Source organism: Cavia porcellus, unplaced genomic scaffold (genome assembly GCF_034190915.1).
Source record: "Cavia porcellus strain 051 isolate PalLab524CR breed Dunkin Hartley unplaced genomic scaffold, mCavPor4.1 scaffold_20, whole genome shotgun sequence".
NCBI lineage: Eukaryota > Metazoa > Chordata > Mammalia > Rodentia > Caviidae > Cavia > Cavia porcellus.
Window position 1 is genome coordinate 66221938 of NW_026947503.1, and position 124753 is coordinate 66346690.

General features: G+C 37.9%; 2 protein-coding genes and 1 pseudogene across 7 annotated transcripts; all 3 read left to right on the plus strand.

Annotated features, from left to right (window-relative positions):
* Positions 1 to 2751: 2751 nt before the first annotated feature.
* Ndufv2 (NADH:ubiquinone oxidoreductase core subunit V2) lies at positions 2752 to 25835 on the plus strand. Of its 3 annotated transcripts, XM_003464455.5 has the most exons (8): positions 2752 to 2928; positions 10639 to 10704; positions 12703 to 12765; positions 12849 to 12965; positions 15478 to 15646; positions 17449 to 17558; positions 19618 to 19694; positions 25683 to 25835. In XM_003464455.5, the coding sequence occupies exons 1-8, from the start codon at positions 2878 to 2880 to the stop codon at positions 25774 to 25776; spliced, it is 747 nt and encodes a 248-aa protein (XP_003464503.1). In that variant the 5' UTR covers positions 2752 to 2877; the 3' UTR covers positions 25777 to 25835. The 3 variants fall into 3 exon arrangements, with proteins under 3 accessions (XP_003464503.1, XP_063088037.1, XP_063088036.1); XM_063231967.1 differs by lacking the exon at positions 12849 to 12965; XM_063231966.1 differs by lacking the exon at positions 25683 to 25835 and having other exon boundaries at positions 17726 to 19683.
* A 2300-nt stretch (positions 25836 to 28135) lies between these two features.
* On the plus strand, positions 28136 to 119259 carry Ankrd12 (ankyrin repeat domain 12). 4 transcript variants are annotated; one of them, XM_063231964.1, is made up of 13 exons: positions 28136 to 28277; positions 49780 to 49917; positions 55584 to 55731; positions 64285 to 64353; positions 69778 to 69924; positions 72274 to 72474; positions 74544 to 74686; positions 80134 to 80281; positions 100388 to 105060; positions 107601 to 107699; positions 110767 to 110910; positions 113872 to 113967; positions 114869 to 119259. In XM_063231964.1, exons 2-13 carry the CDS (start codon positions 49831 to 49833, stop codon positions 115052 to 115054), a joined length of 6141 nt encoding a protein of 2046 aa, XP_063088034.1. In that variant the 5' UTR covers positions 28136 to 28277; positions 49780 to 49830; the 3' UTR covers positions 115055 to 119259. The 4 variants fall into 4 exon arrangements, with proteins under 4 accessions (XP_063088034.1, XP_003464501.2, XP_003464502.2 ...); XM_003464453.4 differs by lacking the exon at positions 28136 to 28277 and adding an exon at positions 28508 to 28902; XM_003464454.4 differs by lacking the exons at positions 28136 to 28277; positions 64285 to 64353 and adding an exon at positions 28512 to 28902.
* LOC111755358 (U6 spliceosomal RNA) lies at positions 62672 to 62772 on the plus strand (annotated as a pseudogene).
* Positions 119260 to 124753: the final 5494 nt, after the last annotated feature.

The window sequence follows — 124753 nt, forward strand, 5'->3', positions numbered from 1 at the left end:
CATGACATGGATGCCCATGAGATGGAGAGACACTGGAATACTGGAGTGGTAAGAATGCCTTTCCTCCTTTGGGATGCTGTCATTTGCATCTGATGCTTGGAACCGCCACAGCTATTTTGTGACCACGATAGGAGTCAGGGCTGAGTATGCTAAGAAGAAGCACTGCCATGGAGAGTGGAAGGACGGAAGGCTCTTTTGATGTGAGAACAGTCTGGAGTAGCTGAATTCACTGACCTGAGAACTGCTCTACCTCAGGAGTTCTCCTATGAACCCAATATTGTTCCCAAACACACATTCAATAACCTCAATTCCAACCAGAGCCATATGACCCGTAGGCAAAGTATGTGTCCAAGGTGAACAACTTTGATTTAGTCAATAAATATTTACTGAGCAACATCCATTTGCGAGGTACAGTGTGAGATGGGAAAGGCCTGTACCTTGGGAAGCTGTAATCTGTGGCAAAATATGGTAGTAGTGCGGAGAGGTTTTTAGGGGTGCTCTTGATGATGACCGTGGATCAGCAGGGCAGAGGAGACCCTGACACAGTCCAGTAAAGGCAGATATAGAGAACCCATGCCTATTAGTGTCATTCATATGTAAGTTTGTATTTAATTTGTGACATGCTTTGGTTTTAGCTGCATAAAAATTTTAAGACCTTGTCAGGCATGCTAGTACCTAGTGGTAATCCCAGCACTGGGGAGGCAGATGCAGGAGGGTCACCCAGAGTTGGAGGCCAGCCTGGGGTACATAATTAGGTCAAGACCAGCCTGAACTACATAGTGAGACCCTGTCTCAAGAAAACAAACAAAAAACAAATGCATCACAAGACCATTCAGTGAATCCCGGGATATTACCTATCCTTAGGTAACTTTATAATAAAATATAAGCTGATTTAGAAGAGGCAAACTGATATTAAAGATAATGCCAGAGAATGGGAACCAAGGCATTGAGCTCCCTGGTTGGAAGCTCTTTGTGTCTTGAATTCCAGAATCCGTAAGATATGATTCATAGTGGCACAGTCAAGAGATCAGCAAAGATCACCACAGGGACAGGAACAAAGCCCAGCCTGTAACCCGCTAGTAATTGCAAGTATGATTTGTATTTTCTCTCAAAACAGTTGGGTCCTTAAAAGTGGTTTCTGCCAAAAGCCATGACTTCCCTTGGGCCTACAGGTGCCCCACAGGTAACTAAAGTAGAAAAGGCTTGACCTTCACTCTGTGAAACACTGGGTCAAACCCTTCTCTGCTCTGTATCCAGGTGTGTTAGCTATTGAGGGACATCTGTCTAAAAACGGGCAAAACAAGGTGTATTACTCCTAATCTACCTAATCCTTCAAGACTGGGACCTCCTACTCCCAGAGTTCCTCCAGCCCTAAGCCTGTGGTCACCTCAGGTTCCAGCTGAGCTTCACAGTCCTGAGGCTGCCCCAAATCCGGGGGACCCCTCATGGTAATCAAACTGCCCCTCAAATTTCAAGGATGAAACCCTGAGCTGTGAAACCAGAACTGAGATAATCTCTGGCTGAATTACTTAAAAGGTAGCCTTCTGTAATCCCAGAATTCTGGGAGGCAGAGGCAGGAAGATCACAGGCTGAGCCTAGTCTGGGAAATTTATAGAGAATTTGTATAAAAAAATAATAACAAAATGGGGTGGGGATGTTTTTGTGGGTGAGCCAGTCTGATCCTGCTCATCAGTGTGTGCCCCTTCGGCTACAGCTCAGGCTGGAGTTCTTCCCTTCCATTCTCTTCCCTTCCAAGGAAGCTGTGCCTATAAACTCATGTGGTAGCTTTAACTTCCATCATCATGACAGCAAGGACTGGCGGTGGCCAATGACAGGAAAGAAAAGCTGCAAAGGGACACCTTGGAGTTTTTAAACTCATAGGGATAAGACTTGAAAATCCATGCTGCTGTGAAAGGTCTGAAACTACTCACCAGTTTGTGAAAGCGGGACTGGGCAAGAGGCAGGGGTGGGTCCTGGAAGTGACACAGAGAAGGAACAGGAGGACACAGAGACCCAGCTGTCAGGCCTGGTCAAAGACCTGCTGGATTTCCAGAGGTGACCAAACAAACACCAAGAAGAAAGTGGCTTTCGGAGTTTAACTACAGAAAATGTCTGCTATGCACATAAGTGCAAGATTAGCATTGCCATCAGGCAGCTCTGCTGTCCCCCAACCTCACTTCCTTTACCTCCCACTCCCTGTTATTTGCAAGCACACTGCAGACTCAGGGTCTCACTGCACATCCTGGATGGAAGGGATCAGAGCCCGGGCCTCTGATGTCTGCGCCTGGCTCTCGAGGTGGTGGCCTCTAGGCCCTGAATTCCATGATTTGCAAAGATTTGCAGTGGACTGATTGCTTGATTGACTTTCAGTACTGGGGACTGAACCCAAGGTCTTCGCTCTGAGCTAAACCCCCAGCCTATATGGGGGTCTCACTAAATCGCTAAGTTGCCCAGGCTAGCCCCGAACTTGCAACCCTCCGGTCTCAGCATCACGAGCGCTGGATTACAGGGAAGGACTTCAACACAAGAGGACTGGTCCACCTTCCCCAGACTACCCCGGGGGGACGCTCGCCACATAACCCAGGCTGACGCTGCATTTTCCCAGGTAACCGCAGAGCAAAGGTGCCACCTCAAAAACCCGCGACAGCTACCCCTGCAGCCATCGAAGTCCATCCGCTCCCCCGCCCGCCTCTGTCCAGGAACTCTCCGCCACCCGCGCCCAGCAACCCCCGCGCGTCCCACTGGCCCCGCCCATCCATCGGCGCAGAGAGCAGCGGGCCGTGCGTCCCCTCTCGCTCGGGGGCGCGCACGCCGTGCGTCTCGGCGCACTCGGGCTTTAGGCCTTGGCGGCCGGCAACGGAGTACGAAGGGGCCGCCATGTTCTCCTTGGCACTGCGGGCCCGGACGGCCGGCCTCACCGCCGCGTGGGTAAGGAAGCTGCCGAAGCCCGGCTCTGCTGCCGCTCTGCGCGGGTCTCGGGCCTCCTTTCGCGGCGGGCGCCGGCGGAGCCTGGGCGCTGGACGGCCTGCGGCGGGGCGAGGACCCTGTGGCCTTGGTCATGTCGCGCGGGGAGGTCGGCGGCGCGGGTTGCGGGGCGGGGGGCGGGGTCCAGATACCCGCGGTCAGGCCTGCATTTCCCGCACTTGGGAAGCGCTCCGTGAACGATCGCGCCAAACCAGCTGTGCAAGGACACTGCGGACACCCGCGCCCTGCCGAGGACTCGAGGGGTTTTTGTGCCTGTTGAGGTCCAGGTCCAGGTCCGTCTCTGCATTAGACACACGGAAGCTGAGCTGCAGGGAGCTCGAAACACTCAAGTTAACTTTGAAATGGAGAAGCTGGAAAGGTGATAAGAAGGCATTTGCTGGAAAGAAGCCCAGTTTGCGGTTGGCTGGTTTTTAAGCAGTGAAGCGGGTTGAGTCGGTCCTCAGAGAGGAGCCGGCGGGCGTCGGTGTAGGTAGTTCTGGGCCCCGGAGTGAGTCCGAGGTGGCGCGGCTGCTGCACCTCCTCAGGTAGCTCTGTTACCTTGACCTTCGTCCTTGGTCCCCCAAGCCGTGGGAAGGGGTCGTTCCGCTTGCAGTTGAGTGTTCGTAAACACGTAAGGTACTGCTGGCTGCAGCTGCCACGGGGTTACAGTGAGCGTCTTGCTCTGCCAGATAATGGTAAATATCATTTTCTCCATCTCTTTTGAGGTTGGTACTATCAGAAATGGATATAAACCACGCTTGTTCTGGTGGAGTTTTTACTTTCATGTAAAAAGAATGTTGAGACACAAAGTAAAAGTAAAATGCAGTATTAGATCTGAATGAAACCATCCAATCTGGTTTGAAGGCGGGCTAAGATTTTTCCCGAAAGTAATACCAGCAAGACGTCAAAAGGCATTCTAGGTAGACAGTACAATATAAAAGAAACGTAGCATCAGGAAGAAGCTTCATTGTGTGAGCACCTAGCTCTCCTACCGGAGGCAGAGATGGGCGGAGATGTGCCCTACTGAAAAATCAGGTTTTACCTTAATTCAAGGCAGTGAGTGGATGTGATCTGGTTTCCGTTTGGGATGGATTTCTGGATAGGACCAAGGACAGAGTGGGTTTCGGTGGACACAGAAGCAGAGAAGTGGCCAGAAGACGCTTTTGTAAAACCTCAGATGTGAGATGATGATCACACCTTGTCTGTTGACAGAGGAAGAGTAGAAGTAAAAGTACCCTGGTTTGTTTCTTTCGTTATTGAAGCAAAAGGTATAGGAAGAAGCTGCTTTAACCTCTGCAAGAAAACTTTTGTATGTGATATGTTAAATAAATATTTGTTGAAAAATGTTTTAAATTACTCAAGTAATATATTGTAGGAAAAAAATACCAAAAGCAAAAAGAATAAGCTCAAAAAGCCCATAGTCTTACTATGATTTCTATGGTTACTTTTTTATTTACATTTGTAAATACTTGATATTTATAAAGTATTACGTTGTTTTGTAGCCTACTTTTCCCCATAATGTATTTTGATCAGCGTATCAGTATATGTTTCTGTCCTGTCATTTAATGCTGCATAGCATTGCACTGTGAGGATGTCCTATGTTTTCATCTTTCACAAATAGTGGCATATCAGAATAAGCCTAGAAAAATCAAGAAAAATATAAGGTCTGACTAAGAAAGTTCTTGTCTTAAGAGAGAAACCTTGACCATGTAAATTTCAGAGAAATTGCCTATTCCGATGTAATTTTTCCATTAATGGCTAGCTCCAAGTCTTCTACCAAAAATCTCTTTAGTTTATTGCTTTTAAAATGCCTAGAGCTGTGAGTGTAGCTCATTAGATTATGATCTGCTGCGGTTTTCAAGCACCAGCACTGCACCATCCATCAAAAAAGAAAAAAAATACAAGCCCAGATCTTAGTACTGTAAATTGTGACTTGGAGCCCTTTTTTCCTTCCTGTAGCGTGGTTTACTACCTCCTTGGGGCACTGTAATAACGGACTAAAAATTATGAATAATGGAGCAGTAGACTTAGGCTAGGCTTACTCCTTTCTTCCTTCATAATTGTCCCTGTTTTTCTTGTTTGATATTGCCCTGTTCCTGAGCTACTGCGTTTAGTGTGGTCGCTGAAGGGGTTATAGTGGCATTTTCAAGTGTTAGTATGTTTTCTCAGTCATAGGAGTTACTTTTCCTTACACACTTAACCATGGCTATAGATGTCTTAAAATTGTCTAGTAATCTGCACGTTTTTCCCTTGAAGGTATTTATGTGTCCCCCACCCATGCTGAATAATTTGGATAGTGGCTCAGAGCTCTTGAATGACGTTTTCTCCTTCAAAGACGACCATATATTATTGTTGCTATCCATCTCCCTTGTGTTGGTGCAGTTCCTCAGTGGGGCTGTGATCTGAGTCTGTCACGGGATCTGTAAATAGTGTGGCACTTAACCACACCTGTTCTGACACTTCCCACTTTCTCGTGGTGATGGCTGTCTGACTGCTGGGCCCAGTGACAGGACGCGCATGACTGTCCCACTGGGTGGCTTAATAATTCAGTTAAAGACACTGATAAAAGTGATTGGATCTGTTTGTACCACTGGTGGTATAAGTTGCCATTCAGACCCATTATGCATGTTAATACATGGTTAGGCTGATAGGTTAAGGCCGCATGTTTTCCTTTTAGTTTTAGCTGCTCTGCCGGAGCTAGGCTGGGCCTGCCTTCAGGTAAAGGAAAAAGAAAAAAAAAAAAATGTAGAGAAAAAAACCAAACCTTACTGACTGCTTCCAGACATAGACTCTCCCTATGTCGACCTGCTTTTGCTTGTTCTCCAGTGCCTTTAGAAAGTTGTTTTTCTAAATATTTGCCCAGAGTTTGTCATTCTTTTGCATTGGTTTTGCTTCATAATAGCTACTCAGCCACGCTAAAGGTGTGCCACCTTCAGTGATGGCGTTTTCTTTCCATTTTTAATCGTTTTTTAAAATATAATATATATATGTTGGTTCTTTCAGCTTCTCACTTTCCAGTTTTTAAAGTTTTGTGATATGAAATGTTTTACCATTCCATTAAAGATTCTTAAACCTAATTTTGCAACATCTCAAAGGATGTCTATTTTAGCTCAGTGACTCAGAGGAAGTTATTTTTCTCTGGGTAGGAAAAAACCCCCAAACATGGTACATATGCTCCTTTGCTTAAAGTGGGGTTACAATCAGGTAAAATCCACCCTAGGTTGAGAATTTAAGTGGAAACCTTAATACTCCTAACCTGTGGAACATCACAGCTTAGCAGCACAGTACCTCAGTTGTATATTTGGTTGTTTACCCTTGTGACTGTATATGAATGAGATGTGCTTTGGGGGTGAAGAGGGTAAGAAGAGGTGGTGACCCGGATTATGGCAGGTGAGCTGGAGGTATGCAGTGTGTTAACCTTGTGGGAGTGGCCAGCTGTGTGTGAAGGAGGGTGCATGGAGGAGGAGGAGCACGAAAGAGGGGTGGGGAAGGTTCCTAAACACTCGGTAGGTAGGCCACAGAGTTCAGATTCTGTTCTGTAAGTTGTGAGCATTTTATGTAGGTGAATAGCATAACCAGGTTGAATACAGTGCTGCCATTTCCCCGGTGTAATTTTGGTACAGAATCTCTTGAACTTACTAGCAAAGTTAAGGAAACAGAACCCTAAAATGACTTTTCTTTGCACAAGGAAAGGTTACTTTTGGTCATTTGCAGAGGTATTTGACACATTTGATTACTTACTGTAGAGAAGTAACTGGATTAAATTGCAGAATTTAGTAGTTAGTGTGAGTGGAAAACTTTTAGTTTTATCACAGTAGTAAAAGTCTGCAGTGTTGGGAGGAAAGTCATGAAATGCTGTTAAGGTTTTGAGCCGTGATTTACAACATAGAGAGTGATCTTACCAGCATCAGTTTGGGTGCTATTAAAATAGATGATTGGAAATAGAACACGCCCTTTGCTTTTTAAAATTAATGTATAATATTTATGGAGTATTGCACAGGTTTTAGTCCTTCACCTCCAGAATAGCATAATGAAGGTAGAAAAATATGCAGAAGATGCTGACTAAAGTCTGCTGTGGGCTTTAGTGTCTATGTGAGGATAGACTTCAAGTCTTTTTGACTACCTACAAGGAAAGTGGGCTTGATGGATTCATGTTAGATATCATCCAAGAGAGCTGTCCCTTGTCTGCCTTGGGGGCTAATGAAGGAAAAGTGGTTTTCAGTGGTCTGACCTTAGTCTTGTCTTTCTCGTGAGGTTGCAGTTCTGTCAGCTTCCTTGTCCCTTAAATTCTCCCTACCATGTGTATGCTTTGATAATGCAAAGCGTAACAGACCAAAATGTGAGTGGGTTAGATGGACCCTCAGAAGAAACCTGGAAGAAGAATTGGGCATGTGGAAGCGTCATTCGGGGACCTTATTCTTAGCAAAAATGTAAAGTTTTAGTTTTTGTCATTTTGAGCAGTAGCACTTAGGAGGAAATGGCTGGTAAAAACAGCATAGGATTTAGATTATAAGTGCTTTGGGCTTAGCTGGGCATCGTGGGACATGTCTGAAACCCCAGCACTCTGGAAGGCTGAGGCAGGAGGATCCTGAGAGTTCCATTCATTAGGACCTGTATCAAAAAGTCTGAAGATGTGGCTGAGGATTTAGTGTGTGTGTGTGTGTGTGTGTGTGTGTGTGTGTGTGTGTGTTGGGGAGGCTTGGGTCTGAAATCCTTCTGTCATTGTGATGTTACAGTCTTGTGATGGTATTGTCACTGAGCCCAAGTTTTAAAAAAAGTATAATTAGTAACCAAAGAATATGCTAGCACTGTTTCCTGCTGTAAATCTTTGTTCCTCCTGAAACACTGGAAAAAGAAAAAAAATGCAGTTTAAATCCACATTAATTCTGTGCTAAATATCAGGTTATGCTGTAGTTTTTAAATATTTGGATTTTCAATTGATGTTCACTTAATTAAATTGGAATGTAGTGAGCTCTAGACATTTCTGAATTGAGTAAGAATGATTGTTTAGAGAGAGAACCGGCTCCTTAGCTTGTTCTGTGAATCTGGCTGACTGGTAGTGTTTGCAGTTCTGAAGCTGTCGGGTTCTGGAATACCTTGTTATTCCTAAGTAAAACCCAATTAAAAAGGCCCCCATGGGTAGCATAAAGACACCTTCATGCATGTATTATTTCTTGGTATGCTGAAAAGTCACATCTGAGTGAAAGCAGCAGCTCTGACAGCCGCGCAGAATGTGCTCTGGAGAAGTTTGTGTCAGCAGAATTGAGGACCAGGATTTATCAGTTTATCCTTGTGGCTTTGCTGCCTTTTTTCCTTTTGCATGTATTGTCTGAGCCTTTTCCCTACAATTTTGAAGAAATCTATTTCAGATACTGAAATTTAGCTGTTTACATATAATACTTATGTGTATCTATATACACTATATACTAGTATATTTTATGTATTTACATATATAGGTATACTAGTATAGTATATGTAGTATTTAAGCAAATTTTTGTGGAGCTAAGATAAGGGTAGCAAAGATTTAAAAAAACAAAAGACAGGGCATAGTGGCGCACAATAGGAGGCTGAGGCATGAGGATGGCAAGGTCAAGCCCATCCTAAGCAACTTAGGAGACCAAGTGTCAAAGTTAATAATAAAGTCTGGTGATGTAGCTCACTGCAGAGGTCCTGGGTTCAGTTCTCTTAGTACTGCTAGTAAATAAACCATTAATGACTTCTTTCCAGATTAGAGCATTGTAAGCCAAGGACAGAGGCCTTTTCATTTCTAATCTGTCTCCTTATATGTCAGTGTCAGGTGTCTGATGTCATAAGCTGTTACCAAGATAAGTCAAGGTGACAGCCTTTGTAGTCATGACCCAGGACAGTGAGGTGAACCTTCTAAGCTTTCAGTGACACAAATAGCAGCACATGTGGTATAGGTTTGTCACCAGTGACCTAGGATTTCACGTGACTGGAGCTGTTCTCTCACACGTCCACGGTTACAGGTCAGCAAGAGAATGTCTCCAAAACAGCCTCAGATCACCTCTGTCATTCACATTCTAGACAAAAGTACTGGATACATCCTGGATTAAGGAGATAGGGATCAAATGTTAATCCCAAACCCAAGCTCTCTTAAAGAGATTTTGGTGTTCCCTGTGACATACAGGGAGATGATGTTTTGTTTCACATCCAGTAAATGCTTTAAGTGTTATATATCCATGCTAAGTAGAAATTTGAAAACTAGACAAAAACAGAAGAAAATATTTTTTGTCTTTTATCATCTTACCGTTGTAACAAACAGTTACATTTTTCCAGCCCTTTCATTAGTGTGTCTATTTAATTGGGATGATAGTTTATGTTTTGGGTTGTTCTTACCCTAGAATTAGTAATTCCAAATGTAATTTTGTTACCAGTACTTTTATGTATCATTTTTATGATTTTTTTTTTTTTTGGCCAGCTCTGCATAAGGGAAGATCAAAATACATGTTTAATGTTAAATATTTTTTAAAAATAAAATACCATTTATTACCTATCAAGTGGCAACATTTTATTTTTTTTATTTTGGTTTTTGGAGACAGGATCTCACTATGGAGTCTTAAACTCATTGTATAGTGCAGACTGGCCTAGAACTCAAGGAAACCGTCCTGCCTCAGCCTTCCAGGTACCAGGCTGACAAATGTGCACTACCGTATCCAGCGCAGATATCTAAAATTTAAAAAAACATTTATTAATATATGTTTGCAGAACATAATGATTACATTCATTGTGGTGCCTAAGGAAAAGCAAAGTCACAGTTGAAGCCTCCTCAGGAACCTCTCTCAGATTGTATTCTTGCCCCCAGAAGCATCCTGAAACTGTATTTATCACTCCTGTATTTGTACTTCGGACTCACACTCTGTATCTGCATATTTTCTTACTTGCTAAAGTGCGTGCTTCATGGAAGTACTAGTTGGGCTAGGGAAAGGGTTCACTGTGTCACTGTTGTATTACTCTTTATTCTGTTGGTTTTGAATTGCCCAACTCTGTCAGTTCCACGTTTGTTTAACCCAGTGTCCTGCCGTCTGGTTCACAGAACTCAGGATTACAAGACTGAGTGATAGTTCAATTGCTTAAGGTTGGAGGGCAGAAGTAGAAGGCAAAGGGCAGTGCAGTGCAGTGCAATAGAGAGCAGTCAGATTCATCCCAAAGCTGTGTGTGTTACCAGTCTACGTCGCATCATAAGGAAGCTCACTGAAACCACTTTTATGGCTGGAGTTTCTGAGCTGAGTAAGAAGGCTACTGTTGGCTCATTTGTTCAGAGTATATGATTCATTTATAGAGAATGAAAACGTATTTACAAAGGTCCACATGAAATGAAAGCTGCCATCCAACTTGACTCAGGCAAAAGCAAAAGGCATGAGGTGGGTGGTGCATCATTTCTCCAAGTGGGAGTCAGTGGATGTAGGCGAGCGGGTAACACATTTCAGTAGATCTGTGCTGTGGCCGCAGTCGTTCTGGCCTATGTGACCTTAGGCAGGTTACTAGGCTTGCTGTGGATCTCCATTTCCTCGTATCTCCTGAAAGAGAGATGACCAGGGGTGTAGGGTAGTGGAACTGTGTTTCTTAAGATTCTTTTACTTCTTTACCTTGATTCTGTTAAATTGTAAATCTTACACTATGGGCTGTGACTAACCTTAAAACTTTAATCTTCAGGGAAGACAAATAAGGAATTTGCATAAGACAGCTGTGCAAAATGGTGCTGGAGGAGCCTTATTTGTGGTAAGTAGATTTCTTCATAATGAAAAGACTTGGGAATTGGATGGAATCCACTAATATCTAAAATATTTTGAGCTGAACATGTAGAGCACTTGCTTAGCATATGGAAGGCCTTGGGTTCTATCCCTAGCACTGAGGAAAAAATACTCTTCAGTATATGCTGCCCACTGTGGGAATTTATAGTGCACTGAATATACATTTCAAAAGATGTGTGATTCCATCTGAACCTCTCATTTAAATTGGAGCCAGGGAGAAGCCAGGGGTATACCTCAGTGGCATAAGCAACTGCCTGGCAAGCACAAGTTGTGAGTTTGATCCCTGATCCCCAAATAAATAAATAAATTGGAACAAGAAAAACAGAATAGGAATTTACATTGTTCTGTGATGAAATTACTGTGAGCCTTAACCTGATTGTCGTTACACTTCGTTTTTTTGTTTTGTTTTGTTTTTTCTTTTCTTTTTTTTTTTTTTTTTAATTGGTACCAGGGATTAAACTCATGACCTCGAGCTTGCTAGACATGTGCTTGTGCCACTGAGCTAAATCCCCAGCCCCCTACTTTTGAGTTCTTAGAAAGCACAGTCATGTCTCTGTGAAGGTTCTAAGGCTGTAATTTGACAGATTTTAGTAATGTAGTGAATGAATACATTAGCATTTGGTCTTTTATGTTTCCAAGTTTTAACTGTAAGTAGAAGTCTGAAGTTTCCAGCTTAGCTGCGCAGTTCAGGAAGGACTAGGTGTCCTCCCTATGTTTTATTTTTTTTTATTATTATTATTTTTTTTATCGGTACTGGGGATCAAACTAATGACTGCCTGCTTGCAAGGCAGGTGCTTATGCCGCTGAGCTAAATCCCCAGCCCCTCTACCCATGTTTTCTTTTTTTTTTTTTTTTTTTTAATTTTTTCCAGTACCAGGGATCGAACTCACGACCGCCTGCTCACAAGGCAGGTGCTTATGCTGCTAAGCTAAATCCCCAGCCCCCTACCCATGTTTTCTGATACGATATATTTTCAAGAATCAGCCTAATGTTTAAAGGTAATGTAATCTGTATGATAATTTGGTTAGTGGTGTAAGTAGTAACTTTCTGCTTTATCACCTTTGTCTAAAACATTATCAGATTGGCTTCATATTTGAAGTTACTGTCCAGAGTTTCCATTTTGCTTTATATTCTTTTACAAAGCAAAACTCTGAGCATTAGTGTATCAAGAAATTCAGTTTTGTATTTACCACACATATAAAACACTGATTGTTAATTTCAATGTGAGTCAGTTTCCTGTTGATTTGCCATTTCTTGTCAGTTTTTGAAGAGAGCTTGCTCTAAAGAAGAAAGAAATAAGCATCCTTATGTTACTGGTTTCAATTTGTGGGAAACTTGTGGGGAAGACAATGTGTTTTTGTAACTACATAAAGTAGTGGGTCAGTATAACCTTTCTGGATCCCAGATTTATTGAAAAATCTGGTACCATCTTAGAAAAATTCATATGTTTACACTCCAAATTTTGTGTCCTACTTTCATAAGGCTTCCAGTAATTGATCATGTTTTGATAACTGAATAAAATCTTATCCCTAATAAAGTTGGATAACAATTATTTACTCTTATTGTGGAATTAAAGCTTCATTAACCCATTCATGATGGGACTGTAATTTGTGTCTGGCTGCCAGGCACTTAACTTACTTGGTATGTGTGTGACTGTCCCATACTAGTGGTGCAAGCCACCTGATGGGACAGTCACGCATGCAGCACCAGAGGTCCAAGCTGGTGAAAACTGGTACAGTTTTCTAAAACCATTCTAAAGCTGAATTTCTGCTAACTTTGGTAAGCACTCTCATCAACTGTGTGTTTTAGTCATTGTTTTTGATGGAAGGATAAGTTAACATACATCCAATTGGAATTAAACTGGAGAGTTTAAATAATTGTTCATAGTATAGTGATGAATAGTGTTTATTCACACTTCAGAGAGAATTTTGATAGTTTTGGAAAAGCTTTTTTCTTTTTTGTTTAGCACAGAGATACTCCTGAGAATAATCCAGACACTCCATTTGATTTCACACCAGAAAACTATAAGGTATGACTAAATTAACATAATTAACTTACAAAATATTTAATAGCTTCCAGATAAATAAAACGGGTGCTTTTTCTTCTATACAGAGGATAGAGGCAATTATAAAAAACTACCCCGAAGGGCATAAAGCAGCTGCAGTGCTTCCAGTCCTGGACTTAGCCCAAAGGCAGAATGGGTGGTTGCCCATCTCTGCTATGAACAAGGTACTGAGTTCACTTTTGCCATAGAAAAGAGGAGAGACTGTGTGCAATAATCCACATGCGGAAGTCCCTGCTAATCATGAGTGTTACCATCTCAGCGTCGGCAGCCTCTCAGTCACTTGTTTCCCTGGATTGCATTGTTTTTAGTAGTTTCCTCAGGACACTGTACTAAAGTAGAGCTTTCTGTTATTGCTGAAAATAGTGAAGGTGTAATGGTAAAACTTTTTTTGTTGTTTTGTTTTTCTCTTTTTCATTTTGAGAGAAATGGTCATAACAAAGATAAAACATCTCAAATGTGTTTTTAGTGACAACATATTCTGAAAATTCAGTATTTCAACACTAGAATTACAATAAAAATCTCATAGTGAATGTGAATGTTTTTAATATTGTTCATCTCTGGCAACAAGCCATAACAAACTATATCATATTTGGGATTCATGCCATTGATTATGCCATTTTTGGAATCAACCTACAGAAATGCTGTGGATGACCCACTTTGTATGAAGTTAGTCTATTCGTATGTACTTTAAGATTTTATTTTTTTTTGAACAGTAACTCAGCAGTAAACCAAATTTTAAGTTTACTCACATCCTGTTATTACTACATTTGTATGGTAATAACAGCATATTATTTACAGAGTACCATACAAAAACCATATGTAATTTGATTTTTATGAGAATCCATGTTGTATAATGTTATAATGTTAAGACTGGCAGTGTTACTCAGCAGAAAGGATATTTGACTTAGGGCTAAGAGAACTCATTTTTTTTGCTTCCTTAGCAGTGCTGATTTTGAGTGAGGTGGACTTCTCCCAGCCACCATGTTACGATTCCTGAGTGACAGAGTGGAGCTGAGTGCAGTGCCATATGTGTTTCCTCACTTGACCAACTATCACAGATGCCGCTGCATTTTAATACCGTTTTCTAAACTTCACTTGATCATAACTGTTAGGAAAGACCATTGCTTTCTTGGAGAATAGCAGTGTCCTCCATTTATGTGCAATAATCCCATATGCAAATTTTAGACTTAGTTGATCTCTTGAACAGATCTGTAATATTGTGTAGACCCTTAGCAACTTTTTCACTATGAAAAATGCTACAGAGCTAGTTTGAATACTGGTAATTAGGGCCAGGAATGTAGCTCAGTGGTGCAGTGCCTGCCTGGCAAATGTGAGGTCCTGGATTCAATTCCCAGCAACCCTCCCCACCTGCCAAATACTGTTAGGTAGACATACTTATGTCTTTAATAAATGTCATATTTCTTTGGAATTTAACTTTCTTTAGAAATTAATACCTACTTTCAAATGATTTAGGTATATGCTTGTAATCCTAGTTTTTATTTTATTTTTTACAAAAAATTTGTCTTTAATATTAGCATGCCTGGTGGAAATCTTGCAGAGGGCATCCTTAACGCAAAATAAAATAAAGCTAATGTGAGAGCATTTAAACACAATGTCCTATTCTATTTAGGGAGAGTCAGGAAATAGAATAGAATATAGAGAGCAGAGTCAAGATTCTTTCCATTTTACATTTAGGACTTTTATTTTAAAGTTCCCCACAACTTAAAGAGATATTCAACTTCACAACAAAAAAAATCTGAAAGTTCATTCATTAATCCCTTAGCAGTTAATAAAGCATGGAGAAGTATGTGGCGGAATTCCAGTTCCAAATCAGACAATCGGGGCCTTGCTCCAGGTTTATTAAATCAGAGTGATGCTAGGGTTGTGACATGTTTTATGTCAAACTAAATACAACTACTTTCTCTCTCACAAATGATTAGTTGTGATTAGATATCTTTTAGGAATACATTTATTTTAAATTCTTGCTATGAGAAAGTTCAACCTGTTATTTGAAATGCCATTAATGAACTACTTTCATGTCCAGGCATTGACATATGTGTGTCAGTTACACACACACACACACACAGACACTCTCTCTCTCTCTCTCTCTCTCTCTCTCTCTCTCTCTCTCTCTCTGTCTGTCTCTCAAGAATGCCAGGTACAAATCTTCAAACTCAGGGTAATGATATTAGATGTAAACAGTTAAGAGTTAACCGTTTTTTATGTTGTCATACCATTTGTGCAACTATGTATTTACAAGTCACATTAGGCTGTTTTGAAAAATTGGTGAAGGGTTGGAGGTAAACTTTCCTTTATTGACAGCTGATTGCTAAATTTTTACCAAGTGGACAATTTAAATTAAAAAATGTCAGAGCTGAAATGATCAAAATGTAAGTTCATAATACTGAAATACTTAGAGAAGAGTATGTTCTGAGCTTGTGAGACAGAGAGGAAAGGAGGAGGAGGAAATACTAGTGTTAAAGATTCTTTGTAAACTGTAAGATATTTGCAAAAATTAAAGGGCTTATATCACTATTACCAGGTACAAGTTTATTTTCTTTCTCTTAGAACTTTTCTGATTTTACCAAGTTGAAACAACATTAAAATTGTTTTTTAAATGAAATATCCAAAGTTCAATTTGTAATTAACTTCTTTAAAAATTTCCTAATATTTTAGGTTGCAGAAGTTTTACAAGTTCCTCCAATGAGAGTTTATGAAGTAGCAACTTTCTATACAATGTACAACCGAAAGCCAGTGGGGAAGTACCATATTCAGGTCTGCACCACCACACCCTGCATGCTGCGAGACTCTGACAGCATCCTGGAGGCCATTCAGAAAAAGCTTGGTATGGGGTACATTCTATTTGTAACTGTTATTTAAAAAGTAGCATTATGTCAAATTTAGAAAGAATTTTAAGTTTTCCCATTTCTGCCATCTTAGTCTATACTTTGCCAGTAAAATTTTGTCTTATTTTACTCACCTTTTTTTATATTTTGTGTTTGTCTCTAACCTTTCTATTTTAATCATGAATTATATTTTTAAAGCTTCTAAGAGTTTAAACTTTTTCATTGTTTACAATATTATTTTACTTTATAGTATCCTGTGTTACACAGAATAAGATATGAACACAGTAAGAATGCTTCATAGGAAAAGAAATTTAAAAATCGATAGTATAGTAAAAATAAGTGGGCATTGTTCCATATAAAACTATGATTGCTACATTTACATTTGTCAGATAAAGTAAAAGAAAATATCTTTTAATTTTGTTATTGGATACAAGTTACATAGTATAAAAAACAGTTTGGCACTAATAAAGTATATAAAGTAGAAAGCTGAAATCAGCCCAAAATTCCAACCCCAAGGTATATATTTTAGTAATTGTTCACAATGTGTTACAGGTTTTACATCATTTTAATTATTCACTGCATAAATTTTCTGAGCTTGCTTTTTTTCATTTTATTTCTGGCTATCTTTTTATAGCACAGTATGTGTGCCTGCCTCATTTTTTATTATAAATTAATCCACAGTTACTTTCATGTACACATACCTTTGTATACTTGCTGTGTTTTAAACTGAGCTTATTTGTAAGTACAATAGCTGGGTCAGTCTTTACCATATTTTACTAAATACATGTGAGTACTACTACCCATTTCCCTCATCTTTTTAATAATCTTTGACATCAGTAGTTTTCTGAGTATTTGCCAACCTGGTAGCGTGGCTATGATATTTGTAGTTTTTTTTATTATTACGATTTTTTGTTTTTTTGGAGACAGTCTTGCTTTGTAATTTGGGCAGGTCTTGAACTATGTGTAGCCCAGGCTGGCCTCAAACTTGCATTGATCCTTCTGCCTCAGCCTTAGTATTTGTAGTTTAGTTATCACAATCAAAATGAAAAGAATACAGACAGATGCAGGCATTGGAGATGATTTCCTACATTTGAATTATTTTAAAAGGAACATATCTACTTAAATCCTGGAATGTTATAAACAGGCATTCTTCCTTCTTAAAGAAATTTAATGCTCTAAAATAATTTTTTTGTATATAAAGGGTCATCAAAAAAGATGGTTGGTCTTCTTAAAAATTTAGAATTACTACATTAAAATACACATTGCCAAGAAAAATAGACTAAGTGTGTTCTAAACAAGGAGGAATATTTGAGGCAACATGTATTTTTGCAAAAAAATTTTCTTTTTGGACATTAACCAACCATTTACATCAATTTCTGTCAAATAAAAACATGAGTCCTCATCTACCTTATTCACTGGATTTGGCACTGTGCAACCCCTGGTTCTTCCCTAAAGTCAAAATGACCAGGAAAGGTAAATGCTTTTAGTCAGTTCTAGACACTGAGGTAGCCATGACAGCACAACAAAGACATTCATGAAGATACTTGCAGAACTGCCTCAAAGTGACAAGAACAAGAGCGTGAGTGTGTTCAAAGCAAAGAGGGAATATTCCAAGGAGGCTTAATGGCATGTGTTTCTTACTGTAATACATTTTTATAAAGTTAAACATTCACCATATAGTCTGATTATACCCCTTACCTTTGTAATAGTCTATAGTTTATAGTGCCCAGCCCCTTCTGCCCTTAAACCAGATTGCTGTTAAGCTATAAACTGGTCCTTACAGTGATCTCTATATTTTTAGGAATAAAGGTTGGGGAGACTACACCTGACAAACTTTTCACTCTTATAGAAGTGGAATGTTTAGGTGCCTGTGTAAATGCACCAATGGTTCAAATAAATGACAACTACTATGTAAGTATGCCACTTAATGTAAACTAAAGTCCTCTGATGTTGTATTTGAAATACTGATTCCATGTCCTGTAGATACTGGTTTCATAATTGTTCATTTAGACAAAACCATTAGTATACATACTACAGGTTTTAACAAGTTCTTTAAACATTTTTGTATCTTTCTCCAGAAGATGACTAACTTAAGACTTATGAAAAAATCACTTACATATAAATACAGAAAATAACCCTTGTATAGCAACCCAGGCTTAAAGGTAACATTTTGCAACATTTACTTCAGGTAGTGTTACGTTGTTATTGTCATTGTTGTCAGTATTTGTAGAAATAAATTGTAGGTACAGGTTCTGCTTCTTTCATCTTCAAAGATATCCAGAATCATTCATTTAATGATATTTTTTTATTTATGTTCTTAAACTTTCTATGTATGAACCCATACTAATGTTCATATTGCTTGTTCTACGAATAGAACAGTGGTACCTTGGTCAGTGAACTTTAATCCACAATTTTGCAAACGATGTTTGTGTGGGAAAGATGGTTGTAGTTGTGTTTGTCAACCGATGTAGTTTGCAAACAAACAGAATTTTGCCAAATGCTTCTGTTTGTAAACCAAATTATTTGCAAACAAAATGGTTCATGAGCCGAGGCACTACTATATATACCTTCCTAAGTAATGTTAGCTGCATCTCATGTGTTTGGTGTTTTTGATTTTCTTTGACAGACTTAAGTTTTTCAGATGAGTTCGTAATATACAAATGTGTAGGATTTTTTAGTTACCACTTGTACATTGGTTGCTGTGCTAACTATATCTTGGTTTTCACTTGTGCTCATTTGTTAGCTTTTATCACTTAAGAATTTGTGCATGGAAATCCTTTAGAAGTTCTTATTGTAATGATAGATTGTTTAACACATTCCTGCCAGCTTGAACCCCACCAGTGGTACATGCATGACTATCCCATCAGGTGGCACTAATAAAGTCAATAAAAAACCACCTAATAGGACAGTCATGCATGTACCACCTGTGGTTGAAGTTGCCCTGCAGCTGTGACTCGTTTGTGAATGTGTTAAGGAGTTTGCTTTGCCTGTGTTGCTCCTGGACTTTCTCCTACCACCCCAGAAAGCTTATCTCCTTACACTGCAGGCTTTCCTCTCCCCAGGGCTGGATTTCAATAGTGTCCTTTGAGGGACAGTTTATTTGAAGTTTACCTTCACATTGAGGGCTTAGCTTTGGGGGATCTAAAGCTAGATGGTCTTGGTAGACACTTTTGGGCTGGGTTTGCGTTTTGTCCTTTGTCACTGTAGGCTTTTAAACCCTGAAGCCAAGTTTGCTCGGTGTTCTACTTGTCCCCCTGATTTTCATTGGGTTTTGGACTCTAGATAATTATTTCTCAGTTTAAATGGGAATTAGTCCAGGCTTTATATGAAGTATAAGTCTAAGTACAGTAACCTACAAGTAGACAGTCTGAGAGAAAAAGAGATTCTTTCAGTTGGTAGTAGTTAACATCTTTAGGTTAAGGAATCTCCTTATAAATTAGTGTAACTTCTGGTGCTAATTACTGGTTGTACTTAAAGAATGTAGTAGCTAATGAACTTGTTCCTTTACACATTTCTACTTTATTTTCTCATCTAATCCTCTAAACAGGTTCAAGTAGGTTTACGACTCCGATGCAGACGTTTCACATTAAACGCACTCTGATTCTTCTTCAGCTGTAGCTCTTGTCAATTTATATTGAGTGGTATGCCCTACATAGTGGAGTTACTCAGTTTTTCTGTTTTGGCAACTATGTTAGGAATTGAGAGAAAGACAATAAACTAACTGGTATAGAGCATTTACACAGATTCACGTATTCCACTTGATCTAAAGGCCAAGAAGTGATGCACAGAATTCAGTAGTAGGAGGGGCTGGGGATTTAGCTCAGTGGCATAAGCGCCCGCCTTGTAAGCAGGCAGTCGGGAGTTCGATCCCTGGTACCGATAAAAAGGAAAAAGCCAAAAAAAAAAAAAAAAAAAAAAAAAGAATTCAGTAGTAGGAAATAATTTCAGTGACTGCTATAAATTTTTTTAGGAGGATCTGACACCTAAGGATATTGAAGAAATTATTGATGAGCTGAAAGCTGGGAAAATTCCAAAACCTGGGCCAAGGTATGCTGACATTTATATGTATAGTACAGTTTTAATGGCTTAACCTAAACTAATGTTTTTTGTAAACTTAATTTTTAAAATTTTTTATCTCAAGTTCATAGAAGTTGGCAAGAACTTTGGATAATACCTAAACCAAATTGTTTTTCTAGAGAATCTTTTTCTCTAAAATACCACCAGGTCGTCATCTGATACGTGCCTGAATATTTGTAAAGGAAAATTTATACATCTTTTCTGTTAAAAGTTCATACTGCTATAAGATTGAGCCAAAGTCTGTCTCTATTTTCCAGCTGAACATTACTTTCCAACACAAGATGATTTAATGCCTATTCTGTATGTGAGATAACTATCTTCTCATCCTCATATCTGTTGGTCAGATTCAGTTTTCGCAGTTTTCATTGTGTTTTCTGATATGACCTAGTTTTGGGTTCTCCTATGGAATTTCTAGTTGGTTTGTGACTTTGATGTGGGACATAATCTAATCACAGTAATGTCATATGCCGAATGACGCTATTTTGGTCAACAACAGACCACAGACACAGTAGTCATCGAAACATTCTTATTACTTAGTATTACTTAGTATTTTTACTGTATGTTTTTCTAAGCTTAGACATGTTTGGACATACAAATGCTTCACCTTGTGTTACACCTGCCTGCAGTGTTCAGTGTGGTAATATACTCTAGGATGGTAGCCAAGGGTCAGTCGGCTACACACACAACTGAGGTGGATTTTGTGTGTGCACTCTGATGCTCACACAGTGACAGTAGCTGATGACTCATTTCTCCGAACATACCATCATCGTGAAGCATCGTGACCCTATTTCATAGCTGAACATTCAAAGTTCTTTTAATATTAGCAACAGCTTGTATGGCTCTTATACAGCTTTGACCCTCCTATAAGTATTTTTTTTGTTTATTTTTATATAAACTTTTCTTCTGTCAACCCACTTATAGGTTTTAGTGACCATATAGTATTCTGATGTTTAAAATATGTGTTTTTTGTTTCAAAATATATTTCTTTGGGGGCGGGGTCTTTTTGAGACAAGGTCTCAGTATGCAGTCCAGGCTGGCCGTGAGCTCACTTTGTAGCCCAGGCTGGTCTTGAACTTGCAGTGATTCTCCTGCCTCACCTCTGAGTGTTGGGATTACTGGCATGTGCCACCACACCCTAATTTATTATAAATAACAATTCCCTTAAATTGAATTAGAAAGAGTATAGAGCTATTCAACAATTTGCTCTCTAGAAATATACTGGCAGACTAACAATCTTACTTAATGAGTACAGCTAAATTTGGAAACACCAACTGGCCCCTACTGATTATTAAAACTTGTAAGAGACACATAATCCTTAATCTGTATACATAATTTGCTTGAAGAGATTCGGTATTTTCTTTCTAGTTCCTAACTTTCTTGAGCTATACTTGCAGTGTTTTGTTGGTTGTTTTTGTGATTTGGAAACTTGGCCTTTGTACTAGGCTGCATCCCCCCCCCCCTTACTTTCTGTCTTGAGACAGGATTTCCCCAAATTAACTACTTTTCCCAGTGGGGGCTTCAACTTTTGATCCTCCTGCCTTAGCCTCCCAGAGTACTGGGATTGTAGGTGTGTGCCACCACACACACAGTTTACATTAGCATTGTCCTAAGATAAAACCTTTCACTGTCTGCCTTCTCTTCTGGAGGCAAATAAAACGACTTTGTCAGGCTGGGGATTTAGCTCGGCGGCATAAGCGCCTGCCTTGCAAGCAGGCAGTTGTGAGTTCGATCCCTGGTACCGATAAAAAGGAAAGACAAAAAAAAACAACTTTGTCATGTGATATTATACTATCTTTCTGCGCCAGTGGTCCTGTTCCTTACTTACTCTTGTTTCACATGTTGATTGCTGCCTTCTCCCTGGAAGTCTGTATTTCATAGTATTTTCCATAGGCCTCAGACTCTTTCAGGTTCAGATTTACCTTTGTTTTCAAATTTTGGATACTTCAAAAAAAATATTGTTATGTACAGGCTTCCTTGTGAAATCTAGTGAGGTTCTTTAGATGGCCACCTTTCTTCTGATGAGGTGGTTATAATTCTGTGGTCATAATTCTACATAGAATTTCCTACTTCCCTTCTTGTGAACCCTGTGGGTCACAGACATCGATCTACTAATGTATTATTCTCCTGTCACAAACTGGAATGCTTTGTCCACTATCATATTACGAACTCAGCATTCATTTATTTTACCAACATGTCTGTTATGAACAAGACAAAGTGTGTATGTGTAGTGGCACTTATGGTGGAGACAAATAGCTAAGTGATAAATGCTACCAAGAAAAATAAGACAGCAATAGGGATGGAGAATAGGAGTCTCCTAATTCCATCTGGTGAGACCTTTCTGAGATGGAAGCACTGAAGTCAGGTCTGAATGAAGAGCTAGCAGGAACCATTTAAAGAGGGGGGGGCGGTGCTAAGGGCCAAAGGGTCTGAGGCTGCAGAGAGCTGCATGAGGAGCCTGAAAGGTCAGCACCGCAGCTTCAGCTGTATCGGAGCCTACGTATAACAACAGCTAGGATGTTTACAGTGTGGGTCTTGTGGAAAGTACTGTCTTATGCGCTATGTGGAAAATAGTTTAGAATTTAGTGGGTATTATTGAACTGAGGAATTATGAGGGATTTCTATCATTTTGATTGAAGCCTTTCTGTGAGTCCTTTAAAATGGAGAAGATGTGAGGGATGGCAAGTTTGAGGAGGAAAAGCAAGATTGTTGTTTAGGATGCGGGAGGCATGCCTGTCGAACATTCATAGCAGAATCCTCTCAGGTCATATGATCCTACAATGTGGGGATAAATGAAGGCTGGAAATACTAATCTGGGGATTTGTTAGTTACTAGGAGTTGCTGTTTAAAGTTTTTAGGTAAGAGTGCCATGAGTGATATCAGATTTCCTCTTTTTAAATGAGATACTATAATTTGACATTAGTAAGGAGGAGGTTCCACCACAATTAAGCCTTGCTTTTTTTTGAGACAGTCTTGCTTTGTGGTTCAGGCTGGCCTGGATTCACTGTGTAGCTCAGGCTGGCTTCAAACTTGAGATGATCCTCCTGTCTTGGCATTTCAAGTGCTGGGATTACAGGTGTGCACCACCATTTCTGACTCAGTTAAACATTTTTAACCCGATACTGCTTATCAATACTTATATTCCTTCATTGGGATTGTGTCCATAGTGTTCTCATATAAGCCAGAACCTTTGGAATTACTAGCGTCTGAACCTGTTTTTTTTCCCCCTATTGTAACTTCTTATTTTAAAAATGCAGACATAGATCTACTTACTTTTCAGTAACTGTACAGCATCTCTCGTGGTGGTGTCCAAAACTTGTATTTGAGCACAGTGTAATACAGGAATGTAACCAGCAGCATGTGAAAACAAGAACTTTCCACTTCTCCTCCCCCTAATTAATATCTTGGATGCATAAGATAATGAACAAGATTGGGCTAGTAAACAGTAAGCATTATGTGGTAGATTTTTTTTAATGTAGTTATTCTTTACATTAACCAAAGCTAATTGTTTCAGTATTTTTATAATAAAACTCTTGGTTCTAATATCTGAAAGAGGTGCTAATTGTCTTAGAGTAATGAAGAGCTCAAGAAAAAATATTCAGTAGTAACTGATTGCTGAGTACTATCATCAGGTCTACCCTAGTCAACACTAGTTACTGTGATTCAAAACTGTTTTATTATTTTTGTCAAATGTAAGAAAATATTAAATGGTGGTGAGATAATACTAATCTTGACTTTATGTGCCCAGATTGCTGTTATTTTCAACTTAAGGCACAAAAAATAACTTCTAAGCCTATTTTCAAAATAACTCACATCTAATTTATATTCTTCATGTTTTGTAAGATATCTTAAAGTATATAAGAATCTGTCGTGTGCACAAGGTACTAGCCCAAGATAAAATATAGACAACGAGGCAACAATTGCAGTGCAATTGTTGTAGACCCTGGATTTTTAATACAGAAAGTAGAGAAAGTGAAGGCGGGGGAGCATTAAAGTTACATAAAATAGTCTGAACATAGTACTTTTTTTGTAAGCCATAAAAACTCACAGGAAGGCTGTGATTTTCAAATGTAAATAAGTTAAAATAGTACATACATGTAAAGTATTGGAATAGCTAATAAACTGTATTTACTTTTTGAATCTTAATGAAGATGAGAAGTAACTTATAGGCACCATTTTAAGTACTGCAGTATCAGAAAATGATTTTTTTGTTTAGTAAGTGATTAGATGACTAAACAAAAGATTTTATAGCCTTCATAGTATTTTGATATGCATTGTATGAATGCAGAGAAAGGAAAGAACCTCTGCAGGAACTTTCATTTCCTCTAAAGTATGTTGCAGGATTATTGTTTCATAGAGCAAACTTTAGAAAAATTTAAGCTAGATTATCTAAAAAATTACTTCCATTTATAAAATTCCAAAATCCTTTTAAGCACTCTAGAAACTTCAGTTTGTGTAATCTTCCTTTGTATTGGCAAAGGTGATGTGAGTATTAAGGAGCTCATTCATTTAAAGACCCATCTCCTTCAAGATGGTAAGAGGCTTTGGGATCAAACGGTCAGCTTTCAGTAGACTTCTAAAGTAAAACCTTTAAGTCACATTCCATTCCAGCATTTGTATTGAGCAAGAGAAATGTTGTAGTGTAAAAAATTTGATAGCGGGGTAGCTGAGCTTAAGGTACTACCGAATTAACTTGTTGATATTTGAAAATTACAATGCCCGATGTTTGTTTTTATTTAAGATAAATGTTATTTTGCCACTCAGCTTTACTACACTTAGCTTTTACTACATTTCTTCAGAAAGTACACAGTGACTGCCTTTTGATCTGGTTTTTATAGCAAACAAAAAGACTGACAATACAAATGTTACTAATTTCTGGCTTAGGTCTTAGTGTAGTACATTACTTAGTTCCTTATATTATGTACTGAAAGAGCCTGAAAAAAAGCTTTTGAGTGATCACGTGGTGTCATTTTTATCCCTGCAACAAAGAATTTCATTGGAGAGTTCTAAAGAACACTTTTAGGAGACTGATGCCAAGACTATGAAGGGCAAAGCTAAAAGGGACTGAAAAGATACAAATTTAAGTTTGTAACTAAATTCTAGGCAAGTGAAGTGAGAGGCCATGCTGCAGAAGTCAGGCAGCAGCTGGAAGGGACTGTGCTGGGCAGTGTGTTGGGTGAAAAGCACAGGTTCTTCCTGCCTCTCCACAGCCTCCTAACAGCTTCCCCCATCAGGACCTGTTTTGTTTTTCTTCTGTTTATGGCCATAGATGCCAACTTGGTCTGGAGTCCTATTTTTGGCAGTACTGTGAATTGAACCCAGGTCTTTGCACTGAGTTATAGTCCCAGCTGTTTTTTTTTTTTTTTTTTTTTTTTTTTTTGGTACCGGGGATTGAACTCACAACCTTGGATTTGCCAGGCAGGCGTTTATACCACTGAGCTAAATCCCCAACCCATTTTTTATTTTTCTGAGATAATCTTGCTATATAAATTGCCCTGGCTGGGCTCAAACTTGTGATCTTCCTGCCTCAGCCTCCCAGAGAGATGGGATTGTAGGGGTGCAACAACATGCCCAGTTTGGCCCTGGAACTTAAAAAAAAAAAATGTAGCCTTTACAAAGCAAATACAAATAAGAATCAGAGTTCACTGCTAGTAAGGGACAGTCTAACTGCTCAGATTACGTAAGGAATCCAACTTGAAATGCGGTGTAGAAGTGTATATATCTTTTGTAATCATTGTGACAGCCAATTTCAATCCAAATAAAATTCAGATAAAAAAAAGTAAATACAGCTTTGGTTTATTAAAGTATAGTTGTATATCTTGTGGGTCATATAACCTGTGTTAGCACTTAGGGGCAGAGGGAACAATTACTTAGCTGTTCTAACAATTATAAATCTTAAAAGTAAAAATTTAACAAATGTTATAAAATAGTAAATATAATATTATTTGCTTTTCTTTTCAGGAGTGGACGTTTCTGTTGTGAGCCAGCTGGAGGTCTCACCTCGTTGACTACACCACCTAAAGGACCTGGGTTTGGTGTACAAGCAGGCCTTTAATTTATATTCTGCTGTAAATATGTCACCTGAGAAATAAAATGCGAACCTTTCAACATAAACTTTTTAAATTACTGGGTTATCCTGCTCTGTGTACATTTTGGCAAGCTGTCAGTAGGTCCATGTTGTCTGTTGTCAGTAGCTATGAAGATGTTATTACGGGATCAAGTTAGCAGTTACTTCAATGTCACCCATTTCCAACTGCCAGGCCACTTTTATCAGTGTTAGGGTGCTGTGAAGTACAAATTCTGTTGAATTTCAAATACATTTTGTTTTCCCATCTTAGCCACAGAGAAGTTGTAAGCTAATATTGTTTCTATAAGCTTTATGTGTTTTTTTAAAAACACATTAATGTTTACAGGACACAGTAGTTGCTGTTTCCAACTGCTAAAACTTAAAGCCCAGTGTAGGTATGATAATTGGTAGTTTTTTTCTGGAAGCAGTTATCATTTTTACAAAGGTACAAAATCTTGTGACATTACAGTCTCATTGGCTACTTTAACACTGCACATACACAAAAAACTGGAGCAACAAATCGGCATAATTATCTGGTAAAGACCGGTGGACATGTAAATTCTTCAGTTATAGGACATTACAACTTTAAAGAAAGGATAAATGTGTTTATTACATCCAATCCAAGAAACTACAATACATTCCTTTTGTAAACAGAAGTACAGCCAGCTTTAACAACTGGACAAATACAAACTAATCACATTTCAGGATTTATCAAAGTCTTTGTGCACTTGAGACAGACTAACACTGTTGATTAGTAAATACAGTGCCTAAAAACTGACTGCACTGCAGGGGATCAAATCCAGGGTCTCCAGCATGGCAAGCAAGCATCCTACTACTGAACTACACTTCTAGCCCAAAACTTAGTATGTCTTCAAAACTTAGTTGTTTTTATCCCAGCCCTCAAGAGACAAAGGCAGGAGGATCCTTGAGAGTTCCAGACCAGCCTAGGCTACAAAGTGTGCTCAAGGCCAGCTGAACTACATAGTGAGACCATGTCTCAAAAAGACAAACACTTAGCTTTTTTTTAAAATATAGAGGAAAGTAAACCTTAAAGTATGTTGTTTATACCCTACAGCCTTCATCTTATAACTGTTGTTTTTAAATGTTAAGTCACACAATTATGTTAAATGTAACAATATTCCACCTCGAGCCCAAAAAGCTCTTTTATTATTCATATTGAACCCAATAATTCATAGGTAGAAGTCTAAAAAATGAAAAAAAACCCTGGTCTTTACTGTAGGTTTACACTTCGTAAGGTAATTAGTTGGGATTCAGCTTTAAAGTCCAATGGGAACCTGTATCTCGGTAACAGAGGACAGTATAAACTTGTGACTGCACCCTCACTAAAACAACTGGATGCTGAGTTTAGCCAGTTGCCTATGAGAGAATAGATTAAGTTTCCTGCGGAGTACATAGCTTGAGTGGCTGGGCGTGCAAACTCGCAGGTTAACTTCCACGTAAACAAAACATCCCCAGGAAGTTGCAGAGCCCGCTGCGGCTACGCTGAGACTGCCCTCCCTCAGGCACCCCTCCCTGCCCAGCACCCGAGCAGTTCCAACCCTCTAAAGCCGCACGTGGAAAAACACACTGAAACCTCTAAGGGTAACTGAGCGGGTCGGGTGTGTGGCGCGGTCCCGGCCGCAGAAGCACGGGGGAACGGAGTTCCACTTAGCAGCACCTGGCTCGAGCGCAATGTGGGTGCGGGTGCGGGCGCAGGTGCAGCCCTAGGCGCGCAGGCGCAGTGCGGCCACGCTGACCCTGGGAGAGCCGCCCGCACCGCGCCCCGCCCCGGAGGCCCCCGCCTTGCCCGAGCCGGGTTCGTGGCGGCGTCCCGCGCGTGACCAAGCGCAACCCTCGCTCACCCGCCCTTGCAAAAAGCAGCGAGTGAATGCCCTCCGTGGAGCCGCCGCTTCACCGCCGCCATTTCCAGAAGCTTCCAGATGCGGTTGCTACCATGGCTGTCGCGGGAAGCGATGCGACGCCCGCTCGGACGCTGCGTCCTACCGACGCCCTCCGGACCCGCGGCTCCGTTTGGGGCTGCTGCGAGGGATTGGCTCCCCTCCCCTCCCCCCGCAGCAGCAGCAGCCGCCGCCGCCGCCGCCGCCGCCGCCGCCCGCGCCCGCAAGGGGCGGGGTGTCACGCCGCCCGTCCCTGCCGCCAGGTCACGTGCGCGTGCGTCACGTGCTGCGCTGCAGCCAATGGGCGGGCGGCGCCGTGCGGGAAGCGAGGCGGCTGTGGTGAGGGACGGACCGCGACCGGAGATGTTTTCAAGCCCAGCCCCGGCGGCGGTAGCGGCGGCGGCGGTAGCGGCGACGGCGACAGCGGCGGCTACACGGAGGCAGTTGTTCCGGGGCTGAAGCGCCCCCGCCAGCTGCGCTGCGGGTTGGAGCGCCAGGGGGGCGTGGCGACCGCGCCGAGGAGGAGGGCGCGGTCGAGCCGGGCGCCGGAGCAGCGCCCTCAGTTCCGCCGCCGCGTCGTCTCCGGAGCAGGTAAGGATTCTGCCCGCTGCCCTTGCCCGGGCGCCCGGGCTGCGGGCCTGCCGCTGACAGGCCGTTGGCGGCTGCGGCGCAGGTGGGCGCCGCCGCGGGGCGGGGCGGGTCCCGGCTCCGGAACATGGCGCGGCGGCAGGCGTGTGCGTGCAGGGTGGCGGCCGGACCGGCGGGCGGGCGGGGAGAGACGGGGGGGGGCAGCTGGAGCGGGGCGCGCGCTCCCGCCGCCGTCTTGCGCGGAGCAGGGCCAGCCTCGGGCGGGGCCAGCGGGGCGTGCCGTGTCGCCGGGCTGTCACCGGCACCCACCCCCCCGCCGCCGCCATGGAAGGGTCGCTAGACCCCGGGGCGCGTCGGGGGCTGCGGTCGCGGTCGGAGGAGCAGAGTGTTTAACGCATCTCCGAAGATTGCCAAGCGGGGAACGGGCAAGATACAAAGAGATTTCGGAAGCCCAGCTGACAGCTGCTTTAGCAATCACAGGCTAAGGCCGTGCGGCATGGGAAGTTCGCGGTGTTGGGCCATTTGACACCGTAGGAAACCGATATAGCGCGGGGTCGCTGCCACTGTCATCTTCACGGGACATCCGCGGCTCCACCGCGAACCAGGGTGAAATGTGTTGCACGTCCAGGTATCAGGAACGCTCTGGGATTATCTCTAATCCTGAAGTTGAAATGCCCCCGCATTCGCAGACCTTTTTATTTTGAAACGGTCTATACAAATTATAAAGGAAGGGGAGCTAGTTAAATAGCTGTTTTTGACTAAGTGAACTGTGTATTTAAAGGTAGGCCGTTAAAAATATTGCGTGCTGATCTGTTTCAATTTCTTCAATTCTTACACAAAGGTTTTCCTGAAGATTAGTTCAGAACTGGCAGGACATACGTTTTATTGGTGCCAAGTGGCTTAAAAGCAAAATGAGATAGTGTTGACTGTGAAAGATGAAGACGTTATGTTAACAAATCTTGTTGAGAAAAGTCTTAAATTTGAGTGGAAAGAAAAAATATATGCGGATTTGAAGTATTTCTCCCAGGGATTAGAGACAAGGGGAGAAAGGTTTTACTACTTAAGAATCCTTTATAACTCGTGGAAGCACTAACAATTTCCAGAGGTCTACAGAGACAGCTTGAAGCAGGCCAAACTTAACTATTCAGGAATGTGTTCTATTTTAGAGATAGGCGAGGTGTTAAAATGAAGGAAAACCGGAGTGGTAACTGTATCAGGGAAGGAAAATTAGTTCAAAGTAGTTTGCCTTTAATATTGTTTTGGTAGTAATCGTTAAGGATTTGTAGTTAGGATAGTTTTTGAACTGAGCAGACCTGGAAAACTGGAAATTGCTGGGTGTGTATTCCGTGAAGAATATTCGAAGAGGAGTAAAGGGAACAAAACTGTTTAGACAGGAAGTAACTCCGTAGTTGAAAGTACGTTTTACTGTCTCTGCTAGTGTTTCTTTAATCTCCAACAAAAAATGTCTTAAATGTTAGAGATGTGTCCACCCAATGGAGTGAATTTAAAAGGGAGATTTTTTTTTACATCAAGATTAGAGTTACTTTTTTCCTATAGAAATTGTTGTAAAATGTCAGATAGTTTTCTGAGGTAAATTTGAGAAATAATAATCAGGATATTTAGAAAACACCTCGGTTTTATTTTCTGAAAAGCATGAAGAACAATGTCAACATATTCAGTTTTTTGGTATTAGTAATTAAAAATTTTTTAAAGCCATTCTAAGGTTGTAAGAGCGTTATTTCAATCTAAAAAAAATGATTAGTGAGATTAGTCATTTCCATCATAGTCCATAAGCGGTTTAGACTCCTCTATATAAATTTAATGATATTGAAGTAATGTCTGCTATCAGATACACCTGAAGACTTTCTCTGTAATTGCTTAAGAGCTCTTGACACTACTTTTCTGCCTTAGAATTTGTTGCTGACATATTGTAAAATGCTATGCCCTGTCTTGGATATTGGTCCTTACAGCTAGTTGGGGACTCAAAATTTCTAATTCCATGTTTCTCTCATTACAGATGAGAAAACGAAGGCCTGGGGAGGCAAAATGATATCCAACTAGTGTGTAGGTAGTTAAAACTTGCCAGTTTGGTCTAGAGCGTTCATTCTGTGAGATGCTAAGTGGCCTCATTTCTTTAAAGATAGCTTTTTTGCTTTGTATTTATTTTCTTGGTAGGTATTTCTGTGTGTTTAAAGTAGTGGGAAGAACATTGAAATACATGTGAGGAGGCCTGGGTTTAATTCTTGATTTGTCACTCCCTAACAGTACTTTTTGAAAAGTCGCATTAACATTTAGAATTTGGCTTTCTTAATCTGCAAAAAATAATTTTCTCACACAGTTTACAAGATTGTTGGAATAAATGAGTTTCTACTGTTACTGTAAACTTTTTTACAGATAAAAAGTAGTGATATAATTTTTAAAGGGAATACTTTTGTTTTTTGGAGATGGCATCTAGGTATGTAGTTCAGGCTGGGCTTGAACTCACCATGTAGCTTTGGCTGGCCTCAAGACAATCCTACTTCAACCTTTTGAGTACTGGGATTATAGGGCTGCACCGCCATGCCTGGTAAGATACACAATTTTTAAAAGCGTAACAAGATGTTCAGATCCCTAGGTTTTTTGCTTGCCCTAGCTTTGTTTTCTAGCACCTACTGTTTCACAGATTATAACTCCCTGTTGATACATTTTCTGATCGCCACTTAGTTCTAATCTTAGAAAAGCTGCTTAGGAATATTTTAAACAACTATTTAAATAGTTGTTAAAGCCTGCTTTTCCCCTGGAGAATATAAATTTTCTTCATATAGCATTTGAAAACATTTTGTATATCTTCATGAATGCATAATCTGTTTAACAGACAGTGGCTTTTTAAAAGTAATAGTGAAAGTATCTTAGTGTTCATTCGCCACTTGCTAGTTTCCAGATATGGCAATAGCAGGAGATAATTTCTTTATAAACTTAGTTAACATCCTCTGGTATATCTGAAGCATAGAAGTGTTTGAAAAGGGTTATTTGTTATTGGTATTAAATTCAGTTTTTTTCTAGTTTTTTTTTATTGATGCTGCTGGAAGTCAGTGTGTGTCATAGTATAGTATTACATAGGTTATCAGAGTTTAGCTTGGGAGTAAACGTGTTGATAAGTACAGATAAATTGCTGAGCACTTAAGAGTCTATCAGTCTGGGTGCACAGTTTTAAAGTGTGATGTTCAGGTAATTTTCATAACCCTGTAAAATAAATACTGTTGTTGTTTCTCTAACTATAGCAGAGAAAACTGCAGTTGTAAATAATTATGTGATGTTAGATATTCATCAGCTAAATAGTAACAGATTCTGTTGTCCTCTTTCCTAAATCATTTCTCTGTGTTCTGCCTCTAATTAAGAGTGCTGAAATGGTTCTGAAGAATCTTAAGGCAGCGTTTCTTTAACTTCAGTCCTATGAAAAGTGCTTGGGTCACCTATTCCACTTTGTACTGGCTAGTCAGAAAAGAGAAATTAGTATCTGAGGAGCATCACAGGAAATAGCCAGTTAGCCTTTTTATGAGATGCCGATAGAGTGGTTGCTCTGTTACTGTTTTCATGTTAGTTGTCAAAAGTGATTTATTCTCACCATCTATAAAAGACCTAGCTGTTAATGTTACATCTGGCTGGGTTGGCAAACTATACCTTTATGTTCCTGTCATTCTAAAGCGACATAATTACAGTGATGAAAGGAAAAAGGGTAGCTAATGAAACTCACTTTAGCATTTAAAAAAATAAATACAGCAATAGAAAACTAGAGTCTGTCAAAGCTAGAAAATAGCACCCAAGATGGGTTTCGTTCCCATTGAGACCCTCCAGAATTTACCTACCAAATTTAAATTTTAACTTCAGGCCTTAAAATATTATATTCAGGCCTGGCATGGTGATGCATACCTGAAATCCCAGCACTCTGGGAGGCTGTTGCAAGGTGATTGCAAGTTTGAGGCCAGCTGGAACTAAGTGAGATCCTCTTTCAAAATAAAGGGATGTATCTCAGTGCTTAGGCTCTGAGTTCGATCCCCAGATGCAAAAAAGAAAAAAAAAAAAAAAAAGGTCGGAACCCAAAATGTACCAAATTAAGATGAAGAAATGAGGGAAATTAAGCTACAAGTTATAGGGGGAAGCAATTTGGTTTCTTTGGCTTTTAAAAATTCTGAAAGTCTTTTAATCAACATCTTGGCAATCTCAACACCTATTTATTGTATTAAAGTCGATTTAAATTATATACTGTATTTTGGTTACCAGTTTGTATTTAGGCCACAGTTGGGGGCAGTATTACAAATATGAGCAGTAAGCTCATTTTCCTAACTACCTTATTTTCTGAAAGAGTTGGATGTGCATGCCATTGCTTAATTTCAGATTGTTCTTCTGTGTAGGAGTTTTATCAGCTTCCTGACTTTCATTTGAGAGCAGAAACCATGTATATAAGCTCTCTCTTCTGTGGAGAAAGAGCTATAATTGACTCAAGATAAAAGAAAAGTAGTACCTTTAAAAGTTTTACTGCTTTGTAGGTCACAAAGTACTTTTATATCCGATGTCTTTTGAATGTCATAACTGTAAAATGAGCAAAACAAAGTTTGTTGGTTAATCTGATGATAGTAAACCATGGATTGGATCTAGATTATCTGGAGTAATAGACTTTTTGAAATTGATTCACAAAAGAGAAGCATTAGTAAACCTAGAAGAGGAGAGACATGTATTTTTTTATTTCTTTCTCACCAAACTTACATTGTATAGAACTTTTCAGTTATTACCTCTCCTCGAACAAGTAAGGTAGAAGTTAATGTTAAAAGCATTCTTTATACAACTCTGCGAAGGAGTGGTGATGGTTAATGATATTAAGTCAACTAGATAAGAAAATTATCTGTTTCCTACCAAAATTTGCAAAAGAATATTGTAACTAGCATAAAGCAGTGGCTTGGATCCAGTTTTTTTGTTGTTGTTGTTACCGGCAGCTCAAACTCAGGACCTTGCCCTTGCCAGGCAGGCACTTATGCTGCTGAGCTATATTCCTGGCCCAGATCCAATGTTTTATACAAAAGTCTTATAGCCTGAGTTAAAAGAAGACCCCTCCCTTTTTTAACCAGAGTTTAATTCTTATTATTTGGAAGGGATTGGAAGAGAAAGAACTTTATGGAGCTTCTACACACTACTAGGTACTATTAGTTACTGTCACATAGGTTGTTTTGATATATTAGAGTAGGTGCTTACACATCTAGTTAACAAACACTTCAAGAAAGTGGTCAATTGTATCTTCAGCTCTAGATTTCATTACTCAAGAACTAACTTGAAAATTAGGAGTATTATATAAATGCCAGTCTGTTATATTTATAGTTGAGATGGTCATCCTGTAGTTGTTAGTCAACCTTTCAAAGTTATCCTTGTTTTCCAAGATTTGTAAAAACATCTCGAGAATGGACAAGAGATACCCAGAAAAATGGATCACTCTATTCAGACAATCAGAATCAATTAGAAGAAATGTTAACTGAATTTAAAAGGAATGAGGAAGAGTATTCTGTTTAGGCTGTAGTTGAACAGCACAAAAAGTACCTCCTTGCCGAATTTCTGTTTGTCCTCCTGCTGTTGAACATTACAAGAGTAGTTGGCAGTGAAATGGCTTACTCACCCTTCCCTTTGTCCTTGTTCCCCCTTCAGAACTCCTCCTCCTCCTCCTCCTCTTCCTCCTCTTCAGGTGTTAGCTTCTCTGGCTGTGTTCTCTTGCTTTGCAAACACCCAGTGCAAATAAATCTATATTCACGTAGGTACTTACAGACTGGTATTTGTGTTATTAAATGTAAATCAGTTATCACTTTCATTTTACGTTTGAAGACGTTTATCTTTGATTGTAAAAGATACTTAGAAGAAGTTGGATCACTAGCTAATACATTAGGAAAGAGTCATTTGCATTTTCTTTTCTGTAAGTTGACACTTCATACCCTTTGGCCATTTTTATGTCTGTATTCCTTATTCAAAACTTGGAGTCGCAATCAAGAATTTAATACTCTAATATTTCTGTTAAGGTTCTTACATAATAAAACTACTATGTGCTGTTGTTGCAATAAAAAATATAATAAAAAGGTTAATTCTTCAACTTCCTTGTGCATGCTCTAAAATTAGACACTCTGATATCTTGTCATATTTAATCTTTATCTTTTGCATCATTACTGTTACAGTGGCACTGCACCGCTTCCCAGTCAACACCACAAAATTCTTTCCAATCTCCTCCCTTACTGGGTTGGTGACTCTTTAAGCTCTTGTTATTCCACTCACATTTCTAGTCCAAGGATTTCTCTTGCCTCTAGTTTCTATATATCCTTATTTGCTAGCAGAAAACAGAGTTCTTTGACCTCAGAGAGGAATGATTGGATCTCAGTCTTAAATAATATTCACTATGAAGTGCTAATTGACAGAGGCATAATTAGAAATGCTTAATAATCTAGAAAATATGTGAAGTTCAAATAGGCAGTAAAGAGATTGTTGGGAAGCTTCTTAAATTTTAAGGGTTTTGGCCCCAGGAATAAGTATGAATCTGAAGAATTCTCTGCTTTGTACATCTTAACACCTAGCAAGAGGTGATAAATTACTTAAAACAAGAATGCACTGTTAGGAAAAGGCTCTGTGACTACTTTAAAGTTGTAGACTGTTTTTGGTGAATACGTGTTCAGAGCACAGACTTGCAGGGTCTGAAATAGAAGTTTCCAAAAAAGCTGAGAATCACTCACTGATTTGGAAGTTTGGGTTCCGTTTTTGCTGAGGTACTCTTGACTCTTAAATGGTCTTAAATTTCTTTTTTAGACTTTTTATAGTATATTTTAATGGATCAAGTTATTTAGAATTTGTACTGTCAGTGAGATTTTCCTTTTTTTTCCTGGCACAAAAATATGTGTGTGGTTAATCAGGAACTGTTGTATTCTCAAAACAAAACCAAATATGCACTCATTTTTCCCACTAGAGTTGAAGTTTTCACAGTAACAGTCTTTTCCTATTACTTAGCTATGGCTGTTAGAATACAGTATAGTGAATCTAGTCTATTTTGGTCCTTTATTACCTTATTTCTTCTTGTTATCAGTGTTTTTGGGAGGAAAACAGCTTCTAATTCTTAATCACTCTGGCCCAAGTGGTACCATGACATGTACTGTTTACCTTAAATCAATTTAGAGTGTGATTTCCTTGGAGTACCCTGGGATGGATAGATAGTTGATCTGGATTCTTGGACCTGTGGCGCACGTGGTACAGGGTACAGCAGGATGTTTGTATCATTGAAAGCTCTAAAGGCTCATCCTCACTGGATGAGAGGTAGGTTTATATTTGAGCATGAATGGGAGGCAGAAGGTAAAGTAGCGGGACAGGATTAAATATGGCTCAAATAGTTCAGCCCTTGTAGAAATTACAGAAGTGACAGTTTCAGGCTGCAATTAAAACCTGCCTGAGTTGGATCAGGATGGGAGTGGTGTGGTATGTGAATTAAAAGTTGTTTCTATTATCAGTGCTCTTTGTAGGGTACTGATTGTAGCTATCCATAACTGCATAGAGAAGTTGTTACAGGGAGAGGTGCTTTGGGGATCACAGGCTTATATTGCAGAAGTAGTGATTATTGTAAACCCTTTTACTTTTTAAAAATTTTTTACTTATTTATTTTTGTCGTTTTGAGACAGGGTCTCACTATGCAGTTCAGGATGGCTTGAGCTCACTTTGTAACACAGGTCAGTCTTGACCTTGCAATGATCCTCCTGCCTCGGCCTCCTGAGTGTGTCATCATGCCTGGCTACTTTTTAAAATGACCTTTTACCTAAGTCTGTGTTATTTTACATACTACAGTTAAAACTACACCTGTCATCCAGGTAATTAATAGTTTTTTTTGTTCATTTAAGGCTAAAGTATGCATGTATCATTTTAAAGAAAGCAATAAAAGATGGGTATGATTTGTGATTAAGCTGTAAGTGGTACCTAGACTGTTATTGGGCTTATTCAAACTTGTGTTGGAAAGATGGGCTGTCATAGCTTATCTTTTGGGGGGTGGGGATGGAAGCAAAATTAAAATACCAAGGAATGTTTTTAATTTGAAATACTTTCCTCCCTTATTACCTCAGTCCCTGTGTGAATTCGTGTCCCTCCCTCCCTTTACATAGGCTTTCCCCAGCATTGGCTTTCCTCTCAGGTCCTGTGTAAATCTTTTCTTTCTTGAAAGTTTTAAGTGTGACGTGTTCTGTGAAGCCTGATCTTGTCCATCTTAACTCTGGTATGCCTCGTGTATAACAGTTAACAGCATCTGAAGAGAGCTGGAAAAAAATGTGCATATGAGGTAGAAATATACCTTGAAATTTAGTGAAAGGAAAGTTAGATTTAAATACATAACATTTGGCAAAGTAGATGTGAAAATAATAAAAATAATCATTTCAGGAAACTAGTCTGGTAGCAGTAGTGTGGAACAAGGACTCTAAAAGGAAGTGAATTGCGAACTCATTTTAACTAATCCCTTGTCTCTACTTATGGTTAGGTTTTACTTGATCTATGATTACTATTTTGCAAGAAGAGAAAGATGATGGTGGAATTTTTAATTGTGAGTAGTCTAGATTTTCAGGATTTGGGAGATTGTACCTGAATCTGTAAGCTTTCCCCACTGTTGACAGTGGCATGAATAAACGGTTGTTGGTTTTCTACTTCAGTGTTGTTAATTAGCTTCAGCTCCCAGTGCCAGAAGTGCAGGCTGCCTGGCCACGCTGCCCAAGCTGTTGCAGCCCTCTGCTGGTGTAGGGAGAGTGCAGCGACTCAGGTCTCCGGAGTCCCAGGAGGAGGCCGTGTGCTCAGCTGCTCTGTGAAAAATCTGAGTTCCTTAGAAGGCATTTATACCAATCCTCGCTACAGAGGAGTGTTTTTACATACCCACCTTTCCTAGAGGGAAAAACATGAGCATGTGTGCAGACACACACACCCACCCAGGGCAAAGAGATAATGTAAGTGCAATTACTTATATTGTTTTGCTTAAAAACTAAGTATTCCTAGAACACAGTCCTCTACAATCAGTTGTCTCTCAGTGTCAAGAAATCTAAAACTAATCTTCTGTAAGTAATATTTAATCAAAATTTTACTCTATAAACATTTGAGGTGTTATTTAGTTATTACTGTGTCAGAGTAAATACAGCAGATGAATTTTCCAATGCATTTTTACTAACTGCTGGTGCTAGAAGTGTAGCTGTGCATGCCACAATCTGGCCATTATATTTTAAGTGGTCTCCCTATCGGTCATCTATCAAGGGCACCTTTCTAAGCACTATTTGAATTGTGTCTTATCCCTTTAAAAGTCTTACATATTAGTTTTTGTCATGGTAAAGTTTAACTACACAGTGACACTGTGTTTCGTGATGTGATCTTTTTTTATTTGTTTTGCCTCATTTCCTACCTCACTGTGCTTTAATTTTTTGCTGTCTCTGTATGTGGCCTACATTCTTGTAGGGCATGTGTGCAGACCTGCACATGCTTACTCCTCCAGCGGCCCAGCCCCATCCACATCTGCCTGCCTCACAACCCTCCCAAGACCCTGTTTCAGTGCTTTTCATCTTCCCTACTCCTGCCCCTGGACAGCACCTAGGTTGGGCCGTCCATTTGTGCTCCTGTTACAGCTTCGCACCAGCCAGTACACTTCAGTTTGTTAGTCTGGTTACAGTTCTTGTTACTTTTGTTTCTAAGAAATTGGCTGGTCACCGTGACACATAACTGGTCACTGTGATGCACTTTTAAGAACCAGTCCCCAACTGATAAGCCAGTGTGCCTCTCTACTTCCTGCTTTCTTGTCCCATATAAGCCTTAGACCACCAGGAATAAGGTCCTGATATTTTGAGAATGAACTCATTCAGTGCCTATTGACGTAGAATAAATCTACCTCTAAATCCTGGATGTCATTTTGGTGTTTCTGCTTGCCATTGCAATACTTACATAGCATTTATTATGTTATACCCTAACTTGTCTTTTGTCCCTGAAAAACTTCAGGCTAGGATTGTCTTGTTAGTTTTAGTCTTTCTCTCATCATACGGAAGACAGATGTTCACTAAATACTGAATGAAAGATTTAATTCTTTGAGCAAACTAGGGTACTAGAGCTAAGATGAAATGCAGTTAAGTAACATCACAGATTAAATTCATTTTTGCTGGTTTAGAGGAAAATTAGTACTTTTAGACCAATTGCTTATTGAATATGCTTTTCATGATACATCTATATTGAGGAAAGGAAGGAATGAGATAAAGAATAATAGAATTTTAGGCCCTAAGTGGACCTCATTTTAAAATGAGAAAACTGAAACCCAGAGTTTATTAGAAAATTTCGTATTTCAACTAGAACCTGTCTTCTAGTGCTTTTTTTCTTCCTTGTTCCTTTCTTCCTAAATATATTTTGCCATAGACTTAGCTAGGATTAGCAGATTTGACTTGTTTTTATTTAGTTAGCAGTTGGGCTAACTAAAGATAACTCTACATTCTAGGCTTATCTTGGTGGAATTTTAAAGATAATGTGCAAAACTACAGCTAACCCAAACTGACTCATTTATAATTTACTTGGTAGAGTCTTCTAAACTGCCACGCTCAGCTTCCTGCAAGATACAACAGTTAGCAGCACCAGTCAGAAGTGTAGCCTGTACTTAGTGCTTGAGCTTCTGTCCTGAATCTTTTGCTACCTTCTCTATTCTGGCTTAGAAAATACATAAGTACTTTCTAGTTTATGCCATGTGCTGTATGAAGGAAACTCTTACCTATGATCTCACTATTTTTTCCTCTTGAGTTTTACCTAAAATAACTGTAGATCTTCAGCAATACAGAAGTAGAAGTGAGAAGAGTTCCGTAGCTACAGTTTAGGGGAAATGTTTTAGCTACAGCTTAGGGGAAATGTTTTTACTTTTTATTTGCTTATTATCAAAGTAATTAATATTTATTCTAAAAGATAAAACTACATAAAAATACCTTTAGGGCTTTTAAGAACTGTTTGTTTGTTTTTGCCTTTTTGAGACAAAGTTTCACTATGCAGTTCAGGCTGGTCTTGAACTCGCTTTGTAGCCCTGGCTGGCCTCTAACTCCTCCTGCCTCAGCCTCCCAAGTGCTAGGATTACAGGAGTGTACCACCTTGCCCAGCTAAAGAAAATTCTTTTAAATTTTACATTTTATTATTTCTTACTATTCTTGAAGTAGTGTGGATTGAACCCAGGGCCTTTGCACTGAGTTGTATGCTCTTCCCCCAACCCTTTTTTCCAAATCCATTTTATTTCAAGAAGAAAAACGAAGAAAAAGAAAAATACAACAAAATTTCAAAACACGTCAGTCAAGGAGCAACAATGGTAAACACATTGCACATTGTCCTCCCCAAACCATTCACCCTACAGCACAAGACATCTGCATTCAAATGGCCAAACAATAGCAGCACAAATCTTTCTCTTTAGTGAACTCAGAGAAATCAGTAGTGTAACTGTCTTAACTTTTTTATATACATATACATACACATGTACATGTATGTTTCTTTCACCTCACACTAATGAAACAATATAATGTTTACACATGTGTCTTATTTCACTAATGAGTATGTTCTCAAGTTGCATCAATTTACCTATGCAGTTCTCCAGTTTATCCTTCTTTATGGCTGAGTAGTACTCCATTGTATAAAAATAGCACCTCTTTTTTATCCATTCCTCAGTTGATGGGCATCTAGGTTGTTTTCAAGATCTGGCTATCACAAACTGTGCTACTATAAACATGGGTGTACATATATCACCGTAATGTGATATTTGTGATTCTTTTGGAAAGATATCCAAAAGGGGAGTAGCTGGGTCGAACGGGTCTTCCAGTGCAGGAGTAGCTGGGTTGAATGGGTCTTCCAGTCCTAGTTTTTTAGGAATCTCCACACTCATTTCCACAGTGGTTGCAAGAGTCTGCATTCCTACTAACAATGGAGGAGTTCCTTTTTCCAGACAGCCCTGCCAGCATTTGTTATTGCTTGATTTCTTATTTAGCCATTCTTTCTGAGATGAAGTAAAATCTCAATGTTGTTTTAATTTGCACCTCTTGAGTGACCGGTGACATTGAAATTTTTTCACATATTTATTTGCGGTTTGTATTTCTTATCCAAAAAGTATGTATTCATCTCAGATGTCCACTTTTGGATTGGGTCTTTAAATTTGGGAGGAGGGATTTTTTTTGAGTTCTGTGTTGTTAATAGTAATCCTTTGTCTGAGAAACAGCTGGTAAACTACTGGGTCCTGACCTAGATCCCCTTTCTCCCAAATGAGTGTACGGTGGAGGTTTAAATAAATTGAGACAAGTTATATGATTTTAGGGCTCCAGGAGGGTCGAAACCCTTTAGTTGAGCTTGAGACTCCAAGGGCTAAGACAAAGACGTCTCTGGATCAGCCCACTTTTATTAGGACCAAGGATAAAAGGCGGGAAACTGAGGAAAGCGAGGAAAATGAGTAGGACCTTGGGAGTCATTTCAAAGACTTCTCCAAGTAATAAATTATGCCAGTTTAGAAGAACTGTCCTATCTCCAAGTTGACATTTATGATAGGAGTGTGACTGCAGGAGTGAGATTCCTTCAGCTGCAATCTCTATTTACTTAATTAGTGCTGGAGCCAAGGTCTCTTCAGCTGTGGCCTTATCTTGCCCTTTGAGGTATCTCTGGCTTACATGCCACTACAGGCATCAGGCAGGACCAATGATTCACAGAGGTTCACTTACTATGAATCAGCTCCCATTGTCACAGAAGGAGCAGAGGCCTAGGACAGACTCACAGATAAACGTAGAAAGCCAATTAGTAAAATTTAAATCCTGCTCAGAGCTGCTTGTAGTGGTCTCCAACAGTAAACGTTTTCTCCCATGTTGTGGGCTGTCTCTTCACTCTGTTGGTGGTTTCTCTTGCTGTGCAAAAGCTTTTCAGTAGGGTGAGATCCCAGTTGTTGATTCTTTGTGAGAGTTCCTGTGCATGAGGATTTTGTTCGTAAAATATTTTCAAGAGTTTTACCTACTCTTATCTTGCAGCTGATTTAATGTTTCTGTTTTAATATTAAGATTTTCAGTCCACTCCAGTTTTAGCTTGGTACATGGTAAAAGATACAGGTCCAGTTTTAATGTTTGGCATGTAGAGAGCCAGTTTTTCCAGCACCATTTATTAAAGAGGCCATCTTTCTTCCAGTGAATGTGTTTGGCCCCTTTGTCAAAGATAAAAGTGGCTTAATGTATCTGGAGTTGTTTTTGCATCTTCTAATTTGTTCCGTTGATCTTCAGGTCTGAGTTTTTTTGTTTGTTACTTCTTTTGGCTTTTTTTGTTTTTGCCAGTACCACACTGTTTTTACCACAGTAGCTTTACATTATAATTTCAAGTCAAGGATTATGATGCCTCATCTTGCCTTTGTTGCCCAGGATTGTCTTTGCTCTTCTAGGTCTCTGTGATAGCTCGGATCCTGGAATGAAATCCAAGGAAGCAAGAAATTAAATTTGGGGAGCAAAGACTTTATTTAGGCCAGGCCTGGTGACGAGTCTCCGGGAGCCAATTTGGAGACTGCATGCCCCTGAGACTGGAGAAGGGGATTTTAAAAGCAAGAAAGTGGGGGGGGGGGACCCACAGAGCTGTTAAGCTTTTGACCCAAATCTGGAAACTGTAAAGCTGTCCACTTAGTTCTGACAACCTTGGGAGCCTTTGGTGCCTTTCAAGTTACTCCCATTCTACAGATAAGCATTATCTTAGAATAGCACATCTGCAATAACATTTGGAGAAGAAAATAGAAAGTTAATTATCTCAGGACAGCTCGTTATCGCTAACAGGTGCGAAGGGATCGAAAGTTACAAGAAGCTGAAACTTAAGTTTTTACAAGGATTTGGAACCTCCTAACCCTTTTGGTGCATTAGGGTTAAGCCACAACATTTTTGTAATTTCTTTGAAGTTAAGCATTTCTTAAGAACAGCGCAATTGGCACATTTTGTGACAGACCACCACCGAGTAGGGAAAGGGGGAAGGCAGTGTGGCACGTTACAGAACAGAAAATATGGTGAGATTACATTTCTTGGGGAGAGCAAGATCGGGTAAGGGTTGTGCTAACAAGCAAGTCTCCCTGCATACAAGCAAGTTTAGATAAGAAGAAATCCTGTTTTCCTCAGCAGAGAATGGGGAAGCCCTAGGAGTAATTAACAACTCCTGTTAGCTTATCTTAGCATCGCATCTATTATTTGTAGAGGGCAACAATGGTTAACATATCAATTAGGTAAGGTTTTACAGTTCTTTACAGAGGAGAGCATTGATTAACATCAATTAGGTCACCCAGAGGGAGAAGGAAAACATATATACGGTATGGCCATGTTATAGGTAATTTGCTATAATACAAATATAATGAAGCTGTTTTTCTTAGAATACAACAGTCTCTGGTGGTTCCTGATGAATTTTAAGATTGTTTTCTCTAATTCTGTGAGATACATTATTGGAATTTTGATTGGGATTGTATTGAATCTGTGTAATGGTATTGAAAGTATGGCCATTTACACTATGCTGGTTCTTGCTACCCAAGAGCACAGGATCGCTCTCCATTTTCTAATACTCTCTTCAATTTCCTTTTTCAGAGTACTGTAGTTTTCAATGTAGAGGTCTTTTACTTCCTTTGTTAGACTGATTCCTTGGTATTTCATTTTTTTGGATGCTATTATAAATGGTACTGTTTCCTCGATTTCTCTCTCAGTGTGTTTGTTATTCATGTGCAGGAACACTATGGATGTGTGAGTGTTGACTTTGTAATCAGTTGTGTTACCGAATTTGCATATTGATTCTAGAAGTCTTTGGTGGAGTTTTTGGGGTCTTCTAAGTATAGTACCATGTCATCTGTAAATAAGGCTGGTTTAACTTCTTTCTTTCCTATCTTTATTGCTTTTCTTTCTCTTAGCTAATTGCTCCAGCTAATGTTTCCAGCTCTGTGCTGAGTAAGAGTGGAGACAGTGGACATCCTTGTTTTGTTCTTGATTTTAGAATGAAAGCTTTCAGGTTTTGTCCATTTAATGTGGTGTTAGCTGCTATTGGTGTGTCAAAAATGGCTTTTATCAGATTGAGAATAAGACCACCCATTCCAATTTTCTGTAGTGTTTTTATCAAGAATGTGTGCTGGGCTTTGTCAAAAGCTTTTCCTGCATTGATTGAGATGATCATATGACTTTTGTCCTTTTGTCCTTGGTTAATATGGTATGTCCATTTATGGATTTACATGTTAACCATCCCTGCATACCTAGGATGAATCCCACTTGATCATGATGTACAGCCTTCTTGACACTTTGCTACAGTCTGATTGCTACTATCTTATGGAGCATTTTTGCATCACTGTTCGTTAGGGAAACTGGCCTGTAATTCTCTTTCTTAATTGGGTCCTTCTTTTGGTATCAGGGTAATCCTTGCTTCCAGAAATGAGTTTGGAGGTATTGCTTCCCTTTTAATTTTGTAAAGAGTTTGAGAAGTAGTGGTATTAGGTCTTCTCTAAATTTCTTGTGGGATTCATCAGTGAATCTGCCAGGGCTTGGTCTTGTCTTTGTTGATAGGTTTTTAATTACATCTTGGATTTCATTGATTGATACTGGTTTATTTAGGATTTTTTTTATCTTCTTGATTCAGGTTTGGTGATTATGTATATCTAGGAATCTGCTCATATCTTCTGTATTTTCCATCTCTTTAGATTACAAGTTTTCAAAGTAGGTAAAAATGATTTTCTGGATTTCTTCAGAGTCTGCTTTGATTTCACCCTCTTCATTGCTAATTGCATGGATTTGAGTCTTTTCTTTCTTTTTTTGATAAAATTGGCTAAAGGGTTTATAAATTTTATTTAATCTTTCAAAGAACCAACTCTTAATTCATTGATTCTTTGTATTGTTTTATTAGTCTGCAGTTTGTTAATTTCTGCTGTGATTTTTATAATTTCCTCCCTTGTATGAGCTTTTGATTTAGCTTGGTCTTCTTTTTCTAGAAGTTTGAGGTTTAACATTAAGTTGTTTATATGCACTTGCTTGTTTTCCTGATCCAGGTATTTACTACTATAAATAATGTTATACGGTGGAACACTATAGACATCTATTAGGCCCATTTGTTCAAGTTGGATTTAGTTCTCATATTTCTTTTTAGGTTGTCTAGTCGATCTTTTTGTGACAATGGAGTATTGAGGTCTCCCAACACAATTGTACTAGGGCTTATTTGATTTTTCGTGACCATTAGTAATTGTTGGTATTTGTTGCATATACGGTAATTATCTCTTGCTCTTGGATTGTTCCCTTTAGGAGGTTGTAATGATCTTCTTTATATCTCTTAATCAGTCTTGGTTTAAAATTCACTTTTGTCTGCAAAGGAATAGCCATCCCTGCTTTTTTCTGGGTGTCTGGGGCATGGAGTACTGTTTTCCACCCTTTGACTTTTTGAATTAAATGTATTTCTTGTATGCAGCATATTGTTGCATCTTGCTTGATCCATTCTGCCAGTCTTTGGCTATAACTGAAATGTATTGACTTATCCTTGTCATGTTATTTTCCAGTTGTTGGCTCTCCCTGTCCCCGTTTTTCTCTTCTTTCTCTAATTGTTTGTCTTCCCTGGTGGATTCCTCCTGTTGGGGTTCATGGAGCTGTAGTCCTTATTATCTGTTCCAGAATGTTCTTTCAGCACATTTTGGTGTGCTAGTTTGGTGCTCATAAATTTCCTCAGATGTTCTTTGTCATTGAAGTATCTTTATTTCTCCCTCAATTTTGAAAGATAGTTCTGCAGGATGTATCAGCCTGGATTGAAAGTTGCTTTCCTTTAGAACTTGATGTACTTTATTCCAAGCTTTCCTTGGCTTGAGACTTTGTGCTGAGAAGTCAGCTGTAATTCTGATAGGCTTTCCTTTATAGATGATTTGTTTATTATCTGTAACAGTTTTTAGGATTCTATTCTTGTGTTGAATTTCTGAAATCTTGACTATAATATGCTGGGCTGTAGAATTTTTTTTTTTCTTTATCATGGCTAATTGGAACTCTAATGCCTTGTTTATCTGCATGTCAGATTCTTTTTCTCTACCAGGAAAAGTTTTCTGTCATGGTATCTGTGAACATTTTTTTAGTTTCACTTGTGGTGTCTCCTGCCTGTTCGTTGACTCCAGTTAATTTTAATTTATTCTTTGCCTCATCTAGCAGCTGCCGATTGATTTCTCACGGAAATCATGGAAATTTTTCCTTGGTCGCTAATTACAAGCCTGTCTTCAGTATCTGAGATCTTGTCCTCACATTGACCTAATCTGCTTTGAATGTTTTCAATAGAGTTTTTATTCTTCTGGATATCCACTTGAATCTGCTTAATGAATTCCATTTCTTTCCTGTACTGAGCTCATCTATTTTTTTGGTCTGTGTCTGCTCTAACATCTCTACCCATGGTGCGTATTTTGGTACTCTCTGTAGTTATCTCAGAGATTATTTCTGATTTCATGTTTTCCAGAGCCCCATTCAATTACTTTGTTGTTACCATTTCAGAGGAGCCTGATGAAGGGGGCTTTCGGATTGTCCCACTTCATTGACCCCTGGATTTGCCTTTGGTGATTTGTATTTTGTTTAAGTATCTTCCCATTTTATTTTATCTCTTTTTTTAGTTTAATTCCTAAGGTGATGCTAGTAAATTGCCTAGAGTGTATTGCTTTATTGATGGTACTTAAGACTCTTAGGTGATGATTACTTCTTTGAGGTGTCTTCCAGGCATAGCTGGTTTTTGAGTTTTGAGTGTGCTGGGAGATCTTACCTCTTTAGTTTGTTGGAAATGAGAAGTTGCTTGTTTGGCCCAGTCCCTGATTCTTTGGCACTGAGCCACCATATTTTCTCTGACCCTTAGTTAAGTCTTGGAATATCAGCATCAACAGCTATTTAGAACAATTATGTCAGTTTTGGCTATAGTGGTAACAATAGCATCAGACACAGCCTAGAAAACAGTAAACTGAGCTAACCCTTTATTTGCAGCTTTTACTGTATGAACTAGATTTATGATTATATAGCAAAATGTAAAGCAGATCAGATAATTATATGTAACATGTAAGTCTATAATGCATCAATTTTGCCTTTGAGCATTCAAATTTAAAATGGATTAAGGAGAAAATAGAGAAGTAGAAGAAGAGAAAGAGATTACAAGTAAGATTGGAGGACAAAACAGGATCACATTCATTTGGTGAAACTGTTGCAGAAGATTGAAGGAAAAGAGAGATGGAAGAGATAAAAGGAAGAACAGAACAGATCCATACCCACAAAGAAGTTAGGAACCACTTTCACACTCAAAAACAACATAGAAAAAGAGAAAAAAAGAAATAGTCCACTTTGCAGGATTCTTTCTGGGTTCACTAGTAGACAACCTGTGGCAAGAGTTCTGAATTGTACTGATCTATCCCAGCAAGCCAGCAGTTGCATTCTGGCAGGGTAGTGAATAATCTCAGCAGGCCTGCCCTGAGACCAGACACATTGGGCTCAATGTAGTCCAAGCCAGTTCCAAGGATCTGATGCCAGCTGGGAGCTGCTCAAGGAAGCTGGCAGTAGTTATAGGTTCTGGGTTTATCTGGCCCATCTCCAAAATGGTTCCCAGCTAATAGCTCTCTCCCAGTGGGAGGACTAAGTCCTCTGTACTCACCACCAGCCAGTGCGGTCTTCCACATCCACCACTCCCCTCCACTGCATCTCTCTGCAGAGGCCTGCACCATGCTTGCCAGCTGTCACTGTCACCATCACAGTCATCGTGTGTGTGTTCCCAGGTTCAAATAGCTCCTGTTGTGCGTTGAGTCCTGTCTCAGGGAGAACGTGCTGCCAGCTACCTTGTGCTTCCTTTGAAGTTTTTCTTTTTCACTCTGTGGGCTTCAGTTTGCACTTCAGATTTTTCCTGGGCCCAGGAAACCCACTTCCTTTCTTCTTGTCTTCCTCATGATGCTATATCCCAACGTCTGGATGACAACTTTCAGAGAGACCATTTTCTGTGCTGCTTACTGCTCTGCCATCTTCCCAGAAGTTCCCCATGCTTTCTGAATTGCCATGAGGAATTTTTCAAGTCAGACTTAGTGACAAGACAGAGTGACTAGAGCAAACAGAATAAAATGTTTAAAGCTATGATTCTCAAGGACTATGAAGTGATAATCTTTCTGTAGTTCTTAGAAGAATCCTTTGATAGACTTTCACTCATCCATATGTAATCTATATGTCATAACACAAATAACTTCACAAATATTATTTTTGTTCCTCAGAGTTGTCCTCTAGCCACACTGCCAACTAGGTTTTCCTCAGCTCTGTCTTGTAAATAGTGTGTCAGTAGTCTTCTGTCTTAAGTTCCTTCCCACTTAAGATCCAAACTTAACAGTGTTATAGTATGTTATGTCTGTAATTTCACTTTCCATTGGCTTGTTGCTAGTGTGTAGATGACCACATAGTCTGTGTCCAGCCTCTGTACCCTTGTTACTTGGTAGCTGCTTTGGCATTTTTACATGGATGATGTCTCAACTGGAAATGAAACCCGTTTCAGTCTTCTTTTTCAAGCTTTATCTATAGTTTGTTTTCTTTCTCCCTCCTTTGTTCCCTCCCTTCCTTTCTTCCTTCTCTTTCTTTGCCTTACTGAACTAGTCAGTGCTGAACAGAAATCATGAGCAGATACTTCATGGTCACTACTAAAAGAGAAAGTTCCCTTGCATTGCTGGTTTGCAAAGATGTTTATTATTAATGGATATTAAGTGTTATAAAACAGTATTTCTATACTGAGATGATTTTTTGGTTTATTTTAATTAATGCAGTGATTGTGTAATTGATGAAGCTAGCTTTGCATTTCTAAGGCAAATCCCACTTGGTCATGATGCAGTATCTTTTCTGTATATAGTTGGATTTGTTTTACTAATGTATTGTCAAGTTTTGTTTTTTTTTAATACAAAATGTAATTGGTGTGTAGTTCTATACTGCTTTTGTGTTACTAGGATAATGGTGGCCTGATAAAATGTGTTCCTGCCTCCTGAGAAACAGGAGAGTTTGTAGCATAGGCCCTGTTTCTTTATTAAATGTTTTGTAAGCCTTCACTGTTAGATACACTTGGACCTGGAGTTTGTTTTTACTATGAATTTAACTTTTTTAATAAGTGAAAGGCTTTTGAAGATGTCTTCTGCAGTGAGTTTTGGTGGTATGTACCTTTCAAGGAGTTTGTCTATTTCATTTATTGAATTTATTGTATAAAGTTGTTAATAAATTTCTGTGGCAGTTCTTTTTCTTTTTCTTTTTTCTCCTTTTTCTTTATTGCTGGGATTGAACTCCAGGGCCTCAAACATGCTAAGCAAATGCTTTACTTAGCTATATCCCTAGTTCTTTGGTGATGTTTAATGTTGTACTGTATTATAATTTGACCCTCTCCTGATTACTATAGTTTTGGTAATGTAGCCCATTGCATTTAAGGTGTTTTTGTTTCTGAAACAATAGAAAATTTGAAGACTATAACAGATTTTTATTAATACTATACTGAGAGTGTGTGTGTTTAATAATTCAGGTAGATACTGGAATGACAACTTAGACATGTGATATGCATTTATAGAAAAGTGATAGTGTGAAAGAATTGGGCTTGTTAGTCATTCTGCTTGCTGTTGTGGTCCCAGTGATATTTCTCTCAACCAGGAGCCTCAGTCTAACCTAGTGCTGTACAGCTTTCTATGACTGCAGAAATACATAAATACATATCCTCACTGTATAGTACAGGTGCTACTTTTAATTTCATCTACTTCTCAATAAGTAGCCACGTGTCACAGCAAAACAGATCTAGTATCACAGCTTTCTTTTTTATATGTAAAATCTAGGATTTTTTTCTAGATCTTAGCATAAGCTTGTCATAGCATAAGCGTCTGGGAGGAACTTTAACCCATTGAGTCAGTTTACAGGTTAAGAAGAGACTGAACAACTTGGAAAGAAACTGATGCATAAAGTGATCATTAAGTTAGTGCATGATTATATCACTGAATAAGGTGATAAAGTTTTAAATGCTTGGAATGTTTAATGAAAGAAAGGAACTTTCTCCAGAGATTTTTAAATAGGAAGATCTCAGTATGGTAGAAGTTGTAAAGTTACTGATCAGATCATCAGGTTTTTGGCTGAACTTTTAGAAATTACATCCAGACCAACACAGGACTACAAAGGAAGCTATTTGGAAATCCCACCCTCTGTGCCCATGCTGGAACAAGAAACCCTTTGCCAGTGATTCTATTTTCACTGCTTCTAGATATTGAAAACTAAGGATATTGCTAGACTAGAGAAGGTGTAAAGTTACTCTCTAGGGATTTTTTTTAATGACAGTGAACTAGATAAAAAAAAAAGCAATGATTTCATTGAAACCTCAAATCATTAACTGATTACATTGTATTTCTAAGAAAATAAATTATAGGAACCCAGCAATAACAAAATTATACTAGTTGTGGCATGTAACTGTAGGTAGAGTCTATTGTATGTGATACAAATGAGCCTTGCCTATCTTTTCTCTACAGATCCAGGATGAAAAGACTGAATAAAGAAGAAGCTAGCTGAACAGCTATAAAATGCCCAAATCTGGGTTCACAAAACCAATTCAGAGTGAAAATTCTGACAGTGACAGCAATATGGTAGAGAAACCATATGGAAGAAAGGTACATGACTAAAGTTATATGGTTTTTTGTTGTTTTTGTTTTTGTTTTTGTTTTTTTTTTTGTTTTTTTTTTTTTTGCATTTTCAGAATTGGGAAAGCAATACACAGTTCAGTATTTTTAGTAATTCCTCATAAAATAAAGGGCAACATTGCTGCCAAATGTGTTCGCTCTCCATTACTGTTACAAATACTTGAGATAACTTATGAAGAGAAGGGGATTATTTTCATTCATAGCATGGGAGGTTTTGGGCTTTTGACCTTTGGCAAAGCAGAACATCAGAATGGGGAGAGTTGGGAGATGCAGAACTGTTCACTCTTGGCCTGGGAGTAAAGAAAGAGATAGGAAGGACTACATTCCACTGTTCCTTTGAGGCACATCCTCAGTTACTTAAGATCTCTGCGAGGCCCCGCTTCTTAAAGGTTATGCTAGTGCCTAATAGTTGCAAGCCTTTAACATAGGTGCCTTTGGGGGACATTCTAGATGTAAACTGTAGCACCAGGCTGATCCAAACTATTTATTTATACCTTTTAGAAATAAATTGGATTCCAGAGGATACAACAGTTTTTCACTCCCTGAGGTGATCATAATTACTAAGTGAAACACAACTGCTAAGCCAGCACGATCGAAAAATAATCACTGAGAGGGGACAAAAAAATTCCAAGATCTTGCAGTCATTTGACATTTCTTCTCCCAACCCCTAGTGGCAGAACACACATACACAGTAGTTATTCCATTTTTCAGGTCTGTACCCTGTGAGTAAACATAATTTCTACATCCTCAGGGCCTTTCTCCATAATGGGAGGCAGTCTGCCTTAAAGAAGTGCTGTAGGGAAATGGCAAATTACCCTCAATGCCAGGCTCGGCACATAGTATGTGCTCAGAAACACATGCGTCAACAGTTTTTGTTGATCATTCCCAGTGACCCTAACCTATCCTTCTCCATTCCTATTAAAATGCTCAAAAACTTTATTTGGACTTCCACAGCTGTCTCCTAACTTATCTTAGTATCTCTAGATTTCCTTATTTGTTTCTTTATATTATCTTTGAAGTTTTTGGCTTTTTAAAAACCCTTTTAAACAGCCATTTTTTATTGAAGGACGTCTGTTTTTAGCTAATAGAGTTGTGCAGCCATTGTCACAGCCAGCTTCAGAGTATCTCTCATACAAAGACCTTGTTCCCCATTTACAGTCAGCCCGCCTTCCTGTACCACTTCCAGGCAACGCCAAAACTGCTTTAAAGCCCAAGAAGGGTAAATGCTCAAACTCTGTTCTTTTCCAAATTTGGGATCCTTATCATGGCCATGTAAATTTTAGGGTTAATTTGTTAGTTTTTGCAAAAAATAGTAGATCTGTAAAGAATTCCTTCTAGGAGGTTGATTGGGATTATATTGAATCTATAATTCACTTTTGATATTGTTGCTGTCCTAGCAGTATTGTCATCCCATACACAATGTAATCTCTCTCCAGATAGATAGATAGCTTTTGTTTGTTTATTGGTTCCTTTTGAGGCAAGATCTTTCTCTGTTTCAGGCTGGCCTTGAATTCACTGTATAGTCCAGGCTAGCCTCAAACTCATGGCAGTCCTCCTGCCTCAGCCTCCCACAGTGCTGAGATTGCAGGTGTGTGCCATTGTGTCAGAATTTTTTTGTCTTTTTTTAAAAATAATTTTTAAAGTATTAAAAATCTCACAAAAAACCTTTGTTCACACAATAATTGCAAAGATGGTTTTATTTTACATAGGGCATAACAAGTAAATGTAGAACATAATTGATACAGTCTTATAAATGTTTCCCATTTAACATATTGTCACCTAGTCTCTTCTAACTCCTGTGGCACTAACTATATAGGAGAATGGGCATTTTTGGGCATTTTTAGAAGCTCTTTTATATTCAAAGCAGAGGATCTTTTCTAAGACAAGATTTTGTTGACCTGTCTGCAGATGTCCCAGCTTAATGATGGCTCAGCTTACTGATTTTTTAGCTTTATAGTGGTACAAAAGTGTACTTATACAGTAATTGCCTTTCAACACAGTAGTCAGTAAATTCTATGAAATAGTCAGCACTTCATTATAAAAGGGCTTTCAATGAAATGATTCTGCCCAGTTATAGGCTAATGGAAGTGAGCTGAGCAGGTTAAGGTAGGCTAAGCCAAGTGATCATGTTTGGTAGCGTAAGCATCTTAAGTCCATCTCCAGTTTACAGTAATTTTGATTTATGATGGTCTGATTGGGACCAATTCTACAGTATGTAGAGGAGCATTTCTGTAATCACACTTTTTTATTACTTGTATTTCTAATGCTTTGACATCTGTGTCTTAGCTGGTCATTGAGATATTGCTATTCCTTCCGAGAGCTAGCAGTTCCTAGGGACAATGACCAGTTTCTTGCAAGCACACCTTTTGTGTGCAGACTAATTGAGACCCCATATGTCAACCACCAACTTTAATTGCCCCTCTTCACACTCAAAACCACTATTACCCTACCTGAGATACCACAGTACCTCAAAGTGGACAGCTGGAGAACCACACCCTGTGTCCCATTGACCTCTGTCTTGTGGAAAGTAGACCATTCTAAGCTACTTGTCCTGCCTCACCTATTGTTTCCTGGAAAACCACAGTAACAGCTTGGTCCTCCTTTTTGCCTCACCCCCTTGAGAGACTGGCTTCTCTATCTAGCATGGCCTGGTGTCTTCAGCAATCATCCCCTCATCTGTCTGTCCCATCATACCTTAATAATAATGAAACCTGCACTTAAAAATAACCTTGTAAGCAAAACACTTAACTATGAAGCTTTATTGTTGACAAATGAAAAAATAATCCAAAGTTTTTATTTTAAAGTCTGGAAATAAATGTGGCACTTTTATTTTTCAGTAACATGCACCAGTTAATGGATAAGCAAGTCCCATTCTTTTACTAATTTGCAAATTTATCATGAATTGAAAGCAGAATTTAAGATGATTTTCTTGTTACTTATTAAGGTCATTCTGTGGTTTTTCTTTAATCTTCCAGTGAAATGGATTGTTTCGAGATTTTCTAGCACAGATATAACCTTGCATTCTCTGGATGAACCTTGCATGACTGTGGTATATTTTCTAAGATACGGAATTTTATGTGATAGTTTAGGATTTTTACATTTATGGATTTCATTTATAATTTTTCTGTCTTGTGCTGTTTGATAGCAGTTTAATTTAGACTTATGAGATGGACTGGGTAGCTTCTAAATGTTATTTGTGTGTTGTCTATATGAAATGGGAAATATTTGTTCTTTGAAGTTTTTTTTAAACTCTTATAAAATCATTGGGTTATATATCTTTCTAAGTTTTTGGCCATGGGTTTATTATCTTATCTGTGGAGTCTGTTTTTTTCCCCTTCATAAACCAATTTTTAGTGAAGTCTGTTTTCTAAGAAAATTATCAGTTTTCTAGCCCTTAAGAATTTTTAATGTAGGGAGCTCTTGAAGCTGGAGATTGATCATGTGTGGGACTAAAACAAGGCCAGCCCTAAAAACAGAGAGAACTCAGAAAAAGCCACATTAAGCAAGCTGTTTCAGCTCCAAGAAGGCAAAGGGCCAGGCAAGTCAGGCAGACAAGTTGTGTTAAAATTGACATCTTCCTCTTGAATGTATAAATAAATGTGCTACAGTGATTGAGCAGTTCCTTCTTTCCCATCAGGAGAATAAGGACTCCACCTAACCCGAGCTTTTGTCTCCATTTTCATCCTCTGGGGTGGTCCTTCACCCCAAAAACCTCAAGAGCCACATGACCAGCAGCAGTGTAACAACATTCTTCATTCTTTTGTAACTTTTTAGTAGTCCCTCTGGAGTCATGTTTCAGCTCAGTTCCAGTCTTTATCATTTTACTGTCTTATTTTCATAATTAAACTTGTTGAAAAATGTATCCTGTTGGTCTTTTTTGTTTGTTTGGTACCAGCAATCAAACTTACTGTCTTGTGTTTGCCAGGTAGGCACTTGTGCCACTGAGCTATAGCCCCAACCCTCTATTGATCTTGCATAATTACCTTTGCTTTTACTGATGGAGTTTGTGTCTTGTTTTTGTTGTTGTTGTTGTTGTTGTTGGAGTCTGTGTCTTTGAAAAACAGAATAGCTCCTTTCCCCTCTTCATTTTTCAGCTTGAGTTGAAAGCTAGATCTTTTAGCATATACATCTACTTTTAAATTGCTTCTTAGACTACAATTATGATAAGTGTTATCTTGGTTCAGAAAATACTATTTTAAGCTCTGCGCTAAGGAGTTGTGACTTCATTCTTAGCATCACGCTCATTTTTCACAAAGGAGTTGTCATAACCCAGTTTAGATGTGTCATACCAGTCGTAAGGTAGGTTAGAGGTTATAAGAGTAGGATTCTTCACCTGACTGAATAGGTACATATTTTTATTTGATACATTTTCATTTTCAAAGTTAAATTAGAAATGTATCCATGTGCCTCTGATTTAAGAAGTGGAACTCTTGGGGCTGGCTTTAGCCCAGCGGTTCCTTCGATTCTGGCTTTCCAACCGCCCGGGCTGATTGGTCCGGTGATTTGAGACCTGCGGGCGCTCTCCAGTCCTTTTAAAAAAAAAAAGAAGTGGAACTCCAATATAGATTATTCTTTAGTTCCTGTGATTCAGGTATATTTTCTTCATAAATTATTGATAAAAGTAGTGATTCTTAAACTTAAGCCTGGAAGATCCAGTGACTCTAATTCGGTAGGTCTGGGATGGAGGTTAAGAATGCATTTCTAGGAAGGTCCCAGGTGCTAACTGCTAGCTCAGTTACCCCTTAGAACTTCTGGTAGAGCTGGAAGTGGGGTGGAATCCCAGTGCTTGGGAGGCTGGAGCAGGAAGATTGCAAGTTTCAGTCCCACTTGGACAACTTAACAAGGTGTTGTCTCAAAATAAAAATAACTTGCAGCTCAGTACGCAGGCTGTGGATTTAAGCCCCAATACTGAAAAACAGAAACAATCAAAAAGAACTTGTAGGGATAGATAGTTGTATAGCAGGGGATAAGATCTAAGATACCCCCGTATCAAAGCCTCTTATATAAAATGGTGTAACACTGACTGTAAGCTGTCTTTATCTCTAGCGCACCTATAATACCTAAAAATGTAAGTGCTATGTAAATAGTTGTTATATTGAAAAATGACCAAAAAATGACACATTTACTACAGGCATAGTTTGTTTTCAAATATTTTCACTGCATGGCTTGTGGAATTTGTGGATGCAGAACCTGAGGATTAAAAAGGGTCAACTATAGCTGGGTGTGATGGACATATCTATAATCCCAGCACTCAGCAAGAGCCTGTCTATAAAAAATAGGTCAGCTATGTATGGTAATAAAACATAGTCTTCAGTCCAGAGTTGCATTTTGAGAATACATTTATTAATTTGGATACATCTAGATTATACTCAGCCACGTGGTATTGTTATATTCAAGATGTATTGTTTTAGTGTTACTTTAAAATTCTACTACTAAGTAAAAGTGGAGACATAGGAAACAAGTTGGCAGCAATGTTATTGTCCTAACTGGGTCTTGAGCAAGTGAATACAGTGATAGTTTGTAATACCCTTCTCTATTATTGTCTGTTTGAAAATTTCCTTAATGAGGCATTTTTAAGTATTGTATTGCTTAGCTAATACTAATATGGCTTTATTCCCATTTGACTTTCTTAATAGAGTAAAGATAAGATTGCATCCTACAGCAAAACTCAAAAAATTGATCGAAGTGATGTGAGCAGGGAAATGAAAGAGAAATCATCCATGAAGCGTAAACTTCCTTTTACCATTAGCCCATCAAGGAATGAAGAACGAGATTCAGACACAGGTAGAGTAGTTTTTTATTTTCTGGTAGAATCTTAATAATTTTCTGACTGTGTTTTCTTTTTTCCTTTCATATGCAGTATTTCTCTTGACGCCCTATCTTATGGATATTTGTGTTTTAGTATTTCAAGGTTATCATTTGTGTGATGTATAACCAAATATAAAAGAAAACAATTTGCTTTGTTCCTTAGTTTCCTAATGTTTATTGCAAATTTCTTACCAATTTCAGAACTTAATTTTGGGGGGGAATGTTCTAGTAATGAAAATTTGATCAATAATAAGAATCACTAAGATATGGTAGATTTGAGAAAAAGTTAAGTTTTTAATGGACCTGTTGGGCACACCAAAGAAATTTAGGCTTGTTACATTCAGAAATGAATTAGAAGTTTGAAAGGTATAGTTACCTTACACTTAACTGCTTCAGTGCTATTCATAGTACTTTTGTTTCTCTAGTCTTTATAGCATAAATTGAAATGTAAGATCAGTCTATCCTAGTTACTCATAAGAGATGAATACTTTTACCTAATAATTTACTAATAGTTAACCTTGAACTAACTTTTTCTTGAAACTGACATAGACTTGAATATAAACTTATTTGTCACAGATGTCTTATTCTTTGTATGAAATAATAATAAACTTTCTTTTAAATGTTTTAATTTTCCCCACAAAAAGTTAGTGTTGCATTCTGAGCTCATGTAATTTTTAATATAAGCATTATTTAGGTAGTCTCCTGTTTGTTTTCTTCTCTCTGAGTTGAAAATTGATTTTACATACTCATGACATTTTTAATCTTGCAAGACTCTTTCAAGATTAAGAAATCAGATTAAACTTTTAAGGTACATTATTTTATTTAAGAGACTTTTTAAACTGAAGTATGGCTGTCCTTATCTTTATGTGATATGTATATATAGTATATATGTGAAGCTATTTCTAGGTCACTTAGCTGAGAAGGAGGTAATTACAGTCTTCATGTGCTAGATGTACAGTGGTAGTACCATAAGTTATACTGCCTAGTGATGTTGTAGCCGTCTTTGTTTGTGTAGATCCATTCTGTGATATTCATACAACATGGGAACCGCAGGATGACACAGTCTCAGACCTTATCCTCATTGTTAAGTGATGCATACTTGTGTGTGGTTTTAGTTACCTGTTTTAAGAAGTGATTCATATTTTCTCTTTGGAAGTGCCTTTGTTTTTAAATTATATTACCCAGATTTTATTTTCCAATGACAATGATACTTCTCTAAGAAGGGATTTTGATAAACTAAGTGTTACTATTCCTTGGGAATAAAATTTCCAAAAATAATAAACTTCTTGTGAGCCTTTGTCATTATTTCAGATAGTTGCTCTTTTATTTAGAGTAAAATCAAGGAGAAAATATTACTTAGGAAGACATGAATTAATTTAGTGATATGTCTTTCATTCTGTAAGAATATTTCTCTTTCTTGAGAAAATTAACATGCCATCACCAGATTTTGGTGGATTAAAGACTTTTTTTTTTTTTTTTTTTTTTTTGTCTTTTTAAGACAAGGTCTTTCTATGCAGTTCAGGCTGGCTTTGAGCTCGCTTTGTAGCCCAAGCTGGTCTCGAACTCGAAAGGATCCTTCTGCCTCAGCCTCCTGAGTGCTGGGGATTACAAGCGTGAGCCACCATGCCCGGCTAAGACATGTTTTTGTTAGACTCAGTTTATATATTAGTAAATACTAAGTGAGAATTTTGGTTTTGTCTGCTATATGCAATCAAAATATAAGAGAATATTCCTAGGCCCAAATCAGAATGTGTTATTTACAATTTAGCTGTCTTTTATTTTTATTATTAAAACAATGAAATGGAATCCAGGGTACATTGATGTTGATCTATTTTTAATAGAGTATCAAACTAATAGCTAAAACAGTGATAAAGACATAGAGGAGGAATATGTACAACATATGTGACAACTTTTAATATATGTAGTAAAGATCTCTTAAATGTGAAAAGAAAAAAATGGGAAATGAGCAAAAGAAATATGAAAGTATATCGATGATAAAGAAATAAAATCTAATGATTAACAAAATTATTAGTTAAGCAGTCATGAGTTATAAGTAGGAATTTGCTGTAGTTTTCTAAATTATAGGAATACCTTAAAAATAAATGGTAAGAATACCTAACATATATTCCAAATGAAGTTTCTTACTATTTGACTTTCTTTTGGCATTTGATTTTTATAAGTAATTATTGATTAGAGGAAAAATTTGGATTAAGAATGTTTATGTCAAAATTTCCCTTTTATTCACAGAACCAGCAAAATAGTATATGGTAAATCCAATGAGAAAATGTGATTTTCACTCTTAAAAGTAACATTATAGAACACATGGTATTAAAAGATGTTCATATATTGACAGTGAAAAACTAGGTGCAGATTGTTTCATTACATTAAATTGTAATTTATATGTTTATGTACACATATTAAAGATAAAATTGTTTAAATATAAAAGACTTTCTCACTGTGGGAGCTAAACCTAAACCTAGTTCATCTGTTTTGGATCCATAACAAAATAAAAAATGTTATAAACTCTGATTTGGTAAAGTAAAAAGATGGGATGGAGAAATAAAGAGGGTGTGTTAATGCCATTTAGCTCTTCCTCACTTACAGCAAGGCCTCAACTGATACTGTGTAACTGAAATGCATGATTTTAGAAAGTGATTAGCCAGGCACTGTGGTGTACACCTGTAATCCCCACACTCTGAAAGCAGAAAAGCAGGAGGATTGTTGCAAGTTTGAGGCCATCCTGGGCCAGCCTGAGTTGCATAGTCAGACCCTGTCTCCAAAAAAAAAAAGTGACCAAATGTTCAGATACATGTTTATATTTTAGTATATGCTCTCTCTTATAGAGAAAAGATAATTCCTTTAATTTATTTTACGTTGGATTAAAATAAAGTTAATCTTAAAACTTACTTTAAAATAGCTTTTATGTGTTATTTTCCTTTTCTTTCATAAATCTACTTCTTATCTCTACCAGTTCTTCTGTCTTTGTATATGTTTAGAGAGAGGTTTGGAATAATGGTCATCAGATGTTATACTTTTAATTTCCAGTGTTTGGAAATTTTGTTAGTACTTTATTCTTTGCACCTTTTTATATACCTAGAATTGTAGAAATAATATATTATTTTCACAAAATAAAATCATTTTTTAAAGAGGTATCCATATCATTGTTCAAGCAAAGCCCAACAGTTTCTAAAGTCAGCAGTGATGCTCTGAACTAAATGAATCTTAGTCTTCCTTTTGCAGTGGCCTGGTGGAGTGTGGCAGACCTGTAATACAGTGCTTCAGGGGGCTGTTTGTATCATTGAATGCTCTGAAAGCTGGCCATTGCTAACCTAGTGTGTCACCAACCACTTAACAGTTAACCCCAGAATGGCTTGGGCAAGTGTCATTTCACCTAGTGTTTTTCTGCACACAATAGACTATATGTGTGTTTTGAATTTTCTACTTTGTGCATACCTGTCTATGTAGAATACTCGCCTTTGATGTATGTTTCTAGTGAAATTTAGTAAGTGCTCGTTACTTTCTTTTACTGATTTGTTTGTGAAAAATAATCTATAATTTTGTGCTGTAGTCTATAAAAACTCATTGTAAATATAGTATAACTATATAAAAGTGTAAATTTTATACCTTTCCAAACACAGTGATATTCTTTTACAATACAAAACAGACACATTTGGAACAGTAGACTTTAGGAAGAAAGTGCCAAAAGATCTGTAAAAGAAAAACTGAAAAGGGGGAAATCTTAGCATACCAGAGAGGGAAGGTCTGTGTTATGAAATAGACAAAAAACCTTATTGTCAACTGTTCATGTACAGAAATGATAGACATTGAAAGAAGAAGCAAAACTAAAAAATTCCAATAGTGTCCAGTGATTATACTAATTCTATGGATGGTATTGACAGAGTTGACCAACATATAGCAAGCTATCTTGTAATCAAAAAGCAAGGAAAAGAATATTATTACTATGACATATTCATATATCTTCTGGACCAACAATATGAAACTCCGTTATTCAAAATAGAGGGTTCAAAAAGTCATTTACAGTTTAGATTAGATCTAATAGAAGTAACTGGAAAATATGGGATAATGAAATACCAACCAGGATGTCCATCATTGACATCTGTACCCTCACATTTAGTGGGTAGACATTTTATTGAAAACACCACCCACAAAAAAAAGGGTAGGCCAACGTGACAATATGACATGTGTTGTTCAGAAAAAGATGATAATGTAAGAAGAGTTCAGAGACCAGATACTACTATCCACATTGTAATGTTTTGTTTAACAATATACCATAGATCAAAAAAAGTATAGAATAAATTTGATAAAAATGCCATGTTTATATTTCTTGTTATATTCTCTTCTAAAAATGAACTAGAAAAAGTGCGATTTTTGATCACCCTTTATTTAAGTAACCCTTTATTTAAGTGGTAAATAGTTAACCTTCTAATTCAATTGTTTAATACTTACTAATTTTTTTAAAAGATAACACTGTGTAGAAAAGTGGTTGACTCTAGATAAAAATTGGGAACTAATATAGCATAATTTGAAGTCATGGCAGTGGGTCTGTGTAGCTCCATCATAGTACTACATTCTGCATTATTTTTCAGAAATTGCCAGCTTACCTGTTTATATCATTCTAGTATCTGTTCCATGTCGTCCTATCCTTTTAGAGAATTCCTTTAACTATGGGATATTAAGAAGCCAGTAGAAACAGTGATGATCCATTGAACCCGTGGAAGCCTAAAAGCAAGTACTTACTTGGAAGATACTTTTTATAGCTGCTACAGTATCTTGCTTCATCACATACTTTTAGTTCTTGAAGTTTACTTTCAGACTGCTCCTCTAGGATCTTGATCAGATAAATTATTATATTTATAATAGAAGTAAATACTAGTATAGTGTTTATTATCAAAGATTTGATTTTTTTAATATTTAAAGTTTTTGTTAGTGCATTGTTTATAGCATATAATGACATGCTCTGTAGGGAGTTGATGCATGTACATAACACAGATTAATTCTTTTTACAACCCCTCCCCTCCTCTAACATCTATCTTTTGGTCACCTTCCCATTTGCAAAAGATCTTCCTGTCTCGTTATCTTTTGTTTTGCTCTTCAAATTATTTGTACCATAGATTGTCAGAAGATTTTAGACTGAGGACTGTTGGGTCATTGCTTAACCCACTATAGGCCCTGGCAAGGTAATTTGCCTTTTTTTTTCTTGTTGTGGTCCTAGGTTATTGAATCCAAAGCCTTTCCTCTAAGTTGCATCTTTTTTTATTTTTTTATTTTTTGAAACAGAGTCCACCTAAGTCATTAAATTATCTAGATGGAATTTGAATTTGCCATCCTCTTGCTTCAGCTTCCCAGATTGCTGAGGTTATAGCCATACAATGCAATACCCAACTAATTTGAATTCTTTGTCTCAGTTTCTTCATCTGTATGTGATACCATACAGATGAGAATTATGGCCTTTAGGTGATGTAACATGTAAATTTCATTTTGTGATACATTAGTTGAATGTTACAGAAAACATGAATACTGGTTTAAACAGATAGGAATTTTTAAACTTCATATATTAAGAAGGCAGAGCCAGTTATAAGCAGTCCAGAATTGGTGTAGTGGCGCAGCAGTGCTATGTGGGACTGGGTTCACATCCTTTTTCTGTTCTGCACCCTTAGCTCATACACAGGGATTGTCCTTCAGCACTTTCAGTTATAGTCACAAAATTACGGTTGCTTTGTGGCAGAAAGTGGAAGGCTCATGGACAAAACATCCTCAGAAACTTCTGCCTGCTAGACTACCTAGTTGCACAGGAATCTTAAGTCAGGTACTGTTAGCCCTGTGTACTGTGTAGTAGGGGTATTCCTGATAAGAAGGCGAGAATAGTTGCTGTGTAGGTGGTTTACAATGTCTGCCACGGTGTCTGAAGTGCAGTCAGTAACCGTGACGTCTGTTGTCTTTAATAGCCATTGCAGTTTCTGCCTTTGTGAGTGCTATCTCTCCTCTCTCAGCATAATACTATGCCACTCTTCCTGGCCTGGGACAGCCACAGTACCTTAACCTGAAGGTGTTCCATAGCTCTCTGGAGGCCTAAGGAGTCTCTTCTTGGCCTCCAAAATAACAAATTTGTAAGTCTTTTGTTATGAGTAATACATACCATTTAGATCATCTTTACAGATTGTGTTTTTGGCATGCCCTGAGATTTTATTAAAAGGATGAACCATTTCTGTGATTCTTCATGTTTTTCCAGAGTAATTACAGTTACAGCAATTTATGAATGTTCATTAACATCAGGTAGCATTAGGGGGTCATGTCTTTTATACTGTATTTGCAAGACCTCATGCTCCCTATAGATAAACCAGTAGTACTTCATCAATTTTCTGTGCATATTTAAAAAACTATAAAGATGTAGTATCCAATTGTCTCCCCTTAGTAAACATTATTTACTTGTTTACTATAGTGTTTTACTTGTGAATTTTTTAGATAATGTGATAAGAAAATTCAGAGATCTCTTTGTAAAGCTCATGGTGGCAGTTGTAGGACATGGTGAAGTTTCGTAAACAAACCTCTGCCAGCCAGTCCTAGTTTTGCTTTCTTGAGATTTTTATGTCCCACAAAAGGATTTACCTTAATATGCCTCAAACAAATTTGGAAATGAGCAGTTTTTTAAAAATGTTCAGCTATTTCTGTTAAGGTAGCCTATAATGTCAGTGCTGTACTTAATAAATATAATCACTTTTTCTGATTTTTGTTTCAATTAGCTATTACAGATTGGCATTTACCCTCTTCTTGATGTTTTATTATAAGCATTTCAAATATAGTGCAGACTTTTAAAATCACTCTTGATATTTTCTTCTCTTACAACCTAAAATAGAGTACTTTAATTGTAAAAGACTGCTTTTAAAATACAGGTATTGTGCTTGCTTTGGCAGCACATATACTAAAACGATTCGGAGAAGATTAGCATGGCCCCTGTGCAAGGGTGACACGCAAATTCGTGAAGCGTTCCGTAATAAAAAAAATAAAAGTATTAGTTTTGTCTTTCCTTACTGTCAGAAATAGATGAGGAAGAGAATTGCTCTGCTTAGAACTCAGTGTTTTGTATCAGTCTAAAATAGGAATTTCTTAAGACCTAGTCCCCGTACAGTATAGAAGGAAGTAGTAATAAAGGAATATGATATGGAAGCTTTAATTTTCTAATTCCTGAATTAAATTTTTATAAGATACATTTTCAGGTGCTCTTTATATAGACATAAGATTTGAATAAACGCCAGAGTATATGGGATCAGGGTGGATTGGTTATTTCCAAGAGAGGATTTGAATAAACTGTTGAATTGCTTTCTTATATTAATGAGTATAATCAAAAGTTCATTTTATCCTCTTGTTTTAGTATTTTCATAAGATATGCTTTCAATAATATATTTAATCCAGTTGATAGAATATATTTGTTGCTAATTTGCTTTGCAATCTAGGGAAGACATTTTAAATTTTTGCTTGCCTTTATATGAAATTTCAAGTACTATTTTTCATGGACTTGTACTCGATCACTTAATATCTTCAATTTTGAAATGAAAGTTCATTGTCAGTTGATTTATATCACTTACCTTAGAATTGGCATAAATGTTATTTTACTAATGATCATCCTTTTGATTGGAGTGAACCTTTGCATCACTAAACTTTTAACCTTATTTTTAAAAATTTCAAATACTGTTTTCAGGAGTTACTTGATGTCTTTTTTCCAACATTTGGTTATTTATACCTGTCTGATATCATGAACAGTGTCTATAATAATGATCCTGGAAAGAAAAGTGTATATCAACAAGTTGAGTGTGTGAAGATCAGAACAGTCTTAATTGTGAATTGAAATAATACTGTTTAAAAGTAAAAATGTCTGCTCTGGCCATATTGCCAAAGTCAGTTCTGAGTATTACTCTTCTGTTATGAATTGTTCAGCAAAATTCCATATTCTTAACTGATAAGCTTGTTTTTTTATTTAAGCTGCTTTCATTTTAAGATGTCTTCACTAACAGTCATTGTAGCGATTTATTCTTTGAAATACATGTAATTTATAAAACGGTCTATGGCATAGAGTAACACTGCCCTCCAAAATGTTCTTTTATATTGGGAGTTGCTTTGTTTCTGGTGAAACAAGTGTGATCCAGGTTTTTCAAAGGCAGATTGTATACTGAAAACCAGTGATAAGACTTCTGTCTTTTTTAATCATAATTGAGAATCTTTAAAAACATACAGCATAAAAAAATGATGTGATTTAATAAGCAGTGTCAGGAATGCCTGTGAAACTATATGGTTGAATGTCTCAGATTCAAGATCCAGTTGAAGAAATGAAATCGAGGTGTTAGCCAACCTTACGTTTTGAATGTACTTTTGGCTTTACTGTAAAAATAATCTTAGAAAAACAATGATCCTTGCCTAACTGACTGATGATCTTTTGAAAAATGTTGGTTTGTTGAAGTCTGCATTTCCCTTGGTGTGCTTTTTCCTTTTCTCCTGTCTCTTCTCATTCTGTAGATTCAGACCCAGGACATACAAGTGAAAATTGGGGGGAGAGACTTATATCTTCTTACAGGACATACTCAGGTAATTCAGGTGCTCCTGTTTAGCTAGTGGTTTCTGTCACATTTACAATTAAGTGTTGTACATAAGTAACTTCTTTTCAAAACAGTTTATAGATAGCTGAATAAATAAGAACTATGTGAGTGTGCCAAATTCTTCAGTTTGGGTTCTGACATATTCAAGGACATTGTGTCCAACACATGCTGTGTGTAAACTACCATAAACCTCTGTTGAATTCTGGAACAGTACAATGTGAGGCACCATTCATGTAGAAAACTGGAAGGCAGCCCTTCCCCTGGCCTTGCACAGTTCCACAACCCCTGTGGGGAAGAAAGATGCTCAGGTCTTTAGTCTGCTTTGTTGTATACCATCCTGTAATGTGATGTTTTTATAAAAACATAAAATTTTAAAACTTTTTCCATTAAACTCTTCAGTCTGTAGACTTTGCTGCCCAGGTTGAAATTAACTGTGTAGATTAAAAGTATCAGGCTACCTGGAGAAATGCCATCACCATTAACTATGTTGGAATCTCTGCTTGGCTGTGGCTTCAGTTATCATGTGTTACTGATTCATAATCACTCCAAGTAAAAGAATATTAAAGCATATATAAATATTTTAAAGTCAAGAGTTAGGGGGAAATAGGTAAATGGGTCTTTAAAAAAAAATAGGCTGACATTCTTGTTTCTGAACTTTGTAAAATGTAAATACTGTTTAGCAGTGCCTATCTCCCAGTTGTCCAGTCTTTAACCTGCTACAGTTAGCTATAAAAACTGAAATAAGCCTTCTGCTTATAATACTGTTGTTATTTTATAAATCTGTGGGTTTGGGTTGGGTAGGGGAAAAAACTAAATAATTACGCTGAAAGTTTTTAATCAAGCTGTTCTGTCAGTAGTTCCTGTTACCAAAATTGGGTAGAGGGAGTCATATTTACAGTCATTTAGTGTGCAGTAAGGCTTACCGTTCAAAGGTGTTCCCTTGTGGGGCCAGTGATTTAGCTCAGCAGCATAAGCACCTGCCTGGCAAGAGTGATGTCGTGAATTCTGTTCCTGGTACAAAAAAAAAAAAAATAAAACAATAAAAAAGTAAAAGTTGTTTCCTAAGCACCATGGTATATCAGAAGGAACTGTGTGCAGTAAATCCGCCCATGATCTGAGTATCATTGCTGGAAATTATTAACTATTATAAATTCATGATGTTTTACAAACAGAACATGACAGATTTTTTTTAGAACTGAGGAAAAAATATTGCAAGTATGACTGATAGAATTCATCAATATTTGTATCGTAACTCCATTGTTTAGTTCTTTATGCAGTGACTGCTTTGTGAGGAAACATCATATTATTTATTTTCAGACACTGATAGGTTTATGAATCACCTTTTCCAAGGTGAGGAGGACAGTTTTATGTCTTCTCTATAATATGCCTAAACCCTAGTTGGGAAGTAGCAGGTGTTGAGCCTTCTGTTTATTCTGACCAGATCTGAAAGAAAGCCTTAGTTTTACAGACTCCGAAGCTGGGCCATCTCTGCATTTCTGAAGTTCCTTGAATCATGGAAGAAGCTGTTGATATAAACTTTATTTCAGTGTTGGGGTGTTTTGTTTTGTTTTTTCATTTATTTGTTTTGTTTTGAGTCAAAGTCTTGCCATGTAGTTCAGGCTGGCCTTGAACTCACTGTGTAGCCCAGGCTGGTCTCGAACTTGCAGTAATCTTCCTGCCTTAGCCTCTATAGTGCTGGAATTAGAGCTGTGCACCACCATACCTGGCTATTTCAATGTTTGTTTGAAATAATCTGAAGTGAATCTCTCAGCGTTTTCCTTAAAAAAATTTTATGTTGGCTGAATGAAATTTCAGGTCTGTGATAGGCAGTCCTAACTAAGCAGTTTTTGTCAGTGAACTTGTGTTTTAAACTTAACAAGTTTTGCCTGGCATGATAGCACATGCTTGTAATCCCAGCACTCTGGAGGCTGAGACGTGAAGGAAGATCACTGCAAGTTGGAGGCTAGCTGGGTTGCAATAGTGAGTTCAAGGCCAGCCTGAACAACATAGTTGGGACCTTGTCTCTAAGTAAGTAAGTAAATAAGTAACACTTTAAAATTTACAGTTCTGACCAATTATTAGGACAAATAAAGATATTTTAAGGATAAACTAGGACATTTTTTTAGTTACTGAAAACTAGAGATGTGTTTAACACTTTCTCAGATGTGTTTGTTATTTATGACAGGTGAGAGGAAGTGAATTTTTCACAGGATAAACTCTAAAAGACTTGTTAATTGCTTTAAATTTGAAAACTATACACAGTAGTCTAACAGTCTCCTCATTTTGAAGAATGTTATAATTGGGGCTGGGGATTTAGCTCAGCGGCATAAGCGTCTACCTTGCAAGCACAAGGTTGTGAGTTTGATCCCTGGTAATGATAAAAAAGGAATGTTATAATTATCTCAAATTGTCTAACACCAAATGCTGTTACTTAGCCTTCATTTCATACCTTGGCTATCGTAACCCAATTAAAGAAAAAAAAAGTTTGTATTGGATATAAGAATCTAATTTGAATTTTTATTTAAATATTCAGAGATATACAGTTTTTCCCCAAAACAATACTTGACTATAGCAGCATAAAATTGTTAGTAAAGTTTCAAATATCTTTTTTTTTTTTTTTTTTTTTTTTTTTTTTTTTTTTTTGTCTTTTTCTTTTTATCAGTACCAGGGATCGAACTCATGACTGTCTGCTTGCAAGGCAGGCGCTTATGCCGCTGAGCTAAATCCCCAGCCCCTCAAGTATCTTTTTTTTAATATCTCCAGGTATATACCACTTTAGAATACAGTTGTTTTAAAACATTGTGTTAAAATGCAGCTAGAGCAGAAAAAAAAATACCATTTTGCAAATAGAAAACAGAAGGCAAAGTTTTCCCCTACATTTTAAAAATACTTTAAGGATAGATCTAAGTACTTTTTGTTTCTGTTTATTACTAGGCTTTACAGTCTTTCCTTGAAACATCTTTTGTTCTTTGTATAAAATTTTCAGGATGTTAATGCTTTTAGAAGAGATACATGTTTATTATATTTACTTTGTTGTTCAGCTGGGAAGGGTGTCACATACCTGTAAGCCCAGCTGCTCAGGAGATTGAGGCAGGAAAACTGTGAGTTTGAGGCCAGTCTGGACCCTTTTGGAAAGTAGAATGTAAAGGGCTGGGAGATATTCTTACTGGCTTGCCTGGTGTCCTTACTGTGGGTTCAGCAGGCAGGGTGAGAGGGAATATTGTTATTCAAAGGGAAACCATTAAAATAACAGCAATTAGTGTAATTCCTCCTTAAATGCTAGAGAGCCAGGACTTACAAAAAATTACTAAGAGAAAGAATACACATTTTAGGAAAAGAGGAGCTCCTCCAAAGACCTGTTTAAATTTTATAGTGATTTTAATAATAGGTTAAATACTATACTAAGCTTGGGTTTACATTAAATTGGATCATTGATGGTAGGAGAAATTTGAAAATGAAAGCCTGTATTAGAAATACTAATAAAAGTATGATATTTTAATAAGTTGAAATTTGGTTTTGTTATGTAAAATCAACTATCCAACAAAATGGATGTACTAGGAGTTACTAAAATTTGAACGATCTGTAAGCAGCTGAGTTTAAATATTAGGACCTCTAATTTTACTAGACTTTCGGATGACAGTTGATTCTAATTGACTGACATGGCATAATTTCTTATGCTACTAATTTCAGATTTTAACTAGTTTCTTTTGAAACTTGCTAGATTAAGAAATGCTTATCTCTTACGTACCTGCTGGCACATCTGCCTTCTGAAAAAACCCCACTGTATTGACAAGTACTAATTTTTACTAATTTTTATTTATTTATTTTAGTTCCTCTTTGCAAGTACCCTTATAACTGGATTTTAAAATCCCAGGTATTTATATATAATTTCCAAAGAGTACTGTTCATGCCTAGGTAGTAGCTACACTTCTACATTAGTTAGTGCAGAGCATCTACATGAACTCCCATATATGCATGTTTTTTTCTTTCTTTTTTTTTTTTTTTTTTTTTTTTTTTTTAAAGGCAGGGTCTCACTATGCTGTTCAGCGGTTCAGGCTGGCCTTGGGCTCACTATGTAGCCCAGGCTGGTCTTGAACTTACAATGATCCACCTGCCTCAGCCTCCCAAGTGCTGAGATTACAGGAGTGTGCCACTACACCCAGCACCACATATGCATCTTTATGTGTAGAATCTACTTCAGTCTCATTTCCTGGCACTTAATGGGAAATGTTGACTGTGTTGCTAGATTTCCCAAATAATAGAGTCTGAGAATAGATCTCAAGACTGATCAGATCTCTTTGAAAAAGACCCTGGAAATTTTTGGACCTTTATAGAATCTTTAATTCACGCCCCACAAAATCTTTAATTTGCTCATTTTTCACTTTAACTAATACTCCATGTTCAGCAGTCCTATATAAAGTGATTTGGTGGTTTTTTTTTCAATAACTAATCTATATAATGAAACTTATCTTGAAGTCTCTTAAAGGGACTTAGTTTCTTGAAAGATGTGCAAACTTGCTGAAATTAGAGGAGATATTTATGTATTTATTTGGTATTACAGTAGATGGGACTCAGGCTTTGTGATAGGCAAACTGTTGACTGCTGAGCCACATCCTCAGGATTGGTTTGTAGGGTTAGCAGTAATGAGGATAAAAATGGCAGTGAATAAAATGTTTCAATGATGTCATGTAGTTCACTCTCTTCACCAAATCAGATAATCACAGGTCAGAAATATTTTAAAAAATTGTATCAGTACTAAACATGTACAGATTTCTTCCTTGTAATTATTCCCTAGACCATCCAGTATAGTAACTATTCATATAGTATTAACACTTTAAGGATTACAAATGATCTAGAGTTGTTTTCAAGTGAATGAAAAGATTTGCATAGGTCACAAGCAAATTTGATATCACTTTCTGTAAGAGTCTTAAGCCGTCAGTAGGCTTTGGGATCCCCACAGGAGCCCTGGAACCAATTCCTTGTAAATACCAAGGGATAACTTACTGTACTGAGGTACTGCAGTCATTTGGAATGTTTTTGAAAGAAGTTAAATTTTAATAGAACAAATCACTAAAATATAGATTCTACTAGGAATAAATTTCCAAGTACCTAAAAATAACAGAATTCAGAATAAATTTTTCCAAATAGACCGAAAGCATTAGGAAGGAAGTTGTCTACTTAAGTCTACTGTTCTTTTCTGCAGCTGCAACCAGATATACTATAGGGCTGGGGATTTAGCTTAGTGGTACAAGCACCTGCCTGGCAAGTATGAGGTCATGAGTTTGATCCCGGTACCCCCTCCAAAATTGTAAACATTTTTCAATATATGTATAGCATTTGTCAAAAAAAGTTGTTTTGCTTTCCGTATACTTATATTGGTTTCAAATTCTCACATGCTTATTAATAATTCCAGAGAAAGAAGGTCCAGAAAAAAAGAAAACAAAAAAGGAAGCTGGAAATAAGAAATCCACACCAATGAGCATTCTTTTTGGTTATCCACTCTCAGAGCGTAAGCAGATGGCCCTTCTCATGCAGATGACTGCAAGAGACAACAGTCCAGGTGACTCACTGAGTTTGTGTGTGTTGGGAGCTTCCCCAGGCCCAGCTAAACTTGCAATTGTTTTAACTACTTTCAGTTTTTATCCTTTTTTGAAGTTAATAGAATTACTTGTAACATCACTTTTGTAATTTTAGCATTATTTGTGTGACAGTTTAATTATCTGTCTTCTCCACTAGATGAGAAGCTGTGTAAGAACAGGGATCTTTGCATTTACTGGGCATTAAGTAAATACTTGTCAAATAAAATGTGTAATTTAGGAATGGTCCAGTCATAGCAGAACTCTTAACCTTACTGAAGATTTCTGCCAGTCACTTTCTGTAAGGCTGTTTTCCACGCTTCCAGTTGACTGGCACCCTGCCAATAAACTGGTAACCTTAGCATATTGCTTCTTTCTGACTGATAGAAGATATAAATCATTTTTGTCTGGTGAAAAAATTTTTCTTTGGGTTTTGCATTCAAGGTCTTTATATAAGACTGTTAAAATGCATTGAAAAAGAAACAATTTTGCCAGTGAACAAGTTTTCTTTTTTTGTATTAACTACTTAAAAAACTGATACAACATATAGTATCTAAATATTACAGTTTCAGTCAAAACATAAGAGTGTATATTGCTTTCATTATATTTTAGGGCTTTTTAAAGTAGAATGCATTGTTTGATCCCTCTCATATTTTCTGCTCACTTGGGACAGACTGGCCAAATTCAAGGTATTTTACAGTGCTAAAACTAACAACATTTGTATAAAATATCGACTGCAAGATCATACCTATTAAAAAGACTTATAAAATCTGTATTTTTTTTGTACTGTGGACATTTGTGTTTAGAATAAATTTAAGAATTAATACAATAAGAAAAAGTCATCCATCATTTCTCCAGCATCCAAGGCATGCACTGCAAAGAGTTTCTGGGCTTTACTCCCAGAGCTTTCTAGGCATAAATGTACAAATAATATCTCTCTTGTTGTAGTTTCTGTTTTTTGTTTTTTTTTTTTTTGTAAAAGTACAATCACAGTATTCTGCAGTTGGTTCTTTTCATTCAAGGATAGTTCCTATACTTTTATTAATGTGTGTAGAACTAGCATATAAACCTTTTGAAATACTAACCTGTTGCCATACAGATGGTGACATCTGCTACCATATAGCTAGAGTTAAAATTCAGAGTTGTTTTATTAGTTAGATAGGTCTTTAGTTATTAAAGAAAACAGACAACACTAATTTTCTTAATAATTCGACAACAAAGACTATAACAAAAATTTTTATTCATCCAACATGTGTTTTGAGTTGCACTATAAATCAGGAGGTCTTCTAAGTAGTTGAGAAAGGCTGATAAGACAAGGTTCTTACTCTTAGGGGGTGTACATTTCCAGAAATCAGAAAACTATTAACTGAGATAGTACTATATACTTTAAACTCCACAGGTAAACATTTAACTTTTTTCTTATGGAGAAAAGTGTAATACTGCTTTTGGAACTCTAATCATGTCAGTTGATGTGACTGATGGTAGAAAATTATTTTCCATAGTCGTCTTCTTTTAGAATAATTATTCTTTGGGACCAGGGATGTAGCTCAGAGAAACAGCACCTCCCTGGCAAGCATAAGGTCTTGAGTTTGATTCCTAGTGCCCCCCCCACAAAAGAATAATTATTTCTTTTAAATGGTTATAAATCTTCAAAATTAATTAATTCTGTCTTAAATTCTTAGTTGATAAGAAAAGGGCTTTTTTTTTTTTTTCCTAGTTCTAAAAAGATGAAGGAGGAAACTTTGGGCATCACATATAGTTTAATGTTCTTGGTTTTATTTTAGAAGCTAAAACAAAAATCAAAAGATAGGAATCAAAACAAAGCGTAATTTTGTTAGGCCTTTTTCTATCTGCCACTATTTGTGACAGATCTTTGGCTTCATTTTATCTCACCTTAATTTGCACTTAACTCCAGTGCTTTGTGTGAGTCAGAAGTGTGAATTCTAGCCTTCAATGTAACTGGACGTAGGCTTTAGAATAACAGTATAACATGCCCAGGAAAAATGCATGTTTTTACAATTCATCAAATTATTAATTGAGCAAGTATTTTTATGTTTATAAACTTGACACTATTATGATTTTAAACCAGTTTTATGTGAAAGTTTTCCAAATTGGTTTTTGATATTTGATAGTCTATAGGAAAATCTATATTTAGATCATTATTAATGCATCATCACAGTAAAGTGTTTTTTTGGTTTTTTGTTTGTTTGTTTGTTGTTTGTTTTCTTTTTTATCGGTACTGGGGATCAAACTCATGACCACACACTGGCAAGGCAGACGCCAAGAGCCTGTAAGTAGACAAAACATCTCCTTAACATTCTTGTTTTTAACAGATTCCACACCAAATCACCCATCACAGACGACACCAGCCCAAAAGAAAACTCCTAGTTCTTCATCGCGACAAAAAGATAAAGTTAATAAAAGAAATGAACGTGGTGAAACTCCTCTACACATGGCAGCTATTCGTGGTGATGTGAAGCAAGTCAAAGAATTGATAAGCTTAGGAGCAAATGTGAATGTGAAAGATTTTGCAGGTGAGACTACTAATTCAACAGTAATGTTCAGGAACTAATATCAAAATAGATCATAGTTATAATTTGATCTGTGGATCAATCCGTGGGGTGTACCTGGAGGGGGAATGGGGATTAAATAAAAACGTGGGGGAGACAGAGACTGAGGCAAGTTGAGAGAGTCCAATCAAGCCCCGTTTATTCCGGAAATGATTATATCTTTTATAGGCCAAGGGCGGGCTGGTGGAACAGGAAGAGGCTACGGGGATGAATACAACAGGGTCATCGTCACATTCCGGGTATGTGACGTAAGCAGGATTATGGTTAATGTAGGCAGACGCATTGTACCCATAGGGGAGAGAGAGGCAGGGAGGCAGCAATGGGGCTGTCGCACGGCTCCCTACAATAATTTAATATACAATCTATTGTTTCTTTGCAGAAATGAAAGTTACAAAAGTATGTTATAAAAATTTTGGAGCATGTGCAGAAACCTTGATCTTCACTACTTTTCCACATCAATTCCTTGGGTTTTTGCATATCAAATTTACTTTTTAGTTAATATTGTATAATTCTTTGTCCAACTTACATTATATATATTCTGAGAAAATATGAGTATATAGCATTTTCAGGGTATAACTCATTCATACTTCAAGAATGTTTATTAACTTGAATATGAAGATTATAAGAAAGTAGTAGTATTTTAATTTCTCAAATTGCATGCCAGTACGCACTTATATGAAGTATAGGGGTAACTAACATTGCTGAAAACAGTATAGAAAGTCTTCTTTATTTCACATAATATAGCACCCCATCTTCCCATCCCTCTACTTTTTTTCTCTTCCTCAAAAATGTTATTGGACAATTTGGAAGTTATCATTTCAGTACATTTAGTTACATATACGCTTTTTAAAAAATGATTCTAGGGGCTGGGGATTTAAAATGCTCAGCAGCATAAGCACCTGCCTTGCAAGCAGGCAGTTGTGAGTTCGATCCCCGGTACCGATAAAAAAAAAAAAGATTCTATCTGTTGATCTATAATTCTGAAACCAGCTTGTAATGTCTTACAGACACCTCTGTCATTATGTGTGGATATGTCTGCTTCATTTTCGTAGCTGCATAATACAATATAGCCTTCCGTAAGCAATTCTGTAGTGAACACCCATATATTTGATGTCAGTTACAGAACTATTTCAGTTGAATTGAAATTGCTGCGTCACATAGGATGCATATTTAAAATTTTTTAAATAAAGGCAGATTACCCACCAAAAAAGTCCTGCACTTGTTTTTTACTTCCATTAAAGTATATGAAGGCGCTTGGAGCTGTGACCAGGGCCACCAGTAGTCCTAGCTACTCAAGAAGCTTGAGACAGGAGAATTTGGGCAACATAGCAAAACCCTGTCTGAAAAAAGGGAAATATAAGAAAGACCCCTTGTCCTCATATCTTCCCCAGGCTGGATATTACCAACTTAATTATTAACAATCTGACAAGTTTAAATTTCTTTTTAATTTGGATTTCCATAATTAGAGGTGGCAGATTGTTTCTTCTGTCTGAAAATAAATGTTGTTCTTAGGTAGCTTCTTCATTGCTCCTTTTTCTTTTCTGCATGTGTGCTTTAGAATTGATGTGGCCTTCATAACCTTTTATAGAAAAGCCTATCTCCTGAATTAGTGCAGGTTTTTTTTATTTGTTTGTTTGTTTGGAGACAAGATCACACTTTGTAGTCCAACCTGCTCTTGAACTCTCTATGTAGTCCATGGCGGTGTCAAACTCAAAACAGTACTCCTGCCTCAGTCTCCTGAGTGCTAGGATTAGAGCCGTGTGCCACCACATCTAGTTGAATTAATGCAGTTTAGACTCAATTTAAAGTTGATGTGTCACACATAAACCTACCTACATGAGGCCAGTTATGGCAGCACTCACCTGTAATCCCAGCACCCAGAAAGTGAAGCAAGATCATCTCAGTGAATTTGAGGCTAGCCTGAACTATGCAGTGAGAACCCATCTCAAAAAAACCTAAGTGAATAGACCTATCTGAAAAGCACATATCTTACTTGTTCCCATGACGCACGTGCTAAATTACTCTGCCTTTAGGTTGGACGCCACTGCATGAAGCTTGCAATGTTGGATATTACGATGTTGCCAAGGTGCTGATTGCCGCTGGAGCTGACGTGAACACACAAGGACTGGATGATGACACTCCGCTCCATGACTCCGCTAGCAGTGGGCACAGAGACGTGAGTGTCCAAAAGAAAACCTGGCTCAGAGTAACCAGTGCTGGGCACTGAATCGAGGACCTGCCTATGCTAGGCAAGCACCCTGGCACAGAAGCGTGGACCCACAGCCTTTCTCTGCTTTCTCTGTGCTCATTCAGTTTTAGCATTGCCTTTTCAGGAAGTAATCCATTTAATTTGTTGGTTCAATAAGTAGATTGGCAGAAATTGTATTTGAAGTCTTTTCAGATAACTAGATACTACAGAAGACTTGAAAGTGTTGTCTGCCTGTCTTTTTTTTAAAGGCCAACTTTTCTTTTAGTTGAAACTAAGTGAAGTTTGGAGTGAAGATAGTCACAAATCCAATTCTTGCCTGGCCAGTTTGCTAGTTATGTAATCTTGAAAAAGTTACTTCTCTGAATTTCCTTGTCATAAAATTATGTAATAAAAAAACATCTCTCTAAAGAGAACATTGTAAAGGAAACATTGCGTATAAGTACATCTTGAAGTCTAAAATGTTGGGAAAATGGTAGGGATAAAAGAGTTTTTAGAAGCTGTCTTTGTGTTCTTATATTTCAAAGGTATCCAAATACTTAAAACTAACATTTACAAATTTAAGACCCCATTTTCCTCTGTTATTTTTCCATTTTTATCAGTGAAAAAAATTCTGAGTGAAGATACAGTCTGTAAATACTATTTTTCTTAAATTGGTCTTGCTTACCACTGGAGCATTCTTCCTCTCATCCTTGATGATTTCTACATACAGTAGGACCTCAGTTCAATTCAGTTGCAACCAGAACCACAGAACAAATTAAGTTTGTGAGTCAAGGCTCCATTGTTCTTGCTTGATAGCATTTACTATGTTTCTTTTTACTGTTCACTTGTCTTGTGTCATGTTTCCTGCACTAGACTGTGAATAGCATTTGAACAGGCATGTCACACCTTTTTGTGTTACTGAGCCTCTAAAGGCATGTCACATGGAAGTGTACAATAAATTTGGCATGGATGCAAATGTCAGTAAGTGACTGCATAGACAATTGATGACTGAGGAGAGGCAGGGTGTCTAGGTTAGCTCTTCAGATTTACCACCCTCTAGAGTACATCACCCTTCCTTCTGAACTTACCAGAAATGAATTTGTTTTCTGGCTGTCATGTTTAAAATACTATACTTTTTACCCTTTTTAAATAAACATTAATGGTATTTTATCAAAGGTAAATGATTTTCCTTTACGTTTGATTACTTAAAGCATTCCTGATTTCTAAGTGTAATTTTTAAAAATTATGACAGTGACTGAAGCATGTTTCTAGGAGTACAAGTTTCTAAATATGTACATAGCTGCAAAATATTTTCCAGAAGCTGACCTTTGAGCTCATACACTTAGAAGGCCTCAAACACTATTTCTAGTCTCCAGAGCAAGACTGGAAGGCTGCTTTCAAAAGACCTTTGCTTTGCTTCCTTCCCGCATGCCTAGGAGAGTAGGAGTTAGAATTCAAGAACTGTTGAGAACTGTGTTCTCTTCATTTATTTGTGCCTTATGAAGAGGGAAATGAGAGTTAGCAAATCTCTCACTACTGTGCATTCGTACCATGTCTTATGAGCCTGTATGGAAAAGTGTGTTATTCATTTGATAACAGCCATGGCAACTTCATCTATAAAATAGTTCAAAAGTAGGAGAAGCAGAAAGATAGTTCTGTTGCCAGGTCTCAATTACTTACAGAGTGTAAGAGGATTAACATAGCTTGTATCAATCTTTGACTTGCTGTTTGTAAGTGTATTTACTCATAATACACATTTACAGTACTGTCATTCCTAATTCCACTGCAGATGCCTATCGTTTTTCTTGTGTCTTACCATTTTTGCCTACTTCTAATTTGCTGCCTGTTACACTTCAAGCCACTTTATGTGGTTTAAAATCCACGTTAAAATAAATGCAGTATTCACATGTGCTCATAATCGTTTTCAAGGATGTTTGAATGAACCCTCTGTACCTGACTCATCATCATAGTCATGCAATATTTATTTGCTGCTTCCTGATGTGGGTAGAAACTTAGAGCTGTATTACGATCCTTTATTCTGCTTTCTTGTTCTGTCTTTTAGTCTGAGGAAATAAACCTAAAATTTTTTTTTAAAATTCAACTTAAAGAATGTTCACTATGGGTGTTAGTTATAATGCCTGAAAATTTTTTTTGCTTAATCTTCTCAAATCCCTATAATGGAAGAAGAGATTTTATTTTGTTAATTAAATTTAATTTAATTCTAAAGCTAAGAATCAAATCCAGAGTCTAACACTTACTGGCAAATTGTCAGTCATTGAGCTGCATCCTTAGTCCTAAGGGAGATTTAAAAAGAAAAAGAGCCACAAGACAAAAACAGAAGAAATAGAAAACCAAGATTTTAGGCGCTAAAAGAAATGAGAAGTTACTGTCTAGGACAGAGTTGGGCAAACATGTTCCACACAAGCCAGAGTAAATATTTTATAATTTACCCAAGCAACTCTGCTACCTCTTCTTCTTCACCACTTCCTTTTTTAAAACAAATTTCCTCTTTATTATCTCCTTGACACAAGATGATTTTTTTCTCATGCTTTTATAGTTGCACAATTTTTATTGTTTTTTCATGAGGCAAAAGCAATGTTTTTTGTAGTGAGAAAAGATAATTGTTTTGTTGATTTGAGTGCATTTCTATTATTGGTGGTCGTACTTCATAAAACCTGTGACTTTATGTACATCCAGATTTTGTAGTAATCATACAGGTTTTGACCTAAATATTCAGGAATGTTAATAAATTTTATTCACTGATGAATTTAATTCCTATATAATAAAGGAAAATTAACATTTAAAATCATATATCTTTCTAATATATTTATGTTGGCAGTAAACTATTTTGATTAGAAACAGTGTCGTCTTTTAGTAATTGTTTAAAAATATTAAAACTAAATCAGGCATAGTGGTGTACGCCTGTAATCCCAGCACTCAGGAGGCTGAGGTTGAAAGATCGTTGCACATTTGAGACCAACCTGGGCTACACAGTGAGTTCAAGGCTAGCCTGAACTGCTAATGAGACCCTGTCTCAAAAAGACTACGTGTGTGTGTGTGTGTGTGTTTTTAAGCTAGCAGTCCACATTTGGGCCACAGGCAATAATTTGTGTATTTCTGATTTAGAAGAGACAAGAAAAATGTAGGTTAAAACCATTGTAGCACCAAATCTCAGGGAAACTAAAGTTCGGAAGTAGGTGGCACGGAAGTGCTGTTTAGCACTAGAAACTGATTGAATCGAAGCCTCTGCCCTGTTCTCCTTGCCTAGCCCCACTTGGCCTTGTGCCTTTCCTGCCTCCACCTTGGTGGATGCCTGCATGATGGCGGTAGGTGCCAGGGATAATTGTCCTCCAGCCCTTCAAAGTTAGCTAAGCTTTCAAAAATCCTAAGTCATCTCTATTCTGATAAAGATGAAGAACTCAAAAGAAATAAAATACTAACAGTTGGGACCAAAGGCTTTTCTTCCTACACTCTCTACTCTCTGTGAGTATATAGATTATTCCATGCTTTCATGATAATCTAAAAACATTATTATTTGATTCATTGTGAACCTTCATTTTTAAATACATTGTTTGAACTTTGTGGTTTACAGTATGTCTTAAATTGTTCCTTTAGTGATGTAGTTAATACTTGTCTGCTTTTAATGTTATTTATTTAAACATCCTTTTAAATGATGTGATACATTTTCTAGTACCAGAAAACACCACAATTATGTGTTGGGAATATAAAGTCTTGATCTCATGAAGCTTTTAAAGTAAGGGAGTGAAATTATCAATTATAGTATAGGTTTCTATATGATAGAACACATCAGCATCAATGTAAATAGAAAATCAAAACAAGAAGAGAAGGCAAGGCAGCACAGTTAGAAACAAACACTTGGCCACCTCAATTGTGATGTGTAGTGAAAATGAAAGTTGGTGATGACTCCCAGGTTTCTGACTTTAGAGACTGGACAGCTTTCAGTGCCAGTCACTCCAGATGGAAATAGATAAAATTAAGGTACAAGTCCAGTAAACTCCGTTTGGGACTTGTTGATTTCAGGCTTTTGTATTAAAAAACATACATTGAGTTGAATAATATTTGGGGTTGGGACTTAAGGAAGAAGACTGAGAAAGTGAGCAAGATAATGAGTAAGTGAATCACAATTACCAAATAGAATGGGTAAGATTTTATAGAAGTGATATACACCAAGACATGACAAAGTAGATGAGGGCCAGAGCCATAAGGGGCGGTCATGGTTTAGATATTCACTTAGATATACTGATGTAAGTAGAACGGTGAAAAGCCGGTAAAAAGTCAGAGCACAGCTGGGTGTAGTGGCACAGTGACATGTGGCTTTAATCCCAGCACTCGGGGACAGTAAGGCAAAAGGATCACATTTGAGCTCAGCCTGGGCAGCTTAGTGACTTAACAAGACCCTGTCTCAAAATAAAAATTATAAAAGGGCTGGGAACATAGCACCATGCAAAGGCCCTGAGTCTAGTCCCTAATACTGTGGCCAAAGGAAAAAAAAAGTCAAAGCTGCAAGAGTGAAGACCAGATGTCTTTTCAGGACCTTAACTGACTTGAAGAAAGTTTCTTCACATCTGTGTTTCATTTGGTTATTGAAGATGAAAGAGATCTGAGTTGGATGAAAGAGATCTGAGTTGGATGAGGAAAAAGACAAAAGAGAGAGAGAAAGAAAGAGAAGAGAAGAGAGACTGACTAGGCACACCCTGGTTTAACGAGCTGAAGCTTTTATAACTTGCTGGTGGAAAAGAGCTCCTCTTTGGGAAAGATTTCCAATTCCTAAACATAAAATGAGATAAAGGAATTTGGAAAGGCCATTCACCTTTGGAGGTTAAGCTCCGTCAGCTCTCTGTAGAACTGCATGGACTGATGATGAGATGGGCAAGAGTAAAATAAAGAGCAGGGATATGACACTACGTTTAAACAGGAGAGGGCTAAGTGGTACTGCTCTGAGGTTCCTTCGACAGTACCAGGAAGCCTAAGGAACTTGTTCTTCCATCTGTCAGCAGAAATTCAAATTTATTTAAATTATCAATAGATAATTGTTTACTTCACGGTAAAGTAGGAAGAAAAATGGTAAGTACTAAAATAAATACTTAAATTTTTAAGGAGGAAATTTCTTTATGGCAATTGGAAGTCACCAGATAGAAGAAAGAGTTTGAATGAAGATGAAATTGGAAAACAAAGCAATGATTAGAGGGGTTTTTTTGTGTGTGTTTATTTTATTTGAGACTGAGTCTCTTTATGTAGCCCATACTGGCCTCATACTCAAGTGTTGAGATTATAGGCATGTGCCACCACACCCAGCCCAAAGTAATGATTAGTCACTGAGTCATAGATGAAATACAATGAAAATGCTATCAAGTGAATAGTCAAAGTGACACAGAAGGGAAAGCACTAAATCCTCCTCCCATTCAATGTTGCAGATAGTGAAACTGTTGCTTCGTCATGGGGGAAATCCATTTCAAGCTAATAAACATGGGGAGCGACCAGTGGATGTAGCAGAAACAGAGGAGCTGGAGTTGCTGCTGAAGAGAGAGGTGCCTTTGTCTGATGATGACGAAAGTTACACAGGTTTGTTTCAGATCATCTGTATCCCACTGCTGTGTGACATAATGTTTGATAAGAACATTCCAGAATCATCTATAATACATAAATGTCTGAGTACCTTAGGAAAAAAAATACTAGTTAGCTATTAATGGAACAATACCTAGGTACCCAGCCAAGAATGAAAAGTTAATAAACTGTTTGCTGAACGTACTTTGAGCGAATGTGAAGATAGTATCATAGTACCTATTTCTGTGATGTTTTCCCCCATGAGTTGCTGAACTGCTCTTTATTATGTTAAGAATGCCACAGAACCTCTCCCCACACATAGCTACGCACAGTGCTACTCTGACTTCTGATGATTCTGTCCTGTGTGGTAGGGCTGCTAACCCAGTCCTTCATGTCTTTTCCCCACATTAATGAGTCTTGTATGTTCGCTTTTGTGATTAAGGTGACTGAACTCTGGGTGATGGTGCAGGGTAGAGAGGCAGTTTATTTACAAATAGTTTTTAAAAGATCCAAAAATTTTAAACCTTTTGGCATGCTCAGATGCCAAAACCAGTGAGCTTTCTGAGGAAATCAAGAACAAAATATTAATAAAGGAAAATTTAATGATTAGGAAAAAATTGTCTGAGTATTAACATAGAAAAACAAATTTTCTAAAATTGCTAATTAAAAAGCAAAGCATTTAAGTTTCTGGTCTGACAAAATAGACGAACTTCAGAAATCTAATCATGAATATTCATAAGTAGCATTAAAATAAGAAACTGACAGAGGCACAAAAGTTTAAATGATTTTTTTTCAGACTGGAACAGAATACTGTATCTAGCGCTTACCAAAAACAATTTAAAACCAAAAGGATACATAGCCCTACAGGTAGATAGGGCAGACACTGGGAGACATGGAGAACGGGGGTCACAGAGAGATAGACCCAGAGCAAGAGGAGAGGAGGAAGGAGCTCAGGAGACCAGCGCCGCATAGCCAAGTGCCCTGCTGCCCTAACACCTGACCACATCGCAGCACCAGGGCTCCCTGTTCTGCTTCTGAGTCAGCAAAATCCTGCTGACAAGAGACTGCAGAGTAATAGTGCCTCACTTAAAAGAATGTTAGCAAAAACTGCTCCATAAATTGATAAATCCTGTGCTTCAGAATATTGCGCAAAAGGCCAGGTGTCGTGATGCAGGCCTGTAATCCCAGCACTCCCAGAGGCTGAGGCGGGAGGATCATTGTGAGTTTGAGACCAGCCTGCACTAGGCTGAGGTGGGAGGATCATTGTGAGTTTGAGACCAGCCTGTACTACATAGTGAAACCATGCCTCATGGAAAAACTAATAATAATTTTAAAAAAGAAAAGAAAAGAAAATAGTGCTCAAATGTTGGTGAGTTTCAGTGAAACACCTTCTATTGTTATGGGGAATACTTTCTGTTTGTTGATATATATGAAATTCAGAATGATGTGGTTAGAGAAGCTGACAGTACATGTATATAAATTATTAATATAGCAGAGTTAATATTAATGAAAACTAAAATGACCTAACTGCCCCAAAATGCACAGAGAAGTAACTTTAAAAGTATGTGCATCTTGTGCAACCATTTAAGTGTTTGTAAATTTTCCTAGTAATATGAAAAACTGCCTTAGATGTACAATATTGCGAAAATGTAAGTTAATCTACATTTTCTCCAGTAGGAATTTAAAAATAAAAGTCTTATGGCCTGCTTGAATAAACTAACTGCATAGCAAAATGGATAAAGTAAGCATGGACTTAAAAGTATTTATTAATTATATGCATTTGGAATTACATGTTTCTTTTAATATAATGGATCTTCCCTATTATGAGTTGACTTTTGAAAAACTGTTCACATATTTTGTGTTTTCATCATCTCTAGAACCACATTTTAGCTACAAAGTAGCTATCTTTCATCCATAAGATTAGATACATAATACTTTCAAAATATAGGTATGGTAGGAACATTGGAGAATTATTCCAAATTATAATTATCCATTTGCTGTTTGTGTTCTTTAGAACCTATTCCTTAAAATTCTCAATTTATTATGAAAATATTTAAATGTATAACAGACTTCAAAGAATTGGGCAGAAAATATCCTATACCCACATAGCTATTTTCCAGTTGTTGCCTTTTGCTGTATTTGCTTTATTATATTAGCATTTATCCATCAGTCCATCTTATTTTTGATGCATTTCATAAGTTTCAGACATCCCTAAATACTTAAGCATGCATTTCATTAGAGTTCAGTATCTGTTTATGATTTTTGGTAATACATTTTAAATTTATCATTCTATGTGTTTTGGGAAATGCCCAGACTTATGCAATATAATGCAGCTACAGACATTTCCCTTACTTGAGAACGTTTCCTTACATGCCTTTTAGTTAATTCCCACCCCTACCATGGATCATTTAACACTCATCAGAGTGCATATGATTAGAAAAGAATCACTAATGGCTGACAAATATAAAGTTTTTGATAAGGAACAGTATATAACCTTTTCACATCGAAAGAGAGGGAGAAAAGATACAAACCAATGATAATATAGTAGAGAAAATTAGTAGCAGCTAGTCTATGTGATCAAAATTTAGCATCATCAAAAGAGAGAGAGATGTATGTCATGGTACTTTAGATGTGAGCATCCTGAGTAGAATATAACATCACTTCTTAGTTGCCAGCTGAGTGTGAATAGGAGTGTATCATGAAGAATGTTCTATTTTTTAAAAAATAAAATTAGTGTCATGTCATGAAAGATTAAGAAATTACATCATTATGAAGGACCATTAAAGCAGTAGAAAGATTTCAAACTGTTTAAAAAAATAATCAAGGTAGTACCTGCTCTAGGGTTGGATCCTGCACTGGGAAAATGATTATGGAAGAACATTATTAGATCCGATAAGCTACAGGGACAGTAGATGAGTGTTGTGTCTATGTTGACTTTTGTGTTGTACTGACATAGTAAGATATATTCAGGAGATACCTACTGAACTTAATAGCTATAGGGCCGTGATTTATACATCAGGAAGAAATATGTGCATATAGATAATATTTAACAGCAAATTGTAAAGCAGGTTGTAGAAGGTTAACAAGTCTAGGTAAAAGGTGTACACAGTTTAGCATTTTTTATTTTTCTTTTTTTGACTTTGCAGTTATTTCCAAGTAAAGTTTAAGATGTATAAAATACATGAGAATCCTTACTCTGTCCATTAAAAAAACCTAACAGCAATGAATTAGTAGCAGTAGTCACTCATAGTTCCCAAATTATGATCTTAAAATGTTTTCTACTAAAAATCAGGCTCCTCAAGCAGAATTGTTTTCAGGTCAGAGGCATATGTAAGATGAATGTGGAACATCTTTTGTTCCCGATTTCCAGCATGATATCAAGTATTAATGTAAGATCTTACAAAACACCTTAGGGGAGACAACTTGGAGAAGTTTCTGACCGGCTAAGATGGGATATGAGTTGTACTAAGGCTAGTAATGGTGGAGGTGTGGAACCCATCAGAAATGTTTAAATCTACAAGTTTATAATGATAATGTTTAAAGTTAGCTTGTCGTTATAGAGGCTGATAGAGAATAAATCTTTAAAATTGAGCAAATGAAGGGAAAAACCTTTTTTCCTGCCTTTGCTACATGAGCTTTGTAATAAGATAGCCTTGGTGAAGACAAGTGCTTTTGTCCTAGGTATAAAAAAGATAAATTGCAGCCCCTATTAAATGCGCATTGAGCGTTTGCAGTTTCTAACATTAAATTAAAAAATGAAAGAGAAAAGAAAAAGAGCATACTGTGTTGCCACTATGGCTATGTCAGAGGGACAGGCCTCAACCTCTAAGGACCTCAGGATCCAGCCATCAACATGTAGAAAAGGCCAGGGTGAGAGGAATGTGTTGAAGTGTACCATCAGGACACTGCAGATTTTTGGGACTTCAACCCGATTTGGTTTTTTTAACAGATAAACCGTATGGAAAAGAGAAAGAGAAACATAAGGGAGGAAAAAAAAACAATATGATGGGCATATCACACTTTTTAAAATGAGTAAGACTTGAAAAACATACTTAATAGGTCATTTATTCTTTGGGAGAATCTTCAACAAACCTATTAAATTAAGCGGCACCTGAAAGATTCAGGGTATGGATCAACTCATTTGTTTAATACTAAGAAATTCTTGATCATGTGGAAGGGAAAAGCCTGATACATAATCCATGATTTTTTAAAAAGAGCCAGTAATAATGGTGGTTCCTTTCTTTCACCTAACAAACAATTAGAGCTTCCCCTAAATAATCACCATCCAAAAATGGGACTGATTGCAGGAAGTAGAGACAGGGTAGGGAATGAATACAGAGAGAAAAATGTAAAACTGAAAAATAATTGACATCAGGCAGTGTTTGAAGGAAAATTGGAGCTAAACTATAAGCAAACTTGTGATGGCAACTTTGCTTTTCAGTGTCTATTTTTCCCCTTGCTTTCTGATAAAAAATGTAGATTCTGTAAGTGTTGAGTACATATATACTGCTCGATTAGTATTTACTGAATTGGGGTAAGAAATTACCCCTCGGGGCTGGAGGTTTAGCTCAGCGGCATAAGCGCCTGCCTTGCATGCAGGCAGTCGTGAGTTCGATGATCCCCAGTACCGACAAAAAGGAAAAAGACAAAAAAAAAGAAAAAAGAAAAAAAGAATTACCCCTCAAGGTTATGCTAGGACCCCAGCTCCATCAAATAAATCTAAGGAATACTGAACCAGCCCCCAATTAGGACTGGGAAAGGCTAAAGAAGTTTGGAGCCTGAGTTGGAAAACAGGTTGCTTTCTCCTGGTGCTTCAGCTGTTGACAGCTTGCCTCAGGTGGAGGCGAGGCATTTGTTTGCAGGAACGCTGTTCGGAGTGTGAGCCAGCAGGAGAAGGCAACTCTCAAAATTCTCCTAGAAATTGGAGAGATCAGCTGAATAAAACAGAATATTAGCTCATTAAGTAAAATAACTTGATAAAACATAACTTCAGCAATGAGAATGAACACAATTCACATACAGCACAGCACATGATCTTACAGCCAAACTCAATAGATGAAGGAGACTTAGATCATGAGACTGGAAAATCAGCTGAAATACATCTTTTGTACATCATAGCAAAAATACAAGTATAATCATAATGAAAAGATAAAAATGACTTGGGAAATAGATAAATAGTGGACACCTAACAGATACAACATGGGAATGATACGAGAATTTAAAAGAGAAAAACAGATGGAAGATAGGTAATACAAATGACAGCAGAAAATTATCTTATTTGAAAAAAAAAGCCTAGACCTGATAGTTGCGAAATTCATTGAGCTCCTGGTGGATTAAACATGTAATGTGAGTTAAATCCTCAGCCTTTTGTCCTTTTAGAGATATGTATTGAAGTATTTATGGGTGAGACAATAAAATGATTGGGACTGTTTCAAAATCATTGCAGGGTTAGGGTGAACAGACAAGTGAATTAGCCAGAGATTAAAGGTTGTTAGAGCTAATGCAAAAGTGTGTCTGGGGCCGCAGATATAGCTTAGTGGCACAAGTGCCTGCCTGGCAAGCATGAGATTATGTGTTGGATCCTAGGTATGAAAAAAAAGTGTGTTTATAGGATTTTTGTTTATTTTTTCTACTTTTAAGTAGACTTAAGTCACATTTTTACCAACAAAAACATTCTTTTTTTAAAATTAAAAAAAATTTTTTTTTATTGTTATCAGGGATCAAACTCACATACTCTTGGAAGGCAAGCACTTATGCCACTGAGCTAAACCCCCAGCCCCCACAAAAACATTCTTAATACTTAATCTTCTTTAATCTAGCGTGCACACTCTGGGAATATCCTGTATCTTTTTACAGTATTCTCTTTAATGGACAAAAAGGTAGACAATCATCAGTAACAGACATCATGGACTTCATAAAGATTTGTGAGTTAGAGAAATCTGGATAAATAATCATAGCTCATTTTATTGAGTGAACAGTGCTACTTGGTTTGGAATTTTTTGTTGTTGTTGTTGGGCTTAGTTTGGTTTTGGTTTTGTGGTACTGGAGCTTGATCCCAAGGTCTCATACATGCCAAGCAAGTGCCCATGACTGACCTGCACTTCAGCCATGAGCAGTGTTTACAGAATCTGTTTGTATTCTTACATATACATATATTTTTATGTGAGATTGTGTAAGTGTGTATCAATATCTGGAAGGATGTGTATCGGGCTGCTAATGAAGCATGTGTTCGACGATTGGTGGCAGAAAATACAAAATTCTGTCAACAGAATCTTCTCTTGCCTGCATCCTTGTCTGTTTAATCATTACAACTGTGCTTCTTAATATACAGTCTAAACTACTTACTTTCTGGAAGCTGAGATCACACATTATCTTCTCACTACCACATCCCCTAGATATATATTAGTCCTGCCCTTTCAAGATGAGAATTTGACAACATTGGTCTTGTTTTTTTCTGAAATTCTGTAACCTTAGTCTCTGGGCCATAATTGTCTTTGGCCTTCATCCAGTTACCTAAACTATTCCTCTTCAGTTTTCTTGTAAACTCACATCATCATTTCTTTCTTTATATACCCCTGTGTTGGTTTTCCTAAAGATACTACTTTCTCAATCCTCTTCTCATATTACATAACCTGGCAAATAAATTCTTACCCACTCTGACAGCTATAACTATATGACAAGGACTTTCAAGTATAACTTTCTATCCTAGACTTTCCTCTTAAGCATCAAACTTAATTTAGCTGCCTTCCAGATGATATGTTTATATTTCTTCAAAGAAAAATCAACATTCACAAATGGAATTTTTTTCCCCACTCTCTTTGGTTTTCTCAATGGTAACATTATTCAACTGTACATGCAAGCCTCCTTTTCCTTTGCCTCATTCAACAACTGTTATTTTTGAGTACCTTTATATGTTTGGACGTTGTTTAAGCACTGAAGTACAGCTGATTATGAAAACAGAGATACTGACATCATCCACTGTACATTAGCTTCAAGTTCCAACATACCTGTAAATCCATCTGCTAGTAACAGGCTGAAAATACTTTGAGCACCTTTGTGCTACGTGGAATCAAGCTTGTGATAGCTGAAATTGCATTGTCTTCCATGAGAATGTAAAAAAAAAGAATGAAAACATTTGTATGTGGTATGATATTCTGTTTATTATGACAATGAACTCTAATTTTGGTCTCGAAAATAGCTATAAAAAGCAATAACCTTCCTTAAGAGAGAAAAGCTGCAACCAATTTTTCCCACAGAATAAAGGTATTTTTTTGAACTTACATGTTTAATTAGAGCAGATCACCTCTTCTAGAACTTTTTTTATTTTCACTGATCTTAACAATTTCTTGTGTTCATCAGCTATATATTAATTTTTCAGAATATTTATTTTCCACATGGTGAATGTACCTGAATTATTGCTTGGTCAAAGTCACTCAAGGAATGATGCAAAAATTATCAGTAAGTATCATACAAAGATTCTGGAGTTACTGAAAAAGACTGATGAAAATACCCAAGGCTTATTGCTTAATTTACATGAGGTCCTTCTTAGACTTTATCAGACTTCATGCTGCAGTCTAAATTCAGAACATACTAATATTTATTCAAGAATTAATTTACCTGCCCATTAATGCTTATATGTACAAAGCCTAATAGTGTTGTTACCTATATCTGCATTGTCGTACCATCCATGTGACAGATACACTTTAAATGTTACAAACATAGAAAATGAATGACTGAATTTCAGAATCTAATAAATTTGGAGTGGACAAATGAGTGTCATATACATAGTATTCCAAATATGAGTTATTCCTTTAGACATTGTACATTATGCTACTAAGAGTAGCCATTCTATAAACTGCTACCAGTCCTCAAGCTAAGAATCTCATGCCACAGTGTAAATCAGTGTACCACTCTCTTCATCAGAAAGGAAAAAGTGCTGTGGAACAGTGTCAGCTGAAATAAGCAATGTGCTCAGTGACATAATTGATTGCCACTTTTGGTGCAAGGTTGTCATTTCATGAGGAATCGTTAATAAACATTTTGAAGACTGGCCTCACTTAATGGGCCAGACTTTCAGTATCAGTTTTACGTCATTCATATAAATCGTTTTGTCAATGTTACAGGAATGCATATTTGGTTAATACAGCTTATTTGTACGTAATGTGTGCTGTTTCTAAATTTGCATAATTCTTTAGCCCCCCCCCACCATTTCTTCCCTTTTTCCATAGTCTTAGTCACCTTCCTTACAGAAACTTGCTATTACCTTTCTGTATAGAAATTCTGTCTAATAATAGTGTTTACTGTATATAATTGCTTGTTGCCACTATACTGAGAACTCAGTACTGTTTAGAGTGCCAGTTTTACTCATGAGTCATCACTGTAGAAATGGAGAAATAAGTAACTGTCACATCAGAGGCCCATGTTTCTGTTACTCTCTAGTTGCCAGAGTAGAGATTTCGTTAACTTAATAAGACACTGATTGTGTTATTTTAAAACAGTATACACTGGACAAAGTTTAAAATGTTAATCATTGTCATAAAAATTACAGCCTTTATTAAGTAGCTCCTGTAAGCATTCCTTATGTGCAACCTTTATTACAAGCAAAGAAATGCTTCATCATAATACATAAGCTACTTTTAGAGTCTGCTCTAAGAAAAATTAAACTGTGAAAAGATAGTAATGGGGGCTGGGGATTTAGCTCAGCGGCATAAGCACCTGCCTTGCAAGCAGGCGATCATGAGTTCGATCGCCGGTACCGATAAAAATGAAAAAGACCAAAAAAAAAAAAAAGAAAAGATAGTAATGTATTCCTATGCACTGGTATTTACTAAGTGCATTTCATAAAATACATAAAACAACCAGTATTTGAATCTTCATTTTCCTTTTTTGGAGTTCATATGTGGTACTAGGAATTGAACCCAGGGTCTTCATGCTGAGTTATATCTCCAGCCTTTTTTCTTTTTGGAGATGGGGTCTCACTGAGTTATCCTGGCTGGGCTGGAATTTGTGATCCTTCTGCTGCAGCCTCTCAGAGTGCTGATTTTACAGGCATGTGCCACTATACCCAATTTGAAGACTCATTTTTCTCAATGATAAAATAGAATTTAGTTGTACTATTACACCATAAATACATTGTCATACTCATTTCCTCAATTTTGTATTTCAGGAACTATGAAATACATAGTAGTAATACATACTTACGTGGAATTTTTGCAGTTAATCCAGAAATCACACAAAAAAATTTTAGTCAAAAAAACAAGCATCACCTCAGGAAATTTTAAAGCAATGTTTTTAACAGACATATAATGATTATAGTAAGAGGTTACAGAGGGTGTTTTGGACTGTCCAAATACATAGCAATTAGAATTTAGACTTGCTAGAGCATTGTATAGAATAAAGGAGTTTGTACACTAGAATATGTAAAGATTTTTCTATTTAATAAGGTAAAATGTGAATAGTTTTGTTCTTTCCAAATGCCATTTTTTAAAATTTTATTTATTTATTTAGATTTTCTTTTGAGACAGAGTCTCACTGTGAGGTTCAGGCTGGGCTTGATCTCACTTTGTAGCCCAGGTTGGTCTTGAATTTGCAATGATCCTCCTGCCTCAGCGTCCTGAGTGCTGGGACTACAGATGTGCGCCACCACACCCAACTCCAAATGCCATTTTTAATAACTTCAGTATAATTGTTAGGTAATAGGAGTTAGAACATGAATGGAAAATCGCTGTCACATTTTTAACCCCAGAACCTTAATCTGTTCAGCCAGTACCGTTAGTTACTAATTTGGTTAGGCCTATTTCAGAAGTTGTTGAACAATAGCAAGCACTATATCTGGTATTTATAGGTATTCTTTATTTAATGACCATTATGGCCATAAAAGAAAAATTCCAGTGTAGTATTTTGCATGCTATCCTTTTTCTCTGCTTTTTGTAAGATGTATACTTTATACACAGTTCTAAATTTTAGTGTTTTTGAATTTCAAAATATGAATAACATTGATTTTCCCAATGTGTTCAGTTGTTTTTTGTCAGCACGTATCTCATCATGTGTTTTATGCAAATTAATTTTATCAATCTAGTCCCAAAGCCTGAAAGTTACAATTCTAGGAAGAATGCTTTTTAGAGAAAATACATTTCAGATTCTAAGTGGAGAGAAAAAATTATGAATACTTAAATGACTATACATTATAAAAGTGTGCTTTTTAGCAGTGTAGAAAAATTGTGTACTACATAGTCTACATCATCAACTTGCAGATAGTAGGAAAAGGAAAGGAAAAGAAAGGAAGAAAATTGCAGATGTGGGGCTGGGGATTTAGCTCAGCGGCATAAGTGCCTGCCTTGCAAGCAGGCAGTCGTGAGTTCGATCCCCAGTACTGATAAAAAGGAAAAAGACAAAAAAGAAAAGAAAATTGTGGATGTAAATTACAGTATGCTGTGGATGGCTGCAAATTCATATATTTTAGGTCATTAAATTTTATGATATTAAATAAGTCTGCTTAATACCTGTTAGAAGTTCACATAAACATAGAAGTCAAGAAATTTGATTTACATTTGCCCAAAAACTATATATTATTTATTGCAAACATCAGAGCTAAACATTTTTGTTTTAAAATGTTAGCTTGATGATTTTTTCTTCACGGAACTTCTACCGTTTCCTGGTAACTTAAAGTGAGTCTGTCACATAATTACAGTAGTGAGATGTTGTTGAATATTTAAGACTAAAAGTATGTAAAGAGTATATTTGGGCAGAACACAAATGAAACACTTTTTCCTTAAGGCTTTTAATTACATGTGCATTATTTAAGTTCATCTTTAGCTGTATCATCCTGTCTGCAGAAAAAAATGTTTTATATAGTCACAATTAAATGGACCTCCATGTAATGTGTATATTTATGATGAAATATCTGAGACTGGGTGATTTTTGTCAGTTTCCTTTAGTGACATCAAAATTTTTGTCGTGATACCACTCCTATTTTCAGAGGAAAAAAATAATTGTGTTACTGACAATTTAATAGAAAGACATGAAAAAAGACTGTGGAATGTGCATTAATTGCTGTGGTACTTGATTTATAACTTATGTAGATTTTGCTTTTATGTGTGTGTTTTCAGCTATTGGTGATACTCTATACCTTGTCCACCTCATTCCTAAATGCTTACCTATAATTTGCTTACCAATATGTATTACTATAGAATTGAAAATATTATTACTATAGATTTGAAAACATTCTCAGCTGGCATACTTATTCCTAAGTGAATGTGTGATTGCTTGTCACCTACATAGCAGAATTTAAATACCTAACAAATACTTACTTTGAGGTATTGAGGTTTAGGAATTTAGTAAATTTATAGAAATGACCATTTTGTTGTTTTTGTTTTGTTTTGTTTACAACCTCGTGCTTGGCAGGCAGGCGCTTACACCGCTGAGTTAAATCCCCAGCCCTAGTAAATTTAGTAGAGACTATATGAAATTGCCTAACATTTTGTTCTCCTGTTTCTAGGCTACCTTTGCCAGTTACTTTGGCAAAGCTGAAGCTGTAAAAATTTGTTTCCTAAAATGCAAGTGCATTTTTTGTTACTTCATTGACTGGGTAGCATAAATACTAGTCACTAGTGTGTAATTAATTCTTAAATACCTTATTTGGGTTAGTGAACTTTGTAAAGCAAAGGAACTCTCAAAATAGACAAAAAGGAGACCTGCTGCACTCAGAAAACATTTTCCAAATGAAGCTATCTGAGAACATCTGTACCCCCAGAATCTTGTGCTCAGGGAATAGTCTGTTCCAGAAGACCAAGATGAGAGGCAACCTCAGGCAGGACAGATAGGCCTCTCATCAAAGGAGAAGCTGTGAATATGAAAAGAAATCCAGAGGTGAGAGGAAAATAGTGAAAGACAAGGGCCAGGAGAAACAAACAGAACATCTGACCCTGGAGTCAGATGTTGGGGAAAAGGGGTAAGCTCTCAAGAGTAGCCGTATCAACCACAGTGCTATTACGATAAAGTAATCAGACACCAGAGAAGTCCTTGAGATTCAAGCTGTGTGTGTAACTAAAGTAAGAATTCTGTTCAGGATGAAGGACTGCATGAGATATCATGGAAGTCTAATTGAAGCCTGCAAGGACAGCTTACAGAATGCACAGAAAACAAAGACACTGGAAATATAAGAAAAATGGCATTACTGGGCCTGGTGGCTCACACTTGTAATCCCGGCCCTCAGGAGGCTGAGGGAGGAGGATCATTGTGAGTTCAGGACCAGCCTGGGCTACAAAGCAAGCTTGAGGCTAGCCTGAACTGCATAGTGAGACCTCCCCCCAAAAATGATACTAAGAAACGGACATTTACAATTCATATTGCAAAAAAAAGTGAATAGTGGAAAGGAAACGTTGAAGAAGGTGCCCTTTAACTGAAGACATGTTTTTTAGATCAAAGGGAATTGTTTGTAATGGATAAGAAAAAGAGAAAACCCTTGGCAAGGCACATCACAATGTTAAAATGTCCTGTAAGCTTCCAGAAATAAACAAAAAGTAGATTACAGATTTTGATGAAAATTTCTCAGATTATAGCATTGAGTAGAATATCAACATTTTGTGGAAAATGTTTATTTAAAAAGGTTAGATCCTACACTTATAGAGATACACTTAGAGATTTGATCCTCAGGTTTGCTGAGTCATGCTATTGGTGATACAGAGGCATTTTGTTTATCCTGGTAAAGAAGAAATAAGGCCAAAGGTACAAAGCCAAAAAACTGCATGAGCATATCATGGATAAAAATATGAAACAAAGTGAAATATGAGAAGATTTTAGGGTGCTCGTGGAGTGTATGAGCATACTTTGTGAAACAACAGTAATACTTTTGGGAGGTTCAGGAATTATGTTTAGTATAAGTTAATTCAAACAAAATCAAATTTGATAACTAAACTATAGAAATGGTTCTCCTGGGTGATGGGATTATTTTAGGGAAGCTTTTATTCTGTCTTTTAGCATCTCTATGTTTCTCCTCTAATGTGAGATATGGCAAAAGAACACTGTTTTTTGTAAATAAGGCTTAGAACTTTCTTATGTATTTCTTAAGGTTTGTAAGCAGGTAACCAAATATAAAAACAGGTTTTTTTTATTGATTGATGGATTGTGCTGGGGGCAGAACCAATGGCCTTTGCACTGAGCTATATTACTAACACTTTTTTGTCTCAGCAAGATTTGAACCTGTAATCCTCCTGCCTTAGCCTTCCAGATTTGTGGGATTACAGATGTGTACCACCATTCTCAGCTGTTAATATTCCTGGTATTAAAAGGATACTTAATTTTGATCTTGTCTTCTGGAAAAAGCAATTTTGATGTACGAATTTTGACAGCAGAAATTAATTAAAATGGAAGTCTTTTTCCACTCTGCTCTTTTATTTCTGTGTTGATCATAACCACTCAGATTTTAGCATTCTAAACTGTCTAGGTCTGAGCCATGGCTTTGTAGTCTGGTTAATGAGTCTGTGTGATCAGGTTCTGCAGCTGTAAAACTGGTGTCAGAGTACACAGCTTTTGGAAATGCGGTGTAATGTAAATTGAGTTAAGACATCAGTAAGCAGAGAAAGCAACTGTCGGAATTAGAACTTGGTAAGCATTAGTTTTAAAAATTGAAAATAAGAATTAAAGTTATCGTATTTAGACATTTATATAAAATGAAATATTTAGTGCTGTACTTTAAATATCATAACCTTTAATGTTTTCCATAATATACACAGAAAAGCTAATCCATATTTACTACTTTATAGTCATTTAATAAAGGCATTCAAGCCATTCTGTTTTTCTTTATAAACTATTAATAGTCACAAGGTATTATCTGACTTTTATGGGTATGTAAATCAAGATATTTATATCTGAGATATCTCAAAATCAAGAATAAATGGAAACCAACTTCATACTTAGAATTCAGTTCTAATCTCAAGTAGGTATGTTTAATTTTGATGTTTTTTCAAAGCATTTTATATATAAATCAGTATCAGTAAACCTTAAAGTAATAGTTTAGGTCCTAGATTTTTGTGACAGAGTTCTCTCAGTTAATCATGAAATAAAAATAGAGGGTATTTATTTGAATGTTTGTGAAAAGATCACATAATATAGCAACATCTTAGCAAACACAATTCATCTTGCTTATATTAAGCACCTATTATATGTTTCATTTACTGGAAGTAACATACTTTTAAGAACTCATTTTGGAATCTGAGAAACTTGGGTTTGAAGATCTAATTCCGCCAGCTAGTAACTTTATTATCATGGACAAGTTAGTGATACTAACATTATTATGTATTCTGGGAATGTAAGATGTCTTAGAGATGAGTGAGTTTATTTACAGACTTGTAGAAACACAGTGTACAGTTACATATTTTTAATAAAAATTCTCTTATAGCATCTCTTTAAATTACTTACTAGCATATATATATATAAGCATATATATATATAAGCAACAGTTTAGTTATGCTACAGATTGAGCTCATTGAAGAGAAAGGTTTGTGCTAGGATTGTTCACACAATTAAATGCAGTTATCTTATACTATAACTGACACGAAGATAGCTACGCAGTATATATACCATTCTTATGCCCTCATTATCGTGGTTTGAAATTTTACTTTTTTTCTCTTTGAAATAAAATTTTTAAAAAAATTTTTGGGCTAGGGATATAGCCCAGTGATGGACCACTTGCCTAGTGTGTGTAAAGCCCATTGTTCAATCAGCAGAGAGATACTTACATATATCATGTCACCAAACACTAATACATGAAAAAATTAGATATCAGAAAATAATGTTTTTGTTGTTCATTCTGTTTCTTTGTTCCTGTTTCTGCCTTCTCTGATGAAAAGAAATCTGTGTCTACATAGTCATAGTCACCTTGTGACTGGTGGTTTCCATAACCCTCATTTATATCCCTTGACAATGAAGTAAATACCTAGAGTTGGCTTAAATCAAGAGTGAAAATGTATGGAATTGGCTTTGAGCTTTGTAAATCAACATGTACAATAGTTTCGCCTCTCTTTTTTTCTCTAGGTGGTGAGTAGTAACACATGCATAGGCTAGACCAGGTGTATGCCAGGGACTATCATGGACGTACATTGGCCCATGTACTCCTCGTAACAGCCCGACGAGTGTTGGTCTCTGATAGTACATACTGATCTGATATGAACACAGAGCTCATACCAGCACCTATTTACCCCACTACCTGAGGCTAATCATTATGTATATGAGAGGGTCCCTGTCAGAGCTGATGTTTGTATAATTGAAACACGGGTCCTGTGTATTCTGATCTGATTTAGTTGTGCCTCATATAAAATGCACCATTGCTAAACTCTTGATTTAATGATATTTCTTCATTTGCTGTTTTTGTTTTGCTTTTTGGGGTTTTTTTTTTTTTTTTTTTTTTCCCCATAGAGCATACAACTAATAATGTCCTTAGTGAGGACTGGGGGTGTAGCTCAGCAGCATAAGTGCCTGCCTGGCAAGCTCAAATTCTTAAGTTTGATTCCCAGTACCAAATAAAATCCATAGCAAAAGAATGCATTTCATAATTAGCATTCTCAAATATATCCTTACATATTACCTGATTTTTGTATTCAGAAAATTATGAAGTTTTTCTAAACACAGGTATTTCCTCATTTTAATAACCTACCTGTTTATGGACTGTGCAGATTTAGGAACAAGGTGCACCATTCAAACTTAACTGATCTACTGCTCAGACTTATGACCCGTCTTTACCTTGGTGTCTTTTTTGTACAGTACACCTTGTTTAGTACTGTAATTTTTTTATATTCCTCTGTTGTCTCTTAAATGAAGATAATACCCGCTGTAAAGATCAAATAGTAGCAAATGATAAGATTCAGTGAGTGAAGCTAGCTATGGTAGCTCTGACTTTGAAAAGTGCTGTGCCATTTTTGGCGTTTATATTTTTTTCTAGGGCCAGCAGGAGCCCTCGGAGAGAAGAGATATAACATTGTGTCTAGCACTGGCCTCCTTGTAGTTCAAGGTGATTACTGATCTATGCAAGAGCTGCTGCAAACCTGCACTGAGGCAGTGGCAGTGGCAGTGGGACTAGTGAGAACAGTGGGCTTGAGAAAGTGTAGAGATCAAAACTGAAGAGTGGAGTATGGAAGCTGAGGAATTGAGACAATTGAAATGGTTCTTGGGTTTTAAGTTATGCCTCAAAGGTAAAACTGCCTTTCAGCAGCAAGAAGTTGTGTAGAAGGGAAATGAAGTCAAATGTTTTGATCTTCATTTTTGATGTGGATTTGATGAGTGCAGAGTTGGTCAGGTGAAGTTCAGACAGAAGGTGGGAGGTAAAGACGTGGGCTTGACTGTAAGTTAAGATTGGAGTAGTACAGTCACTTTTGCAAGGCTAATACAGTAGCCATCCTAAAAATGTGTCATATATGATGCATATTACTTCAGAAGCTCATTATTTGTTGGCTTTCTCATTAGACATGTGAATTTTAATTGCTTTGCAAAATATCAACATAAAAATAATGTGATGTGGGGCTAGGGATTTAGCTCAGCGGCATAAGCACCTGCCTTGCAAGCAGGCGGTCATGAGTTAGATCCCCGGTACCGAAAAAAAGGAAAAAGAAAAAAAATAATGTGATGTGTCAAAATCTCTCTGGACATTATTTTGGAGATATTTTCAAAGAGTTTCTTAGTCACTTTCCTTTTCACTGCAACAAAATATCTGACACCTGAACTTGAAGGAGAGGTTTATTTTCCCTGACATTTTAGAGGTTTCAGTCCTTATTCAGCTGGCTGAAAGGCAGGAAAGACATGGTGAAAAGGCCTGGTGGAGGAAAAGCAACTCACATTACAGCTGGCAGGAAGTAGAATCAGGGAGAATCAGGGCCCCTTCCAGGCCACATCCTCAGTAACCCCCATCTTGCAGCCAGACCCCCACTCCTAACAGCAAGTCAGCTCTAAATCTCCGTAATTTTGCCACCTTCCAGATATATTTCTTCTCCCAGCAAATCTTTATAACTTCGTCATGGGCTTTTGTGTCAGGCTAACTGAATTACAATTTACAGTCTTTGCTTTTAAAAACGTACAGATTGTCCCTGGGATATAGCTCAGCAGCACAGTGCCTGGTAAGCATGAGGTCCTGAGTTTGATCCTCAGTCATATTTCCTTCCCTCCCCCTCCCCGGCAAATTTTGTAAAAGAGCTGTTAGGGAGGAAAGTCATATTTGAATTGAAGAGTGGAGAGTGGATAAGTCGGGAATGCAAAAGGACAAAAAGTGCGTCTCTTTAGTGTATTGGTACATGTGTACCTCTCAAAAAAAACTTGCAGTTTGCCTGTAGTGCATATGTTGAAAAATTATAATCAGCACTATGTTAAATGAAACATACCAAAGAATGAACGTGTTGCATAACATGTTCATATTCATAAGCATAAAAAGGCTTCAGGAAATTACATAGGATATACACATAGGAAACTAAGCTACCAGTGATTTCAAAACAATTAAGCTAAAATATTAGTATCATTTTATTAGGGAACTTTCTAAAAAATATTTTTCTCTGATACAGCTATTAAAAATGAATAAAAAATACTCTTTTAATGATACATCTGAAAATAGCTCATGGATTTTAAATTTTTAGTAACTTGGAATTTAAAAAATATAGAAATGCCTAAAGAAGAAAATGAAGTGTGCATAATTCCTCCAACCAGAGTTTCTTCCAGATTCTATTTTAGCATGTGTCCCTGTTTCTTTTTTTCTATACACATATATTGATGAACTGTTATTCCAAAGTAATAGTATATTTTAAAATGTTCTCCATTATTATATATACATAACATCAAGTAATTGCTGGCCACCAAAATGGTACTAATGTTCCTATTAGTTATATGCACCTATTAAAAACAAATGAAAATGTCAAAATACATGCATATGCTAAATGAGTAAAAAGCAGTTTATGAAATGGTATACTGTAATTTGAGCTGCTTATTTATACAGTAGTAATTTCATGCCCTTAAATTCTATCTTAAATCATTATATAGTCTTTATACCTCACGTTGTGCTGCTTCTCTGAGAAACCCTCCATTTCCCCAATCAGACTTCCTCAATATACACTGTGCCATTTTAGCAACTACTTAAGAGTGTAGTAGTTGGGCTGGCTTTAGCCTAGCGGTTCCTTTGACTCTGGCTTCCCAACCGCCCAGGTCGCTGGCTTCCATGGGTTCCGTGGTTCGAGACCCGCAGGCACTCTCCAGTCCTTTAAGAAAAAAAAAAAAGTAGTGGTTTTCATCTTGCTTGCTAGTACACTGGGCCTAGCAGAGCTTAATAAATGTTCTCCATGATAGAGTCTAAGTATAAAACGTTCTCCTGGGTTTTTATGGGACATACAAAGGAAAAATTCTTCCCAGTTTTCAGTAAAACTAATACTCTAACGAACAAATGAAATTATTGCAAACTGCTAAGGAATACTCCACAAGGCCAAATTAATTAATTATAAATAGTTCAGAGAAAATAATAACTGATATAGTTATTCTTTGATTCACTTAATAAAGGACCAAAATAAAGACTGATCACAAAATAAGTATTCCTCTTAGTGACATAAAGGTCTATAGTTTGATACTGTATATTGCATCACTGATAACTCCAAAGAGCATTTTAACGTATAATATAAATATGTACATGTTAATGTACATGCAAAGAATTACAGTTCCAAACTATTTCTGTATGCCTTGTATGTGAGAGTAACTATATCACTTAATAGCACTTTATAATGATACTATCTTAGAACCACATCTGTAATAAAAAGTACATATATATATGATTTCTCAGAGAACCCAACACAGTGCCAGGTACCTTGGGGGCACTTAAAAATGCTTCTGGAATTAGGAGCAGTTCCATGAGAAATATAAATATAATACTTGGAAGTTGGGTTACTTCAGAGGAAGCTTAAGCTATTAAAATATGTAATTTTATTTAATTAAACACTTTGCTAATGAAGTGTTAATTATTGTAATTCATTTTGGGTTTTTTAAATTGGATTTCTGTTTTCCTTCCCCTTGACTAGAGTCTTGAATTCTCTTTTTCCTTAAAGTCCTGGGTTTCATTTTCAGTTAGAAGTCCCCTGTGTAAAATGTTTTATCAAAAGAGAGATGCTAACCTGAGAAAACATTCTTACTGAATTTAAAAAGAAAAGACTGTAATGAAATAGAGTCTGGCAAGTATTTGGCTTTGTTTATACAACCAATTGAATGTAACTTCATCAAACTAAATTTTCATGTACTTAAAAACGCTACATAAGAATTGACCCTATTATGTCCACCATTGTACTAAAGCATGTATTAGTATCAAGTTTAAATTATAGCCGGGCGTGGTGGCTCACACCTGTAATCCCAGCACTTCAGGAAGCTGAGGTGGGAGGATTGTTGTGAGTTCGAGACCTACCTGGGCTACAAAGTGAGCACAAGGCCAGCCTGAACTGCATAGCAAGACCTCATCTCAAAAAAAAAAAAAAAAAAAAAAGTTATAGGTAACAAAACTAAGGAAAAGAGTAAGGGAGATTAAAATAATATATTCAAATTATCACAATCATGGTCATGGAATGGGGGTTATAGTTCTCTTAATGGTTCTAATTCCACCCCTCCTGCCAAATAGTTATGTTTTTTGTATAGTTAAACCATTCATCTAGGGCTAGAGATGTAACTCAGTAGTAGAGCACTTATATAGCATATATATAGCATTTACCTGGATTCAGTCCCCAGCACTACCGAAAAAGAAATTTATTTACATTCTTGTCCTTAATGGGAATCATGTTATATCTTAGTTTTCCTAATTTTCAAAACACATAAAACAGCTTGTCATATTTACTTAAACTCTTTAAATTAATGGTTCTTAACCTAATATTTCTCTCAAATCCAGACTCCTGGGTTTTAAGTACATGTTTTATATATTGTCAGTTCAATGTCACGTGCTTTGAGAAGTATCAAAAGGCTCTCATTGTGAAGCAGATTCTCTGTTAACCTGTTCTACAGTACTGTAGCCAAGTTCTTACATATTGCTGTTGCACTGTTTACCTATAAATATGAAATGAATTTGTCTGTTTATTATGTAAGTTAGGTTTTGACCAACAGCAGACTTTTCTTTTCTTTTTCTAGACTCTGAAGAGGCTCACTCTGTGAATCCTTCTAGTGTTGATGAAAATATTGACTCTGAAACAGAGAAAGAATCTCTCATCTGTGAAAGTAAACAGATTGGTCCCAGTAAAGCACCTCTACCATCGGCCCTTGATGAATATGAGTTTAAAGATGATGATGAAGAAGAAATAAACAAAATGATTGATGATAGGCATATTCTTAGAAAAGAACAACGAAAAGAGAATGAATCAGAACCAGAAAAGAGCAGTCTATTTGCAAAACAGGAGAAAGCCTTCTATTCTAAATCATTCAAAAGTAAAAAACAAAAACCATCTAGGGTTCTTCTGTATTCAAGTACTGAAAGCTCTGATGAAGAAGTTCCTCAGAGCAAAAAGATTTCTACTGTATCTTCTGTGCCTGAAACATCAAATTCTGACACACAAACCAAAAAGGAGTATGAATACAAGCAAAAGGGCAAAGTTAAAAGGAAGTTAAAAAATCAGAACAAAAATAAAGAGAACCAAGAGCTGAAGCAAGAAAAAGAGGGGAAAGAAAATACTAGAGTAACAAACTTGACAGTTAATACTGCACTAGATTGTTCAGAAAAGACCAGAGAGGAGGGGAATTTTAGGAAATCTTTTAGCCCAAAAGATGATTCTTCCTTACATTTATTTCATATTTCCACTGGTAAGCCTCCCAAACATTCTTGTGGTTTAAGTGAAAAACAGTCAGCACCACTAAAACAAGAACATACTAAAACATGTTTATCACCAGGAAGTTCTGAAATGTCGTTACAGCCTGATCTTCTTCGATATGATAATGCAGAATCTGAATTCTTGCCAGAAAGCTCAAGTGTAAAGTCTTATAAGCATAAGGAAAAAAATAAACATCAGAAAGACTTCCACTTAGAATTTGGTGAAAAATCAAATGCCAAAATAAAGGATGAAGATCATAATCCCACATTTGAAAATTCGGACTGCACATTGAAAAAAATGGACAAAGAAGGTAAAACATTAAAAAAACATAAGTTGAAACATAAGGAGAGGGAAAAAGAAAAGCACAAAAAAGAAGTTGACAGTGAAAAGGAAAAATACAAAAATAAGGATAGTACTAAAGAATTACAAAGGAGTGTAGAATTTGATAGAGAATTTTGGAAAGAGAATTTTTTTAAAAGTGATGAAACTGAAGATCTACTTTTAAATACAGAACATGAGTCCCTAATAGAAAAAAAATCAAAATTGGAAAAAAACATAAAAGATGAGAAATCAACTAAGGAAAAGCATGTCTCAAAAGAGAAGAATTTTAAAGAAGAACGGGAAAAGATTAAAAAGGAAAATGAGAAATCTTTTAGGGAAGAAAAGATAAAAGATTCAAAAGAAGAAAAAGAGAGCATACCTACAGATAAAGAAATGGAATTTAGTTCTTTGAGTATAAATGTAAATGAGGAATCTGTGGGACTTCATTCAATGGAAAAGGAAATAGATACTGAAAGACAAGAGAGACATATAAAAGAAAGTAAGGAGAAATCTGAGAAACGATTTCAAACTAAAGACATTGAGAAGACTGAAAGAAAAAATTCTGAAAAAGAGAAAAAGATAAAACATGAGCATAAGTTAGAAAAAGACAAGTTAGATTTTAGTGAATGTGTTGATAGAATAAAAGAAAAGGATAAACTGTACTCATATCACTCAGAAAAATGTCATAAAGAAAGTGAGAAGATCAAAAATACTATTAGAAAAACTGATGATAGGGAGAGAAGCAGAGAAAAGATGGAGAGAAGACATGATAAAGAAAAACCTGAGAAAGACCGGCACCTTACAGAAAGCAAAGAAAAGCACTTAATAGAGAAAAAAAGTAAGCAGTCAGATAATACTGAGTATATTAAATCAGAAAAAGGAAGAAGTAAAGAAAAAGACAGGGAATTAGATAAAAAAGAAAAAGCTAGAGATAAAGAAGGTATAACCAACTCCAAACACTTACAAGAAGAGAAAAAGACAAATATATTAGATAGCTATAGTAAAGCACAACATGAGAAGACTTTATCTCTTAAAGACAAAACAAAAGATGAGCCTTTGAAAACTCCAGAAGGAAAAGAAAAAGATAAAAAAGATAGAGATATAGATAGATACAAAGAACGTGACAAACACAAAGATAAAATCCAACTAAATAGTTCACTCAAACTGAAGTCTGACGCAGATAAGCCTAAACCTAAGTCCTCACCAGCATCAAAAGATACTCGACCTAAAGAAAAGAGGCTAGTGAATGATGACTTAATGCAGACAAGTTTCGAGCGAATGCTGAGCCTTAAAGACTTAGAAATAGAACAGTGGCACAAAAAGCATAAGGAAAAAATCAAGCAAAAAGAAAAGGAAAGATTAAAAAACCGTAATTGTTTAGAACTTAAAGTAAAAGATAAAGAAAAAATAAAACATGGGCTGGCTGAACCCAAAAATAAAGAACTTACTAGGTCTAAGAGTTCAGAGTTGACTGATTATACCAAGGAGAAACAATCTAAAGATACCGTCAGTGGTCGATCACAATCTGTTGACACCAAAAATACGAGTTTAGGGAAGTCATCTGTTGTTTCAGATAGTAGCTTAAATAGATCTCCTCGATCAGAAGGTGAAAAGCCAGGTCTCAGCTCCAGGTCTGTATCTATGATTTCTGTTGCTAGTTCAGAAGATTCCTGCCATACCACTATGACAACCCCAAGGCCTCTTGCTGAATATGATTCTGATTTCATGTTAGAAGGGTCAGAGTCCCAAATGTCCTTTTCACAGTCACCTTTTTTGCCAATTGCCAAATCTCCAGTTCTTCTTGAAAGGGAGTTGGACAGCTTGGCTGAACTACCAGAGCGGATTAAACCACCATATGCAAACAGACTTTCAGCAAGTCACCTCAGGGCATCTTCTGTAGAAGACGTAAAATTACTTATAAATGAGGGGAGACCTACCGTAGAAGTTCGGAGATGTAGCATGCCATCTGTCATTTGTGAACATATCAAACAATTCCAAACATCTGAAGAAAGCAATCAAAGTAGTTTAACTGTGCCAAGAGATAATTGTCCTTCACCCAAACCTCAGCTATCTTCAAATGTGCCTGAAAGAGACCTTTCAGATGCATCTAATATGCATTCCAGTTTCACAGCCTCTCCAACTACAGCTGCAAGCAGCAAATACATTTCAGCTGATGTAAATGTAATCAAGAGTGCTGGTACACTAGGCACTTTAATGGACAGTCCTGTGCATTTAGAGCCATCCAGTCAGGTTGGTGTGATCCAAACTAAATCCTGGGAGATACCCATGGATAGACTAGAGGCATTAAGCACTGGTGACTTTATTTGTGCAAATTCTAGTACATCTGATCAAGATTTCTCTGTTCAGGGCTTTGGTAATCCAGAAAATAAAATATTGAAAGAACAAAATTCTGAATTTTTATCCCTGCACCAGACTGAACTACCAGGAAACTCTGGTGTTCAGGATCCAGTGTCCTTTCTGTCTTCACAGCAGCCTTGCTCTTTCCCGAACCAATCACTTTCAGATGCTGATTCTGTCTCTAAACATATATCCTTATCATATGTTGCCACTCAAGAGCTGGATATCTTACAACAGAAAGATGCAGTTCAAGTGATTGGCTCTGTTTCAGATACTGATAATGATTCAACAAAAGATGTGGAAAATACTTTTGTCCTAGCTGATGTTCAAAAGGCAGATACTTTTATCCCAGTATACTCTGAAAGCACTATTCAGGAAGCATCACCAAACTTTGAGAAGCCCAGCATGTTGCATGTGTTACCATCAGAAAGAGACATCAATGGAAGTGATGGCCTCTTCCCGCCAAATGCACATGCATTTAACAAACTCACTTACAAGTCTTCCAGTGGCCATGAAATTGAGAATAGCCCTGGTGAAACTCAGGTTATTTCACATGTAAAGGAAAACAAACTGGAGAGTTTGTTCTCAACTAACTTGAATAAGTATGATTCTGATTTATGTGAAGTGAATGCAGGTATGCCAAAGGGGAACCTAAGTGAACCTAATCAAAAACGTCCTGAAAATGAAAAATGTCTGCTTTCCATTGAAGATGAAGAATCTCAACAAAGCACTTTATCCAATCTGGAAAATCACTCACAGCACTCAGCACAACCAGAAATGCATAAATACGGTCAATTAGTTAAGGTAGAATTAGAAGAAAATGCTGAAGATGATAAAACTGAAAACCAAATCCCTCAAAGAATGACTAGAAACAAAGCAAATACAATGGCAAATCAAAGCAAACAGATTCTTACTAGCTGTGCACTATTAGCAGAAAAGGACAGTGACTCATCTCCTAGAGGAAGAATAAGATTAACTGAAGAGGATGATCCTCAAATTCACCATCCACGGAAAAGGAAAGTGTCACGGGTACCACAGCCTGTGCAGGTGAATCCTTCTTTATTACAAGCAAAGGAGAAGACCCAGCAATCTCTGGCAGCCATCGTGGATTCTCTGAAGCTAGATGAGATTCAGCCATATAGTTCAGACAGAGCAAATCCATATTTTGAATACTTGCACATAAGGAAAAAAATTGAAGAAAAGCGCAAGCTACTGTGTAGCGTTATTCCTCAAGCGCCTCAGTATTATGATGAATATGTAACATTTAATGGATCGTATCTTCTGGATGGAAACCCATTGAGCAAGATTTGTATTCCCACGGTAAGTAACCCTGTCACTTGCTATACATCTGTCACATGGCCCAGTAGAAACATAATGCAAGCCACATACATATTAAATGTTTAAAGATTTAAAAAGTGAAGCTCAGGTAAAATTAATACCGTATACAATACAGTGTACCCAAAATACTATTTAGACATATCAGTACAGAAAGATTACTGAGATGTTTTACTTTTTTAAAAAAACCTGGTTTGTTTATAACATCTCAATTTGGATAGCTGCACTTCAGAAGATGTGCTGTACGGGGCTGGGGATTTAGCTCAGCAGCACAAGCGCCTGTCTTGCAAGCGCACAGTTGTGAGTTCAGTCCCTGATACTGAAAAAAGATGTGCTGTAGATATATGGCCAGTGTCTTCCATATTGTACAACACAGGATAACTGCTTTTTTTTTTTTCACTTATTTTCTTTTCCCTTTGTTTCAAATGAGGTGTGTTCTGAATTTGAAGAAAATGCCTTTACATATGTTTTTGATCCGATCCTTTCCACTCATCTCTGGAACCTTCCTCTATTTAAAAAAAACCTCTTGATAGCATATTTTTTCAGTTTCCCCCTCAGTGGTCTTTTTAGTCACCCATTCAGAATATGTTTGAGTCCTCTCCATCTGGAGGAATACATTTGCCCTTGACCATTCCAGCTTGTCAGCCTCACTAGGTCTCCTTCATTATCACCTCTTGAAGAGTCGTCTGTGCGGGAGGGCTTTGTTTTGTTATTTGTTCATTCCCTATCCTTTATGCTGGTGGAAGTCACCAGTGAACTCACAACTGTCAGATTCATTGACCTCTCTTCACTTTGCTTTCTTTTTTGATCTGTCAGATTTGGCATTATGACCATTCTTCATAAAATCATCTCCCTGGTGTTAGAGCATGGTGCTATCGTCTGGCTCCTCTGTTTTATTGACTAGTCTTTTCTGTATCTTAGTGATTCTTTTTCTCTACCTGCCTTTTAAGTGTAAGTCACCGTTCTTCCATGTACTCTTTCCTCTGTGTGCTCCCTACATGTGGAAGTTCCTGTTTCTGTGCTTTCAGCAGTCTTCTAGCTGTCAGTCCCCCTAAAGTTCTTTCTTGGCCATGTCATCTTTGTTGACCTCCATCATCAACCCTTCTAGATGTCGTTCCCCAACAGCTTTGACCTGATGGCATTTGCACCAAGTTAGATTCCCCAGGCAGAGATGTGCAAGAGGTTTCTTAGTGGGCTTCAGAAGTAAGTAGTGTGTCAAGGAAGCAGAACTGAGTAGAGTAAGAAATGAGACTGAAATGCAGTTGACCTCCGTGGAACCTACAGGAGTTCTGAGATGGTGTGATCCTTCCTACAGATGTTGTCCCCACAGAGAGACCATTGCCCCTGATTATGCCATTGCTTTTTTCCTGAAAGGTGGTTCTTGTGTCAGCCGAGGTCTGTCAGCTGGGGAGTGAATGCTTCATTCCTAAACTCCACATGTACCAAAAGGAATAAACTTCCTTCTCGTATCCTCATATGGAAATTCATATTCACTAGTGATGGCACCATAATGGGAACTGATCAAACCCAACTTTCTAACCACTCTGCCTTAAAACTTAATGTGGCCCCTACCACTGTCCTGGTTTAGTGCCCTTATTGTCTCATTTCATTGTGGCAACTTTCTCTTTTTTCTTTTGGTATTTTTTGCTGGCGCTTTCTCTTGCGAAATCTTTTTATTTTAAAATACTATAAAGCCATTTCCATATGTTACTACGGATAGGCTGTGAGTCCTAGCTTCCCTTAATGTACATCTTAAAATGCAAATCTGAAACGTACTATAACTATACATGTTACAGTCTAACCCTAGTATACCTAATGAGCTGCATTGTCTCATTGCTTTTTCCAGACTTGATCACTGTCTTCCACAGGACTCTGGCTCCATAATTAACTAGTCCCCTTCCAAAGGCTCCACATCTTAAATATGTGAGACTTTTGGCAGACGTTCAAAATAAAACCATAACAGATGTTTTGGGCTGCTTCTGGCCATCTGAATGTTCCATGAGACCCTTAGAATCATGTCCAAGACCAACTCCATTATCTGCTCTCCAGCTTCCCACATGTAGAGCCCAGCGTCTACTTTGACCTCTTCCTCTATCCTCTGTCACATCGGACCCTAAATCATGTTGGTCCCCTTCCTTTTCCCCTTTATAACCACTGCAAGATGGCATTAGCTTTTAGGCTGTTAACTCATATATATTACATTTTCAAACCCCCCTCACACTGTGTGGGTAAAAATGCCTATCTGTGTGCTGGGTTTGAGCTAGTCCCTGGGTTTCAGAAGTGAACTTTTGTGTTCTTAGTTCTTACTGTCTTGAATTACTGTGAAATGTGTGACTGCAGACCTCACAGGCTAAGGGGCCGCAGCTCTGCATAGGGAAGGGCCTGGTATCTGCCACCGGCACTGTCCCACCAACCAGGCATCCCAACTCACAGCATCAGGATGTATGCACTTCAAGGTTTAATTTTAGAAACATGACCCATTATTGGTAAAACCTAATATTCTTAACTATGTTTTTTTAAATCAGATAACACCACCACCTTCACTGTCAGATCCACTTAAAGAGCTTTTTCGACAACAGGAGGTTGTAAGGATGAAATTACGTTTGCAACACAGTATTGAAAGGGTAAGATATATTTAAATATACATTTATTTTAAAAAAGTAATGAGTTAAAATATTCTACAGTTTTTTTATTAATGGGTTTTCTTTTCTTTTCTTTTTTTTTTTTTTTTTTGTCTTTTTCCTTTTTATCAGTACCAGGAATCAAACTCACGACTGCCTGCTTGCAAGGCAGGCATTTATGCCAGTGAGCTAAATCCCCAGCCCTGGGTTTTCTTATTTACAACCAGTTTGAGGACTGGTTTGATTTTCTTACACTGCATATCCACTTAAGCGAAAAGTGTTTACCCCTGTTTTAGGGTATCTGTTCCTATACCACAGTTCATGGTGAGAATATTATTTCTAATAATTTCTCTTATCAGTTGTTGAGGTTGTAGTACTGTAGCAGTGGATTCTTAAGAGGACATTGGTACTTGATGAGCAAAGGCTGTGCTTGTCTGTGCTTTCAAGTCTACCTGGGGTCTGGTTTTCATCGGTTAGTCCTACATCCAGTGACAGGAAAGCTTTAAAGGGAGCCATTTCACATGGATTTCCAAAAATCCAGCCCTAAGACAATCTTACAGGAGGGTGAAAGAACCCTGAAAGTACAGTGTAAGCTGTACCCCTTCTTCACAGTAGTACACAGGTACTCTCTTGTGATTCATACTTGAGCAGTTGCCCAGGACCAAGGTCCAAACCCTTTTTGTACTGCGCATCCCGGTAACAGTCACAGAAATTTAGCACCTCTTCTACAAGTTCCATAGCATTACAAAAAGGGAGAACAAGTGAAAGAAGAAAGCGCTGATACAGAACTTAAAACACTGTGCAAGCCTTTGCCATTCTGTAGCAATTACAGGTCTTATGGCACTTCAGGAACTGTTTTAGCCATCAGACATGTTTGAACCCACCTGATAGCAATCATTTATTCATAATCACTTACTCATTTACACTCCTGTCCAGGTTACAGAAAGCCAGAAGGTCTGACAGACAAGGATTCTCATTTGAAGTTGGGTGTGGTGGCACATGCCTGTAATCCCAGCACTGAGGAGGCTGAGGCAGGAGGATCACAAATTGGAGGCCAGCCTAGGCTGTATAACAAGACTCTGCCTCAGATAAATAAAATTTAATTTAAAAATTCTGATTTGAGCTGGGAGTGGTGGCTCACGCCTGTAATCCCAGCACTCGGGAGGCTGAGGTGGGAGGATCGTTGCAAGTTCAAGACCAGCATAGGCTACAAAGTGAGCTCAAGGCCAGCCTGAACTGCATAGCGAGACCCTGTCTCAAAAAAGACAAAAAAAATCTGATTTGAACTGTGTAACTTGCAAAACTTTGTTTTAAGAGAACAGAAATGACACTACCTTCCACATACTGACCAACAATTTAGAATTGCAGAATACTACAATGCATCTTAAATTTGTGACCAGCACAAGCAAAGAGCCTTACCATTTGGTGGCTTTGTAACCAGCACCTGCAGAACTGCTTGGTACTGGCCAGCTCTGTGCAGGACACAGACCTGCAATTGTGTGTAATAGCAGTAGACTGACAGCTTCTGTCCAGGGAGGTGCATTCAGGACCCTGGGGGGGGGGGTGTGCCTGCAGCCTAACTGGGGTCAAACACAAACCATACTGTTGTTCATGTGTATCCCCGTGATAAAGCTTAATTTTAAACTAGGTACAGTAGAGATTAGTGGCAGTAACATAATAAAAATGGAACCACCTTTATAAACTATAGTACAAGTTACACGAACGTGATTTCTCAGAATTTCCTCCCTTTCTTTACACAAACTTGCCATAACCTTTGTGGAACCCCATTACGTTACTGTGGGAATGTGAGACGACATAGGCTGCTGTTGAAAACTTTCTCCAGGTTAGACCCCATGCCCAGAAGCTCTACTTCCTGGTTCTGAACGCTTCGCCTGAGAGAAGTGGAAGCAGACACCCAAACACAAACTTGAGTGTAATGTACTGAACAGCATGTTTTATATTTGCCCAAAAAGATAATGGCTGTAGAGGAGAGTCTGTGCCCTCTCAGGTTCTTTTCTGGAGTCTGAGAATTAAATTGACAGGCTGGTGAAGAACACAGAAGCTTATAAGCCTGTGCTTTCATGTAGATTTTGCATGACTCAATCCTGAAAAGCAACCAAAGGCTCACAGAGTGGCAAAGCTAAAATGTTTTTATGCTAAGTTGTACAAAGAAAGCTAAAGGAAAGAAAAGGTTACTTTAACAAGGTTTGTTTGTCCAGAGTTTGCCTGGCCCTGGCTTTCTGTGTCTGGTAACAAGAGTTTTTCCTCCCTGACTATCTTTCAAATAGTGGGTTCCATCTCCTGCTTTCAGGAAGGAGAGGTCAGAGTGCTCTTGTACATGCTGTGTGAGGTTACCACAGCTCAAGGTTCTTTTTATGCCAGAGAAACACGCTTCTGCTACTTTTCAAACCCACATGATCAGTTGAATAGCTAAACAAAATATAGTCTTATTTATAGAAAGGAATGAGTGCTAGTACTTGCCATGTGGGTCAACCTTGAAAATTTTATGCTAAAATCAACTGGTAACAAAAGACTACATATTATATAGCTTTATAATATTTACATTAAATGCTCAGAACAGGTAAGTCAAGCCGGACATGATGGCATATGCCTGTAAACCCAGCACTTAGGAGGCTGAAGCAGGAGGATAGGTACAAGTTTGAGACCAGCCTCGACTGCAGAGTTAGACCCTGTCTCAAAAAGACAAAAAGCAAAACAAAAAACCCCAAGTAAATCCATACAAATCAAAAAGTAGAGAGTATTGGTTGCCAAGGGGAAAGGGAAGAGGTAGTGGATATGGGGTCTTTTTCTGGTGTGATGAAAATGTTCTGGAGTACGTGGTGGATGAATATCTGAATGAATATGTTGATAGCCACCGTACAGAACTTTAGAACCGTTTTTAAAGACCCAATTTTGGAAAGAAAGTGTACTTACACTTTTAAAACACTAGAAATGCTTAAATTTCTCGTCTGCTGTGAAGAGAAAACAGAATAACATTATTTAGCATATTTTACATGATTTTAATATTTCAGAATTTATTGAATGAATTTGTAATTCTTATTTCAACTAGGAAAAACTTATTGTGTCCAATGAACAGGAAGTTCTGCGCGTTCATTATCGAGCTGCAAGAACACTGGCAAATCAAACGCTGCCATTCAGTGCTTGCACTGTCTTATTGGATGCAGAAGTATACAATGTACCCTTAGACTCTCAGGTAAAGTATGGCTAACAATGTTCAGTGTGCTCTAGAAATGCAACTGGGTTATTTTTAAAATCTTATTTCCATAAAAGAAAGTTGAACAATCTTAAAGCTCAAAGGAAGCGTGATATAGTGGCACTTGCCTGGAATCCCAGCTGTTCAGGAAGCTGAAGTAGGAGGATCACAAGTTGAAGGCCAAGCTGAACAACGGAGCAAGTTTGTTTTGAAATAAAAAGGACTCAAGGTGTAGCTCAGTGGTAGCACACTGAGCTAGCATGCATGAGGCCCTGGGTTCTATCCCCACCACCACAAAAAAAAAAGAACAACTTCCAAAAGAAGGGGTCTTTGATTTTCTAGTTTTTGTTTGTTTGTTTGTTTGTTTTGTTTTGTTTTGTTTTCCTTTTTACCGGTACCAGGGATCGAACTCACGACTGCCTGCTTGCAAGGTAGGCGCTTATGCCGCTGAGCTAAATCCCCAGCTATTTTCTAGTTTAGTTTTAAGCAGGTAATCACAAAAAAACCGTGTATTCGGGATAGTGTCCCTAAGGTCACTTGTTTCTGATGTGGATGCTTAAACTTTTTGTTCTGACCTTCATGTGACTAGAATGCATTGCATATGAAGCAGAAGCCAGAAAGAAGTTCATTAAACAAAAGAAAAAATCTACTGGATTAAGATTGTTAGACTGGGGATTTACTTCAGTGGCACAAGCGCCTGCCTGGCAAACACAAGTGTGAGTTCAATTCCTGGTACCAAAAAAAAAAAAAAAGATGATTAAGAATAAGCAGTGCAAGATTGTCACCCAGTAATAGACTAGCAAGTGCTACTGGGTAACAATTCAGTATTTCAGAGAACGATCCTTATTCTTCTCTTGGCTTTGTTTATTTCATCTGTGAGAAGAGGAAATTGAACTCGGTCAATTTTAATTTAAAGAAACTTATTCCATATGAAAGCATTTAGAGTTATCTAAAGGGCCATTAAATCATAGGCTCTTAACAAAAAAAAAAACAAGGAAATAGGTACTGAAGAGACTGGGGGCTTTGTAGAATTACCAAATTTTAAAGATTTTAAAGGGAACAATGGATGTCTAGCTGAAATTAGATGAACTGTTGCTGCAGGCTAAACTAGGGGCTTTATAATCAAGGACGAGGATAACTAATCAAGCACATGCCTGTAATACAGCACTGAAGAGACCGAGGGAGGACTGTTGCAAGTTCAGGCCCACCCTGGGCTATAGTGAGTTCAGGGCCAGCTGAGCTACATAGACTGTCTCAAAAAATAAATAAACCTAGTTCAAAACAGTTGAGTAAACACCTGTTTCTTTCTCCTTCCAAACTAAATGGAATGACAAAGGATTTACAAAGATAAGAACAGACCCATAGCAGAGCTAGAAATTGAGGTGGAAAACTACTGGATCATAACGTGAAGCAATTTCTGATAAGATGTGAGAGAGAGGAAAACATCTGGGCTAGGGCTGAGAGAGAGCTCCGTGGTAGAATATTTGTTTAGCACCCTTGAGGCTCTGAATTCCATCCCACCACCAAAATAGAAATAAGTTAAGTCATTTTTTTTAAAAGAAAAAAATTCCGTGTAGTGAAAGAGAGCAGTGTGGGATGCCTAGCCTCATGGGATTTAAAAAGAGAAGTTTAAAACTTAAGTGACTTTTCCCAGTAAACTCAGTCTCAAAATTAGTAAAAACAAGTCCGGGCCACAATCAGCCTAATAATCAAAGGACTGATAAACTTATTCATTCTCTTGAGGAAAATCCTTTTCACATGAATGTGAAGAAATTACTGCTTTAGTTTCATTTACTTTTCTGGGATTTCTACCCAAGACTTGCTTTTACTGTCTCTCCTAAAAGTAAGTAATGCAAACATTCCATCTTATAGGAATTTTGATGCCCTGCCCAACTTTTCTTAGCAATCCAGACCACTGGGTTAATGTTTTGTTTTTTGTTTTTTTGTCTTTTTCATTTTTATCGGTACCGGGGATCGAACTCACGACCACCTGCTTGCAAGGCAGGTGCTTATGCCGCTGAGCTAAACCCCCAGCCCCCACTGGGTTAATGTTGAAGTTAAGGTTGATGAGATACCGAAATGTGGGACCTGTTCTCTTGCCAGAGAAAGTCATCCTGAAAACATTTCTGAGTTTTCAGGGACTTGCTAAGTTGGGGCCACATTGCAGGCTGGCTTTGACAGCAGGAGCAGACCAGCTTCCTGCGCCAGAGAGCAGCCTGCTCAACTAAGGGAGCCTGCCTCTCATACTACTTCCTTTTTAAGTGCACTTCATAAGTTTAGAGATACAGATTATACCACGAAACCCAGCACATCATCTTTAAGGGTCACAGAATCTGCAGGGTTGCTGAGAATGTAAGTGATTTAGTCATGGGCCACTCTGCCTAAGCCAGTGACTGGTCACATGGGCGTAACAGGAGTGCTTGGTATTAGATGGTGTACTTCCTTGGGACAGTTGCAGTTCTCCCAGAAAGTGAAAAGAGGCACTCTTTTCCTCACTTAGAGGATAGAAACCAAACATGTTAGTAGTTCAAAGCTGTGCAGTCCAGTGGAGAGCTGAAATGTGCAGAGAGCTGTTTTCATTCCAAACTGGTGGTCTCCAGAACTCATTCAGGCACTTAGTCCAAAAGGTGGGTCCAGCTTGAAAGGCAGCTGTCTCCCACCTTGACACTTTCCCTACATGTGTCAAACTTTAAATTAAACCTGAAATCATTTGACTTTAGAAAGGATGTCACAGGCACATGTCTTATAGGACCTACCTTTCTGAGAAACAGCATCCGGACAGTCCTAATAACTACTGTGTGTGCTGGATGCAGAAACCAAGCTTTATCATACTTACTTTCTTTAAAACAATTTCCTCATCACTAAATGGGGCATATGCGATGCAAGAGGCATTGTGTTGGCATGCAGATAAAGTCAGTTATTGTGTGACAATATTCAACAACATCTAACCTTCTCTTTCAGTCTGATGACAGTAAAACTTCGGTGAGAGATCGCTTCAATGCAAGACAGTTCATGTCTTGGTTACAGGATGTGGATGATAAGTTTGACAAATTAAAGGTATGTATATTTAGAAGTCAGTCTAATTCAGTACTTCCCCCTTTCTACATAGAAACTGCTGCTTGGCTAGGGAAAAATAATCAGGAAGGGAGGTGTGGTTAGTCATGAATTTTCTCACAGCAGCACAGTTGAAAAGCTGAAGGGAAATAAAGACCACAAGTCCATTTTAAAGACTAAGGTATAAAAGATCAAAGTACTACAGAAGAATCAGTTTTCAATGTGAGTCTTCTTAATATCCAGTATGTATGTCTATGTGGTGTTATCAATACCACGGAGAATGGTAAAAAGAAGGAATACATTTCGTAGATCTGTAAAGAAAAGAATTTGAGCTGGGTGTAGTGTGGTACATGCCTGTAATCCCAGCCACAGGAAAGACAGTCAGGAGAATCACAAGTTTGAGGCCCCCCTGGAAAAATTAGCAAGCTGTATCTCAGGATTAAAAAGTAAAAAGGTCTGGGGATATAACTCAGTGGTGGAGTCCTTGCCCAACATGCGTGCGGCCCTGGGTTCTGTCCCCAGTAACCACAAAGAAAAGAAGAAAACTACTTTGAGATTTAAAAAGATTTCTTCCTGGATTTTATGATTTTTTTTTCTTCTTTTGGTACCATCAAACTCAAGGTCTTATACTTGCCAGTTAGGTGCTTGTGCCACTGAGTGATATCCCCAGCCCACTCCCTTTGATTATTTGAAGTCTCATAATTTGAAGGAGCATTTTCAAATCAGAGTTTATAAGATGAAGTTGTAGACCCAGAAGTAGTTAGCATGTTGAAAGGAACAGGGTTGAGCGGAAATAGACTTCTAATGTATCCATCTGAGTCCCTAAAGAAACTACAGATGAGATTGTTTTTAAGCAAAACAAACGTAGTAGAATAATGGATTGATTCTCTCTTCTTCTGAATAGACCTGTCTTTTAATGAGGCAACAACACGAAGCTGCGGCTTTAAACGCCGTCCAGAGATTAGAATGGCAGCTTAAACTCCAGGAACTTGATCCTGCCACCTATAAATCTATCAGCATTTACGAAATCCAGGAGTTCTATGTTCCCCTCGTTGATGTTAATGACGACTTTGAGTTGACTCCCATATAGCAGCCACTCCTTGTAACAGTGTCACCCAGCTGACTGCTCGCGTGCTGTAAACTGTGGAAAGCTGCTTCTGACACACACCGAATGAGGCCTTTGCAGCTGGTCAGGTGGGAGTACAGTCGGCTATACAGTGAACACTGTCATTTTATAGAAAATGGAGAGAAATATTTTGGATCTGGGGTCCAAACACAGTTTCTAACAAAACTGTTTATGTTGGTGACAGGTAGCTATTGCATTGGAGCACGTTGGTAGACAGAGGAGTTACTTGAAAAGTTGAGATCGTCTGCTAACAGCGCTGGGAGTTGTTAGCACTCTTAAATAACAAGATAACCACTAGTATTTGAATTTCTTTCAGGTTTTATTAAAAAAAAAGGTATTAGTAAAGTAAAAGATTCAATTCCTACCAAATAGTTTCTAAGATGAAAGAAAAATGGCACAAAATTTCTTCAGTTTATTATATCTGTAAATTAAGTGTACAGTTTACTTTTTGGAAGTTTTAATATTGTCTTCCTTTTTAATAACTTATTTTATACATATTGTGCAAATGTACATCTTGTAATTAGTGGTCAAAATGTATACAAAGGGATCGATAGTCAAAACATGTACAAACACTGTAAAACTGTTTTGTCTAAATCTTATTGGACCAAAGTTGTAGTTTGTATGGCGTGTGATAGCCGTGTGTTCAGATAGCAACACTTCTCTAAGGCATGCGTGGGTTTGCGTAGCGCGGCTCCATTGCCATCCCTGTAAAGCCTGTGACTGAGTTGTACTGCATGCTGCCTCTGATTAACTCTGTCCGTAGTTGATGCCTGGAACAGTGTGAGGGGTTCCACACCAGTCTCCTGTGATAGATACTGTGGCTTACTGTGTGGCACCTCGCTTAGAATAGTCGTGCAGAGAAACAGCACTGTCTCTTCTCAGAGGAGACCCTGTTTCCCCCGGAACAAAAACAAACAATGCCTTTGAATGAAAATTCTGAAATTGTAAATGTCTATTTTAATACTCATCTATGAAAGAATTTGTGAATATATGTAAATATGTTTAATAAATTTTATTGGTCATGTTAAATCATTGTAAAACTTTTTTTACATTGTTTAAATTTAATGTTTTAAGCTTAATAGCCTTTGCACTTTTAATATAAAAACTGAGTACTTAAAAATGATATTTGGTAGTCAGAATAATAAAAGATTTAGGAATATTCCAATCAGTCTCTGAAATGTTTATGAAAAATGATTAATATGTTGTATTTTTCCTTGTATCAAGATGCAAATCATATAATTTGCAAAATTTTATAATTAAGACTTGGTATTCTGTTTTATAATAAAATAATTAACATACTTATCTTTTCTCCTATAACATGATCTAGATTAAATATCAGGAGTATTTCAGATCTAAAACCTGGGGTTAAACTTGCAAAACATTTTAAAAGGAAAGCCAGTGTAAAAATTCATCATAAGTCTATGATACAAAATTTACCAAACTTTTCACAGTACTTTCTTGAACTATGAAATACTTGGGTGTTTTCTGTTCAGATAAAGCTCAAATGTATAAGGAGTGGAATGGTTTAAATTTAGCTTGCAAGTTGGAAATCCCAGCTTATAGAACTGAATGTAGCAGATTTTAGTGCAAAGGTACATATTAAGCTTAGGGATTTTTGCATTTTTACATCAATTTCTATTTTCATTCTTAATATACTTGGCATGCGCAATAAAGCAGCACATGTGAAAACACACAGTGTGAGGACTTTATTATAAAGGTTGGAAGTAGTTTTCTTTAGAAATTTAGGTAAGTGATTTGGCCTTTTTATTGGACACATTGGGCCAGAAAGGCAGGGTAGATTCTGAAGCACTGGTTTTGTTGAAGTTACGTTATTAAGGCTGGGAACATTAAAAGCTAATTTATAAAAGCAATACTTTTTAATATGAAAAACTTACTGCAAAGTTTGTTTATACTTTCGCTTAAAAGGAACTGTGATAGGATTGTGTGGCACATCATTAAAAATTAAAAGCCAGGTCATAGAGAATTGACATGATAGGAAATAAGAAAAAAAGGCAGTGTCTGGAGCATTTTGTTGCAGTGGTCCAAGCAGTGCCAGGGTCTGTGGGGGCAGCACATGGGCGCGCCAGAAGCCGAGGTGCAGGACTCCTCCCGCCCTGTGGTCTCCACCACTGGCCCCCCCCAGCTTCCTGGGCACCTCGACAGCTGGAGTCTCCACACACTTCTGCCGCCATAGACTCCTCTGTGCAGACAAGGCACCAGCACTCTTTCCTCTAGGAGCTCTGCCCTCTCCTTGGAAACCGTAGTCAAGTAAGGGCTCTTCAGCTAAAGATACTATGCTCTGAAATGCTGGGGAAAATTTGGTATATGCCTAAGAGGTATGGATTTTGAAAGAAAAATAAAAGATGGTCAGTTTAATCAGTGATTCTTTTTAAGCTATTCAAATATCATGAACAAGATACTAAATTGTACTTAAGGATTTGTATTACATTAAATCTTGTTCTAAATCGTATCTGTTTAATAAATGACTAGTTGATATTTGTGCATGTTATTTAATAAAGAGTTATATTTTTATAGAAAAATTAAAGAGTGAAATGCGTGGTAAATGTTTTTTTTATTTTCCACTCCCATAACTGTAAACCAAATCCTAACGTTTCCTCAGGCAGCTGGCAAAGTTGCAGAAATAGTCACACTGAGAAAACAATCTCTGAAGAATTAACCTTTCCCCTTCAGATTGTTCGATAGTGAGAGGTCTCACAAATAAATTAAGTAGTAGGTATGTTGCAGATTTTATGACTAAATCACAGCCAGATCCCATGAAACTCATTTTAACAGGGTTTAAGTATTACAGTTATTCTAGAAATTGAGTACAGCACAAATATATATTGTTCTTTTCCAGAAAGTTATTTTTATTGTCGGACATCCTCATACATAAACACCAAGTTTTTTTGACTAAGACTTATGATGGAGTCCTCATTTTTTATACATAAGAAGACATTTCATCTTTTAAAAAAAATCATTGCGAACATTTAAGACAAAGAATGATTATAGATCTTTGGAAAGGCTTGTGTGAAGTTTAGTGGTTAGAGTATCTTGCATCATTTCTTTCATGTCTACTTGGGAGTCTTTTTTGTACCTAAAATAGGATTTTAAGAATCCACAGAAAGCCAGGTACAGTGATGCACGCCTGTAATCCCAGCACTCGATAGGATCACTGAGTTTGAGGCCAGCCTGGGCTACACAGTGAGACCCTGCATCCAAAAACAGAAGAAAAAAATAAAAGAAATGGTCACCTAGAATATTTCCAGTCATGAAAACCAAGACTGATAAAAGAAACGGGTGAATAAAGTATAAAATAATTCCATTGACCCAAGTGGTGGCTAAGCCAAAATACCTAGAGTTAAAAGTATTATATGTGTGCTAGCTCTCCATTAGTACATACACCTGGATGTGTATGTGTATATATACATATATACATTTAAAGTGTTGGTACTGGAGACTGAGTAGAGGGCCTTCACTGAACTACAACCCTAACCCCACTTTTTTTTTTAAGACAATGTCTTGCTAAATTACAGGCTCGTGCAGATATGTTGTTAATCTCAGTAGGATTTGCTTAAATGGTAAATCAGCTTCATTACTCAGCAAATTTAAGAAATTTGTGATTAATGAGTTCTTAACCCAGTGTTTAAAAATCTGGATGCCATATCCAACTGTAGAAGATAAAAGCTTTCCGGTAGCCGTCTGTTTCCCCATTTTAAAAATAACATTGCCATAAGCAGCTGGAAAACATTTGTGGCGTGTTGACAGTGGCTGACAGAACATTGGCAAGTACATTTTTCAGGTTTCCAGCCGTTCTGTCTGGTAACTGCCCAGATCTTAGCCAGTTCGCTGAGTCCTGGGCTGATGTTCACACTCGGGCTTGTGTCACCCAGATGGAGATGCTAGGAACTCCAGAAAGTGCTTTCACAGGAGCGGCTGCAAGGCTGATTCCTTTCACTGTCTTAGCTTTACCTGGAACAGGTAGATTGGGTCTCCAGCAGGACTTCATGCACCTGACTGCTCGACAAGGTTTGGAATACATCCATGTTGCATATGTCAGCCGTGAGTAATGATTCACCAGTGAGTGGTAGGAAGTTGAGTTGTTTGTGTGTATTCTTTTGTCAGTTGGACTGTTTACAGTTTTGGGCTATGAATAAACCTATGAACATTGAGACCTCGTGTTTTGTTTTGTTTTGTTATTTTTCCTGGGGACATCCTGCCAAATACAGATCACAGAATAGGTTTGTGTTTATCAGAAGTGAGTTCTCAAAAGTGACTGTACTGCCAGCCATGATGGGACACTCCTGCCATCCCAGTAGCCCAGAGGCTGAGGCAGGAGGATTGCTGCAAGTTCGAAGGCCAGCCTGAACTGCATAGCAAGACTCTGTCTCAGACAAAAGAAGGGGGAGGGGATCGTACCAAAAACTTAATAAAAATTCTAAAAAGTGATTGTAGTATTTTGCACTCCTACCAACACGGTCCCAGAGCATCAGTTCCTCTGAGTCCTTCAGAACGAGTGTTCTGTGTTAGCAGTCTGGAGCAGCTTGCCTAGCACACCCAGCACCGACTGGTCAGTCAGCGGCAGCGTGAGCCATGCTGCTGGGTGTGTAGTTGGTACTTCGCAGCTCTCCACAGCTTCCCTCCAGTGCTTGCTGGGGTCTGCATAACTTGTAGCTTATTGACGCTGTCAGTGCGTCTTTCACAGAGTCTTTTAAGTTTTGCTCTTTCCGGTGTTCTTTTGTTTGGGAAGAACCCTTTGTTTTGTTTGAAAGCCCTTGGTCAGGTGCGGGCGTCCCTGTCCAGCAGGCTTGCCTGTCCACTGCGATGAGTGCACTTCCTCGCTTTTCTTCTCAGGCCAGCATGGCGCTAAGATGTCCAGGCAGGCTCGGAGTCCTATGGGCGTGTGCTCTGCACCCAGCTACCCTGCAGCTCACCTGGCCTCGGCCTCCGTGGCTCACCGGGATGCACTTCCACCGGACGGTGATCTCTCTACAAGGTTTTTGGGATTTTGTGTTCATTTTTTCCCCTGTATCCAGGTGCGCCCGGCAGGTACAGTCACTTTTGGCTGTCCTGCGCCGTCCCCACACCCTTTATTTAAGCCACACGGGACGGCCGAGGACCCGAAGACCCCAGACGCCTCCTGACCCAGTCACAGAGACCAGGCCCCTCGAGTGCAGCTGCAGCTCCAGGGCCCTGGGCGTCGTCCTGGACGCCTCCCCCAGGCGGGAGCTTGAGTGTGGACGGTAAACACTGAGGCTGGGTGTCCGCGGGGACATCTGTGGAGGGTCTTGGCATAGGCAGTCTGGCCTCACCCGTGTGCCAGGAAGGAAGTCTCCATGGTGCAGGGCATTCTGAGGGAGGCCAGCCCAGCGGCGGCCTCCTGTCCACGCCCCTGGGGCAGGGTGCGGGGTGGCGAGGCGCAGAGAGCCACCTTCACCACCACGGCCTGCGGGCCACGCATGCGTCTGCCAGGGTGCCTGCAGACCCAGGCCACGGGGCGTGGCCCTGGGACAGCGACGCCGAACACGACCAGTGGGCCGCTGGTGGGAGGGAGAGTACTGCAGGCGACCCCCAGCGAGCCGCCTGGGTTCCCACGGCTGCAGCTGCTCGGCACACGTTGGCTAGGGAGCTGAGTCCACCTGGCTAGGCGCCCCTGAGCGGGGCCGCTCTTCCCATAACTGCTGGACGCCCGACCGCCAGGAACCGGCCAGGGACCTGCGGGTGCCTTTCTCTAGGTCTGTCCCTGGGGGCGGGCCTTGCTGCAGGTGCGAACCCCAAGATTGCCTGCGTGTGGGTGCTAAAGTCTTGAAGGGCATGGACCCGGTCCAGGGACTCGTGATGTCAGCGAGCACCTTGGGGTGGGGACGCTCTGTGATTCGGGTTTAACAGCTGCTGCAAGAGAGGAACTGTGAGACGCTGACACCGCTCTGGACGCTGAATTGCAACTTAGCATCGTCACACAGAGCACTCATCATGTGCCGGCGCCACTATTTAACCAGGCTATCTTGGTACTTAGTTACCTAATAAAACTTTCATTATTAAAGAAAACCTTATATCTTGGAACTGAAATTGCTTTTCTTTAAACTGGGAATGAGATCAATTCCTCGATGCTAAAAAACACATCCCCCTCCCAGCAGTAGTTCCATTCCCTTTTGATCCTTCACAAAGAAATATTCATCCAGTACTAAGCAGCCTCTTTGATACCAAGAGGTACAGGCCTTTAAGTTTCCCTGACTTTGGGAGGAGGACACTGTGGTTCCCCTCCAGCTTGTGCAATAGCCGTCTGAGGGAGCAGATGGGCACAGCTCCCCATCAGAACTCCAGCTGAATGCTGGAGCTTATGAGTGATTTCATCCAGAATGCCATGACCATTAGCTGATTCTCTCCGGGATATTCTGGATTATTCATGGAACGGTCCTTGCCAAGAGGAATGATGCACACACCCAGATTTCCCCAACTTCTCTGTCGTGAAAATCAGCCAGAGGATCTCATTCAGAATCCTGTACCCTAGTAGAAAACTGTTGCCTATGAATCAGTTTGATGCCCTGGTCTTAGAAGAGATGCAGTTTTAAAGACAGGATTCTTCTGGTTCTTGTGGGGACTTCGGTCCTGTTTAGATTTTCTACCTGGTCTGTGCAGCCTTCTACTCTACAGTCTGTTCCCTGCAGCTTCAGGTAAGCTCAGCTATCCCCGTTTTGAGTGCCCTCATTGTGAGTAAAATGAATTCCTGAAGCAGTTCTCTTCTGTGGATGTATTAACTGTTTTCCAGTTAACAGCTTCCAGAGGCACGCTGCGGTTTTTAGTGGCAGCATATGCATGGCCCTTCACCCAGGACTTGGCATGAGAGCCCACTCCTTTCTCTGATAGCTCCAGGCAAACAATACCACCAAGCACTGTAATGCTCTTTCAGCAGAGCTGCTTTCATTCTTTCACAGACAGTAAGGCTCACAAATGCCCGTGTTTCCCGCTTGTGTTCTCATCAGCCAGGAGGAAGACTCCTATCATGCATATACCGAACTGAATCCTCAGAAGACCCTGGCACTAGTAGTGGGACTAAGAACTGAACCTGCAATGGCTTCTTTATGAGTAGAAGTCTCAGAAAGTAGCTTCCAAAGGATCAAACTGGTTCCAGTTAACTTAATTCCATAACAGAACCACATCCACCATTGTTAAAAAAAACAACAAAAGCCAACAACCAAAAATGGAAAATTCGTGAAGGCTGGTATACCATCAAAAATGATGGGGTAGACAAGGAAGCAGAGAAGTATGACCCATGGCCAGGAGAAAAGTAACAAATAGAACTAGAAGTAAAAGATAAAGTGAAACTGGCAAACAAATCTGTTTGCACAACTCTGACAGACAGTGACCCCTCCCCGGCTCCAGCAAGCAGGCCCGTCCCACCCTCGGCACCCAGACACAGGGCGTGACTGCCAACTCCCAGCCAGTTCTGCCTTTTGCATTTCCTTGGCACTGAGCAGCAGAGGCACAAACCAACCAACCAACCTGATCCTGGAGGAGGACACATCCAAGCAGAGAAGGTAAGCCTGGGAATCCCACAGGCCTGGCCCACAACTTCAGGGACTCCAGTGCCCCACGCCCATAGTGACTGCATGAAGGAGACACAAGCAGGAGACCACTGCAGACAGGAGTGTCCAGCAGAGAGCCTCCTCCCAAGTGCGAGCCCTGTGAGGATCAACACTGAGTCTGCTGAACCCATGGCCCACTGGCCACAGCCAATGGAGACCAGCATTCTGACTGCTTTCCCTGCATCCCAGTGTGAGCAGTGACACAGCTTGGATGGTGACACAGTCTGGGGCGAATGCACTGTGGGGCCTCCAGTGCAGGCAGGTCCCTCAAAAGTCCGCAGGCCCTAAAGCCAGGCAGAGAAATCACCGTCTGGATTCTCAGACTGCAGAGGCTGGATAGGAACTACCATTCAAAAACAGGATGCTTTTTCTTTGACTCCAATCTTTTCTTCGTTTTTCTATTTTTTTATTTTTCTCTTTCCTTCATTGGGTTATTACGGGATTTGGGGGATTTTTTTCCCCTCTTTTTAAAAAAATTTTTTAAAATTTTATTTAAAGAGAAAAATGCAAAACAGAAAAAAGAGTAGTAATAATACAGAATTTCAAAATAAACACTAAGAAATCACTAGTTGATAAATTACATATTGTCATCTTAGAAATAGTTGTTCAAGTTACAAAATTAAAGCATACAAAATGAACATTAAAACAGTGAGATTGCAAACAGTTCTGTTAAAGGATCCAAAAAAAACTTAGTAATATGGTCATCTATCTTACTTAAACATACATGCAGTTATATCCTTTAGAGTACTTTCTTTTCCTCTCTTTTTTATAATAGCAATTACACATTTTGGGTTTTATTCTTATTACCTTTTACACTAGAAACACAATGTGATATTTACACCTTTTACACTAGAGACACAATGTGATATTTATAAATATGATTCTTATTTCACTTATGAGGGTAGTCTCAAGTTGTCTCCATTTGCCTATGAAGGCCTCAAGATCATCCTTTTTATAGCTGAGGAATATTCCATTATATAAAAACACCACATCTTTTTCATCCACTCTGCAGTTGATGGGCATTTTGGTTGTTTCCAAGATTTAGCAATTACAAATTGTGCTGCTATCAACATAGGTGCATACATATCACGGGGACATGACCTTTTCAGGTTTCCTGGGAAAATACCCAAGAGAATAGCTGGGTTGAATGGAACTTCCAATCCTAGTCTTCTGAGAAATCTCCACACTGATTTCCATAGTGGCTGCACCAGTCTACACTCCCACCAACAGTGGAGCAGTGTTCCTTTTTCCCCATAGCCTCACAAAAATTTGTTATCAATTGATTTCTTTTTTTTTTTTTTTTTTTTTTTTTTTTATCGGTACCGGAGATTGAACTCACGACTGCCTGCTTGCAAGGCAGGTGCTTATACCGCTGAGCTAAATCCCCAGCCCCATCAATTGATTTCTTGATGGCAGCAATTCTTTCCGAAGTCAGATGAAATCCCAAGGCTGTTTTAATTTGCATTTTTCGAATGACCAGCAATGGTGAACATTTCTTTTCTTTTCTTTTCTTTCTTTCTTTCTTTTTTTTTTTTTTTTTTTTTTGGTCTTTTTCCTTTTTATTGGTACCGGGGATCGAACTCACGACTGCCTGCTTGCAAGGCAGGCGCTTATGCCGCTGAGCTAAATCCCCAGCCCCAATGGTGAACATTTCTTCATGTATTTATTTGCCATTTGTTTATCTTCATCTGAGAACTGTGTGTTCATCTCAGATGCCCATATTTGATGTTTTTCAATTCTTTATAAGTTCTGGATATAAGTCCTTTGTCTGAGGGGTTGCTGGCTAAAATTCTTTCACATTCAGTGGGTTTTCTTTTCACTCTGTTGGTATTTCTTTTGAAGTGCATAACCTTTTCAATGATAGGAAATCCCAGCTGTCGATTCTTTGAAGTGTTTCCCATGCAGTTTGCATTTTATTCATGAATTCTCTGCCTACCCCTATGTCTCCAAGTTTTCTATCTACCTTGTCTTCCAATAGATTTAGTGTTTCTGTTTTAATATTTAGATCCTCGTCCATTTTTAATTTAGTTTAGTGTATGGTAATAGACATGGGTTGGCTTCAGTTTTTGGCATGTGGAAA

Bases quoted from the DNA above. Each gene is read 5' to 3' on its own strand.
- Ankrd12 (XM_063231964.1), top strand. From the start codon at position 49,831: ATGCCCAAATCTGGGTTCACAAAACCAATTCAGAGTGAAAATTCTGAC. The intron at 72,475-74,543 runs GTGAGACTACTA...CTCTGCCTTTAG, and splicing joins GAATGTGAAAGATTTTGCAG to GTTGGACGCCACTGCATGAA. The intron at 105,061-107,600 runs GTAAGTAACCCT...TTTTTAAATCAG, and splicing joins GCAAGATTTGTATTCCCACG to ATAACACCACCACCTTCACT.
- Ndufv2 (XM_003464455.5), top strand. From the start codon at position 2,878: ATGTTCTCCTTGGCACTGCGGGCCCGGACGGCCGGCCTCACCGCCGCG. The intron at 12,966-15,477 runs GTACTGAGTTCA...CTAATATTTTAG, and splicing joins CCATCTCTGCTATGAACAAG to GTTGCAGAAGTTTTACAAGT. The intron at 19,695-25,682 runs GTATGCTGACAT...TTTTCTTTTCAG, and splicing joins ATTCCAAAACCTGGGCCAAG to GAGTGGACGTTTCTGTTGTG.